Source organism: Saccoglossus kowalevskii, chromosome 20 (genome assembly GCF_978046115.1).
Source record: "Saccoglossus kowalevskii chromosome 20, keSacKowa6.1, whole genome shotgun sequence".
NCBI lineage: Eukaryota > Metazoa > Hemichordata > Enteropneusta > Harrimaniidae > Saccoglossus > Saccoglossus kowalevskii.
Window position 1 is genome coordinate 9336608 of NC_140660.1, and position 144081 is coordinate 9480688.

The window sequence follows — 144081 nt, forward strand, 5'->3', positions numbered from 1 at the left end:
CCTACGGTAAAAGTTTTATAATACTGCCAAAATGGCCACTGTCCACTAAAACACAACCATCATTTTCTTGTAAATTAGGCTGATGACTTTTTTTAAATCAATAAATATCCTTATAATGACCGGAAATACAATACTGTGGAATACTTTATTTTCGCTGGAATTAATTTTCGCTGAAAAGGCTTTTTGGGCGTTTTGTATGGAATTAATTTTCACTGATTTTTGACAAGTTTAATGTGAAATATAGGAAGAAAAGTATATTCGCTGGATTTTATTTTCACGGAATCATCCCTTCAGCGAAAATAGCGAAAATAAATTCCAAGCGAAAATAAAGTATTCTGTATATACTGTATACCGGTATATGTAAATTACGGGTATTTGCATTTATGAGTATATACACTTCTACTTTATACTGATTCAAGCACAAATGAGAGTTTACCTAGTGTATTTGAGTGCAGTCACATGAGTGTAGTCGTGTACATTCTATGTTTGTTTAACTGATATGTCAACAAAATACTTCATGTGTTTAAAGTCATGCCATGGTAATTACACCCATAAGGTATATAATGAAATTTTTATTGACTGGATACAGCTTTTCGTGTCCTTGGGCTTGGTTGTATGGCTTACACGCCCTTGCAAGCTTGGGCGCCTCCAGCCCCCCCCCCCCCCCCCCCTGACCTAAGGCCGTAAAAGCCATATCCAATCTATAAAGATTATTATTCATCTATTAGGGGTCAACCATTAAAAATCATGGGAGGGGGGTTATTTAAAATCAACTCAAGGTAGACACCAAGGAAAAAATATGCTTGCACAGTGTTGTAGGGAACACAATTTGGCACATTCCAATATCACATATTAAGTTAGTTTGATCAGAGTGAACTCAACCCACATTTTCAACTTTACGATCGAACTAACCGTTTCTAATTCTATTTAACTGTGGCAAATTTGCGACCAACATTTTCAACTTTCCAATTAACTTTTGCAACTTTCCAAGACAATTTTCAGCCCTATTTTTTTCTACTTTCCAGCAAACCTTTGTAACTTGACATTCAATTTTTGTTGACTTTTTACCTTACTTCTGTAACTTTGTAAACCAACATTTTCAACATCCCAGCTTTCAAGCTGACTTTCAAGTTGGGTTTTGCAAATTTTTTTACTTTTCACTTTCTTGATTTCCTGGCTTCTATTTTCAACTTTGCAATCAACTGTTCTGAATTTTCGCAATTCAACCAACATCTTTGGCTGGTTCCCGCCTCAGTGTCATGGTGTACCAAGCCACAAGAGGGCCGGTAACTAGTAATGAATCCGGCATTCTGATTGGTTCGTCACTTTCTCATTGCTTGTTCTATTTCCCTTGGTTACCTGACGGCAGCGCTTACGCTCGTGGCCGTTCAGGGGTTTCTTTTTACTTTCGAAAATTGGGTGAATAAAAAACTGTTTCTTTTGTTATAAATTTTCACAGAAACAGCGAGGAATGTCAGAAACATCTCAAATGTGTAAATCTAAGCAGGCAGTATGTTTGAGCATGGCTTTATTGTAGTATTACAGACACGTTTACGCAAAACGAAACTTGGAATGTTTTCAAATTACGTCACTCAGTCACATGCCTTCCGGCCGGAAAACCGCCCCAAATGGAACAATATGGCGATTACTAGTTACCTGCGTCCTACCTACCATTCGCAAAGGATGCCGAGAACCAGCGAACCAACATCTCTGACTCTCTAGAAAATTTTTGCAACTTTGGAAACGAACGTTTCCGACTCTTCACCAAAATTTTGTCTCCAGCTGAATTTCTTTGCCTATACATGCAGCAAATACAGAGTTCAACTGAAAGGACTCTCCCACATGAAACTGTGAGGGCGCCAGACTTATGAAAAAAGGTCTGCAGTCTACTGCACTCATTTATATCTCGCACCCAAAGATAAAATAAGAGAGTTGAATACATTACCCGGTTAATATTACAACTTGTTTTCAACGTTGTAACTGCGGATCGCAAGTTAGCGGTGATTACTGAGTGTCATTTTTTTCAGACACTTACATCAGGAGTGAGAGTATATAATAAATTACATTTTAAAAAACATTTTTTTTCCCATTGAAAAAGAAAATGCAACAATGAAGATTGATAGAAAGGATTTTTATTTATAGAGTGCCATGATATTAAAATTAATTAAAAAAAAAACAATACAAAAAGTTTCACATTACAAAGTTTCAATAATACCATTAAATAACACTCAAAAACAAAAGGTAAATAAATTCCACCACTAGGTGGTGCTGTGACATTGGACGGTCTTAAAAATGATCAAATTTACATTCAAAACTATAGAAATTAAAATCTATTTTCATTCTGTAGGTTTTTGCAGAGGAAATTGGTTATTCAAAATCAAAATTGTTGAAAGCATAATTAATTTTTCCTGGAAGAATTACTCCTAGCTTCTTCTGTCTGTTTCTCCGCGTGGCTCTTCAAAGTGGAGTGACAGACGGATGAAGAATGCGATATCGTGAAAGTATAATTCATGTTAAAAAGAAATCGGCATATTTTGGAAACGCAACTAATAATTTAGCGAGTAAAAAAAATGACAATATTATTATATAAACAATATATACATTACTGTTTCCACCTTTAGTGTATATTTTAACTTTAATAGCATTGTTTGGACGGAATGAACAGAATTTGCTACAATTTACATGATTTGTGCAAAATTTTAGAGAAAACTGCAAAAACAGGTTTAGCGAAAAATTACGAGTGTCACTATTGAGGTCAAAGGTTATCAGAGTAATGATTTTTGTTGAGTTGAGAATATATACAAGGCAGAATTTGATACAATAAAAAAAAAAAAACCTGTCAAAAACAAGCTGCTCTCTGATTGGTCTGACTGTATGGTGTTGGGGCTGGGTAGCCAATCAGACACGGTCTTGTAAGTAGCATATAGATAAGGCAGAATTTTGATACATTAATAAAAACATGTAGAAAAACAAGCAGCTCTATGATTGGTCTGAATGTTAGGTGCCAGTGGTAGGCAGCCAATTATATTGACACACTTTAGTGGTGAGAAGGCTAGAACCATACTACTGTCACTGCCATCACAGGCAACAATAGGAGAACTTGTTTGCATACTGCCTTCAGACTCACCAGAAGGTGAGGTCAAAATTGGTTAGAATTCTCCAGAAATCCAATGCCAAATATATCAATCTTTGCAGTATTCAGTGTCACAACCTTGATTGGTCCCCCCCTGGTTTATCCATAGGACTGCTTCATTTGTACATGTATCTATAGAAACAAACCAACTTTTAGCAAGGGACGAACCAACTAATTAATTGGGGGTTAATGAAAAGCAAGAAAATACTTACTTAAAAAAAAAAAGAAATTGTCACTGTAATTCACACATTTCTTACACAATGAAACAAAAATAAAGCAACTCAAGAAGAGGGAAGAAAAATACTTTGACTTTCGATGATTTGACTTTCGATGGTAATTCCAATACCAGCAAATGCACGCAAATGTTTATATTTCCTTCATTGTTTGGCTTGGATGGCCCAATAGTGATATTCTCTGTTAACACTTATGACAGTCACTAACTTTCTTTAAGATTTAAACTGAATTTACTTGCTAGAAACAAAATTTAATGAGAAAGTGAATATTTTATGGAGGGGAATTAAGACTCCCTAACCCACAGTGAACATTTTTCTGAAGGGCTTTAGACCCCTTAAGTTACCGTCAAAAAAGTGAGAAACTTAAGACCCCCTAAGTCACAATGAATATTTGACTGTAGGGACTTAAGACCTCTTAAGTCATAGTGACTTTCAGTAAATTTTTTTCTCACAATCATCCAGGGATCATCGATGCAAACAATTTCTAGAGGTAAAAAATTATCTGGTTTAACCTTCCCTGGTTTTATTTCAGCACATTCAGATTTTTACAAAAAAGAAATTGAAATGCTGGAAATAAAAATTAAGCATTTTAGGTCAAAAATCTGTGATCTCATTTTAATTAAAGTGTCTGTTCTGGTGAAAACTGAAAAAGTTAACAAAATGTTCGCACATTAATAAAATAAAGTGCTACATACCGTACTCGACCGCGTTAGCGCCCATGCCCTAGCAAGTGCCCACCCCCCACTTTTGCGCAATTTTTATATTTGGGGTCACATTCGGCAAAGCGCCCACCCCTTCAAAATGCAACTAATTTAAAACTTGGTCTTGCGTAACGAATCTTGGTAATCGTTTTTATATGATACAGCGTGGATATCGACCGCTGTGAACATGTTGTGAATGCGTAGAACACGGTAACCGTGCGTAAACTACGCTTCGACAATGACCTGTTAATACAAGTAAAATGCGGTAAATATTTCATGCCATATTCAATTTACCTCTCAAAAATGGCTAGTTACTAGTTTTTTTGGAAAAACCATGTCGTTTATTCGCTGAAATAAATTCCAACAGATCGTACTTCGACATCGATAATTCACTTTTGCATTGCGTTACCGGAAAGTCTTCGGGAATTTCCGAAGAATTGCGTCAGTGCAACACAGCATTCTGATTGGTAAATAACCAACTTGACCCATTAGGTCAAAGGATGCTGCTGCTGCAAAGTGATTTTCATCGAGAGTTTGCGTACGATCCAACACCTTCGTCAGTGGAGATAATATGACAATTTTGACTTCGACTGTGTTCCAACAGACTCAAATGTTTTTAATTTCATAAATTCTGGTGGTATGTAATTAATATTGTAATAAAATGTGCATATTTGTTGTGATCATTTTTGTTTCTTCCTTGTGAAAATCAATGACGACTCAACTAATTTCGTAATTTGATTTTCCCTCAAAGACGTAATCTGTCACTTGATGAATCAAATTTTTCATTTGCACTCTTTTTCGAGGGGGGTGCTCGGGTAAGCGCCCACCCCTAAAAAATCGTGATTTTCTAGGTTGAGGCCCCTGGGCGCTAACACGGTCGAGTACGGTACATAGCTCAAGTTTGAATGTTGTATAAAACAAACCACGTACTTGTCATGTGATCCATTCCAGACATGACACAATATGGCACTTCAACTGCATTGTTAACAGCTTAAAGCGAGAGGATCGTCACCTGCGCTTGTGCGGGAATCGAGTTCCAAGCAACGATGGGAAAATGCAAAGGCTCATGGGAAGATGCTTGTTTGTAAACAACAACACACTATGGCCGTTTGCTGCATATGCAGGTGACAACTCTATGGCTTTAATTTTCACTTCTACGAAATTTGTAAATTTTCAGTAATTCTCGAAATTTTTCTTGTGTGAAATTAAAGCAGTTCACAGTATTTAAGAGAAATTTCTGATGTTTTATGATTCGGCTTCCACCGCTGTAAAACTGTGAGTAGTTGACTGCGATGGTGACCTTGCAACGACCTTTGTGATGTGACCTATTGGTGTATCCGTTGGCAACGGTGTCGGTTCTACGGAAGATCCAGGAGGAGTGTTCGGTGGTGATGCTTGATGTACCGGTGTAATTGGAGTTTCTGATGAGAAAAGACAAAGATGAGAAAATTTATCCATTGACCGTCAAAATTGGTTGCAACATTTTGCATTTTATGTACTTTTTCACATTAATTTGGGACCAAACGGACATAATTCCCCATTGATGACAGGTATTGATTTAAATTTTTGAAAAAAATATGCAGGTTTTATTTTGTGAATGATAACGAAATTGACACTGCATGAAAGGCATAATCACCATTTTGACATCACAGAACAGAACACTAGAGGGCGCAATTTGCAGGAACTGAACTGCACGCAACAAACGTGTTTTCATGTATTTTAACAAAAATTTCTTAATGAGAATAATTTCCAATCATCCACTGATCCTGATCAAAATATTTTTTTTCTTTTCAATTATGATAAATTATTATAAATTATGATAAACGTTATGCGGGTTACTGTAAAATGACTAATTTTCACTGGGTTTAAATTTCACTGATTTACCATTTTAGGCATATTCAGTGAGTTTTAAATTCACGGTTTCGTCATTTAGATAATGTGTTCTATGCTAAATTTTACATATTCACTGGGTTTTAATTTAGCGCATTTTCCAGTCAGCGAAATAAGCAAAATTAAAACCCAGTGAATAATTAACCCCTTTACAGTATTTTTATGAATTGTGACTTTGGTAAATTCAACATTTTATTTAGGTCTTCGTCCTGACACACACTTGAGGTGTTAAATTATGAACATTTCTAGCAACGAATTTTTTAATAACTGTTTATAGTATAATTCATTCTTTGAAGAACAACAATGTCAGCCTCCTTCTCATTTCACAAAAATAAAAAGGCATAATTTTATTCAGAATTTTTCAAAATTTTTGAATCAAGATGTACTTTTTTTGAAAATTCTGACCAAGCCAATTAAATAAAATTTGTAGAAAAAAAAAGTCACAACACCAGCAGAGGAAAGGAGGAAGAATTATGATGTTAAAAATTATTCTGAGTATTCAAATAGTTTTTATTCATTGTACTTACCGATAGGGGAAGGAGCAATGGAGACTGACTTACTCCGTCCGCTGCTAGCACTTGACTTGGCATGGGGACGTCGAAGACCACCCTCTTGTGATGGAACCTTTATCGGAGGCAAGGGCTGTGATTGAGCAAAGCCTTCCATGCTTTTACTCCTCAACCGACTCCCGTGACCCGCACTGCTCGGTTGTAAGTACGGCGTGGATGGCGGTGTCTGCACTTCTGTTACCCCACCTATGCCAAAATAAAATAAGTCATTAACATAACTGGTATCATACATTCGACTCCAAAAACAATAAAATTTGTTGACAAAAATATGCCCCTTTAACCATGGTGACAACAACTTGTAATTGTTTGTTTTCTATACTGCTGTAAAACACTTTATTTTCGCTTGGAATAAATTTTGGATATTTTCGCTGAAGGAGTGATTCAGTGAAAATAAAATCCAGCGAATATACGTTTTTCCTATATCAACTTGTCAAAAATCAGTAAAAATAAATTCCATACAAAACACCCCAAAAAAAATCTCAATCTTGGTGAAAACACAACTACAGAGGGCGCAATGTTACAAAGGAAATGGTGGCTTTGTGATTCGCCTTTCTTCAGCTTTAAATTAATTTAGCAGAAGTGTAGTCAAAAGTTTCCCACAATGTCGTGGTGCACTCCCAGGGAATGACAGCTCACCCTTTGACTTACCTGGTGTTGAGTGTGGTCTTCTAGGTTTGGTGTTAGGAGACGGATTGGCTGATGGTCTGGCGATTGTCATGTACGAGCGGAGATTGGTATTGGAGGCATTTACTAGTCTGTCATCACTGTAGGACGGTTTGATATTAGCACTGAGAAACAAAAAAATTGATAAAACAATAGATTACGCAACAAGAACGCAAGATGTGCCATTCAATGGTAATATTTTTATTCAAAAAAAATAAAAGGTGTACAAGGGGTGTCTGAATTGTAATTATGAGAAACAAATTGGGTGTTGTATGGAAAATTTATATATTTATTTATTATAAACTGATATCAATCCAAACTCAGACCTAGGATTTGTAGCTCAAAGTTTGGTGTAACACTACATGTACAAACATACAAAAGTAAGTCATGGTGTATGTACCAGATGTTGCCCCCAATGGTTTACTGGACTTCCCGGTTACAATTGAAAAATTTGATTTCCTTAAAAAAATGTTTGCAGTTATTAATTTTTATTTTTAAATTGCATTAAAAATCAATTACATTTTTTCTTTCATTTTTTTAAAAGTCTAACAAAACAAAACACAAACTGTTTTATCTGAAGCACACAATGACCAACCACATGAGAGTTTTTTGGTTATAAAAATATAAAATATGATTTACTTCAAAAATATAAAATTCATGCTTATTCAATAATGTACATTCAACAAAACTTTAACTAACCTGATGGTGTTTTGACCAATCAGCATTCGGTTTACATCCAATTCAAGTAGTCTGGGTGTTGTGAGCATGTTAGCTGCAATTTTATTGGATGTTGCTGGATCTACTTGTGATGATGTCATAGCCCACATGGGTTCTGACGACTGTCCTGACATCATCCCCATTCCTTGCATCGGAACTTCTACTTCATCATACTCACCCGGACCATCACCTCCTCCTAGTTGCTGAAAACAGAATAATTAAATGTAAAAAAAAAAAAATTTTATCAAACCAACGATACATGTTGTACTTGTATGTAATGTCCTTTTTGTGATTACGCCCTCTAGTGGCAGGTTCCGACTAACTCAAAATTATTATTTGTGATTTCCCCATGAATATATTATTTAACTTGACCTAAAAGTATGACATCATCAATGACATCACTACTGGATAGTTGAGTTTAACTATAAAATATTAAAACAGGAGTATTTTTTTAAAACTGAAATAGTTAAAACTTAAGCAACAAAAATGCAGAAAGACAAATCAAGGTCATAAGCTCCAAAAAAAACTTTTTTTAAAAATAATTTAACATAATATCATTCTAGTTTGCAGAAATTAAAAAAAAAAACATCTTCATACCCGAGTGGATGGTCTCTGAGTAGACTTGCTAGCATGGATGGACGCTGGTGTTGGTGCTGGTACCGTATTCATAGGTGTGCCCTCACGAAGTGGGGTCATTGTCCTACTAATCATTTTCGGGGGTCTATAATTGTTACTCAGCTTACCTGTATACTTGGAAAGATACCCCCTAGAAATGAAATTGAAAAATTGAAAATTCCGTAAGTCAAATTTTAACTTGCAATGACAACAATCAAACTGTCAATATTGAACGACAGAATATATCAATTCAAAACAGTGGGGATAGCTCTGATTCTTATATTACACTCATTAAATTTCAACAAGGCATTTAGATGTGCCATTTTTTGCTGTTCTTTTAAATTTGTGGAAAAAAATCAGTGAAAACAAACTCCAAACAAAACACCCAAAAAGTCTTTTCAATAAAAATTTAATTTAAATTGAATCTTTCATACGCTAAACAGCCCTTTATGATTACTATAAAACAGTTTATTTTAGCTGGAACTAATTTCTCTAAAATAACTTTTTTGGTATTTTTATGGAAGTAATTTTCACTGATTTTTGATGAGTTGAATGTAACATATAGGAAAAATGTATATTCGCTGGATTTTATTTTCACTGAATAAATCATTTAATGAAAAAGTGAAAATAAAGTATTTTACAGTATATGAGTTCTATTTTTAGAAAGATCTTGTAATTTCGACGAGCGCTCCTGAACGCTGATATCATAGTCAAAAATAATAATTAAAAAAGTGAGGAAAAGACAACTTACTTTCCTTTCCATGAATAAATAGGTTTGATTAGAAATATTCCGGATTCTTCCTCTATCATTGAGAGCGTATCCATAAGTATGTGCGCTAGTCGTAATCTTTCTTCTCCCATTTCATCCATTCTGTCGTTCCATCGCTGTGCTCTCTGGTGAAAACAAAATGGCGGTCAGATTAAGAAAAGACAATATTTATGCAACAAAATTTTTTATCATATTTTCAGGGACATTTAATTTTGTTATTGTTATTTCATTTTCATTTTTTAAATCAACAATACATCTAGCAGTTAGAATAATGGACATTGAAAGGCCTGTGTAAAAAAAGATTGTTTCTTTTCAAGTGTTGCTGTCAAAGGTTCTCAACAAGTTCTTGTACTGTTGTTTTTATTGGTTTTTATATCACAAATTAGATAGCAGGACTACAAATATTACAGCAGATATTGCATGCCACAGTTACAAATATACGTTGTATATGTGAAGATTTTATCAACAAAAAGTTAAATAGACAAATCGAAAATATATATTGCAATACCAATAGACAATTATTTTAATATTTTTCTGTAAGGTTGAGAAAAAAAAATATCTCTGTTTCTCGTTTCCGTGCGCATCATTTTGAAATATGCGCCTCAGACGTTTTTTTTTTTTTCTAAAACATTCCAAAATTCTCAAATTTCCCCATTTTAGCTCAGTATTCAAAACAAGCAGCCTATCGGCTGAGATAGCTCCGCTGTTAGCAATGCACATTTCAATTAAAGAACTGAAGACATCATTAGAAAATGAACAATATGAATAGTATCAAAGCAATCGGACTTACAGTTTTTAACAAGAAGTCGAAAATATAAAATTACAAAAATATTCACCAAAATAAATAAATTAGAGAATTGAAGATATCATCACAAAATGAACAAATCTGAGAGAGGTCCACATGTAGTACCTATATATGTAATATCAAAGCAATCAGACTTACAGTTTTCAACAAGAAGCCGAAAATATCACTTTTTACCAAAAATGGCAAAAATATTCACCAAAATTAGAGAACTGAAGATATCATCACAAAATGAACAAATCTGAGAAAGGTCTACATGTAGTATCTATATATGTAATATCAAAGCAATTGAACTATTGATTTTTAACAAGAAGTCGAAAATATCACTTTTTACCAAAAATGACAAAAATATTCACCAAAATTAGAGAATTGAAGATATCATCACAAAATGAACAAATCTGAGAAAGGTCCACGTGTAGTACCTATATATGTAATATCAAAGCAATCAGACTTGCGTTTTTTAACAATAAGTCGAAAATATCACTTTTTACCAAAAATGACAAAAATATTCACCAAAATTAGAGAACTGAAGATATCATCACAAAATGAACAAATCTGAGAAAGGTCTACATGTAGTATCTATATATGTAATATCAAAGCAATTGAACTATTGATTTTTAACAAGAAGTCGAAAATATCACTTTTTACCAAAAATTACAAAAATATTCACCAAAATTAGAGAATTGCAGATATCATCACAAAATGAACAAATCTGAGAAAGGTCCACGTGTAGTACCTATATATGTAATATCAAAGCAATCAGACTTGCGTTTTTTAACAATAAGTCGAAAATATCACTTTTTACCAAAAATGACAAAAATATTCACCAAAATTAGAGAATTGAAGATATCATCACGAAATGAACAAATCTGAGAGAGGTCCACATGTAGTACCTATATATGTAGTATCAAAGCAATTGGACTTGCGGTTTTTAACAAGAAGTTGAAAATATCACTTTTTACCAAAAATGACAAAAATATTCACCAAAATTAGAGAATTAAAGATATCATTACAAAATGAACAAATCTGAGATAGGTCCACATGTAGTACCTATATATGTAATATCAAAGTAATTGCACTTGCGGTTTTTAACAAGAAGTCGAAAATATCACTTTTTACCAAAAATGACAAAAATATTCACCAAAATTAGAGAATTGAAGATATCAACATGAAATGAACAAACCTAAGAGAGGTCTACCCAAGGTACATATACACCAAGTATCAAAGCATTCAGGCTTGTAGTTTTCAAGAAGAAGTCGAAAAAGTAAAACATTGACACGGATGACGGACGACGACGACGACGGACAATCACTCATATGATAAGCTCCGCTCGACAAAGTCGACAGCGGAGCTAAAAAAAAAATGCCTCGCCACCTCATTTCAAAATTTCCATGAAACGAGAAACAGAGGATTTTTTTTCCCTGCCTTAATTTATGTTTTAATTTTGAGCTATTTGTACATATTATTCCCCATCGTCTGCTGATTTTGATCCATTCTATGACAAAAGTTGACCAATGCTTTTAAAAGGTGAAAGCGCAGTGGTTGTCGCCCAGCGTGTGTTCTAATTTCATGTAAACATACAATGTATTTTACACGCGTTGTATACGTCGCTTTGAGTCCCATATCGAACAGAACGCGGCGCGACGACTCCCGCCCTTTAAATGTGTTGTTGTTCAATTCAGATTACGATAGTTTTCAGTAACAGTGAATAAATTTAAACTGTAATGACCTTCATTTCATAGTAAATACATCTAATGAATTAATAAACTTTGAACTTGGATTCCCATAATTCCATGCTGCAATCCCAGGGATTGAGGAATGTCAGTTTAATATGTTTTACAACTTTTACCACTTACTGTGTTTTGTAATGCCTCCATTTTGTCCAATAAATTAAACACATCGTCATCTAAGTTCTGACTCTGACGTACGCCCTCTGGAAAAAAAAAAAACGGAACAAAAATATTGACGATTACTGATGTTACAAAGTTAAAACAAGCATGATATCTTGGGAATGACATTCCTGGGAAATATGACATACCAGGGCAAGATGTCCATGAGGTATATGGCATCATAGAGTATGCCGTCCGAGGGCCATGATGTTTTGTTTCTAGGACATGGTGTTCCGGGGGTAAGGTGTCATAAAGGAATGACACTCAATTCACATTTCCAATGACTTGTGATTGATGAATTTCTACTGTACCATCAAAATGGCGTAGATTGGATGAAATAAGTTGTTTATCATTTAGAATTTAGAAAATGTCTAAAAAAATAAATATTTTTTATTACTGATTGAAACAATAATGATACACAGTGATATGGTGTTTGTTAATACACCAATATATGCTACAGAAGCACTTTGACGCTAAAGGGCGCCTTTTACAGGAATGATCTGTTGGATACATTAGTGATATATGCTATTATTATACATCTGTCATCGTAACGCCGTAAGTTACAGCATTCAATAATTTTGCGGTATTTTACGGGGTATTTTCATCCTACCATATAAGGAAATGCAACTTCCAATTATGGAATGATTACGTGAGTAAGCGTCCGCTAATAATAAAAACAAACATGGCTGCCACTGCCACCAGTTTGACCGGACTCCACACAAAAATGTTTGCTGATTCTGTTCAAAACTTTTTGGATTTCGGCATTGATTTATCCTTGGAAGGAAAAGATTTTATAATAATAAGGTTATTAGGAATATATCGCAAAGTATGCACTCAGACAGGACGCTGCGCTGAAAAAAATAGCCAAATTTTTTGAGTAAGAACTGAAAATTGAATCAAATTTTGTTAGCTGACTTCAAAATTAGGGTTCATTTCCAGAAATATTAAGGAATATAAGAAAAAAAGTGCAGAAAAATTTGGGCGAAAAAGTTTGGTGGTGAACAATTTCGTTTAATTTCTCTGGTAAGATGAGCAAAAATTAAACACATTATAATATTTATTCACAGAAAGCCCAAATATGTGCAATAGTAATCTCATTTACGCATACCTTCTATTTGTTTCATCTGTACATGGTGCGTATATTTTTTTACGAGATGAACCAATCGCTGTGACGGCAAATCAACGTACTGCTCCATTGCGTCCACTGCATTGTTGTAAACCTCACTCTGTACTTTCTCAGATGCCACGCCTTTCTTAAGAGCACGCTGGTTACGTTCCCAGTCCAATCGTGTGAACATAATGGCCGAATCTTGCTCACGGCTTGGTAAGTTTGAACCATAACGTCCAGAGGTTGCGGCAGCTGCGTTCAATTCACGTTGCAGTTCAGTTATCATATCCTGCATCTCCATCATAACAACAGCATTATGACTAAAAAAAAACAATTAAAAAACATTTCAAACATGGCTATAATTATAATATTATTATACATCTGTCACCATAACGCCATAAGTTACAGCGTGCCGTAATTTTGCGATATTTTACGGGGTATTGTCATCCTATCATATTAGGAAATGTGAATTCCAAATATGGAATGATTATGCGCGTAAGCGTCCTCTAATAATAAAAACAAACATGGCTGCCACCAGGGTTTGACTGGACTCCATACAAAGAAGTTCGCTGATTCTGTTCTAAATTTTTTAGATTTCGGCATTCCCATGATGTATCCATGGTAGGAAAAGATGTATAATAATAAGGTTATTACGAGGATACATCAAAGTATGCACTCAGACAGTACGTTGTCGATCGACCTCCGCTGCGCGTCGGTCAATACTGCCACTGTACTGTCTTCGTGCATACTTTGAGGTATCTTCGTAATAACCTTATATTATTTTTATATTGTGCAAAAAATAACAACTCATGTTTCTGAGCACTGTATAGACAATTTTTGTAAGACCAGGCCAAAAAAATAACTACTGGTAGCTTTGTGGATTCGTAGCATATATACACATGTAACTTTCAAAATTATTTTTATGGAGGGTTTGAAAGATTGCAGGATGACATTTTGGGTTTTCAGGGCATTATTTTTCCACTTCTTTATATCACATCAGTTCTTTCCTAGATTCACTAATTTGCAATCAAATTTCTAGAAATGTGGGTTTCTCTTAGGATTTCGTGATCATCTCACAATTCATGTGATTTCATCAATTCTCGCGAGATCTTCATCTTATATCACACCCCTTGCTTACCCTTATCTCATAAACCCTCGGTTTACAATATGTTAATTAGTGTCAATTACTTCAAACACTTACTTCAACTGTTCTTCGTATTCCTTTTTGTCTCGTTTCTTCTCATCTTTACTGAAATGACAAAATCATAAACACAAGGTGCAACGCTATAAATATAAAATACTTTTCTAAAAAAAAGGTAAATGTATTTACATGAATAATCATAATATGGAATCCTTTACCAACTCCACATAAGAGGGTGCCATTTTCCTAAAAAAAATGACAGAATTTATTTTGAACAAAATATGAAAGGGACTATGTTGTCGGAAGTGGCAACAAATTTTTTTATAAGACAAAAATCGGCTAGTTCCATAACAAATTTAAAAACCAATATTCACAAATAATAACTTTTTTTGTCTGTTCAGTTCAACAAAAAGTTTTTTTGGGAGGAAAAACATAAAGGACTATTTTACAATATTTCAATAGTTGGCAACTTTTACAGGAAGAAAAGAGGCTGAGCAAATACTGTAAAATACTTTATTTTTAGCTGGAATTTATTTTTGCTGAAAAGACTTAGGCTGTTTTGTATGGAATTTATTTTCACTGAGTTTTGATGAGTTGAATGTAAAATATAGAAAAAAAAGATATATTCGGTGGATTTCATTTCCACTGAATCATTTTTTCAGCGAAAATAGCAAAATTAATTTCAAGCAAAAATAAATTATTTTACAGTATATCCAAGAAAATTTTGTAACAGCAAATTATGTTCTGAAAATATAACTCTGACACCAGAGGGCGCAGTGTGGGTGTAGTACATTTCAACTTACAGTTTACTGAGTGCATCTTGTAAATCCCTCACTACAAGTTCTGTCATGGAGGACATGTTGCTTTCTTCCCGATGTACAGACTGCGTATCGGCCGCCATTGTTGGCTGTGAATGCTGTGTTGTCAGCGTCTGATTAGTCATTCCACGTGATCCCAGCGACGACACTCGTGGATCCTGTTTTCGAACACATACAACACGTATTGGATAATTAATCTCTGAGTTATCACTATTCGTATCGTTGTCATTAACAACCGATTCAATATTCTGATTACGCTCCGTGCAGACAGATAACCGCAAACTGGGTTTCTGAATCATTGGTCTCGTCGGCCGATAAAAACTAGACTGACGAGACCAACCAGTTCGGGTCAGTCGCCGGGCAGTTTCAGATAAATTCTTCCTGCCAGGCTGTCTAGCCGGTGCCGTCTTTGCGCGGCCGCCATGAAATGCGCACTTCCGTCCAGAGCACACCAACATAACTGAAGATTTCAAAATTAATAATAGGAAACTTTGTATCTACGTAAGCCTTCCAGTGTTACAGCCGTGTAACCATGTTGTGTTCGTTTTGTCGTCTACATGCCGATTATTCTATGTAGTACATATCTAATAACAACATATATTCCTAAAAGACAGTTAGTTTTTATGACGCCCCATTGCGGCCTTTGAGTATGCATACTATAATAGGTGAGGCCATACAAAACAAATGTATTGTTATGCGAATCATCATGGTGTGAATTTTATGTGGTGATTTTTAGAAATGTCTATGACTTCATTTGATTTGTGACATTTTTATGGAATTATGGAAAAAATATATCATTATATGTTTTGTAATTATCAAAGCAACACAATTTTTTGTAGTTTTGATAGAAATTGAATTTAGGAGCAGTTTTGTGAATTAAAATTATTTCATTATCAAGGCTTGATCTTTGGGGTTGAGAAAGCTCCCTTTTTCAAGGCCAAAATTTGATAAAACTGCCTTGGTGTATATATGTAGAAATAAAATAGGGTATGTTTGTAATTTTTAGAAGGGCATCAAGGCAAACATTTCATGACCTCTAAAGGTCACACATCCTGGTACTTTTGTAGAGATGAAAATAAAAAAAGTTTTCATTTTAATTTATTTTATTGATATTTTATTGATTTCCTAGACTTAACTATCTGTTTTAGCGACTAGAGTAAAATATTAGTGTAAGAAATAGAAATATTTCTGTTAGGAGGACATTAATATGCCACAATTTTGTATGTTTGTGATGATGTCATACCAACGAAAGTACCAGGATGTGTGATCTTTAATGTTCATGAAAATGTTCTAATTTCTTTCTGTGGCAACACTTTGTGGAATTTATTTTGTTATGTTAGCAAAACAGTGTTTCATATTTCCATATTGTCGTTTCATTTTTTGTTTGCGGTCACAGTCATTCTTTGTTTATTTTAGACCAGATGGAAATGATTTTTTCATTATCTAAAGGTCTTGATAAAAATTTTTGAAAAATTGATAAAATTTTATTAAAAGTTTATTTTGTGAAACATAACCAAAAGTTTACTTTGGTGTTTGAAACTATTTCACAACCTGCGTCCACCGCACAAGGACTTGACATCTTGTAAACAACTTAACCCTAATAAAACACAACAAAAGGCTAGAATTTTATCTTCCAAAATGAAACACAAAACATCTTTTGTTGCAATTAATTGTTTCCATTCAGCTACATTTTATTACACTGTCCTTACAATGTAGCTGAAATGACCTTACACCTTCACTGACTGTGACATTAAATGTCACATGATCTATTCCAAGACTTTTGATTGGAGGATAGTTAATTAATATTCAATACCTGAGAAAACCAAGAAGTAACACCTTCATGTAAATTTTCTGTTTGACATTAAACTGCATTTGATGCGAAATATTTTTCAAAACATTTTATTTTATCACTAGACATGTAGGTGTGGGGTAGCCGAGACTGTTATGACAACCACATTGCCATAGCGATTGATGAATATAAAATGTTCTACACTTTTACCGACACAATTATGCATGCTAATATTTTAGGAATATTCATCAGATTATGGTAATAATGCAGAGGTTGAACATCACAGAGGAATCAAAGGTAATAGGCTCCTTTCATGACCCCTAAAGGTCACACATCCTGGTACTTTGTTAGTATGACATCATCACAAATAAAAGATTTTTACACAAGTAACTGAAACAAATACTCAAGTCTTGGAAATTGTGCTGAACAATCGATAAAATAAACTCACTTTTGATTTTTATACCAACGAAAGAACCAGGATGTGTGACCTTTAGAGGTCATGAAAATGAACTACTGTAAATCACTTTAGTTTTGCTTGTAATTAATTTTCACTGAAGGAATGATTCAGTTAAAATAAAATCCAGCAAATATACCTTTTTCCAATATTTTACATCAAACTCATCAAAAATCAGTGAAAATAAATTCCATACAAAACACTCGAAGATTCTATTCAGCGAAAATGAATTCCAGCTAAAATAAAGTCATTTACAGTATTACAACCGTTTGAATGATAGAACTTTTCTGGTCAATATTTTGACAAAATTATTTTTTTTTGTTAATTTGTTTGTTGCTTTTAGGCATAATTTCCCATTTCTGTTGACTACATTCGAGCAACAAATAAATGTGCTCCCAGGGATACCACAGTCAAAGCTACAAGTCAATAGGATTGTTGAGTGTTATGTGGGTTTTTTTTTTCATGATTAGTGCTCAACCCAGAACTATAATAATGCAACAAAACAGATTTTCACACCAACTAAGATTACATAATCCGTTTAAATACTTACGAATTCATTGTTGATAAGGGAAGACAGAATTTCTGATATTTCACGTAAAACTAGAACAAAAAAAAAAACAATCATTTACTACTTCGCAATTAACAGGACAACAATTGAGGGAATCAATAATTAGTAACCATGACAACAGACTAGCGAAAATAAAGCGGTTAACAGTATGGACAATGATGAGTGATTTTCCGTTCACTGTAAGACCTCGCGTAATGCCCGAAGGACGTGGATGAGGCATCTGCCACATAAATCAAATGATTAGTTTTTGAACTTTAATTTCTCTTTCTTATTGTTCAACGTCGAAATATGGCGTTGAGATACCTTTACTTCATCAAGATTGTCCATCATCAAATGTATATAGCACATTAGTAGGTGTGTAAAAACTCAAAACAATATTTTCGCGTTTGTTGAATCTTTGACTAGTTTATACGCTTGATTTCACGGATAAAACGAGATCTTGCGGTGAACAGAAAATGATATATTGAGGGAATCAAAGAGTAACCATGGCAACAACAAAGCAAAATTGAAGTGATTTACAGTATAAATCATGAAAATCTAGAATTAAAAACAGATTAGATTCTCTGATTTGACTCACTTTTATGGACGTCTTGGCTCATCTCAGTGATTTGCAAATGAACCGTTCTGTCTTTATCGAACTCGACGTTGGACGCCGTGTCCTGAAGCTGCTCAGCGTGGGACATCAATTCTACAGCGATAAATGTGACAGAAAATCATAAATCAGTTGGTTGGCATAGAAACACAGTTATAGCCAGATAATGAAAAAAAGTGTCTATTTAAAGCGGGAGGGTCATCACCTGCGCATGCGTGGGAATTGAGTCCCAAGCGACGATAACAACACACAGTAAAAACGCAAAGGCTCATGGGTAGACGCTTGTTTGTAAACAATGACACTCTATGGCCATCTGACGCATGCGCTTGTGATGACTCCCCCCGCTTTAAATATTGACAAGTACTATTGACTCCATAAACACAGATTTTTTTTCTACTTTTTAGTCTACAGTTTATTGTTTACCTTGTTTAAATTTTCAAAAAATTAGAGAAAAAAATATGCTGGATTATTCTGTGACAAAAGGTGACAAAAGTTGACCTTTATGTTACAAAGGTTAAAGTTCAAAGGTTAATTGATACGGTGCATACCTTTTTCTGTGAGTATTTTGACAAGCTCATCTCTGAAGTCCGTCACTGTCTGGTAAGTTTTCAAATACTCCTGAACAACAGGATGGCCAGATATTGAGACAGATCTCCTGAAATTGACAAATAAAAGATATTATTAAAAAGTGTTCAGATTTCAGGTGGGCAAAGCAAATGAACTTTTGACATGAATTCCTATATTTAAGTTTATCTATACTGGTTTCTGGGCAATGGATAACCAAATATGGAAAATGGGTATCAAAATATAGACAAGGGGTACCCAAACATGGACAAGGGGTACCCAAACATAGACAAGGGGTACCCAAACATAGACAAGGGATACTGAAATATGGACTACGGGTATCTATATATGGACAATGGTTGCCCAAATATGGACAATGGTTGCCCAAATATGGACAATGGTTGCCCAAATATGAACAAAGGATGCCCAAATATGGGCAATGATTACTCAAATATGAACAAAGGATGCCCAAATATGGGCAATAGTTGCCCAAATATGAACAAAGAATGCCCAAATATGGGCAATGATTGCTCAAATAAGAACAATAGTTGCTCAACTATTAACAATAGTTGCCCATATATGGACAATGGTTGCCCAAATATGAACAATAGATTCCCAAATATGGGCAATGGTTACCCAAATACAGACAATGATTACTCAAATATTACCAATGACTGCCCATATACAGACACTGGTTGCCCAAATATGGGCAATGGTTACCCTAATACAGACAATGATTACACAAATATTACCAATGACTGCCCATATACAGACATTGGTTGCCCAAATATGGGCAATAGTTGCCCAAATATGGGCATTGGTACAATTAATTAGTTAGACTCACCTGGATGATGCAGCACTGCCAACTGTCATGGGTGATGTTGTGGCATCGATGTGATCAACAGAAGCTGGAAATAAACAACAACAAGTAAACAACCATGGAATCAAACAATGCAACAACAGTATTAACATTTTACAAAGATTTTATGTAGCCAGACTTAAATGCTAGAAGGTTAATAAAAAATACCTTTAAAATACTTTACCCCTTTGAAATATTTTAAAACAATTGGAAATTGTGGAAAAAAAAATATCCGACTCCAAATTATCAGCAAAATAAATTCATAAAAATCAATTACCCACCCTCTCCCACCCCCCCAAAACCAAAAAAAATACATTTTCTGACCCTCTATAATAACATGAGTCTATCTCTAAGGAGTACCTATTTTTAGCCCTGTACTTTTATGGATCATACCATAATTTTTCGGGTAAGTCAACTACACAAATTGATGAGATTATTTCACTGGAAATATACTTTTAACAAACAATAACAATAACAATACATCCACAGTACCACAATCTATAGATAAGAACAGAATGACATCAAAACACTACCATACAAGAGCACCCTCTATGGGTAGAAATGACCAAGAACGCATTATGTACAGTGGTCCCTCTAACAGAACTGAATTTGTATCCTGAGTCAAAATAGAATCCCCCAAAATCAAATTTAGTCTACTGTAAAATGATTAATTTTCACTGGGTTTAAATTTCACTGATTTACAATTTCAGGCATATTCAGTGGGTTTTAAATTCACAGATTTATCATTCAGATAATGTGTTCTATGCTAAATTTTACATATTCACTGGGTTTTATTTTAGAACATTTTCCAGTCAGCGAAATGAGTAAATTAAAACCCAGTGAATAATTAATCCTTTTACAGTATTTATTGACTGCTGGGGAGGTTGGTCAGACAGTGGAAATTGTATATGAATGTGTCAGTGATTTGAGAAACAAACAAAAATGTTGCAAACCCTGATTTTATTTGTTATTTACACTTATATCTGAAAATTACAAATTCTATAACTATAGTGAGATGTTCAAGTTCACTATCAATGTATGATTTTTTGTCAATGACTCACCAGTGAATTAACATAAATAGTTGCATTACAGCAAATACTTGTACATCGGTGGAGAATCATATTGACGTAGAGGGCACACTGATTACATATTACATAATACATAGAAAGTACTACAATTTATAAATAAATTTCGACACCACTTGACAAAACATGAACAACTGTTTCAAACACTAATAAACAAAAGCGCCCTCTATGGGAAGGTAAATTATAAAAAGTGCCCTCTATAGGAAGAAATGACCACCACATACTCATAATAAATACGAGTATACAGTTCTACAATCTATAGACATCACCACAATGTGAAGACAACAGAAAGTGCCCTCTATGGGCAAAAAATTATAAACAGCACCCTCTGTGGGCAATAATGACCACCACATACTCATAACAAATATACAGTACTACAATCTATAGACACAATAGGAAGAGAATAGAAAGTGCCCTCTATGGCCAGAGATTACCGTTACATACCCATAATACCCTTTGATGTTAATTTCACCAGCTCCACGTAGTCACTGTCGCTATTACCCTGGAGACTAGCTGTGTGACTATCGTAACTATTCATATCACTATCGCTAATATCTAAAAACTGACTGAGTGTTGACGTATCGCCGTCACTGAGACTGGGCGTGACGTCACTAGACATGGTGTCACTAAAATAAGTGTGAGTGGAATATACCATTCTGTGTGGAGGGGTGGAAGGTTGATACAGTGGAGGAGTAGCATTATCAGAGGCTGAAAAATATTTAAAAGAAAAGTGAGCAATGTGCTTGGAAAGAAAATGAAAGAATTAAGATGCATATCATGATAACCCTGGTATGGTGTTCTTTGAGTAAATTGACAATTTAGAGGTCTTTATTCAAATTATACGCAAATTATTAAACTAGAGGTCTTTATTCAAATTATACGCAAATTATTAAACTAGAGGTCTTTATTCAAATTATACGCAAATTATTAAACTAGAGGTCTTTATTCAAATTATACGCAAATTATTAAACTAGGTCTTTATTCAAATTATATGCAAATTATTAAACTGGAGGTCTTTATTCAAATTATATGCAAATTATTAAACTAGAGGTCTTTATTCAAATTATATGCAAATTATTAAACTAGAAGTCTTTATTCAAATTATATGCAAATTATTAAACTAGAGGTCTTTATTCAAATTATATGCAAATTATTAAACTGGAGGTCTTTATTCAAATTATATGCAAATTATTAAACTAGAGGTCTTTATTCAAATTATATGCAAATTATTAAACTAGAGGTCTTTATTCAAATTATACGCAAATTATTAAACTAGAGGTCTTTATTCAAATTATATGCAAATTATTAAACTAGAGGTCTTTATTCAAATTATACGCAAATTATTAAACTAGAGGTCTTTATTCAAATTATATGCAAATTATTAAACTAGAGGTCTTTATTCAAATTATACGCAAATTATTAAACTAGAGGTCTTTATTCAAATTATATGCAAATTATTAAACTAGAGGTCTTTATTCAAATTATATGCAAATTATTAAACTAGAGGTCTTTATTCAAATTATACGCAAATTATTAAACTAGAGGTCTTTATTCAAATTATATGCAAATTATAGGTCTTCATTCAGACTTCATTCTACATATATGTTCATTAATAGTAAACTAAAAGCGCTCCTTTCTAATCCTCTGCTAATTTTTAGTAAGCTAAAGGGCTTCATTCTACATAAATGTTAATTGATGGTAACCTAAGGTGTTCCATTTTACTTCTGTTCATTAATAGTAAGCTAAAAGGCTTCATTTTACTGATATGTTAATTGATGGTAAGCTAGAAGGATTCATTCAAACTGGAGCTCTATGGGTGAACATTGGAATAAATTTGCATATAATTTTAATAAAGCCTCCAAGTTCCTGTCGTCATGGGGACTGACAATTTTTATCTATATAAAAACAAAATGTGTTAACATTTAGGAAATATGGCATTACATCACACCAAGGTTTTGAGATAGATCGTCAACAGCAACCCATAAAAGAATGGTGATTATCAAAGATCATTTACATATTATTAGCATGAAATAGAAATATGCAAGCTTATTGGGTGAATATATATTTCAGCCAAACAAGCATTTACATCTCATTATCATAAATCAATGTAGAAAAGTGATTGGTTAAATTAAAGTATGTGCATATCATTAGCATAAATTAGTTACATGAAGTATGAGTGGTGGTAATTATCAATCATTAGCATATCATTAGCATAAATTACAGTTAACATTAGCATAAATCAGGCTGATTGGTGTAGATCCTGCTGTAAATATAACTGAAAGAAATTAGTTCTAAACTTTTAAAAAACATTTTTGTCAATTGCTTTGTCGATTATAAAATTTCACATACCAGGTTCACCATCATCATCAGCGAATGGTACGTCATCGGTTGTTGCTGTCTCAGGACGTGACTTAGCACTTAGCAACGAACCGTGCATTGACGTGGATTTTGATAGTCGTCGTACGGTTCGCCTGTCTTCCATTTGTTGTTTCAGTTTACTGATGAGATCTTTTTGACTTTCAGATTCAGACTGCGGCTGACTTTCCTCACTTGGTATTTCTGATGGCACACCAGTTGCCTTGTCTGTAGCCTGTAAGAACAAAGTACAAAATTAATGAATGAAAGAAAAAAAAAACATTTGTCCTTGACTATATTTTAGCTTTAGCAAAGAAAACAGATTTCAGAATAAGCAGTCACTTAGGGAGTAATATTAGAATTTTTACTTTACTAGGGAGCAATAATGTCACAGAATATATTGTCACTTAGAAGGTAATAATATCAGAATACTTGAGTAGTAATAATGTCACAATATGTAGTTACTTAGGGAGTCACAATGTCAGAATATACAGTCACCTAGGGAGTAATGTTAGATAAAATAAAAATAAAATCCAGCGAATATACCCTTTTTTCTATATTTTACATTAAACTTATCAAAAGTCGGTGAAAATAAATTCCATACAAAACACCTAAAAAGTCTTTTCAGCAAAAATTAAGTTCAACCAAAACAGTATTTCAAAATTGAGGTATTTTACTGTCATCAACAGTCACTTAGGGAGTGACATTGTCAAGTTGTCATTATCGGTAACTTAGAAAGTCAAGTTGTCATTCACATTTACTTAGGGAGCAAAGATGTTATTTACAGTCACTTAGGGAGTGACCTTGTCAAGTTGTCATTATCGGTAACTTAGGAAGTCATACAGTATTCTATTTACAGTAACTTAGAAAGTCAAATTGTCATTCACATTTACTTAGGGAGCAAAGATTTCTTTACAGTCACTTAGGGGGTCAATATTTCAAGTTGTCATTCACATTTACTTAGGGAGCAAAGATTTATTTACAGTCACTTAGGGGGTCAATATTTCAAGCTGTCATTATCGGTAACTTAGAAAGTCATACAGTATTCTATTTACAGTAACTTAGAAAGTCAAGTTGCCATTCAGATTTACTTAGGGAGCAAAGATTTATTTACAGTCACTTAGGGGTCAATATTTCAAGTTGTCATTATCGGTAACTTGGAAAATCATACAGTATTCTAATTACATTAACTTAGAAAGTCAAGTTGTCATTCACATTTACTTAGGGAGCAAAGATTTATTTACAGTCACTTAGGGGGTCAATATTTCAAGTTGTCATTATCAGTAACTTAGAAAGTCATACAGTATTCTATTTACAGTAACTTAGAAAGTCAAGTTGTCATTCACATTTACTTAGGGAGCAAATGTTTATTTACAGTCACTTAGGGGTCAATATTTCAAGTTGTCATCAGTAACTTGGAAAGTCATACAGTATTCTATTTACAGTAACTTAGGGAGTGACATTGTCAAGTTGTCATTATCCGTAACTTAGAAAGTCATACAGTATTCTATTTACAGTAACTTAGAAAGTCAAGTTGTCATTCACATTTACTTAGGGAGCAAAGATTTATTTACAGTCACTTAGGGGGTCAATATTTCAAGTTGTCATTATTGGTAACTTGGAAAGTCATACAGTATTCTATTTACAGTAACTTAGAAAGTCGAGTTGTCATTCACATTTACTCAGGGAGCCAAGCAAGATTCATTTACAGTCACTTAAGGGTCAATATTTCATTTGCATTATTTATAAGAGTAAATTTTTGCCATTTGTTAAAAGTGTACAAAAGTTCCTGCCAGCTTTTGTCAATAGCATTACAATCATTCACTTAGGGAGCATAGTTGCTATTTACAGTCACTTAGGAGGGTCAATACATCATATGCATTATTTATAAAGCAAATGTTTGCCATTTGTTAAAGTGTACAAAAGTTGCCGCCAGCTGTTGTCAATAGCATTACAATCAGTCCCTTAGGGGGACTAGTTGTAACATTTGCAGTAACTTAGGGGGTTAAACTGAAACTAAGTACACATGTCAATCACATTACACTATATTACTTGGCAATAATAATGCAAAGCAAGCAAAAGTTAAACATGCATGTTTTCAATCAGCTACGACATGACATTTATTTAATCCAAGATGGAGGCAAGGTGGTAAAGCTTGAGATATTATGGGATGTTAAAGCTAGAAAACAACAAGAGGTTGCAGTCTGTAAACAGTAGACGCACAAACACACAAAGATATATACAACAGAACATTCTAGTAACATGCTATGATGAAATATACTCAACATTTTAAAATAAAAAATTGGAGTTCACTTTATCAAGATATTTTGTTTACAATGGAGAGAGCATTGTGTGAGTAATGTACACTTCAATTTATTTTAAACAGTCTTGTAGGTAGACTTTCTACAAGTGAGTTGATGCTAAGTACAGTAGCTCAGAAAGTAGAGATTTTAGGGTAGTAACTTAGGGAGTATACTTATGTACAGTAACTTAGGGAATATAGTTGTCTGCAGTTACTTAGGGAGTATAGATGTTAGGTACAGTTACTTAGGGAGTATAATTATATGCAGTAATTTAGGGAGTATAGATGTTCGGTACAGTTACTTAGGGAGTATAATTATATGCAGTAACTTAGGGAGTATAGATGTTAGGTACAGTTACTGAGGGAGTATAGATGTTAGGTACAGTTACTTAGGGAGTATAATTATATGCAGTAACTTAGGGAGTATAGATGGTGGGTACAGTTACTTGGGGAGAATTATTAGCAATTTTCAGTTGACAACAGTAGCATAGAAAGTGGTGTTATATGTTGACAGTAACTTAAAGGAGTAAAATAAGTATTAGATTTAATCATTTAGAAAGAATTTATGATAAATGCACTCAGGTGTTACAAGTTTAGGAACAATCACTTAGGAAGTATAGGAAGCAAACCATAGTCACTTGGGGAGTATAGGTATCAAACCACAGTCACTTAGGGAGTATAGGTATCAAACCATAGTAACTTAGGGAGTATGGGTACCAAACTACACTCACATAGGGAGTTAATTGTCAGAAAATGTACATACTAATTTAATAATCAAATAACCTGATATGAACTCCAATTTTTGAGGTTTACTTAATAAATTACATCAAAATTAATTAATTCAAACAGCACATTAAGACTAATAATCTGACTTGTACCTCATCCACAACAAATGATACAGATTTGGGTTTCTATGGCAACAAACAATGATGGAAGAAACATGCAACAAGTTAGAATGTAGATGAATAGCACCCTCAGGGTCAGCAATGAGAATCATGCAATACATTGTCCTCAGGGAACAGCTGATGAAATGTGACATTTCAGCGCCCTCTATGATCAGTGATAAAACATGCATTACCAGCGCCCTCTATGGGCAATGATTAGAATAAAACATGCAATACACCTTGGTCTTGAAATCTACAACTGATAAAACATGCAGTAGAAGCGCCCTCTAGGGGCTATGATAATTATTGAAACATGCAATAACAAACTGCAGATGAATCAAATGACAAAGACTGGAAATTGAATAGGTACAACTACAGTAAATATCTCGTACAACTATTTTTAGTATGAATTTGAATTTTTTTCAAAGTTTTTAAAATCTTTCAAATAAAAAAAAATGAAATGCAAAATTTTTCCCATTTTATGTATTTTTTGTTTTTTGACCAAATGAGCATAATTTCCCGTTGACAATATGTGCTAATCAAAACAAAAACATACAGGTTTATTTTTAAATTTGTGGAAAGTGACTCTTAACCAAAGTCAACCATTGTCACATTTCAAAAAAATAAATCTGCAGAATCTTTTTCATATTTATTTAAAAGTTTTGATCAAGATATGTAGCAAATATGAAATTCTGTCTAATTAGTCCAAAATTATTAAATAAATCATCAAAAAATACATAGAAATGTTTAAAATGTTCACCAAAACATTTACAGTGGAGAGATATTGACTGCAATTTATGCGAATGATTATAATGAAAAGACATTACCATGCAACATGCAATTCTTAATATTTGTTATAATTATTCAAATTTTATCTCAAAAATATTTAAAGATTTTTTCCCACATTTATTTTGATCTAAAGTAATTTTAAAAAATAAATCCAGATTTTAATTGTATTACAAACAAAGTGAACAAGTAAACCATTTCCTGATTGGTTTATCAGTTTTTGTGTTACACTCAGGCCAATCCTAGGAACTCAAATGAAATTTAATCATGTATAAAGTTATTATGAAATTAATGAGAAAGACAGTTCAGCAAATGTATCGATCACCATGCTGTCTGAGAACACACTTTGTGACATTTTCGTGATCATCTTATTATAAATGATAGTTTTCAAGGTTGTAAACTTAGTGGGATATACAGTAATATCCAAAATTTGACCCATAGATTTGTTGTGCCTAAAAATTATGTAAATCTAACAAAAATAGTCAAATAGAAATTAGAATTCATAGGATATTCAAATTCAAAAGTTTCAAACATAACCATGCAGGCTTTCATAGATGATTAAAGTGGGAGGGTCTTCACCTGCGCACGCGCGAGAATTGCGTCCCAAGTGATGAAAACAACACACGCTAAAAATGCAAAGGCTTATGGGTAGAAGCTTGTTGGTAAACAACAACACGCTATTGCCATCTGACGCATGCGCAGGTGACGACTGCCCCGCTTTAAATACTATAATAGTTTTAAATGCCAATATTTATCAGATCAGTGAGAAAAGCCCCGTGATTGGCTAGGCATAAGCCTAACACAATTAACAAACCAATCAGGAAACATTTTACTAAGTTTTGATAAATAGTGGTGACAATTCCAAGAAATCCAAAAAAATGCGCAATGACAATCTACAGAAATGAACATACTAAGGGACATGAGTTACCATGGTAACTAAAGTTGTGTGAGGTTTTTTTGAATTACAGTTTGTTTGTTTATTATTTCTTACCACAGTCTGGCTAGACGTGGGAGGAACCGGTGATGAGTCAGGTAATAACTGGGTCAGATCACGATACTGTCAGTAGGGAAATAGGTAGGAAAGCATGAAATTTGGTGAGTACAAGTTGAAAAGTCAACAGCCCCTCCAACATTAACCTGTAACCCCCACAGCCTAAATGGTCGCAACCACAAGCATGATGGAGTCTTAGCGAATAAAATGTTTATTTTACTGCTGTTCTAATTTATGATGAAAAAAAATAGTTATGTTGCACAGCGCTGAAAAAAAATGACATACTTTTTTTTTATTTTGAAATTATAATGATGCAATATCTGGTCAAAATACAATGGTGTGTGAAACCAATTGTAAAAAAATCTAAAACACTACAGAGTCATACAACCAATCAGGAAGTGTTTTACAAATTTGAAAATATATATACTTGAAAACCACTTTCTGATTGGTTGTTATTTTTGAGGCCACAATAAAGTTTGTTCTTCATGGTAATGTATGTTCACACGCCATTTGAATTTTAACCGTGCATATTAATTAGACATATGCAAATGAGTATGCATATCATGCGCTAATTACACAGATAAACAAGCTTATAATGCATGTCTGCTTTTCCAGCACTCTGAATCAGTTTCTTTAATTTCTATACATGGCCAGTGAGGGCAGTATTGATTTGGCAGTAGAAAACTCAATTCAGGAAGATATTGATCAGAAGGCCCAATCGAGAAAGCAGGCGGCTAAAATTGAATTCATTTACACACAGTATTAGGAAAAGTAGGATAGTTGGGTCATTTAGAGGTCACACTGCTCGTTTATAATGTTTTGTGTGTTCTTCTTTCATCACAATCCTCAAGTTTTACACTAAAAGTCAAAAATCAACTTTGATAATAATTCACACATCAAATCGTGCGACACAACTTATTTTTTTGGATGTCCAAAACTTGCATTAAAAGAACCGCTTATCTGCATAGCATAAAAACTGCAAAAAGTTACATGACTAAGCCAGAATTGTTTGAAATTTTTGTAAAATATTCCGACCCAGAAACGTTACATTTTCCAGTGTTTTGATGATTGCTGTATGGGAATAGAAATAATAGAATATTTTACATAAGGTTATTGCACTTTACATTTCGCAATAATATAGCTGCATTATAACTTTACATACAACATTTTCATCACTAAAAATATTCTTATTTTGATAATTTTCTCTTCTTATTATTTTTATTTTTTTTTCATAAAAATCATTATTTCTGTCGATGTTCAAAATTTGTCATTTTTTTCTTTGACCTAAAAAAATTCAGAATAATCTGTGAAACAAAATACAGGACTGTCAGAATTTTACTGAAAAAAAAAATTCAGCTTTTATGAAGAATCTTTAAATTTAATGACAATTTCAGAATAAAAGTAAAAATTCTGTCAACACATTGATTTCTATAAAACAAATCAAACAGAAAAATGTTTTATTTTAATTTTTTTGTTTTACCAAATTATAAATATTTTAGTGATGAAAATTTTAAACGATTTACAGGATTTACCGACATATTGAGCAATAATTTAAAAAGCTGCAATATTAATTTACATTATTTTCCATGATATTTATATTATTGTTTGATGGTCTGTCCTCTGAGATATAATAATTTAAAAAACAAATACAATAAAAATTCATTTTTCAGCTAAATAACCAGAAAAAAAAAAACATTTTTTAGTTTATTTAACATTTATGAATGATCAAAAATATGAATTAAAATTTTGTTATTTGTGCATTTCTACAATTTAAAAAATCTAGTTTTACAGCTCTCAGGGAACACACACATTATTGCTATGAATACAGCATTGATAATATACTTGAAATTATTAAAAGGACGATGGTCGTCGTGCCCCACATATGTGAGATATGGGTCTCATTATAAATAAAGATGGCGACATTGACTGTTGCACAGATCAGCGAGTACAAACTGAGATGTTACCAAACTTTAATTATGTAATTTTTTGGTGATTTCAAAGTCGCATTAATTTTAAAACTCATACTCATCAGAAAAGTGCATTGAACTTCGCGAGAAAATAAATGTTAATCAACACAAATGTTACACATGCATGGCGCGGCGACCACCGCCTTTTAATAATAATATGAAATATAATTATTTTTTACATAAAATCACATTGTCCCAAACTCGTAGTTAAAACACAAAACTGTTACATATAACTTTACATGGAAAAAAAAATTTAACTAAAAATGGAAGGGGAAAAAAAAACAATTTTACTCAAGGAATGATCATACATGTTACTGTTACCATGACAACCCACACTGAATATTAGAGACATTAGGTTTACTGCTTGGCATGCTGGGTAATCTTACCATCTCAGCACGTGAGGTTTGCTGTGAGTGGTCAGTGATGGAAGGAAGCGGCGTGGTCTGCGTTTCGCCGTCCTCAACCTGACCGATATCATCATCCTGCTGGAAAAATGTTGCATGAATTGAAGAAAAAGAAATAGAACAGTTAGAGGAAAAGGATAAAACTGCACCAATCAATGAAGACAAGAAGTGACTCGAATAAATTCCCATTTTGTATCACACACAGAACACCAGTTTTGAATATTATTAAAGTTGAAAAGGGAACTAGACTAAAAGTTGGATGACATAAAAAAAAATGCAGACAAAACAAAACATAACAATCATTGTTGAACTATTATCATTATTGAAGGATTTGATTGTTAATATTTTACTAAAAATTAATTTAAATAATTTGAATACATGTCCACCACATGACACACATGTGTTCACAACATGCACATAACATGTTTGCCACATGCACATCACATGCACATCACATGTCCGCCACATGCACATCACATGCCCATCACATGCACATCAAATGTTTATCACATGATATGCCTACCTTGCTTTCAGGAGTCTTTAGCGTGGAGTTATCCAAGTTAAGAATTGCTCTTTGCTCCGGAGTCAACCTTTTAACTTCTTTCTTAGGTTCCGCTTCAGCTTCGGGTTCCGTCTGTGATTTTAGTTTCTCTTCAAGAGCAGCCTTGTCCCTGACCTACCAAAGATCATTGCAATGCACAATAAGCCATGAGCCATGCTTGGGTGACGTACAAATGCCGCAAATGGATGAAAGCCATGTGTCGTTTTAATAACTACAACTGCGTTCGGTTGTGTATATTGTCATTCATCATTTAAATAATGCATCTCTTAAATACTAGCCCATGCAGACCTAATTAACCGATGTCTCTTCAATGTTGCATCTGGATAGAATGAATCTGAATCGCTGGCGATGGCATTATGAGTCAATGCCAAGCTAATTTAATACAAGAATTTAATACTAGTTTGTTTGTTGACAAGTTTTTTTTTTTTTTTTTTGATGTATCACATTTTGCCTAGTATATATGCTTTGACTCAACCTCCATTCCACAGATTCCCTTAAGACTCCATCTAGAGAAATGAACTTGTGTAGTCGGAGTATTGCAAATTGAATTGACCTCCGATTTGAAACTTCTTGGCTCACTCATCCATGATATGCCTCACCAATGGTTTGACTCACCCTTTACAAAGTTCCATGGACAACCCAAATGAATGGGAAACAAATTGTATCATGTTCAGCTAAATAATGAGTATTTTTTGAAGAAAAATTGAACAATTTTGCTACAGCAGTTTGGCTGGATATGACTCTATTTTTAACAGGGCCTTTAGAGACAACCAGGTCATACTAAACACAAACAGAACTTGACTTCAGCTCAGGTCAACTAACCGTGGGTGGGATACAACAATCACTACGCTACCTATTGAAAAAATAAAAAAATATATCTCACCAATTTTTCATGTTCATTGATTAACGCTTCTAGCTGCAGCATCGCATCATCAGCTTCTTTCTCGGCGTCCGCCTGCAACCGCTGCGACTGTTCCACCTGGTCTATGAGTACCTGTCTCTCTGATTCCCATTTGTGTTGATTATCTCGATACTGGGATTTCAATTTGTTGTATTTCTTTGTACTATTGTCATCTTTGGTTGGTTTGTCTCCTTCTTGCAAGGCTGTGATCACTAACAAGCTCTGTGATTGGTTAAACAGTGTCACATGATTAAAATACTGCAATCTGATTTGATGAGGTGACTGAGTGATACACCCTGATTTGCCACTTATAATATCACTCTGTCAGAACTATCACTTGGGGTCAAATGGTCGACTCAATCAGAAAACTAGGGTTCAAAACAGTGGTGCATACCTGTATACTTTGGAAGTACCCCTGCTCTAGAGTTAGTTCGTCAGAGCAAACAGCTCAAAATTGCAGCTGAAACATATTTTGCTTTCATTGATTCATGCCATCAAATCATTTGCAAATCATTTTTTGTTCAGTATTATCCAGGTTACAGGGCCTTCATGCAATAGTTACTCAGGTTACAGGGCCTTCATGCAATAGTTACTCAGGTTACAGGGCCTTCATGCAATAGTTACTCAGGTTACAGGGCCTTCATGCAATAGTTACTCAGGTTACAGGGCCTTCATGCAATAGTTACTCAGGTTACAGGGCCTTCATGCAATAGTTACTCAGGTTACAGGGCCTTCATGCAATAGTTACTCAGGTTACAGGGCCTTCATGCAATAGTTACTCAGGTTACATGACCTACATGTACTAGTTATCCAGGAATACTTTATTTTTGCTTGGAATTAATTTTCGCTATTTTCGCTGAAGGGATAATTCAGTTATGAGATGACTGAATGATACACCCTTTATCCAATTTACAGGGCCTTACCTCCTTCCTGTATTGTTTGAATCCACTTCTTAATTTCTCTTGTGGTAAAGCCGCCCATTTCTCTTCGTCTTCCAGCGGTATTTTGTCATCAAACGGCACTTCCTGTACAGTTTCCAGGTTGGATTTACCGCGTGATACAGGTTGAGGAGTCGGTACTTTCATGGAATCACTGCTACCCTGCTTCTCCACTGAACCTGAATAATAACAAGGAGACATGAGATAAGGCCAGGGACTCTGAATAATTGATGAATATTTGCATGAATTGTTGAAAATGAACAATTTCACTATTGCTTGTGTGATGCCCTCCCCCAAATACCCATAATTCTTTGAAATAAAACAGTTTGGCTGAACATGATGCTCTTTTTAAAGTGCGGTGGTCGTCGCGCAGCCCGTGTTCGAATTTCATGTAAATAAACAATGCATTTTACACGCGTTGTATACGTCGCTATGAGTCCCATATCGAACAGGATGCGCCCTTTAACAAGGCCTACCTATTAAATGTAGCGTTCTGACATTACCTGGTCATACTAAACACAATCAGTACAACACATGTCATCAGAACCTTGGCTGCATTATATGAACATACTATTACATCCATGGTTGTAAAATCGATAAAACCAAATGCATACTATACTATCATCGGTAAAACCGGTAATTTTACTTACTTTTGGTTGCTGTAGAAAGATTGGTATTCTGTCTACTACTGAACTGATCCTGCAAAAATAATAAAATAAATGATGTTAAAATAATTTCCAAGAATTTTTATAAACAGAGAACATGCACATACATCATATCAAAATTGTGTCCTATATGGTTCTACAGATTGAATGTTTACAAACAAGAAGGTGTCTGCACTGGACAGCATGCGTCAAAATAATGATTAGCGCCCTCAGTGGCTGTATGACACTAATATTCCACTGCTGTTTTTAAACAACTTGTTAACTATAAATAAAATGTAAACTGAAAGCAATTACTCTTAAAGATTTCTTCTGTTGTTCCTGATATGCAGCAAAGGAGAGAGAAAAATAAGTAGCATTAATAGTAAGACTAAAATAATTTGATGCTAGGGGGCCCAATACCAACAAAGCTCAGCTTGAAGGGTACTGAGAACCACACAACTTAGTGTTTTTCAGTTCCAACTTCAGGCATAAATAATTCAATGTCAGGATAAATTTCAGTTCAGGGGGGAAAATAAAAAATGCACATATACACAACATTTTGTTTTCCCAACATGCCTTGCATCTAATGTCATTGACATAAGGAATTGAACTGTTCTATTTTAATATTTTCTGCCTCACATAGGTGTAACTGCTTTTCAACCACTGAGATGAGTGGAAAACAAAGCATGCTGGGAAACTATGCTGATCCATAAAATATAAACTTGTGCAAATTGAAGTAGAAAACAGGGAAGCAACTTTGATGTTGTTAATGTGTGTCTCAGGGTCATACAAAGTACCAGGATGTGTGGCCTTTGTAGATCAGTGCGACCTATGAAGGTCTCCCAAAGTACCAGGATGTGTGACCTTTGTAGATCAGTGCGACTAATGAAGGTCTCCCAAAGTACCAGGATGTGTGACCTGTGAGGGTCATACAAAGTACCAGAATGTGTGACCATTGTAGATCAGTGCGACCTATGAAGGTCTCCCAAAGTACCAGGATGTGTGACCTGTAAGGGTCATACAAAGTACCTGGATGTGTGACCTGTGAGGGTCATACAAAGTACCTGGATGTGTGACCTGTGAGGGTCATACAAAGTACCAGGATGTGTGACCTTTGTAGATCAGTGCGACTAATGAAGGTCTCCCAAAGTACCAGGATGTGTGACCTTTGTAGATCAGTGCGACTAATGAAGGTCTCCCAAAGTACCAGGATGTGTGACCTGTGAGGGTCATACAAAGTACCAGAATGTGTGACCATTGTAGATCAGTGCGACCTATGAAGGTCTCCCAAAGTACCAGGATGTGTGACCTGTAAGGGTCATACAAAGTACCTGGATGTGTGACCTGTGAGGGTCATACACAGTACCTGGATGTGTGACCTGTGAGGGTCATACACAGTACCAGGATGTGTGACCTGTAAGGGTCATACAAAGTACCAGGATGTGTGACCTGTAAGGGTCATACAAAGTACCTGGATGTGTGACCTGTGAGGGTCATACACAGTACCTGGATGTGTGACCTGTGAGGGTCATACACAGTACCAGGATGTGTGACCTGTAAGGGTCATACAAAGTACCAGAATGTGTGACCTGTTAGGGTCAAAGTACCAGAATGTGTGACCTGTTAGGGTTATACAAAGTACCAGAATGTGTGACCTGTTAGGGTTATATAAAGTACCAGGATGTGTGACCTTTGTAGATCAGTGTGACTAATGAAGGTCTCCCAAAGTACCAGGATGTGTGACCTGTGATGGTCATACAAAGTACCTGGGTGTGTGACCTGTGAGGGTCATACACAGTACCAGGTTGTGTGACCTGTGAGGGTCATACAAAGTACCAGGATGTGTGACCTGTAAGGGTCATACAAAGTACCAGGATGTGCGACCTGTGAGGGTCATGCAGAATACATAAATTTCTTTTTCACACCATGCATTATATTTCACACCCAATGACTGAACAGGGATCAAAACAGGATGTAAAATAAAATGCTGCAGTGACACATATTGTGAGTTCCATAGAAAAAGTGCTAGCTGGTTTACAGTTTAAATGCAACTGAACTTATCAACTTTTAGTTTCCCCACAAAAAGATTTATTGAAAGTTCATGTCAAATTTTATATATATATTGTGATTTCTTGAAATTTCATTTCTCAACACTTTCATAAAATTTCATTTAAATCTATCTAACCAAACAGGGAAAGTACACATACCGTAACAAAACCTATGAAGAAAGAATGAGTAAATGTTTCAAATACAGTGGCCCCTCGCTAAGTCGCGCCTCGGTAAGTCGCGATTCGGCTAAGTCGCGGGTACTTGGATGGCTCCCAAAATTTCTATTGTGTTTTGACAGCAGTTTTGAAGTACAAAGACTAATGTTTCGTGGCATAGTATTTTTAACTAACCGTTAAAGAGACAACTTAACACCCACTGTCCGTCAATTGCTGAGATGCAATGGGTGACGAGGGCCTTACTCAAGGTGTCAACAGGGGTGTCGAGTAGTGACCGTACGTACTTCTTGGCCGGTCCCATTTTGGTATACCTTTACAAAAACTCGCTACAATGAGTTGAATTCATAGAATTCTGATCTCTATTTCTCAATTGAGCAGCATGTCAAAGCGAAAGCTACATGTATACAGCCTGTTCGTACGCCATAAACTCACGGCGATCGACCGTGTCAAACCAAGTTAAGGGTTGCACGTGGTTGAGCCCACTATTCGTGGGTGGGTAAAAAATGAAAAGTAAATTTGTTTTCAAAGTTGACCAAGAGGCGGGACTGAACAGAAAAACAAGCGAAAGTGTCCGACAATGATGACACCGATAAAGCTGTTTACGTTTCTTTAAGAACGGTCTGCCGGAACTCCACTATCTGGTCCCATCACCCAATGCAAAGCATACAACTCAGATATGACGACTTTGAATTTAAGGCCAGTTCAGGGTGGTTCTTGCGATGGCAAAGAAGACACGCTATCGACACACGCAGTCTCAATCCAAGACGAAGCTCGATCTGGGAACATTGACGCTGTCGGAACTTTTCCCGAAAAACTGAGAGAAATTATCTATGAAGGTGGTTATTTTGACGAACATGTTTATAATTGCGATGAAACTGGTTTATTTTGGAAGCTGTTACCGTCGAAGTCGCAAGCAACAGCAAGCGGCCCACATAATATCAGACCCAAACAAAATAATCAACGCAATGTTTACAGCAAACATAATCATGATTTTATTCGAATACTGCCTGACACATGTGATGATACATCAATTAACTAAACCGAGGGTTTATATGTGCTTTTTATATGTTTTTCAATGCACGACCTCCTTCTTTCACGACGTCCCTCGGTAAGTCGCGGCCCTCGATAAGTCGCGGTTTTTGCTTGGATCCCAACACCCGCGACTTAGCGAGGGGCCACTGTACCATTTTAGTCAAATTTTATCACAATAAAAATTTTCATAAAAAAATTTTAAATTCTCCATATTCGTTCAAAAATTTTAATCATAGCTTGCAGCCAGCAAGAAAATACATCCATTTTGTCGAAATTAAAAAATAAATTATAGAAAAATACATTAAACATTCAAAATGTTTGGAAATTCAAAAATATTGGCGGGAAAAATTATGGTGTTCAAAGGTTTAAACAAATCATGGTTCAGGACTTTTCACCACCAGACTTTCTTGCCCAAATTTTTCTGTGTTTTTTTCTTATATTCTTCAATATTAATATAAATAAACAGTAATTTTGGACCCAATGACAAAATTTGAGTAAATTTTCAATTTTTATTCAACAATTTTGGTATTTTTGTCCCAATGTTCTGAAAACTATATACGGTACTATTTTGTGAACTTGAAAAGAGGGAACTAGTAGTGAAAAGGTTACATTATATGGTAGCATTTCTTCAGAACGAAAGATACTGCCACCTAACACCTATACTCCCTAAGTTACTGTTGATAACTCTACCCTTTAAGATTGGCAAAACTTTACAACTACGGAACTCACAATACAAGTGTAAAAAATCGAAGTGTCACTCTGGGAATGGGAATCAAATCGTCAATTCACACCAGTTACCCAGTTTTCTCGTAACCAGATGGATCTCTCAATGATCCCGGTCCTCATCTGTGTGGAAATTTACATATTTAACCAATATAAAGATTAGAAATGAACTCCTCTAGTAACCCATAATGCATTGCCTCATTAACACACAACACTTTTGTCATCATTCACAAATTCTATGCATACATAATTTTTTTCAGAATTCTTTCAAAATTTTGATCAAGAATTGTAGCCAGTATGATTTTATACCAATTTGATTCAAAACTATCCCAAAAAATACAGAAAAATACATAAAAAACAGACAGAATGTTCCATCCAAATTTTGTGAAAACATTATTTAACTCTCAAAAAGTGGAATGCACAATACTGTGAAATACTTTATTTTAGCTGGAATTAATTTTTGCTGAAAAGGCATTTTGGGTGTTTTGTATGGAATTTATTTTCACTGATTTTTGACGAGTTGAATGTGAAATATAGGGAAAAAAGTATATTCGCTGGATTTTATTTTCACTGAATCATTCTTTCAGCGGAAATAGCAAAAATAAATTCCAAGCGAAAATAAAGTATTCTACAGTATGCAAATGGCACATCATTTGAGAACGGTGAGGCCAAATAAAACTAATTTATTTTTTTCAGTAACAGATTCAAAATTACTTGGGTTAAGTAGGTTTTTATTTGATGGAACATAATGTTTTAGTGAAAATAAATTTATTTACAGTAACTTTATTGCCTACGAACCATAAATACTTTAATTTAGGCATTTTTCAAACATTTCAATCGCCTAAATTTGAGTATAATTTAGTTTTTCATAATCACTGATACTTATTCAATGTTTATCGTGAGTAGATTGAATGGGTGAACTTCATTTTAACATTGAGCTGTAATCGCTGTGAAAAGTTTTCAATGCTGAGATTATTTTTCGAAATTACTAATTTCTGGATTGAAAAAAAATTGTGCTATTTTTCTGCCGAAATCAATGCCAAAAAATTGTACTACTACATTGATAAATCTCTTCTGTGTTGTATTTGCCATTCAGTGAAGTCACTGAATGCTTAAATTGGAGAATTTACAGTGATACGGTATTTGATAAAGACAATGCCAAATTGAAGATGTTACTCTTATTCAGAAAAACACAAATACACACACACACACACACACACACAGGAAGGGAAACCACAAAGACTCCTATTGTGTGCTTAAAACACAGAAGTCATAAAAACTAAACTTTAATATTGTACTTACTGATTTTTTTCTGCTTGGTGGTTTACTGCTCACCTGTAAAGGAGAAATGTATCAGTGAGCGAAACGAATCTAGTCAGGAAGACGACGTACATAGTGAAGCAGCTTTTACACGCTATGACGGGGGTTACGTTTTTGCAATGACTATTATACAATAATGTAAATTACATTAACATGTGTACTTTAAATAAATTAACAGTGCAATGAGATGGCAGAGATGTGATGTTTCTTGCTGCATTCTCAAAAGAATACAGTAAAATATATCACTGACCTAATTTGCATAATACTAATATGCTAATAACCTGCACTGTACTAATTGCTATTGTTCTCTAATGGCTACCCAAATAAAAACAGCGGATCACTACACTAAAGTACCCTGGGAAGAGTCTGGGTTGTTGTAATTTGTTGCCGGCTACTACACCCCTAATGAAACCTATTTTTTTGAGAATTTTGAACAAAAAAATTCTGAAAACTTCTTTTATGTTTTTTTTTCTTCAGAATTTCTCATTTTTTTTAAATAAAAGAACTAATATAAAATCTACATAAAAAAATAAACAAAGAATGATCATAAATGTCCTAGCATTGACACAAAAAAGCTTTTTGAAGCAAAATTGAACTTTTTAGCGTAAGGAAAGAGCTAATTGTACACATCTGCTTTTTTAAAATATCAAATAAAATAAAATAAAAAAAATTTCGTTTTGTGCGAACATCACAAGGTCAGTTCTAATCACTGACCTACTCAGACGATTGTCGAAACCGAAAACAACATTTTTGATGTGAGTTACGTGTTAAAATAGACGTACACTTACTAATTTAGACGACAACTGAAGCGGCAAATTGATCATTTCCAAATTTAACAGAAATCAAAAATATGGCTTGCGAGTATGACACAAAACAGCGATTAACGACAGAGAAGATCAGAGAAATACGAGATACGTCAACAATCAAAAAGTTCATTACATTAAGTATTTTGATTATAGCTACAAAGTAATTACACAGTTAATAATGTTCCAGACTAAACACACAAAACCGAGTCAACTGTTGTCATGGTAACAGACACAAATTATAAACAGTCAAGTGACGTCTCTTTTCAGATGTTGTACTATTTAGACAAATTGAATGTAATTGCGTTTAAATCAGTTTTTTTTTTGTAATTGTCTGAGAGTTGTTCACATATAAAAGTGAAGTACTAATAGTTCTATATATTTGGTGCAAAACCACACCATTCAACTTTCGACAATTTGGTTTTTTTTAATATCAAGACTAGTCCAACGCTGGTTTGCACGCTGTTTTTTAATTTAGAATATCATTTCTAGCCAAAATGCGTTAGGACTGTTTTATGTTCCTAATACATTTTGAACAACATTTTTGACTTTATTATGAAATGACAACTGACTCGTTCTCGCAGTATTTAACCAAAGTTGCACATTGAAAGTATATTTTCTGCCAGTGTCAGTGACCTTTGCAAAGTTTTGTTTTCACAAAGCCATCCTGAACATTTTTAACAGTGAAAATTAAATGGTTTAAATGTAGGTCTTAATCTTGTTGATATGATTTTCAGAAAAAATTATGATTTATATTTTTTATTGTTTTGCACCGAAGGATAAAGCATTTTCAAATATAACTATGACTGCAATGATATGGATGTAATATTGACAAATAACTTAATGACATTTATTTATTTATTTGTTTGTTTGTTTGTTTGTTAAATAATTTTAATAATAACTATTTTTTAATAGTCTAAAGTTTTGTGATTACAGGATATTCAATTCTGATTTAAAAAAAAATAAACAACATCCACAAATGATAAACAAACAAATAAATAAATGAATAAATAAATAAATAGAGATGAACAATTATTTTAAATGTGTCTATGTGATCAAAACCAAAATACTGTCAATTATTATACATCTGGAAACAAAAACAGAATTATTTTTTTCAACAATAACCTAAATATTTGTCACCATGCACAAAATAACCATGCATAATTTTTTCAATTTGAAATCTACTTCAGGGTAAGTTATGTCCATTTAAGTCCAAAATCAAAAAAAAAAAATCTAGAAAAATACATATAAATATAGAAAATGTTCTGATTTTGCCAAAGAGTGTATGCATTTGTCTTTTTCAGGTCTTGTCATACTTCAAAACATTTTCATACATTCAGGTCCTTAAGAATGGATACATTTCTTTCAATTTTCAATATCAGATGTACAATAATATACAGTTCAAACTCTGCTGATTACATATGCAAATATATTCACAATGGCTGATTACATATGTAAATATATTCACAATAGCTGATTACATATGCAAATATATTCACAATGGCTGACTATATATGCAAATACATTAACAATGGCTGATTACATATGCAAATATATTCACAATGGTTTATTACATATGCAAATATATTCACAATGGCTGATTACATATGCAAATATATTCACAATGGCTGATTACATATGCAAATATATTCGTGGTTAGTTAAATGAGCAAATATATTCACAACACACAGTGTATCATAGACTACTTTAACCAATCAAACAGCTATAAATTACATATTCAAATACATTCACATCACACGGTGTACATTGTGCACTACAGCATATGCATCGTGCATTACATGACCAATCAAACACAACTAATTACATATGCAAAGTTATTCATAATCAAAATGTACATCAACATGCATTAGCTGCCAATCACCAAAACCGAACTTACATCACCAGATTTTGGATTTAATCGGTTTGCAGTTATTTTATTTCGTTTTTTATCACCAATCTCACGTGAAGCGTTCTCGTCAAAATCATCAGCATTTATTTCGGTCAAGTCGTTATCATGTTCAGTAATTAGTTTAGGTTGAACCAACGTTGATAAACTTTCCATAGAAACGCTTGGTGATACAATAATGGTTGAAGTATTGCTAACGGACGGTGTTAACAGCGAATGAGACTGGGTTACCACGGAGGGAGAGAAATAGGTGTTAATATGGAAGAGGAAGTAGGAGGGGGCAGGTGGCTAAGTGGCGGGGCAGTAGGAGGGGCAGTGCAAAGAACAATTTTCAAAGAAAATTTGTAAACTGCAAAATTTCGTAGCACTGAAAATGTTTCTGTGGTCTTGGGACAGTGAGAATCGATGATTTTCGTGTTTTGTTTTTCATCAATGCCATGAAATCTTCCAATTGTGTAAACTCCTCAGCTTAAAGTAAATTGTTGGTGGTAGAATTAAGAACTGGGATAACAAGACAATTAAGTATGGCTGTATCCTTCACTGTACTACCAAACACTGTACACTTTAGAAGTAACAGTAGATATATTGGAACTGGAAGATTATTGGAAATTTAAAAAATTTTTTGACCAGCTAGACAATCATTTTTGGATAACCAAGGGGAGTACAGAACCATTGGGACAGAGGCTCATAAACAAGGGAGATAATAATGTGGTACTGTAAAAGAGTTTATTTTAGCTGGAATTAATTTTCACTAAAAAGGGTTTTTGGGTGTTTTGTATGGAATTTATTTTCACTGATTCTTGACAACTTGAAAATGTAGAAAAAAAGTGGACTTTATTTTCACTGAATCATTCCTTCAGTGAAAATTAATTCCAAGTGAAAATTAAGTATTTTACAGTATGCTTGCACTTTACTAGAAGGAAGTAGTGTTGCTCTGTATAGGAAATAATCATGCATATTACTGTAAAATACTTTATTTTAGCTGGATTTAATTTTCGATGGAAAGACTTTTTGAGTGTTTTCTATGGAATTTATTTTCACTGATTTTTGAATCTGAGTTGAATGTGAAATACAGAAAAAAGTTATATTCAACGGATATTATTTTCACTAAATCATCCCTTCAGCAAAAATAGTGAAAATTAATTCAAAATAGAAATAAAGTAATCTACAGTAGTCAAGACAGCCACAGGAGAGAGGTGTCAACTAAGGGCATGGAAGATTACCATAGGGAGATATAATCACGGAGGAGGGGAGATAAACATCAGGTGAAAGGTCAATCACAGAATAGAGACAATCACAGGGAGGAGTGACAGACAGAAAGAGGGGGAGGTGACAACAGGAAAGGGGAGGAAACAATAGGGGAGGGAGTACAAGCACAGGGAAGGAAAACAATTGCAGGAAAGAGAAAGGGAGGTAATTATAGAGAAGGAGAGACAGGGGAAGAACAGACAATTACAGGGTATGGAAGACAACCACAGAGGAGGGAAGACAACCACGAAAAAGGGGTGACAACAATAGGGAAGAAGAGACATATACTGTAAAATACTTTATTTTAGCTGGATTTAATTTTTGCTGAAAAGACTCTTTGTGTGTTTTTCATGGAATTTAATTTCACTGATTTTTGACGAGTTGGATGTAAAATATAGTAAAACAGGTATATTCGCTGGATTTTATTTTCACTGGACCACTCCTTCAGCGAAAATAGCAAAAATTAATTCCAAGCGAAAATAAAGCACTCTACAGTACAGGGAAGTAGCAACTACCACAGGGGCTGTGGGTCAATTACAGGGGCTGTGGGTCAATTTACAGGGGAATGAAGACAATTACAGGGAAGGAAAGACAATTATAGGGGAGGAAGACAATTATAGGGAAGAAGAGACATATACAGAGAAGTAGCAATTACCACAGGGGCTGTGGGACAATTACAGGGGCTGTGGGTCAATTTACAGGGGAATGAAGACAATTACAGGGAAGGAAAGACAATTATAGGGGAGGAAGACAATTATAGGGGAGGAGAGACAATTACAGGGAAGGAAATTATAGGGGGAGGAGAGACAATTACAGGGGGAGGAAAGACAACTATTGGGGAGAGCCACATGAGAAGACAACAACAGAGAGAGAAGACCTCAGAGGGAGGGGTTATCAAGACGGATGAAAACACTAAATATTGACTTACTCTGCTAGACTTTCTACCACTTATCTTATCATCATCTTCAGAATCTGACACCCAGTGTTTCACTCTCTCTAACTCTTCCTCCTGAAAAAACAATAAAATAAAATGAATACAAAAGACAAATTTCAAGTTCCATCGTTTCCTTAGAAACTTGTTCATTCTGGTGTAAAAAACGTTCCAATTTTGTCAGCATAAACATTTGATAGCTCATTAGAACACTGAGAAACTAATGAATAATTAATATGTGAACTAAAAATCAATTCTGATTCTTGTACAGAAACCGATTAATTTTATACTGTCAAATATTATATTTTAGCTAGAATAAACTAACTTTGTGGGTGTTTTGTAGGAAGTTTATTTTCAGTGATTTTTGATGTGTTAAATATAAAATATAGGTATATTCGCTGAATATTATTTTCACTGAATCATCACTTCAGCGAAAATAAATTCCAAGTGAAAATAATGTATTTTACTGTAATTAACTCAAAACACATGCTAAAAATGTAAAGGCTCATGGGTAGACGCTTGTTTGTAAACAATGACGCGCTATGGCCATCTGACGCATGTGCAGGTGACGACTCCCTCGCTTTAATACTTTTATGAGCATGCATAGAATAATGAACTGAAAGATTTGAGTAAGTAAATAACAAACTAACACACTAATTACCTGTTGTTTTTGCTGTAGGATGGATGATATGATTCAATCACAATGAGTTGAAGACAAATCAAAAAAAAAAAATGGGGAAATTAGACATGAGAGTGCAAAATAATATGATTTGAGACAAAATGTAATGATTTTGAGATGTGAGTGTATTGGTAGGTTTAATCCTTTGAGGACCAAAGTCAATTTCAGGCACCATCCACAAAATACTGTAGAAAACTTTATTTTCACTTGGAATTTATTTTCGCTATTTTCGCTGGACAGATGATTCCGTGAAAATATAATATAAACTCATCAAAAATCAGTGAAAATAAATTCCATACAAAACGGCCAAAAAGCCTTTTCAGCAAAAATAAATTCCAGCGAAAATAAAGTATTCCACAGTAGTTCCATTTACAGTCTGCTCTTTTCCACATGAAATGTCGTAAAAAATTCAAATTTTTTGAACAAAAACTAGAAACAATGTAACATTTTGTCTGTTAGGTCCAAAATTAAGATTGACTGCAGAGAAAATTACAGAAAATGTCAAAAAAATGTACCCAAATGTGAAGCAGAAAAAAATTTGGTGCTCAAAGGGTTAACCTGTGAGGTATAATACTGTGGAATATTTTATTTTCGCTGGAATTAATTTTCGGTGAAAAGGCTTTTTGGGTGTTTTGTATGGAATTTATTTTCACTGATTTTTGATGAGTTTAATGTGAAATATAGGAAAATAAGTATATTTGCGGGATTTTATTTACACAGAATCACCCCTTCAGCGAAAATAGCGAAAATAAATTCCAAGCGAAAATAAAGTATTCTACAGTAGTGTACAAACAATGAGTCATGGATATTTCAACACATATATTACCATATACACCCTACCATAGTATATACCATTCATATACCCTGTATAAGTGTATTATATACTATATATACTCTACTAGTATATACCATTTATATACCATAGTATATAGTACCATATGTATTCATAGTATATAATATATATACTAGTATCAGGTTATTATGAGATTACAACAAATAAAGTATGCATGTAGGCAGTATGGTGTTTGTATCGACCAACAGAAGTATGTGTTCCAGTACTGCCTGAGTGCATTTTTTGCAGTATTCTCATATTTCCCACAAATACCATTACAGATACCCCAAATATACCATCACATTATTCGCATATGTCCGAAGTATACCACTAAGTAAGTAACCAAAATATACCATGTATACATGTATCATCAGACGACAAGGTACTAACTACATATATACTACAACATGCCCCATATATACCACTTCATATATCAGATACACTACACTCATATACCATCCAGTCTAAACTCAAATCCTACATGTGTACCTGAAACTCCATGGACATACTTGATGAATACAATATATATAACGCACACACTCAGGTATGAACAGAAAATAAAATGAGAAACTGAACAACACAGACGTAATTTACATATTATTACGACCACCTGTCATCAACACAGACGTAATTTACATATTATTACGACCACCTGTCATCAACACAGACGTAATTTACATATTATTACGACCACCTGTCATCAACAGTCACTTATACCAATATGCAATCACAAGTCATAGCGAGGGCAGCAAACGCTGACCCCCCCCTTCCCCCAATATAAAATATTCAGCTGCCAATAGTTATTGTTCAATATTGACAACAAATAAATAAAAAAAAAATTATGGAGGGATAATAATTTAGATGATACAAATTTTTGATTTACTGGTTACCATGGAAACAGATCATTTCAATAATGGTGTGTAAACTTTGCACAAGCTTTTTATAGTTATCTTTTATGCTTCTCTGCGAATGAATCCCATCAACCAATGAACTCAAAGACTTGATGACCTATGACCTCTACAACTTTTTAAATTTTTTGTCTGAATTGAAAAATTATATATGCAATGGGTGAATACCATAGGAACTGAGAATTGCTTTTTTTTATTTTTGTGCCAAGTGACACTTCTGAACATAGAAGTCATCGCTTGTTTCTACTGATATTTTTTGAATACTGTAAAACATGCATATTTCAGAATTTTATGTAAGCCAATTCAAAAAAAGTTGTTATTATTCTAGCTATTATTGCAGTGAGTCGAATTCTCTAAAATTGCATTTACATGGGGAAAATATACATGCCATACAAATGGATTACTTCCCCTAAAAATATCTAAATATGGGTCAACTTTTTCAAAAAAAATGTGACAGATTTTAATCAATTAAAAAAGAATTACATGGTAGTTAAATTTGAACGAAACTTTACAAAAATGTAATTTTTTTAAAAAAACACAATAATTTTTCATCCTGGATATAATCATTTTCACCAACAAATTTTCCTGGAACAGGGTCAATATTTCGAGTTCGGGTAGCCAACTTGAGGGCATATAGCTATTCTGTATTTTGAAGAATATACGTTAAATACCTTGCATACAGCGATAACTGCACGTCTATACAAGACATTGACACAGAATTAGCAAAACTGAAAACTACTTATAAGAAATACAGTGTTACTAGCTCAGATTTCAAACCTTTCTACTGGTGTTATCAACTCACATTACAACATTCTATTGTTTGCTACTGTCAGCTGATTTCCAATGTAAATATTGACCACAACTTTTGATTAAATCTTTTTAAAGCCATAATACCTGTCTGTTTTACCCTAAATTAATTTAAAAAATCATTCAAAATGACAGAAATGTGATATTTTGCCAAAAATGAGTAAAGTCTGCACTGCATTTATCGTACTGCATTAGAAGCATATTTCCAATAAAACGCATATAATTAACCAAAGATTACTACTGTAAAATACTTTATTTTAGCTGGAATTAATTTTCACTGAATAGACTTTTTTTGGTGTTTTGTATGGAATTTATTTTCACTAAATCATTTCTTCAGCGAAAATTAATTCCAAGCGAAAATAAAATATTCCACAGTATGTACCGGATTATTAAACTGATACTGTAAAATACTTTATTTTCGCTTGAAATTAATTTTCGCTGAAGGAATGATTCAGTGAAAATAAAATCCAGCGAATATACATTTTTTCCTATATTTTACATTCAACTCGTCAGAAATCAGTAAAATAAATTCCATACAAAACGCCCAAAAAGTCTTTTCAGCGAAAATTAATTCCAGCTAAAATAAAGTATTTTACAGTAGTTAAACTGTATTCTTTTTGATTATATAATGAAGTCTGTAGTACAAATAGTATTTTTAACAGTGGATATGACATAGGGACACTAAACTTGGCATTTTCCCCAACCCTCACCACCACCCCTTGTCTACAGGTAAAACTCATATAACCTCATAAAACTCAGCCTGGGGTGGGGCGAGTCGGGCATGACATTGACTGTAGCATGATATAATAGCAATGTTTGCACAAAACCACTTAACTGGAAATCAGAAACAGACAGATAACAAACAACAGTCATTACGGAATAACACAACCCTAATGTAGTTTAAGAATATTAATATTACCTTTGAATTGTCAAACACGATAACTTTTCATGCATGAGGTAAATTCAGTGTGAAACACGAAGGAAGTGGTATTATCCCACGCCAGGTAACTAGGCATTATGTTAATTGGTGTAGCGTAACTAAAGCTTTATGCAAATGAGTGTGGTATGTAATTACACCATATATTGTCACTGACTATAACAGTAGTGGATTACATCAACAAAGCATTGCCATGTGTTATTGTGTTTTTGTGTTTTTGTGTGTAGTATTAAATTTGATATGAAGTCGGTGTGAATGAATGACAAGTTAGGGAGTCATGTTAAATTTCACAAACAAAATTGCAACACTGCGTTTCAAAACACATAAGCACACTCAACTAAATTTTCGGTAGGTAAGGGGCAGACCCTTATAAACTCTGGGGGAGGGGGCATGGTATTTCATTCTATCATTTGCATAATAATTCCAACTTTGAAAATATAAAAACGTCACATTACAATAAAATAAATTAAAAATAAATATTATGGCCTCACTTTCTCATTTTTATTTTGGGAGTATTGGGGAGGGGGTATCCATAAGACAAACATACCTACAATGTAACAAACCTTCAAGAACAAACAAAGCCAAAGAGTGTTACTGGAGACAAATATACTGTAAAATACATGTACTTTATTTTAGCTGGAATTAATTTTCGCTGAAAAGACTTTTTGGGTATTTTGTTTGGAATTTATTTTCACTGATTTTTGATGAGTTTAATGTAAAATACAGGGAAAAAAGGTATATTCGCTGGATTTTATTTACACTAAATCATTCCTTCAGCGAAAATAGAGAAAATTAGCTAGAAGCAAAAATAAAGTATTCACAATTTTTTTTTCACCCTTCCACTAGATAGCTGCACCCCTATCCATCACAATGGTCTAAATGGTCTATCCATATAAAACATAACTTCCAGCTAGGTAATTACACCCTATGCATTTAGTACTTGGAAGCATATTTAAAAGGTAGAGCAATGTAGAACAACCACCTTACTCTCACCTTCTCATAGGTTAGCTACATCCCCTGAGCCATAATGGTTTATTCCTGGTAACATCTCTAAATGTAACCACCCCTCAGAAAATTACATGCAACAAGTTGAAACTACCTCCTAACACACACTCTCCCATAAACTAACAGCACCCACTTGAACCACAATGGTCCATTCCTCGTAATTCTATAAATCTTAACCATCCCTCAGGTAATTACACCATGCAACAGGTAGAACTACCTCCTAACACACACCCTCCCATAAACTAACAGCACCCCCTTGAACCACAATGGTCTATTCCTCGTAACTCTGTAAATCTTAACCACCGCTCAGGTAATTACACCATGCAACAGGTAGAACTACCTCCTAACACACAACCTCCCAAAGGCTAGCTACACCCCCTAAATCACAATGGTCTATTCCCCACAACATCCCCTAAAGTGATCTCCCCCAGGTAATTGCACCATGCAACAGGTAGAACAGGTAGAACTACCTCCTAACATACACCCTCCCACAGGATAGGTACACCCCCTGAACCACAATGGTCTATTCCTCATAACATCCCAAAATCTTAACCATTGCTCAGGTAATTACCCTATGCAACAGGTAGAACTACCTCCTAACACACACCCTCCCACAGACTAGCTACACCCCCTAAACCACAATGGTCTATTCCCCACAACATCCCCCAGGTAATTGCACCATGGACCATCACCTCAATGACTTGGATAAATATTAACCAGGTAGAGTAGGTTGACTTCTAACCATTGTGTGAAGGTCACACTATTGGCATCATGTAAGACCTATTTCAACTCTTTGAGTGCCAGATAGCTTTCCTGCCCAAAATTAAATGCAAATATTTTCACATTTTGTAAAATTTTCACTAAATTTCATCACCATTTTGGACCATAAAGACAAGTTTAGATATTTCTTTCATTTTTTGACCAAAAGATTTGTCAATTTTTATCAACATTTTATGTGGGGAGGAGCAGACTACAAATTGTTTTGTTGACAGTGCTAAAAGTTGACAATGGTGCCCAAGGGGTTAACAATTACGAAATGTTGCTGTCTAACAAATTCAAACAGTTCTGTAATTGTAGACTTTTGTGTCATTCTCCATTTGTTGTCGATTAAACCTGTCTCCTGCCTGTACAATGTGGGTTTTTTTTCTGTAGCACAGAATGTTTAAAAATACAATCACTCACTATCAAAAATCACCAATCTGTTTCGAGACCACTCTAAATAACACATAGGCAACCTGGTTTAAACCTTTTCACTGCCAGTTCCCTCTTCTCATCACCAATTCACAAAATAGTCCTGTTTGCAATCTGCAATTTCCTTCAAAAGTTTAGGACAAAAATAGCCACAGTTTTAAAGTGAAAAGTGAGAATTGACTCACATTTTTTATGTTCACTCGAAAATTATGGCTCATTTTCAAAAATATTGAAAAATATAAGAAAAAAGTGCAGTCGAAATTTGGGTGAGAAATTCTGGAAGTGAATGACCAGATCTCGCCAACCAGTCACTGCACACTCATACAAAAAGTACGACAACCTATAGAAACTTTATCCCAGTGTAGGATTTTTGTACAAGGAACAATAAAGTAAAACTACAAATAAAAAAAAAACAGCACTGGAAGAATGAGAACAAAACTATGGAAAAAAAAAAAACATGTATTCCAGAGCATGGATATCAACAAATCACACCATACATGTATAAATTTAATATCAACAACAGAAAACATCGCCGTTGTTTAATCTTCGGAAGCGAATAGTCGGTTCTCATCTACCAGTCACTGCATACGTACACACATACACACAAAAAGAAACTGTATCCCCAGTGTGGGATTTTGGTAGAGAGAACAATAAAGAAACAACTACAGATAAAAAGACAACAAGAATAAAAAAAATGAAAACAAAACTATGAAAAAAAAAAAACCATGTATTTCAGAGCTCAGGTATCAACAAAATCACACCAGATATTCTGAAAAATTCCAGCTGCTATGACACTATTGAGAAGTAATGGTCTGCTATAATTAGATTTTGCCCCTGGCTGACACAGAGGGAGCACTCTACTGGAATTAATACTTGACAGTAATCAAATCCAGAGTTTTGTTATCTTAGAGTCTAATCAGTAAGACAGGTGTTAATAACACTGAAAAAAAAAAGCAACTGTTGCTGGTAGTGAGGGTAACGGTAGTCGCACATGTGCGTTTTTGTTTATGTGCATTTCTATTGGAGAACTTGAATATACTGTAGAATACTTTATTTTCACTTGGAATTAATTTTCGCTATTTTCGCTGAAGGAATGATTCAGTGAAAATAAAATCCAGCGAATAAACTTTTTTTTCCTATATTTTACATTCAACTCGCCAAAAATCAGTGAAAATAATTTCCATACGAAACACCAAAAAAGTATTTTCAGTAAAAATTATTTCCAGCTAAAATAAAGTATTTTACAGTACCTCATCAGCAGGCTTAACCTGTGTTCTATTCATAGATGATTTTGTTAACATTTTTTAACTTTGTAATATTGAATTTTCCTTTTTAACTATTATATTCATTTATATACATATATATATATTTTTTTTAAAGGATGCAATAAAGATATTAGTACAATATTATTATTAAATTAATATTATTAGTATAGGTGGTCGCAGTGACAGGTTTATTTTTAAGTCAGTGTTCACACCTATTCATACCCTATATTCATCTACCATTGAGTCAGCTATAGAGAGTATTGTCTTAAAGCGTGGTGGTCCTCGCGCAGCGCGTGTTCGAATGTCATGTAAATAAACAATGTATTTTACACGCGTCGCTACACGTCGCTATGAGTCCAATATCGAACAAGACGCGGCACGACGACTGCCGCCTTTAACCACAACCCCCACCCCCGGGTGGCTTATCTCACAGTTTAACACTGTCAACATGTTTTCCCTTGCGTTGTTACCCATGCATAAACATACTTAATACATCTTGCATTCTATTTTTCAATTCGTGAATAAATTTCTAGTCATGGGTATGCAGGTCAGTTCAAATAGAGTCGCTCACAACATTTTTTTTTTTTGCGGGGGCGGTGTTGAAAATACTGTGAAAATAAGTAATGTTTGAATAATCTCATTGAATTTTTTTTTTAAATCCTCCCAAAACCAGGAACTTTTATTCTAGTGCATCGAATAATTATAATTATTGCAATGATAATTGTCTAATGCTTTTAACTTCCATTACACAGATTTTTAAAAGTACACATGAACCACAGGCCAATCTACACTCCCCCTCAACGACAATTATACCCTCTCATGTCCATGCTGGAATTCTGAGACACTTTTGAAATTAAAATAAGTTAGACTTGCCAGGACAATATCTACCTGGGGTGCCAACACACACACAACACAGTAGAATTAGTCTGACATTTCAATTCTACGTTTCTTTCATTCAATTCTTTTTTTTTTATTTATACAGTAAACTTTCCGCTCCACAAAATCTCAATTATTGAGTATATATTGACCGATGTTGTTGACGCAAGACCGATGTTGTTAGCGGCATTCCAGAGAGTCTTAACTTGCAAGTAATCTGCCATTAAAGGATCAGGAGGGGCAGTATTAAGTCAAGATGACGAGAAAGTCGTTTAAATTTGAACAACGTTCTTCTATTCACAATAACCCCTCCCCCCCCCCCCACCACCACCACCACCACCACCACCACCACCACCTGTGCAAGTGCAGTAACATGCAGTCAAGTCATATACTGTAAAATACTTTATTTTCGCTTGGAATTAATTTTTGCTATTTTCGCTGAAGGAATGATTCAGTGAAAATAAAATCCAGCGAATATACCTTTTTTCCTATATTTTACATTCAACTCATCAAAAATCATCAATAAATTCCATACAAATAAATAAATTTCTTACAAAATACTTAAAAAGTCTTTTCAGCGAAAATTAATTCCAGCTAAAATTAAGTATTTTACAGTATATACCACACAGTGAAAAAACCTATCAACAAACAAGCTGTTCTCGGATTGGTCCAATTGTTAGGTGTTAGGGTTGGGTAACCAATCAGGCACAATGTTGTATGTAGTTCAAAATTTAAATTTGGCTCAAACTACTTTAAAATTACACGCTTGTTGGTAATGATCCCAAAATGCTTTATTTTCTTAGAAAACCATGTTACAATAATTGCAGCGCTTACATGCACCTGCCACTGCATTCCCCCCAAGGGTGGTGGATTACGGGCTGAAGTGACTGTTAAAAGTCATTTTCCCCTCATTTAGAATTTGATTAATGTGATGTGTAACCAAGGAGTCAAAGTCAGTACATAAACTGATGGTGACAAAAGTGTGACCACCTCCAATGAACGAAAGCAGAAAGTCCAAACTATGAAGTAGAGACGAAAGCCAGCTTGCGGAATGGAACTCGTATTAAACCATGTCTAATTATACTATACACCCATACACTACATGTTGTATAATTATTTACACTACATACACTACTATATACATCATCACTGAATACTGCTTATCTCATACACTACATGTCCAATTATTTACACTATATACACTACTATACGAACGAACGAACGAACGAATCTTACCAAGACATAATAAAAGACAATCAAAACAGGAAAAAAAAATTCGCGGTATTAACAAAGAAGACAGAGTAATACTGATGAACTCTTACCATTTCTTTGATTTTCGCCTTGATGATGTAGATGAAGGTGATGATGGTTGCCATGGTGATGTGACAGAAAAGATGGAAAGATGAGTGACATTATCTACCACATATGTGGGGTGTGACATGCATTCAGTGGTAATGGATTACATAGTCTCTTACACATCGTGTTGATATACAATGTACTGCTGTACTGTCACGTACTCTAATAGTACGAGTGGCGCAATTAACGTTTACGCCACAAAACTATGACAACCATACAGTGCTCTACACTTTCTTTACTGCAATTCGTTAAATTTTTATTGGGCTTTGATTTCAGAATCAGTCATCACCTGAGCTTGCCAAATCATAAAAATAGCGTATACAACTCAATTTCTGGTCAAAAAATATTACTTTTAATATGCTACAAAATGTGTTAAAATAGCAAGATTTCATTTTACCGTATTTGACTAAATTTAGCTCTCATTGTGAGGATATACATTATTTCAATTCAGCGACATCTTGAATTAGCAAAATAATTCTGATCAGTACTTTCAGAATATGTTGTGACAATACATCTTTGACAATATTCTGAATAATTTCTAAAAAAAAGAATTCTTACAAGTACAAGGTGCTGAAAAACAGAATAGCATATTATTCTGCTTTTTTGTGAATTCTATTAGTTACTGTAAAACCATTTATTTTCACCGGTATTTAATTTCACTATTTTGATGTTTTGAGCAATTTCACTGGGTTTTAAGTTCACAAATTTGGTAGCAAAACAATGAGTTGTATTGTTATTTCACATGGACTTAATTTAGCAGATTATTTTCACTGACATTTAATTTCACGATTTTGATGTTTTGAGCATATTCACTGTGTTTTAAATTTTATGAATTTGTCAAGGAAACAATGAGTTTTATTTTACTTTACATGTTCACATAGATTTAATTTAGTGGATTTTACTTATCAGTGAAAACAGTAAAATTAAAACCCAGTGAATAATTAATACCTATACAGTATTAGCAAACAGCTAGCACAACCCAGCCTATTCCTGACCAACACATCTACAACAATATTCATCATTAGGTAAGGAAATAATTATGTAAATATTAATGATGAATATTTTAATTTAATAGTGTAAACTGCTTCAATTTTGTGACAAAAATCACAAAAGTCTGTAATGCTGAGAATATTTTTCAGTTTTCAACTTTTTGAGATACCCTTACTTCATCAAAATACCACATGGAAACACTCACAAAATAGTTTCATGTTTGTTCCATGTGATGTTTTGATGCCACTAACATACCACAACATTTGTTTGTCCTGTTTTTTATGTTCAATTTCACACATAATCAGTTTAAACCATTAAATTAAAGCAGTTTACAGTACAATTTATTTATTTGGCAAATGCATTGCAATGTGCTTTGCAATTTGGTTGCAAGAATAGTGCATGGTGTGCTGTTATCACTAAGCAACAAGCATGCGATGTGATGCGGTTGCTAGGAAACATGGATACAACGTAATGTCATTTACCAGATGTGCCTGAATGGTGGCCTGTAACAAATATGTAAATTTTATGCAAATGAGATATATGCAAACTAGGAATATATATGTAAATTGTATGTAAATGAGATGTGTGTAAATGATGTCACATTATGCAAATTAGATGCATGCAAATTAGTTATGTAATTTGTATGTAGATGTATGTAAATTGATTATTTACTCCTGTTTACTTTATGTAAGTGAGATGTATGCAAATTGTTACATTATGTAAATTATTATGTAAACATGTTTAAATTATGCAAATTAGATGTATGCAACATGAATAAATTATGGAAATGAGATACAATACTTCATAACATGATGTGTGATGTTTTGGTGAATTTAAATAATTTTTTAATGTAAATGAATGCATTAACCATGTAAGGTTAAGGAGACTTGTTCCTCAAAAATTAAAAGTTAAGGGGCCTTATTTTATATGAACCACTGATACTCTCAATTTGTTATTTCTTACCTCCAATTTCCTAATTTTCTCTTCATACTCTCCTTTCAGTCGTTCTATTTCACCACTGTGTTGTCTTTTCAACTCGATAACAACGCCTTCATGTTCCTTCTTTAATTCTATACAAAACAAAACATCAGAAATTGTCATACCATATAAGGTGAATCAATGAACTGTTCCATTTTACTGCAGGGGAAGTAGGTTGTGTTAGTTGTTCTATTTTCCCAGTAGGGGTGACAGGTTGTGTGTTGATGCTTTTTCCAAGAAAAGATAGTTTGCAGTAATATTTTTCGCCAGAAATTGATTTGTATGTTGATGATTTGGCAAGTTGAGGTGATTTCTGATTAAGATTTGTAACTGATGAAAATAAATTCTATACAAATTACCTCAAAGTACATTACATAAATACTGTAAAGGGGTTAATTATTCACTGGGTTTTAATTTTGTTTATTTCGCTGAATGGAAAATGCGCTAAATTAAAACCCAGTGAATATGTAAAATTGAGCATAGAACACATTATCTAAATGATAAAACCATGAATTTAAAACCTAGTGAAAATTATTCATTTTACAGTAGTTTATTTTTCGTTCACTGCGAGATCCCATGTTATGCATGAAATCGAACGTAAAAACAGGACAAACAAAGGTCAAACATCACGTGGGAATTGACAAACGCGAAAGTATTTTGGGGGATGCTTCTACGCTCAATAATGTGCTGTACACATTTGATGATGGTCAATTTCAATGAAATAAGGGTATTCAAACACAATATTTCCCTATAAAAGATCAGTCTTTTGACTTTGAGTTATGAAACAAAGAAGTTCGAAATCAAAATTTTTGAATTTTTGTGGTGGACGTTTGTTTGGCTCATGTCTTTTTTACAATATGCAAAATCTCAGAGTTGAATGGAAAATCCCCTATCTGGTATTACAGAAGTGTGTCTATGGTAAAAATAAGTCATATTTTAATAATCCAGTACTGGGGGTAAAATCACAAAAGGAATGAATTGTATTTAATAAGAACGGCAATCCCGATGATAGACTGCATGAAAGGATATATTTAATCTTACAATTAATGAGAAAAACAAATATTGGTAATTACAACACATATTTGTTAATAATATACTGTAAAATCATTTATTTTCACTATTTTGATGGTTTGAGCATATTCACTGTTTTAATTTCATGAATTTTGTCAAGGAAACAATGAATTGTAATGTTATTTCACTTGTTCAAGTAGATTTACTTATCAGCAAAATAAGGAGATTAAAATCCAGCGAAAAAATAATGCATCTTTTCACCACCAGACTTTCTTGCCCAAATTTTTCTGCATAACTTTGAAGCCAACAGATAAAACTTGAGTAAATTTTTAGTTTTTACTCAAAAAATTTGGCTATTTTTTCTCCCAATCTTTTGAAGGTAAGTGCAGACAATAAACAGGACCATTTTGTGAATTTGGGATGAAAAGAGGAAACTGGGGATGAAAAGGTTAATGATATTTTGCAAGTAAAAAATGTTGGGCAAAATTTATATAGGACATAGGTATGTACGAGTGCTTCCACAAACAATTTTTTTTTTTTTCTATCACAGAATTAAATTCAGATAGTGTACATTGATCATTAGATGGGCACAAACAATATGTTAATTGACCATGAACTAGACTGTAAATTATCTTCAATATAAAACAACAAAATAGCCATGGCTGGGCCAGTCTTGTTGAGTACTGTAAAATACTTTATTTTAGCTGAAATTTATTTTTACTGAAAAGACTTTTTGGGTGTTTTGTATTGAATTTATTTTCACTGATTTTTGACAAGTTAAATGTAAAACATAGGAGAAAAGGTATATTGACTGGATTTTATTTTCACTGATTCATTCCTTCAGCGAAAATTAATTCCAAGTGAGAATATTTTACAGTACCTGCTTTGCCTATAGTGAAATAACACAGTGGGAGGTATGTTTAACTATTTACATATCTATTCCTAGTGTAGTCACCAGGTAGCAGTCAAGTACTTCATAACATGTCATTCATGGCTGACCTAACATCAGTAAGTCTTATCGTAATTGTTTGCGCACTGTTATCATTAAGTTGGTATGAACCAATGTACAAATACACACTGAGACTAGTTAACTAATTTTATGACTTTTTTTTTAATTTTAGAAAAAAAATTGCTTCCTTTAAAATTCTGGTAAAATATACCATATTTTACATTTTCGATAAACTTACCTAATCATAATTTAATTTAATAACTTTTTTTATGATAATTAGTCAATTTTAAGTAAATGTTTATGCAAATTAATAAATTTTAAGTAAATGTTTATGCAAATTAAGAAGTTTTATGGAAATGTTTATGCAAATTAAGAAGTTTTATGGAAATGTTTATGCAAATTAGTCAATTATAAGTAAAAGTTTATGCAAATTAGTCAATTTTAAGGAATGATTATGCAAATTAGTCAATTTTAAGAAATGTTTTGCAAATAAGTCAATTTTAAGTAAATGTTTATGCAAATTAAAGTGGCTTTATGGAAATGTTTATGCAAATTAGTCAATTTTAAGTAAATGTTTATAGAAATTAATAAATTTTAAGTAAATGTTTATGCAAATTAAAAAGTTTTATGGAAATGTTTATGCAAATTAGTCAATTTTAAGGAATGTTTATGCAAAAAAAACTTCTATTGTATATGCGCTTCTAATTGAACAAATATGGTAAACTAAACTGCCTTAATTTCATGAGAGATAAATCCTTACAAATAATGTTTAATGTTTAGATTTAATTACTACATTTTTATAGGGGTGTATGTCACTAGCCCTTTACATGGTGTGGTTGGTTGGTTTGTGGGGCGTTTTCTCCAATTTACCCAATGCAGCAATAGGCCGAAATATTAAAGCTCAGGTATAAATTAATAATCTTTTTTTTATTATTAAAAAAAATATTTGTTTTTGATCCAAGCTCAAAATCCACTGATAAAATACAATCCACATGATTAATAATGGTTTGAATCCTTGACAGCCGAGGCATTTAATTTTTAGCACAATCCACAGAATTATATCTATTTGATTCAAAATTAGTAAAAAAAAAATACATGAAAAAGTGCAAAATGTTTTTAACCGAAATTTCTAAAAATAGTTAGTCTAAACTTTTTTTTTTTTTTAAATGACAATTTAATGCACAGTGATCGGTTAGTCTAAACACATCTATAGAGGGACTGTGGTCTAAACTTTATAAAGTGAAGTTGAAGAATAACATTAATGTCCTGGGAATTGTTGTTGTAGAATGGGTTTCTATAAATCTGAAATCAATGAACTAATAATCTATCAGTAACCATTATGTATCTAATGAGAAATTATAAATGATAATTACGTAATTGTTTAAAAAAAAAATAATTCTTGAACAAAGTGATGTGCTTTAGTAAAAGTTTTATTAATTTGTTTTTTTTTCTGTATCTTTGTAAACAAGACTATCTTTATTTCACCGTGCTCCAGTGTCGAGAAGAAATAAAAATTGGGAAAGTCAGGGATTAAGCTATGAGAAGTTCACCAGATTCTAATCTTTAAGGGGAATACTGTAAAATACTGTTATCGATTGAAATTTACTTTTCTTTATTTTCACTGAAGGGGTTATTTGGTTAAAACATTTTACATTCAACTCACCAAAAATCAGTGAAAACAAACTCCCTACAAAACATCTTTTCAGCAAAATTAAATCCAGCTAAAAATAAAGTATTTTACAGTACCTAAAATGCCCATGACATAGGCCAGTTGTTTGTTTCAAGTTCAACTACAAGAGGATTATGAAAATATACCGTACAAAGGCCAGGACTACTACAACAAGTATTTGTAAAGACAGTTCTGTACAACAGAATTTCTATTGTCTTGTCTACCATTGTATAACAATCAATCCATTACTTTCCACTGTTATTGTTTAAGTTATCTATTGTTATATTGTAAGTATAATCAGATCACTGCTTCATAGCCTGTTGATTGTTTTGCTTTGAGTTATTGTTTAGCAATCTGTTGTGTCACTGGCTATTGTTTTATGTATCTATTGTTAACAGTTTTTGCAAACAAAATGGTACATGGAGATCTGTACCGGAAACGGTACATCAAATTTGTACTTACGTTAGTATTTTTTACCATTTGACAACTACAAAGAGATGAAAATTATCGTGATTCTCTGACTAAAAAACCTCAATGACATTTTTGCTACCACAAAATATTGAATTCTAACTTTGCAAACTTAATTTTTTCACCACCAGACTTTCGCACCCGAATTCTTCTTCAATATTTCTGGTAATGAACTCTAATTTTGAATTCAACAGACAAAATTTGAGTCAATTTTCAGTTTTTACTCAAAAAATTTGACTATTTTTGTCCCAATCTTCTGAAAGAAAATGCAGACTATAAACTATTTTGTGAATTTGTGGTGGTGAAAAATGTAAAGCTGTTTAATATTACTGTAATTAACAATATAGAGAATATATTTCCAAAATATACAATATTATATACCGATAATCAGGCATCTCCAATTCCACGTTCTCGCTAAATCCAAATTATTATGGACTCGACCGAGTCTAATATCCCAACTACCCCAGTACCGGTATATATGAATTGATTTCAGACAGTGAAATTGTATCCAGACAGCTCTGCTACACACTGCGTGTATCTAGATCACTTGCAAAACTGGACTGCAATGCAACAAAATAATAAAATCCCGCACTCTGTCTATTTTTTTTTTGTTCTTTGGACAGGGGAGGGTAGGTCAAAATGATTCCCATACTTCAGTTTTATAATTGTAGGTCCCCTTTGCAAATTGTCATTCCGGTACATTTTACAAAAAGTTTCAATTTTCAATGTGATTGTACAGAATGTGTGTACAGAATAATTTGTTTTGCTGCTTGGAAAAAAATAAATAAATAAAAAACTGTTCAAAAAGAAAATTCTCAAAGTAGTCGACAATCAGAATGCAAGAATTTTTTCGCTGGTAGGAAAATAAATAAATAACTTTACCTTGCAATCTGAAAGCCGGTGGAAACATGGCATACCTTCTCATTGTGTTATACATGGTTTGGCAGCTATGTATGTTTCACATCCACAGAATTTTAAAAAACGAATCCCACGGGGTCACAAAGTTCGGTTCAGTTCAAACCACTACGCTACATATATTATTTATAACACTGTTTCAGCGGGTCACATTTTTATAATTTTATTTCCATTTAATATCGGTAGATTATGGATGACGACACAGTAGCAATATCAAAATGTCGAAACGATGTCAATATAATTAAAATATTTCAAACCGTAAATTGTTATTTGGTTACACAAGCGTCCATAGTAATCAGCTGATCGAAAATTTGAGTTATTTCGGAAACGAGAACGGCTAAATTAATTTGGTCCAGGCAAGTATACGAGTAGATTAATCCGTGGGCAGATCGTACGAAGAGTGGTAAAGAGGAAACCTTAGCGATGCGAACGCAGTTGACGTTGAAGTATATATAATTCCATGTACTGAACAGGTGTATAATCTGAAAATTCCGACAAGGAGAAGCGGACATCTAGATACAAGGAAAGCGAAGAGTATAGCAAACAGACGAAAGAATCTTGTATCAAAGTAACTATTCCATCTGTGTTAACAGCGTGGAAGACACCACTGTTACCCTCCACGGTGCGATAGACAGTGAAACAATAGACAATACAACAGGTTTTTTAACATTGTCTGCTTGTAACTAGGTTATTAAAGCGATGGCGCCATGCCAACATTCTAACCTCCACCCCACTACTGGCTCACGACATAAATTATTGTGTTTAGTTCACACATTACAAGTTTACACTGTCTGTGTTCTGTTCAAACAGGTACATTTTAAGGGGGCTTCTCAATATTTTACATTTCAAATGTTACAACTTTAAATTTTTAAATCAGTTTTTTTTAATCCAAATAGTAATTTAGAATATAAGGATTATGAGATTAAAATTGGATTAGATTGCTGAACAACCTATCAAGATCATCAGCTAAGGCCAAAAAAAAATTTTGCTTCTCATTCTAGGGAAATTAAACAAATTATAGCGGCGACGCAGTTTAATTTTTTTTTATTTGTATTTGATTATTCAATACCACAACGACAAGATGTTAAATGTTTTGAACGCCTTAGAGTACATGCATTAAAAAAGTTGATTTGGAACTACAAAACTTCTGAAACAGAAAACAAAAAATTTCCTTACTTTTTCCTTTTATGAAACAGTTCACCAAATTTGAAAAACAATGTTTGAGGTTTAGGTTTCCTACTAACACAATAAAGAGAAGCAAAACTTTTTTTTTCGTTAAGATTTTTTTGAGAAGTTCCCTTACATGCCACCAATGGACACTTTTTGATTATTAACAATAGGTACTTGGTGTCAGTGACTGACAGTGATTAACGTTAAATGGACTGAATAGACAACATAATGTGATAGGAACAATAAGGGACAGACCAATAAATAATTAGGGGGAGAGATCACCATTAGCTTAATGTAATATTGCACAATAAGGGACAGACCAATAAATAATTGGGGAGAGATCACCATTAGTTTAATGTGATAGGGACAATAAGGGACAGACCAATAAATAATAGGGAGGGGAGATTATCATTAGTTTAACGTACTGGAAATATGGGACAATAAGGGGCAGACCAATAAATAATAGGGGAGAGATTACCATTAGTTTAATGTGATAGGGACAATAAGGGGCAGACCAATAAATAATAGGAGGAGAGATCACTATTAGTTTAATGTGACATTGCACAATAAGGAACAGACCAATAAATAATTGGGGGAGAGATCACCATTAGTTTAATGTGATATTGCACAATAAGGGACAGACCAATAAATAATAGGGGAGAGATTACCATTAGTTTAATGTGATATTGCACAATAAGGGACAGACCAATAAATAATAGGGGAGAGAGATCACCATTAGTTTAATGTGATATTGCACAATGAGGGACAGACCAATAAATAATAGGGAGGGAGAGAGATTACCATTAGTTTAATGTAATATGGGACAATAAGGGACAGACCAATAAATAATAGGGGGAGAGATTACTATTAGTTTAATGTAATATTGCACAGAGGGAAAATAAAATACACGAGATCGCTCAGGGGTTGCCAAGTTCTTCAGAGAAATTGTCATTATCTTCGTCAAAATGTTCTCCTAAAATAGCTTCCCACTCGTAATTATCGTCCTCAGATTTGCCAAATTTTTCCGTAAATGCCATTTTCGAAGTTCACTGACAACTACTGTCGTCTATGCCACTTCCTGTCTTTATGTCTCGCGATGCATCGTGATAGTTGATTGTAATATGAATAGATCTCGCGTTATTTTGTGAGATCTAATGAAAATCTTGTTGCTCAGTAACGTTTACTCGGTACGATAAGAACTGATAACCTAAACAAACGTGGCACGCATTACTTCAAAAGAAAACGCCGCGTTGCGAGTCTGTTGTATTACTAGTCTGAGGTTTAATGTGACATTGCACAATAAGGGACAGACCAATACATAATTAGAGGGAATGATAACTATTAGTTTAATGTGACATTGCACAATAAGGGACAGACCAATAAATAATAGGGGAGAGATCACTATTAGCTTAATGTAATATTGCACAATAAGGGACAGACCAATAAATAATAGGGAGGGAGAGAGATTACCATTAGTTTAATGTAATATGGGACAATAAGGGACAGACCAATAAATAATAGGGGGAGAGATTACTATTAGTTTAATGTAATATTGCACAGAGGGACAGACCAATAAACAATTAGGGGAGAGATCACCATTAATTTAATGTGATATTGCACAATAAGGGACAGACCAATAAATAATAGGGGGAGAGATCACTATTAGCTTAATGTAATATTGCACAATAAGGGACAGACCAATAAATAATTAGGGGAGAGATCACCATTAGTTTAATATGATATTGCACAATAAGGGACAGATCTATAAATAATTAGGGGAGAGATCACCATTAGTTTAATGTGATATTGCACAATAAGGGACAGACCAATAAATAATAGGGGGAGAGATTACTATTAGTTTAATGTAATATTGCACAGAGGGACAGACCAATAAACAATTAGGGGAGAGATCACCATTAGTTTAATGTGATATTGCACAATAAGGGACAGACCAATAAATAATAGGGGGAGAGATCACTATTAGCTTAATGTAATATTGCACAATAAGGGACAGACCAATAAATAATTAGGGGAGAGATCACCATTAGTTTAATATGATATTGCACAATAAGGGACAGACCAATAAATAATTAGGGGAGAGATCACCATTAGTTTAATATGATATTGCACAATAAGGGACAGATCTATAAATAATTAGGGGAGAGATCACCATTAGTTTAATGTGATATTGCACAATAAGGGACAGATCTATAAATAATTGGGAGGGCAGATTATTATTAGTTTAACGTATCGGTGATTTGGGACAATAAGGGGCAGACCAAATAATTATGGGGAGGGGAGGTCACCATAAGTTTTATGTGATATGAGACAATAAGAGATATGAACAATTAGTTTTAAAATTATTACTAGATACAATGCACTGAAGAAGAGGAAATATTTGCTATGTTTTTTGGTTCAATTTTCAGTGTTCACTGATGACATCATTGACTGGCCCTCTAGAAGCGAAATGACGCCAGGCAAAGCGGACATTTGTCGTCTGCTTCACAGCCCGTTTTATACACGATACTGAGCTCATTTCGCAGCACATACAAGTTATTTTTATCGTCAGAATTCATTTATAGATCTCAAATTTCATGTACAGAGTGTCAAAAGCCAAACCTCTGCTCCCCTTTAAATATTGCGAAAATATTCACTAGGTTTTAAAATTCACTAGTTTAAATTTATATATTCATTGGGATTTGTTTTATAGTGCATTCAGCAAAATAATACCTAACAAAATGAAACTCTTTAACTCCTTGAACATTTTTGCCTATTTTAATAATACCTAACAAAATGAAGCCCTTTAACTCCTTGAACATTTTTGCCTATTTTAATAATACCTAACAAAATGAAGCCCTTTAACTCCTTGAACATTTTTGCTTATTTTAATAATACCTAACAAAATGAAGCCCTTTAACTCCTTGAACATTTTTGCCTATTTTAATAAGACCGAACAAATTGAGCCCTTTAACTCCTTGAACATTTTTGCCTATTTTAATGTATTTTTCTAAAATATTTTTAATCAATTTTGACAATTTTTGCCTATATTGATTTAGTGGCTTAGCCGATTAGGACAGTCTATTTTCCGATCTGTTTAGTGGAAAGGCACTTTATTTCAATGCCTGCAGTGGTTTTTTAAACCAATTAATATTTTCAAAGATTGCCTTTATTATACTGCTGGTAAAACACTTTCCTCTGTGTTAGTGTCACCAATGAGTGCAGCTTACAGGTATGGTTCACATGACATGGAGATATTGTTAATGTTATGACCCCTATTAGACGGTAACGTTCAATACTTGACCTATGACCTTACCCTCTGGCAGTCCCAAACCAACCTGTATAATAACTATCTCTTTTATGCAAGTATTTTAATAGAATATTTGTAGGGTTCAATTTTATAAGGTCATCTTGAGAATAAAGTATGCATAAAGTTGTTTGTATCAGGTGGAGTTTGATGCAATCCTGCACTGCCTGCCTGCATACTTTCTAGTGTTCCTATAATAACCATATTATACATATTTTGTCTGATTGTAAACAGGGAAAACAATATTTAAAGTTCATTTGTTTTTCACGTGCTCTCATGGATTTGATTTAGTGGATTTTACGATTCAGCGAAAAATAACGAAATTAAAAGCCAGTGAATAATAATTGCATTTACAGTACCATGTTTATTCTAGGGGAAGGGCACATCCAATAGAAGTGCATATATCGCAAAAGTCGCATTGGCTGTATATACTAAACCATTATAGTATTTTTTGACCACAGAAAAGTCTGCGATTTACGTTAGCGTTTGCACTACTAATAGAGCAAATACGATGCATTTTTTATGGATTTCATTTATCATCGAAAAAAAGATTTATATTTATCAGTGGAAATATCAAAATTAAAACACAGTCAATAATTAATGTTTCTGCAGTACTGTGAAATACTTTATTTTCGCTGGAATTAATTTTTGCTGAAAAAACTTTTTGGGGTGTTTTGTATGGATTTTATTTTCACTGAACCATTCTTTCATCAAAAATAAGGAAAATTAATTCCAAGCGAAAATAAAGTATTTTACAGTACTTGGGTATACAAACTACACTGCATGACTAGTGACCTTTGACGTTTACAGTCATAAAACACCATTATAGCATTATTAGTATAGGTTGGACATTCCAATAAAACTGTTAACAATGTGTAATGGGTTTTTGTAACACATAATACTTTATTTAGTACAAGCCTGTAAAGTTTTAAACACCAGTAATAAAATTAAAAAAAATAAACATAAGTAGAAGAAAAGTGTGATGTACTATGCACTACTGTGTGATGATAGGGCAAGGACGAGGATTGGTGATAATGAAAGATAATCAAGCCTGTGTTCAGCATACATTGACTGTATGCTAGCTGGATCACTGAAATATGACTTATTTTGACCATAGACACACCTCTGTCATATACATAAATACATGCACTACTAATAGAGTAAATACTGTATTGTATACTGAATCATTAAAATATGACTTATTTTGTCCATAGACACACCTCTGTCATTTACGTAAGTGCATGTACTACTAATAGAGCAAATACAGTATTGTATACTGGATTATTAAAATATGACTTATTTGACCATATCTGACTCACCTCTGTCATTTACGTAAGTGCACACCTTCAACTTTTGTTTAAACTAACAATGCATTTTTTTTCGCGGTGAAAACATCAAATGGAACTGATTGGCTTATAAACATGATTGGGGAGCTAATTATGAGAACTATTGCATGTCACTTAATTTGTTCCCAATAAATATACTAAATGGTCCCTGATTGGGTATGGTGTCAAGAATGAGCAGCCAATCAGATTTAATCGTGTAAATAATAACCGATAATACCTCACTCCAAGTATGTCATACTAAGAGGGGTTTCTAGCATTCTCGTACATATGTGGGAGGTAGGGGGCTGTATACAGTGTAGCAGACAAATATTGACATTTGAATGCCAAAGTCAACAACAGTCGCCATCCACAAAATAGTTCCATTTATAGTCTGCTCTGATCAACATAAAAGTTGATGAAAATTTTCCAAATTTTTCAATAACAAATTAGAATCAATGCCATATGTTTTCTCCAAAATTAAGACTGAATTCAGTGAAAATTACAGAAAATCTCAAAATTAACTGAATTTCAGTCACCATCCACAAAATAGTTACATTTATCATGATACAAAAACGATTACCAGTATTCGTTAAGCAATGATCAAAAACCAAGTTTTAAATTATTGGCATTTTGAAGGGGTGGGCGCTTTGCTGAATGTGACCCCGATTATAAAAATTTTGCAAAAGTGGGAGGTGGATGCTTGACTGGGCATGGGCGCTAATGCGGCCTTGACACATTTTGTTCAGCAAGTGTGTTTTGAAGTGCGCCCTCTTTTGCAAGTTGACATCCTGCACTTTTGTTTTATTTCCTTTCCCGTCAGCACAGTCCCTCTAAGATAGAAGGACTGTGCCATAAGCTATGCAGACTGTGATGGAGCAGATACATTAGAGGCATGTGTAATTAGGTCTACGTAATACTATAAAATACTTTATTTTAGCTGGAATTAATTTTCGCTGAAAAGACTTTTTAGGTGTTTTGTATGGAATTTATTTTCATAGATTTTTGATAAGTTTAATGTAAAATATAGGAAAAAAGGTATATTCGGATTTTATTTCCATTGAATCGTTCTTTCAGCGAAAATAGCGAAAATAAAGTATTCTACAGTATACCAAGTCTAATATGCTACTGTTCGGTAGAGTCACAAACAGATTTGTTGGGAGTAGATTTGCATCAAGTTTTCAAAACTCCAGGATTCTGACGATGATTGGAGTGATAAAGCTATATATTTTTGATAAAAAAAAAAAAACTTACCGTACCTATATTTTACAATAAATACTTGTTTTTATGAGTAATGTTTCACAGATGAAATAAAATAACCCATATTTGCATTTAATATTTACTGTATGAAGGACACTCACATGGTATATTCAAGGGTGCCGTGTATAATTATAATGATGTGTCAGAATTGTTCAGAATAGAATAGAATAGAATAGAATAGAATAGAATAGAATAGAATAGAATAGAATAGAATAGAATAGAATAGAATAGAATAGAATAGAATATAGAATAGATGAGAATAAAATAGAACAGAATAAAATAGAATAGAATATAGAATAGAATAGAATAGAATAAAATGGGATGAGATGGAATAGAATAGAATAGAATAGAATATAGAATAGAATAGAATAGAATAGAATAGAATAGAATAGAATAGAATAGAATAGAATAGAATAGAATAGAATATAGAATAGAATAGAATAGAATAGAATAGAATAGAATAGAATGAGATGGATAGAATAGAATATAGAATAGAATAGAATAGAATAGAATAGAATAGAATAGAATAGAATAGAATAGAATAGAATAGAATAAGATATAGAATATAGAATAGAATATAGAATAGAATAGAATAGAATAGAATAGAATAGAATAGAATAGAATAGAATAGAATAGAATAGAGAATAGAATATAGAATAGAATAGAATAGAATATGGAATAGAATAGAATAGAATATAGAATAGAATAGAATAGATTAAAATAGAATAGAATATATAATAGAATATATAATAGAATAGAATAGAATAGAATAGAATAGAATATAGAATAGAATAGAATATAGAATAGAATAAAATGTGATGAGATGGAATAGAATAGAATAGAATAGAATAGAATAGAATAGAATAGATTAGATTAGAATAAAATAGAATAGAATATAGAATATAATAGAATAAAATGTGATGAGATGGAATAGAATAGAATAGATTAGATTAAAATAGAATAGAATATAGAATAGAATAGAATAGAATAGAATAGAATAGAATAGAATATAGAATATAATATAGAATAGAATAGAATAGAATAGAATAGAATAGAATAGAATAGAATAGAATAGAATAGAATAAAATGTGATGAGATGGAATAGAATAGAGTAGAATGAGATGGAATAGAATAGAATAGAATAGAATAGAATAGAATAGAATAGAATAGAATAGATTAGATTTAGGATTTGAGCCCTAACTCACGAGTTACAAGTTCATCTCTACAAAGCTTACGAAAGCACAGGCCCTTGGTTATCAACCCTTGTATGTACATTGAGTAACACAGGAAGTGATAAATAAATGTGATTTTGGGTGAAAATAAAGCAAAGCTGTGATTGTAAAATGAATAAATGCCTTACGTTTATAAGCTGTATTTAAACATTGTCCATGCAGGGTAACCATAGCAACAGGGATGACAGGGAGAAACAATGGGTAAATGATAAAATTATTCAAGGATAAGTACTATTTCATGACAACATTCTGTTTCTATAGAAATGCTTTCTAATTTTGTAATTTAAATTTATTGAACAATTTTGTCTTTAATTATTTTATTGATTTTTGTTTTTAATTTCAAAGCCAGGCATTTTGATCATACAGTAATTTTGTCAAATGTTTAGTGAAAGAAATGTGAAATTCCAATATACAGTGAATTCAATAGATTTAAAATTTGATAACTAAAATTCACATGAACATATAAAATCATGATAAAAAAATCATTGTTTTACTGAAAAATATACTCAAAATATCCAAATAGTGAATGCCAGTGAAAATAAATGCTTTCAGAATACAGTAAATTAATTTTTTTTTGATGTTGAAATTTTCAAGAGTCTAACAAATTTATGAATTTAAAATTAGTTTCCCGGCATAATAATTTTTATCTAAAAATGAACTTCTGCAGAATAGTTTAAATTTGTTAGAGTGCCCTCTAGTGACATAAATGGAAAATTTCAGTTTCAATTTGAAACAGAACGTTGTCATGACACCACATTACACCAGGTAATAAATTATAATAAATTTTTAATAAAAATAAAATGCATTTAGCACATTACATATAGCTTGCAATGACCTTTGAACTCTGATTGACACAAAACCAGTATTATACAACAATGTTAGTTTTAGTTGGGGCCACCACATAAATAATAAACAAATGGGGGGGGGGATTTTAGTTTTCAGAAAATACTCGACATTCAAGACCAAACCAGCTAAAAAAACGTCCTAGACAACAAAAACTGAACTTGAAATATCAAACTTTTAGCAGGGCATGATAAAATTGGTATCCCTGGGGGCGGACATCCGGGCATTTTCACTGCATGGCAACCATTGCGGTGAAAACAAAGGCCAGAAACTCTCAGAAAACTGCACTTTGGAATGATTGTGGAGACTCCCCTGAACAGTGTAACAAGATTACCCCTGCGTGTGTAACGCATATAAATTTGATTGTTCAGGATTACTTCAAAGTTGAAGTCCTGTTGTTTTCTCGAATTTTCACCGGCTCTTCGTTCCGCGTTCCGCGTTCCTCAGCAGCGCGCACAGAGCCCATAGAAATTTGTGGTACAGTGGTGCGCGTCTTAGCAACGTGGAACGTCTTGTGACGTAGCTCCGCCCCCGAGGATACACCTTTCCTATAAATATCGCCCTCTAGAGTCAAAATGCTTCAAGCGAAAATAAAGTATTTTACAGTATTACTAAAATGTCAGAAAACGATATTAATTTGAAATTAACATTCGTATAAATTTTGTTCAAGATTCAAACACAAACTGAACTGATGGCAAATTTACTTTTTGTCGATTCCTTAAACTTATTTGGTGATAAATTGCTTTGTAATGTTTAAAGTTCAAAGGTCATAAAGTTGTTGATTATAACAGTTAATGATTAAATAATATAACAAAATTACACATTAATATTACACAGATTCCCATTAGAAGAGCAGCCACAGTGTTACACCAAGGTGAACTTAGCCTTTCAAATCACATGTTACATGCAGACCTCAGATTTTAGCCTATCAGATCACATGTTACAAGTGGACTTCACATTAAGATAATCTCTGATTGGTGGAGTCAGCTTATGATGTCAATTATGATTACATGTGGTACTGGTAAACCATTTAATTTATGTTGCTATAGTAATCCAAAATAGTTTAAATTTGTCAGAGCGCCCTCTAGTGACAAAAAAGAGACATTTCAGTGACTCGCACAAATTTGTCTCTTGTGAATTTCAAGGTCAAAATTGGAGACACTGCGAAGCCTAAATTCAAACAATACTGCAGCACGATGTCCAGTTTGTGCAACTCATTATCAATTTAAAAACAAGAATTTTTCATGATAAAGTACAACATTCTGCACATTTATATTTTTTATATTTTTATAATTTGATATTTTTGCTCCAATTGAATATAATTTCTCATTGCATGCATATTCTAATCAAAATTTAAGGGAAAAAATGTTTATTTTGTGAATGAAAGTTGATTTTTGTTTTTGAATGATTAAAACATCGAAGTGCATCAACCCTCTATCCGAGAAATGACGATTAACAAAAATATGTATAAGACACACACACTCATGTTGAAGCAAAGATGGATGGGACAATAGACGGTTGGTTTTGAGGAATACAGGACAACAACAATGACAAATACTGATGGACAGACCACTGTGGAAGTAGAGGAGTGAAAGACTATGCCTGATTGTTTGTAAGAGTAAAATAGCCACTTATTCAGCCAATCAGAAATAATCTTTCAAAGTTAAATAATGACTATGAACGAATAGAAGCACTGACTGGAATTTGAAAACAAACATCAAAATTTGATAAAATCATTGGAGAAAAGAAATAGCAACAGGTAAGATGGAGCCTATGAATACAGTTTTCAATAGTTGAATAAATCTGACAATAATTAAAAAACAAGCGAATGAGTCAGTTGACACAGCAGATAAAGTACTGTAAAATAATTTTTTAGGAATTTACTGTCACTGCAAAAATTACTATAACCATCAGAAATTCTTGCGATTTTATAAATTAGAAACATGCATGGAATTGTCCTTATTTTTACACATGAGTATGTCAGATCATATGGAACATCGCAGTGTGCTTAATTAAATGCTTTAATTTTTAAGAATGTTTGTGAGGGTGATTGCATTAGGAAGATTCCAGTTGAGTCAAAGCATATATACAATGCAGAATTTGATACGTCGAAAAAAAAAACTGTCAGCAAACAAGCTGCTCTCTGATTGGTCTGACTGTTAGGTTTAAGGGTTGGCTAGCCAATCAGGTACAATGTTTTATGCAGTTTTTCACTGACTCGAAAGTTCTGGATTAGATTCCCTGAGCTGACTACAACTGAAGTGAGTATAAATCTGAGTTTGAAAGACTGGTTTGCATGTGTGCTTGCAATTAACATAAAAAATGTCAAGCGAGACAACAGTGACTTCCATGTGTGAAAAATATTCAAAGAAAAAAATTTTTGGAGCGAAATGTTCAGTAATACTAACTAATCTTAACTCATGAAAAAAAGTGTATTTTTTAAATATTTGTTCCCATGTTTTGCATGATGTGTCTCACATGCAACAATAAGTGAGTTCACAGTGATAATAAATTCCATGTAACATAAATTACTCTACAGTACCAAGTTCATCTGAATGGGAAAATGGAAACAATACCTGTTTTGTTGTCTTCAATGGCTACCAGTGCTTGCGTCAACTTGAACTGCAGCTTCTCGATTGTATTCTAAAAAAAGAAAAAAACAATAGCAAACTATGAAAACATGAAATATAAAATTAAAAAATTTAACGCCATAATGCTGCTTGTTAAAATACAAATATTTCAATATTTTTCAAAAATTCCTTCATTAAGGTAGAATGCTACTTCTAAGTTTTGTGTATGGGCAAATATTTTACCGTCACTAGCAGCAGTAAGAATATTTTGTGTCAAAATCTGTCTACAATGAATCATCTTAGTATTAGCACAGATCTTAAAAAAAAAGGTCTATGGTATTAGTCAACATTATGTGAACTTTTTTGGTTCATTGTCAATCTATTTTTAGAGAAAAACTGTCAAATAATATGCATAAAATGTAATTTTAGCCGCAGTTTCCAAAGACCACAATGAAAACACATTTCCTAGTTAAAAACTATTAGAAATATTGTAAACTGTTTAATACTTCTAGACATCAAAAAGTATTTTGTATATTTTTTTTCACCATGTGACCGAAAATAATTTAGAGATATTGAGAAAGGTGAAATGCCCTAAAAAAGAAAAACATGCTATTCTCACTGAATTTTATTTGTGTATTTTCTCTGAACAGAGTATGGTGACCCCATATTTTTAATCTATTTTCTTAATCCTTGTAAAATGATTTATCAAATAAATAAAAATAAAGAAAATTACAATATTTTTACTTTTGTGTAGCATTCTACCTTAATTTTTGAGTAAATGGTTCAAAATGGCTACAAAAAATATATCCATATTTATTGAAAAATATTCAATATATTAAATATTTTTGAATAAATATGGATATATTTTTTTTATTGTGGAGGTGAGGAAAGTTGATTTAGACATTCAAAGAGCTAACAATGGGACAGAGTGGGAAGTGTACTTTGTTCCAATTTAGTGAAAATCCCCCAAAAATAAAAATTGTCATGCAAAGAAGGTGAGAACAAACAATGTTAGTGAACAAATTCAGAAATCTTTCAATATTTTTCAGCTTAGTTGTGTTTAGCCACATCATTCATTTGAAACAGCAATGTGTGGTGGGAATTTACTGGTGACATTAAAATTGACCATCAATTCTGACATATGCCAGGTTCCAATTTGGAAAGTTTGAGTCTGAGGGTGGAATTTTCTAGTTTGTATTTTTGGCCCAAATTAAAAGTGTTTTCAACAAAATGTTGCAACAATAAAACTCAAAAGTGAAGTGAGCAAACAAGAGCATGTAACAAATAAACTGCAAACAAAAACAAAAAGATGAAAATATTTGAAAAAATAAATAAAAACTTATTCATACAGACAACTCCTTAATTTTTCCTTGCTTGTAATTGTATGCAAATGATAACAAAAATGAATAAAAAAAATAACAAGAAATCTTTGAAAAAAATGAAAAAAATAACATAAAGTACCAAGGTTTAAATAATTAATTGTTAATCACATTTTTCAAATCATCTCAAAATTCAAACACAACATCAGAAATATGAGTCTGTACCGAGAAGTACAGGAAACTGATTAGTAATGGTTGGTATCAAAGGTTAAAGGTCATTCTATCCCGATTACATGTTATAGTGAATTAGATAAAAGAAAGGAAAATATATAAAGCAGTCAAAGATGCACAGACTATCGTCTATTGTGCTATCATTTTCCAAAATTTCTAGCCTAATAAGACTACTAGAATGAACAAATAAATAATAAGATAACTTTATTGACATTATTCTTTCTATAGAAGATGAACATAGTCAAGTGAAATAAAAAAAAAAAAAGTAAAAAGGATAATCAAAAAATTAAAATAACAGATTAATTAAAAGGCAATTAAAATATGTATGTAAATTATGTAAAAATACAATAAAACTCATTGTTTCCATGACAAATTAGTGAGCCCAGTAAATATACTCACAATAATAAAAATAGTGAAATTAAGTACCAGTGAAAATAAATAGTTTTAGAGAAGATTTTTAAGAAGCCAGAAAACCAACTACAGTTACCGTATTACCCCGGGCATGCGCCCCTCCTTGGGCAAGCGCCCACCCCCCTGTTTTCACAAAAGTTACATGTTGGGGACATCCTCGGTTAAACGCCCAGGGTGATTTTTAGCCAAGAACGGGGTCAACAATAAAGTTTTATTTGTCAAAAACGAACGCGTTTGATTTATTTAAATAGTGTGTTTGTTACGGTAGTTCTCCTTTTTGGAGTGTGTGGTGGCCCTGAAAAGGGCCGTTTTGTTTGTGTTTTTACGTAAAAACTCATTGAAACTTAACGATGTAAAATGAACCATGCAGCATGTGGCGCACACGTTCTGCCTTCTCTTCATTCACGATGAATCCAATAGTGCAATATTGCAACAATCCATACCTTAGTGAGTGGTTTGAAGCACTTAGCGTTGGTTTAAAAACGTAGCATTTCGCTGACTGTGAATCCATAACGGGAGCTAGCACTTTTGAGACACTTCATCACAGCTATGGCATTACGGTCATGTGGATTATTTTTCTGTCGTTGAAGAAAAAACATTTTGCCGACCTCAAGCCATTACGATAACCATAATGAGGCATGCCGACGATGGAAACTTGTTGCATCATCGTTATTTTTGCAATTTTGTCATGTGTGTGGGTTTATTTTCAGTCTATTTTTTATGTATCGCCATTTGGATATGTTTATGTATTCACAATAGTTTGTAAACATTTCACATCAGTAATAAAAGGTTTATTTGTTTCATAAACGTGTCTGCTATTCTTCAGTAATTATGATGCGATGTATCAATACGTGCGTGAACAAAATTATGCTAATCGCCATCTTGGATTACAAGCGGTAGTTTTTCCCGGTCGTTTCGACTTGCACTGATCACGGTTACTAAATTCGCTGACATAAAACAAGTTTTATTCTTGAAATTCGACCCTGTGTCTTAGTGTTCCCACAGTTCTTGACCGAGTGCTCACGTTTATTGAAACCTCGCATAAATCAAGAAATAAGGACGTGTACAAAGTGTACGAAAGCATTCCTTTATTTGACCTTATACGATCACAAAAACAACTTTTTTAAATCTTTTTTGGGGTGGTCCTCGGGTAAGCGCCCACCCTCAATTTTTCCCCATTTTGTATGTTCAGACCCCTGGGCGCGTGCCCGGGGTAATACGGTAGTAGTACGGTATTTGTAATTTGATAAATAATGGTGTTTACTGTGAATACTGTAAAACCATTTTTTTTCACTATATTGATGTTTTGAGCAATTTCACTGGGTTCACAGACTTGGCAGGAAAACAATGAGTTCTATTGTTATTTACATGTTTACAGGGATTTAATTCAGCGGATTTGACTATTCGACTAATTTTGCTATCTGAAAAATAGCGAAATTAAAAACCAGTGAATAGTTAATGCAGTAAATTTTCAGTGAACCTTTAGTGACAAAATTTAGATTTTTCTAGACTGACTAGATACCATGAAAACATTTAATTTCACTTGAATATAATTTATTTTGTGTTTATTTTTTACCTGATTGTCTTCGTTCGCTGCACGCAGCTTCGCTTGACTGGCTTCCCGACTCTGTTCGATTTGTTGCAGATTCAGCTGGAGATCGGCTAATTTCTTACGATATCCTTCAATCTCGTCTTCCTTCGCACGAATCACGAGACGTAATTCATCTAACTGTTTCAACTTATCCTAAAAAAATAAACATTCTAATTGAAATCCAAAGATAAAATTTATGCATTGTGATGCGATCATATCCAAATTATATTATGATAGAACTCTTCTGATTGGTTGATAATGAGGGTTTGCCATGGACCTTGAGGTCTGCAATAACCAATCATACCATCTGTTTTCTAACTCTGGTAGAGAGTGCCAGAGTTCTCATAAGTTATTGAAATGAGCATCAAACAAATGAACAGTAGATTTTACAGGACTTAGTTCTTCAATCATCAACTCTGATTTACAAAACAATACAACTCAACGTAACATCATGCATTACAACATTGTACCTGATTGGCTACCCAACCCTAACACCTAACAATTGGACCAATCAGAGAGCAGCTTGTTTGTTGACAGGTTTTTTCAACCTATCAAATTCTGCCTTGTATATGAGCTATGACTCATACTCTGGTCTTCTTTTCTGCACCCTGACAGATTTTCAGAAACACAAACCCTAGTACGAAAGCTGTTTCCCATGTCTGTATATTTTACTTGAACTATTACCAAAATAACATATCCTTCTTAAACCGAGATGTCTAGATCTCCAGTTTTGTTTGAAGATCCCCATACCTCAACTTTCTGTTTCCAGAACCCCAAATCCTCATTACCCCAGCCCTGTTGATATCCCCCATTTCCAGACCTCCAGTGTCATATCGCCTGACACCACATTGACTCAAAGTTGTGCTAATTTCCAAATTTTCTGTTTCAAGAACCCCAAACCCTTATTAACTCTAGCTGTATTGATATCCGAAGTTCTAGGCTTTTGGTTTCAAAAATCCCCAATCTCCTTAACTCAAGCAGTGTTGGTACTCCCCATTTCCAGATCTTCAGTTTCAAGGACCCTAAAACCTCCCCAACCCAAGCAGTGTTGATATTGCTATTTCTGTTTCTTCAGTTTCAAGGACCCCAAACCCCACTAACCCTAGCTGCTTCTGTTTGTGCTTTCTGTTTCTGGATTTCCAGATTCTTGATATCAATTTGTTTATACAGTTTTGTCATCTGGTCTTCTTTATCTTCAATTTCTAAAAAAGAAAAAATGGAACTTGTTAATAATTGTTGATTCAAAAATATGCCCTGATTTTCAACTTTTATATTTATTTAATTTTTGGAATATTATAATTTTTTCCACCAAAATGTTGGTGTGACGTTTTGAATATTTTTCAATGATTTTAATGTTAATTAATTTGAGACAAAATTTACATAAAATTGTGTGAAAAATGACAGCTTTTTTTGAGAAAGTTCAGTTTTTGAAACATTTTCAATTCCAAGTTGATGCAACTTCTATGATTTTTTTTGTTTTGTATACAAACAACAATTTCATGACATGTTGTACCAGTAAGAATTATTTTCGCCAAAATTTTGGTGATCTCTGACTAAAAGTAACTAACACTGAGTGATTTTCCGGTCACTGCGAGATCTCGCATAATACATGAAAGGCGCAGACCAAATGTTTGCCGATTGAATTTCATTTTTTTGTAGTTCAATGTTGAAACTTGCAGAGGGGAATATGATGTTAAAGACCTCTTACTTCATCAAAATTGACCACTATCATCTCCTTGTATTGCCCTGCCTTGTAATGCTATGGGAAGTGCGCCCTCATTTCAAGGAAATCATTTCCTGTATCACACCGGGCCCAGTGCGCCAAGCTTTTATCAATCAAAACAAAACGTGTCATTCTAAATTACGTCTCGTATTTGAGGTAAAACAATCGTAATTACACATATAAGCCTAGGTGTACGATAAAACCTTTATGGACTGGATGCTGCCCTCAGTCATACGGCTTATGCATCCTTGCAAGCTTTGCTGCACGAACTTGGGTCAAAAAAGTTGTATCCAATCCATAAAGAATATCATCAAATATGTATAGCACCTTATTAGGCACGGAAATACCTCATTTATCCAATCCCATGTGATGTTTTGACGTCACCATGAACTTTGTTTGTCCTGTTTTTACGTTCAATTTCAGGCATTCTACGTGATCTTGCAGTGAACGGTGAAATTGATGTTTACCATCATAACCCGCCATACTCACCTGTTTGTGCACCAAGTAATTTCTCTGTTAAACTCTGAATGTCTTCCTTGGCCTGTGATAAAGCCTTCTCTAATTTCTTCTTGCTCCTAGTATACAGACAATAGGCTGTTATAATAGTGTGTTTACAAATGATGTAATTAAGTAATGTACTGTAAAATGACTAATTTTCACTGGGTTTAAATTTCACTGATTTACCATTTCAGGCATATTCAGTGGGTTTTAAATTCACGGTTTCATCATTTAGATAATGTGTTCTATGCTAAATTTTACATATTCACTGGGTTTTAATTTAGCGCATTTTCCAGTCAGCGAAATAAGCTAAATTAAAACCCAGTGAATAATTACCCCCTTTACAGTAATAGGAACAAGGGAAAAAAAGTTAAAAAATCAATCTGTGATTCAGATATTCCCCAAAATTACTACGCTATGACAACTTATACATCATCTGAGAGTTTAGATATGGTAATGCAATTATACTTGTATAAGTCATATTAATGCTAGTCTGAGTGCTATTCAACAACCATGGACATATGACTCAGATCTTCTATGATCATAACCAGAGACATTTACTGTGACCTCTCAAACCAGAACAGGTCATCATGTAATTATACGGCAAATAATCATTAGTGTTTTAAAAAAAATCAGTTAGCACTAAAACACTAACTACATGGGAAAAATATACATGTATAACCATCATGGTGCAGCCAAATATAATATATTTTAATCATATGGTCTATAAAAGACAGCCATGACCATGGAAGATCTGACACTACAGCTCAATCATCATGGAAGTTCTGACCATGTTCTGCCAATGGTCAACCATGATCATGGAAGTTATGGTTGAGCATAGTCATCGATGTTCAACCATGATTGAGCATCATCATGTACCACTGCAATTAGTTATTGGCTATGATTGACCATCAAATACCATGGTATACCATGGTTGCCCATTTGCTTGGGTAATAGAACAAATACAGTATCCTTTTTTTTCCACAGCGACACATGAATATCAAAACTGGAACCTCCCTGACTGATACATGTGAACTATTACAATGTAACTTACTTTGTTGCAGCTTTTCCACCAGTTAACGTGTGCACGTATGTCACCATTTCATGGTTCAGTTCTTGTAGTTTCTGTGAAGCACTCGCCGCTGTATTCAGTGCATCCTGTATACTGTCAGATACTTCCTCCAAATCAATTTCGTTTCCTTTCGGCATCAGCTCGTCTTCATCGTATGTATTGATGGAGCTTACAAAAAACTATAGAAAAATACAAACAACAACTTTAAGATGGTATCAGGGGGGGGGGGGGGGATTGGCACAAGAGGGTGCCATCCGATTTGAATGGAACATTTCAAAGTCAGTCGTCCGTAGCTCATCGTCAACGCAACAACGTTCCTTCTATGAACATATTAAATAATTTCAGCGATTTCTTTACAGAATAATCCTCAACAAAACTTAGAAACATCTCGTAGAAAAATAGAGGCTCTAAAATGATATCTAGTACAATACAATTCAACCGACAGCCAGTCTGATGCCATAATTTCTTGCTTGAGTGCGAGTTCTACGCGTGATTTTATTGCATTCAAAACTGTTCCATTCCAAACTGCACATGCACACACACTGTGGTTTCTCAAAATGCATACTAATTAGGTAACTTGTCACTGACAAAAGTTACTAAAAACATTTTGAGCAATAGTACTAGAGTGAAATATAAACATGCCTTTGCATTCTACATGAATTTCGTAACTTGCTATGATCATGGTAAAGAGAAAACATGTGGTTACTTTGAACAGTTTGCTAGAGCCTGATCGAAAACGTCTCAAAAAACACCTTTACATCATTTTCCGATTATTTTTTCAGCTCGTAATGATAGAAGGTCAATTTAAAACTAACATGTATGCTATCAGAAAGCATTTTGGCACAATTTTACTGAAAAGACGATTTTTTCATTGCTCATGAATATTAATTTATGCAAATTAGACAATTATTTCCACCAATCGTGTCATGCAACTTCCCCCCCCCCCCCTGGATGGTATGTTAGTATTCAAATTAAAGAGCAGTGGTCACCACACCATGCCCTGTTTGCAGGTAATATTAAAAGGCGGTGGCCGTCGCGCCATGTTCTGTTCGATATGGGACTCATAGCAACATACACAATGTATGTAAAATACATTGTTTGTTTGTGTGAAATTCAAACACTAGCTTCGCTGCAACCACTAGCCTTTAAGGTAGTAACTGTGAAAACACAAGTTATAAATTGACCTGTGATTCAAACATTTTCACAAATTACTAAGCTACTATAACAACCTATATTTTAGCTGGAATTAATTTTCGCTGAAAAGGCCTTTTAGGTGTTTTGTACAAAATTTATTTTCGCTGATTTTTGATGAGTTGCATGTAAAATATAGAAAAACAAGTCATGAATGACACTGCCTTCGCTAGTTGTCATTCTAAAGTTGCATGGACATAAATTGGCAAACGTGATTTCTATGGCATTTTCAAGTTTATAGCACTCTCCATCCAGGTCAGCATTATTCTCAGCAAGAAAACCAGATAGCACCAAACCAGTACAACAGGTAAAATGACAAGGAAGTATACAAATCAGATCTGCAAATATGTAGAGTCAGTGTTGTGTCTGTTTGGATAAACTAGTTTGTGGCCCTGGATTAGTTTCAATATCTCTAATAAGGACAAGATTACTTCTCATACGACAATGATACAAATAAAGTGCAAAAATCCAGAAAAATATTATCAAGTTTTTATTATCATACATTAATATTAACAAATCGTGTGAAATTTTATATACAGAGAAACACATATTTATGCTTTGGTTGACAGAACTGCGAAACTTTATACAATTGTCGGACACGCAGTGAATAGTACCGGTATGTTTTTGTAATACATTCAGTTCCAGTGGCTTTGCTTTCTGAAAAAAAAAAATCTGGCTATGCACCTGAAAAAAAACAAAAAAAACAAAACATTTAGCCCAAAGTAAGCAGAGGTTGTAGCAAATGTGCTCCCATTGGCTGTTAGATTTAATTAAAAAAGATATTTGAGTCTTTTTAGTACAAACAAATATTACTTAATAAATTTATACCAGCCAGAAAGAAATTGCAGTTCACACTGTACTATTTTAAACATGTTCTACCAAAGTCTAGGATGAACTAATTCAACAGTCTGTTTCCACTCTATAAAGTTGTCAAATTAATATATCAAAAGAAATAAAAAAAAAAAAAACTATTGAGAAAAATACAAAAAAATACATTTAATATAAAAGCAGATAGAAGTGCATAAAAAACTAATCAGCAGAGATAGTGATCATGTAATCAAATTTAATTTGAACTGGATTGCATTGTCTCAGATTGGCTGCTTATTTGCATATTAATTTGCATACTAATTACCATACTGTAGTATTAAAATATATAAAATAATATCCGAAGTTTTGAAAAAAAAAATTATGACTATTAAGTCAACATCATTAAAATTGAGGATTAAGTGAATTTGACTCCCTCCCTAAAATTGTTTCACATATCCCTTAAAAACATGGCGGCCGTTAAATTCATCTCAATCGAGGTCCGTAATTTATTTTCCTGCTCATAATGGAGATAAATTATGGTAGCTAAACATTGAAATTGCCACCCTGACTTCAGTACCGAAATAAATAGCTGATTGGGAAAATGTGTCTCTGTTGACAGAGGTTCGATTTACCGATAAACTTCAACACCGCATGGAGCATAGAGGTCCCGGTCACGAGTGCAGTAACGCACGCAGTTATCATATTTACTTCAAAGGTAATTTAACAGCGATGATAGATTCATTGATATTTAATTACAGTACTTTTCAATTTCATCATTGCTTTCGGTTGGCCGAACTTGACTTGTGTTTTCTCGATAATTCTAGTCTAATATGTCGTCACGAAACCAAGTTTCAATCTGCTAGCAGTTGCCAATGAACACCGGAAATAGCAATCGTACATAACAGAATCACGATCAGCGTGTTCTAAACTTTTACGTTTTTATTATTCCAGTATTTCATATGCCAAACGTTATTCCTAAGCCTCCTTAATGACGAGATAAACTTTCGATTTACACGTTTCATAACCAGTTCTTGAACTAATAGCAGGACTGTTTTTCTGGCAAAGTGCGACACTGTGCGATCGCTAGTTTCTCACTGAAGTCAGGACACACAAAAGGATAAACCAAAGTTCATAATAAATACCATAAGCACAGTTTCTTACCTTTGAGATAGAATTTAATCGATGTAAGCCTTGTGCAAAGAAAGATACAGTCCTGGAATACAATATCCTCAGACGAAATCGACGGAATTTTCCTCAGCGGTTAGACTGGCGCATGCGCAATACGGTATGCCAGTTCTCTTGCGAGATGTCGTTAAAACTCGGATTTTTCCGGCAAATTTCGGCACTTGTACTAGTAAAATGTTGAAAATCACAGAAAAACACAATGAAACTTTGGCGAATCAAAAAAATACTTGGCGTGCATATGTATGGCATTGAGAATAAAATTTGCACCAACTTGGAAAAAAAATGGACAGAGCATATCAAAGTTATAAGAGGTAAAAGACGGACGGACGGACAGACGGACGGACGGACGGACGGACGGACAGAACCCAATCTATAAGCCTTCGGCAGACATCGTCTGCGAAGGCTAAAAAGTATATTCACTGGATTTTATTTTCACTGAAGCATCCCTTCAGCAAAAATAGCGAAAATAAATTCCAAGCGAAGATAAAGTATTCCACAGTACTATCTGAAAGCTTGGATATGGGTGAATACGGCAGTGCATATGCCATACCAGTGTTGTCTAAGGGATTACCTGAAGGCCAATTCCACTACTGTCCTTATTTTTCCCTTCCGAATATTGAAAACACTGTAACTGTTCATTTGTTTATTTGTTTATTGTTGTTTATATCTTATTTCTGACATCTATTTGAATCTCAACCGCTAAACAGGATGTTAGCATCCTCAAAGCCGCCATTTAAAGGGCGGTGATTGTTTCACAGCGCATGTGTAATATTTGTGTTTATAAACAATAATTTCCCACAATTCAGTGCGTTCTTCAAATGGAAATCACAAGTACGAGCTTAGACTTTGGCACAACATGCACTACCACTGGGAACTTTTTTGATAACTTCCAATCACAAAAAAATTACATTCAGTAACGTATCAGTTTGTACTCGTTGGTCTGCGCAACTGTCCAAGTTGCTGTCTTTGTTTATATGAGACCCATATCTCGCAAATGAGTGGTGGATGACCACCACCTTTCAACTATCGGTAAGTTGCATTTGTGATTTTAACCTTTTAACCGCCAGTTCCCTCTTTTCATCACAAATTCACAAAATTGTCCTGTTTATATTCTGCACTTTCCTTCAGAAGATTGGGAAAAAAATTATCAAATTTTGTCTGTTGGCTCCAAAATTAGAGTTCATTCCCAGAAATATTGAAGAATATATAAAAAGTACAGAAAAATTTGGACGAGAAGGTTTTGTGGTGAAAAAGTTAAGTCAGTTTTTTTTTACCTCATTGAGTTGTCCTAAAAGTTTAGCTCTCTGCGTGCAGGTATCTTGATACCCTACGATAAATACTACAACTTCCTGTTGGTATTTCTTCTTCAGTATTGCATCACCAATGATTCTTTCAAGTTCAATCTGAAAATAACATCAAAGAATTTAACTATACTAATACACCAAATTATTTTACATTTAGCATCGAAAGCAATAGAATTTGTATCTGCATTTGTTCAAAAATGTATCTTCAAGCATTCTAATGTTAAAATTTTCCCTTATTTGGGATACTGTAAAATAAACACTATACAGAACACCCAAAAAGTATTTTAAGTGAAAATTAATTTCAGCTAAAATAAAGTATTTTACAGTATACATATACTTTATTTCAGGGGGCAAACCACTAAGATGCAAACCATTATCTAGTAGGTGAGGCAAGACTGGAGTTCGAGGGGCAGATTATATGTTGTTTACCATATAGGTAATAGGTTATTGTTTTATCCTGTATTTTAGTTTCAAGTTTTCATTATAATTCCTTAATGATTTGTTTTCATCTACTAGTATATTTCGATTTTACCCCCCCCCCCCACTTAAAATTTTAATTTACCCCTAATATTGAGTAACCTTGAATACTGACATTCAAATAAATTTAGATACCATACCAGGTTGCCATGGCAGCAATCTCTAAATACCACGGTAACCTATATCAACACCGTTGATGGCAGGCTAAATTGCTGATGTTTTCAATAACTTGGGATAAATGCAATGGGTCACAAGAACAACTTGTAATAATGAATTATCAAATAAAAAAAAAAATATACAGAAAAAAAATTTACAATTATTAAACTGCACACTGAAAATAAATGGCAGAAAATGTGAAATAATGTGCAAACTTAAATTGGAAAACGATTCAAGCAAACTAATGTGTTTGTTTGTTTGTTAATACATTACTCACCAGGTCTGGTACCAGTATTGCAGACTTGTTGTTGTTTACATATTGTTCATTTAATTCAAACTCATTGATTGTCTGAAATAAATGGAAAATGAAAAAAAAATTAAATAATACAGCCCTGAAAGGAGGAATCTACTAATAGTTCAGTAAAAATGGCTCATAATCTTGGAAACTAGAAACTAGTCGCCAGGTCTAAAATAGAAGATGGATAAATGAAGACAATTTGAATAATACAGCCCGGGTAGGAATATACTAGTTGTTCCAATTCCATAGTTTCATGGCTCATAGTTTCGGATACTTTGGTTGCGAGGTTACCATGCCCATTAGTTACATACACCCATAGAATTAACAAAAAAAATTCCAGTGAACATATGCAGAGATCAAATACTGTAAGCTATTTTATTTTTCACTATTACACATTTTTAGGATTTGATGATTTCATGGTATTCGTAAAGATAAAATTTGACAAAGTTCATTAATTATTCCGTGTCAAAAAACATGAGATAAATTTCAACTGCTTACAAAATGTCATGATTTCAGCTTCAGTTTTTTACAGAACATGCCAGACATAGAAAATAAATATCCAAATTTGTGTGTCACAGTTCTTAGTTCTAAATTTTGTTTCATCATTTATTTCCCCCAAAAAAAACAATTCCAATAACAGTTGGAAAATTTAAAAAAAATGTGAAAATACATCACTTTTTAGAAAATAATTTTACCATTTTACTTAATTTTTTAAGTCATACTACTGGTGGGTTATTGATGCTTGGTGTCATTTAATTGCTATGCTATTGCTATGTCATTACTAAATGTAGTGAATATTTTTCAAAATTACTAAAATTGAATTATTGATAGCTAAATTTGTATTACTATTAATATTAATATATGTATCACAAATGGAAAATGTTCGTTCGTTTGTTTCTTTTTTCTTTTCTCAATTAAATTTTACTAATTATTTTTACTTTAATAAGAATGAGAGGCAGTGTTTGTAAAACATGAGAAAGGTGATTTTATTTACACAGACTGATTAACAACAACAAATGACCTAAGCAACTGGTTGGGTCATAAATTTAGACTTCCTTCCTATCACAAACCAACGACAAGCAGCTACAGAGAAATTACTAGATTTGAAGATTATTAGTATGGGTCTATTCTCAGGGGTGGAGCTACGTCATAGAATGTTCTACGTTGCTAAGACACGTACCACTGCACCATGTATTTCTATGGGCTCTGATAGAGCTGGTGTGGAACGCCGGTCAAATAGCCAGGGAAAACAGCTGAAGTTGAAGAAACAGCACAAACTAAATTATGAGAATATCTTGAGCAACAATGTTCAAGAGTTTCTCCACAACTATCCCAAAGTACAGTTTTCGATCGTTGTTTTTACCGGTTACCGCTGGTTACCAGTCAGTGAAAATGCAAAGATGTTCTCTTGTGAGCATATATGGCAATGAGACGACTGATTCAAACTCAACTCAATTATTCTTAGATGTATAAAATAATAATTATACAAATGTAATCAGAATTTATTTTTAAAAAAGTTAAAGCGGAATTGAAGACTATAAATTAACTTTTACATATTTTAATTATTATGGGTTATTGTGCTATAGGATACTGTAGAATACTTTATTAGTTGGAATTAATTTTTGCTGAAAAGATTTTGTGTGTGTTTTGTATGGAATTTATTTTCACTGATTTTTCACAAGATGAATGTAAAATATAGGGAAAAAGGTATATTAACTGGATTTTATTTTCACTGAATCTTTCCTTCAGTGAAAATTAATTCCAAGCAAAATTAAAGTATTTTACAGCACTACAATTGAAAAAAAAGGTGGGGTCACTGGAAAAATATTTAATAATAATAATAATAATAATAAAAATTTGCATTTTTACACTGATTTGTTATGATGAAATTATAATTTTCAGATGTCAAAAGCTATATATTTTTCAGTACCAAAACAAAAATTGTTAAAACATTTTAATTTAATTTAGTGAGTTTTCAACATGATAATAGTTTTCCATTATCATAAGTATCCTAATTTAAATGTTAGTTTCGAAACATTTCAATCTTTCCTGATGCCTAAATTATAGTTTACAATTTTCAAAGTCACTGGCGCCTATTGAGGAACACAATGTTTTATTGTGACTAGCGTCAATGGGTAAACTCAATTTCGTCAATGAGCAGTTATCGCTTTGAAAAATTTTTCAAGCAGGAGAGTCATTATCATCTGCACAGCCACCCATAGCATGTCGTTGTTTACAATCGTCTACCCATGAGCCTTTGCATTTTGTTCCAAGTATTCGTAGACTACCCCTCCACTTTAAATACTTCTTAAACGCTCAGTTTATATTTAAAAATTTCATGTTTTATGAAAAAAAAAGACATTTCCGACTCAATGCAAAAAGATCGTACTGCAATGTTAACAAAACAATTCAATTGAAAACTAAATCAATTTATTCTTTACAACACTCACCTTGTTCACCCTCAATTGTATTTTTTCCAATTCTTCTTTGGTTTCATCGGAGACTCGTTTAGCTTTAGCCCGGGTTGTTTTGTCAATTACAGCCTGTGCAGGAGCATCTCCCCGGTCAAGTATAGATATCGACGAGCCAATCACAGGGCCCGCTGACATCCGGCGGGAAGTAGCACTCATTGTAAATTATCTACATAGAAAAAAAATCAAACAAAAAAACGTAAATGTTAAGAAGTTTTCATAATATTGAATTTCAATATTTTTGGAAGTCATATATGATTACTTTAGGGTGGTCTGTAAATATTATGATCTTGTTTGATGTTTTTCAAAAAGGAATCAACTTAGTGATGTCAATGAAACGTAGTGATGTCACTGTGAAACTTAGTGATGTCACTGTGCAATTTGGTGATGTCACTGTGCAACTTAGTGATGTCACTGTGCAATTTGGTGATGTCAATGAAACGTAGTGATGTCACTGTGCAACTTAGTGATGTCACTGTGCAATTTGGTGATGTCACTGTGCAATTTGGTGATGTCACTGTGCAACTTAGTGATGTCACTGTGCAATTTGGTGATGTCACTGTGCAACTTAATGGTGTCACTGTGCAATTTGGTGATGTCAATGAAACGTAGTGATGTCACTGTGCAACTTAGTGATGTCACTGTGCAATTTGGTGATGTCACTGTGCAACTTAGTGATATCACTGTGTAACTTAGTGATGTCATTGTGCAACTTGGTGATGCCACTGTGCAACTGGGTGATGTCTTTGTGCAACTTAGTGATGTCACTGTGCAACTGGGTGATGCTACTGTGCAACTGGGTGATGTCACTGTGCAACTGGATGATGTCACTGTGCAACTTAATGATGTTACTGTGCAACTTATTGATGTCACTGTGCAACTTAGTGATGTCACTGTGCAACTTGATGATGTCACTGTGCAACTGGGTGATGCCACTGTGCAACTTAGTGATGTCACTGTGCAACTTAGTGATGTCACTGTGCAACTTAGTGATGTCACTGTGCAACTTGATGATGTCACTGTGCAACTGGGTGATGCCACTGTGCAACTTAGTGATGTCACTGTGCAACTTAGTGATGTCTCTGTGCAACTTAGTTATGTCACTATGCAACTTAGTGATGCCACTGTGCAATTTGGTGATGTCACTGTGTCACTTAGTGATGCCACTGTGCAACTTGGTGATATCACTGTGCATCTGGGGGATGTCACTGTGCAACTCGGTGATGTCACTGTGCAACTCGGTGATGCCACTGTGCAACTGGGTGATGCCACTGTGCAACTTGGTGATGCCACTGTGCAACTTGGTGATGTCACTGTGCAACTTGGTGATGCCACTGTGCAACTTGGTGATGTCACTGTGCAACTGGGTGATGTAACTGTGCAACTTAGTGATGCCACTGTGCAACTGGGTGATGTCACTGTGCAACTTAGTGATGCCACTGTGCAACTTAGTGATGTCACTGTGCAACTTAGTGATGCCACTGTGCAACTGGGTGATGTCACTGTGCAACTTAGTGATGTCACTGTGCAGCTTAGTGATGTCACTGTGCAACTTAGTGATGTCACTGTGCAGCTGGGTGATGTCACTGTGCAACTGGGTGATGTCAATGTGCAACTTAGTGATGTCACTGTGCAGCTTAGTGTTGTCACTGTGCAACTGGGTGATGTCACTGTACAACTTAGTGATGTCACTGTGCAGCTTAGTGTTGTCACTGTGCAACTGGGTGATGTCACTGTGCAACTGGGTGATGTCACTGTGCAACTTAGTGATGTCACTGTGCAGCTTAGTGTTGTCACTGTGCAACTGGGTGATGTCACTGTGCAACTTAGTGATGCCACTGTGCAACTTAGTCATGTCACTGTGCAACTTAGTGATGCCACTGTGCAACTGGGTGATGTCACTGTGCAACTTAGTGATGTCACTGTGCAGCTTAGTGATGTCACTGTGCAACTTAGTGATGTCACTGTGCAGCTGGGTGATGTCACTGTGCAACTGGGTGATGTCAATGTGCAACTTAGTGATGTCACTGTGCAGCTTAGTGTTGTCACTGTGCAACTGGGTGATGTCACTGTGCAACTTGGTGATGTCACTGTGCAACTGGGTGATGTCACTGTACAACTTAGTGATGTCACTGTGCAGCTTAGTGTTGTCACTGTGCAACTGGGTGATGTCACTGTGCAACTGGGTGATGTCACTGTGCAACTTAGTGATGTCACTGTGCAGCTTAGTGTTGTCACTGTGCAACTGGGTGATGTCACTGTGCAACTTAGTGATGTCACTGTGCAGCTTAGTGTTGTCACTGTGCAACTGGGTGATGTCACTGTGCAACTTAGTGATGTCACTGTGCAGCTTAGTGTTGTCACTGTGCAACTTAGTGATGTCACTGTGCAGCTTAGTGATGCCACTGTGCAGCTTAGTGTTGTCACTGTGCAACTGGGTGATGTCACTGTGCAACTTGGTGATGCCACTGTGCAACTTAGTGATGTCACTGTGCAACTTAGTGATGTCTCTGTGCAACTTAGTTATGTCACTATGCAACTTAGTGATGCCACTGTGCAATTTGGTGATGTCACTGTGTCACTTGGTGATGCCACTGTGCAACTGAGTGATGCCACTGTGCAACTGGGAGATGCCACTGTGTAGCTGGGTAGTGCCACTGTGCAACTGGGTGATGCCACTGTGCAACTGGTTGATGCCACTGTGCAACTTAGTGATGCCACTGTGCAACTTGGTGATATCACTGTGCATCTGGGTGATGTCACTGTGCAACTCGGTGATGTCACTGTGCAACTCGGTGATGCCACTGTGCAACTGGGTGATGCCACTGTGCAACTTGGTGATGCGGCATGCCACTGTGCAACTTGGTGATGTCACTGTGCAACTTGGTGATGCCACTGTGCAACTTGGTGATGTCACTGTGCAACTGGGTGATGTCACTGTGCAACTTAGTGATGCCACTGTGCAACTTAGTGATGTCACTGTGCAACTTAGTGATGCCACTGTGCAACTGGGTGATGTCACTGTGCAACTTAGTGATGTCACTGTGCAGCTTAGTGATGTCACTGTGCAACTTAGTGATGTCACTGTGCAGCTGGGTGATGTCACTGTGCAACTGGGTGATGTCAATGTGCAACTTAGTGATGTCACTGTGCAGCTTAGTGTTGTCACTGTGCAACTGGGTGATGTCACTGTGCAACTTAGTGATGTCACTGTGCAGCTTAGTGTTGTCACTGTGCAACTGGGTGATGTCACTGTGCAACTGGGTGATGTCACTGTGCAACTTAGTGATGTCACTGTGCAGCTTAGTGTTGTCACTGTGCAACTGGGTGATGTCACTGTGCAACTTAGTGATGTCACTGTGCAGCTTAGTGTTGTCACTGTGCAACTGGGTGATGTCACTGTGCAACTTAGTGATGTCACTGTGCAGCTTAGTGTTGTCACTGTGCAACTTAGTGATGTCACTGTGCAGCTTAGTGATGCCACTGTGCAGCTTAGTGTTGTCACTGTGCAACTGGGTGATGTCACTGTGCAACTTGGTGATGCCACTGTGCAACTTAGTGATACCACTGTGCAACTTAGTGATGCCACTGTGCAACTTAGTGATGCCACTGTACAACTTGGTGATGTCACTGTGCAACTTAGTGATGCCACTGTACAACTTGGTGATGTCACTGTGCAACTTAGTGATGCCACTGTGCAACTGGGTGATGTCACTGTGCAACTTGGTGATGCCACTGTGCAACTTAGTGATACCACTGTGCAACTTAGTGATGCCACTGTGCAACTTGGTGATGTCACTGTGCAACTGGGTGATGCCACTGTGCAACTTAGTGATGCCACTGTGCAACTTAGTGATGCCACTGTTCAACTGGGTGATGTCACTGTGCAGCTTAGTGATGCCACTGTACAACTTAGTGATGCCACTGTGCAACTTAGTGATGCCACTGTGCAACTTAGTGATGCCACTGTTCAACTGGGTGATGTCACTGTGCAGCTTAGTGTTGTCACTTTTACAACCATGGAACGTGATGATGTCATTGAAAAGCTTGGTGAAGTCACTAAACATTTGTGCATGCAAAATTGTGGCTCAATAAGCTAAGCCATGGTAACTTAATTTACAACAATGTGAAAAAAATTCCCACATATGATGGGATCTGTAAAAAAAAAGGCCAGAGACATCTGCTCGTACTTTGCTTCCCTGACAATAAAATGACACTGGCAAGAAGAAATATGAGCTAGCACTGGTATACTGTAAATCCAGTCATTATCACTAGCATTTCATTTCACTATTTTAATGTTTTGAGCATTTCCACTGGGTTCACAGACTTGGCAGGAAAACAATAAGTTCTATTGTTACTCACATGTCTATTTGGATTTTATTCACCTATCAGCAAAAATACTGTAAAATACTTTATTTTAGCTGGAATTAATTTTCGCTGAAAAGACTTTTTGGGGTATTATGTATGGAATTTAGTTCCACTGATTTTTGATGAGTTGAATGTAAAATATATGAAAAATGGTATATTCGCTGGATTTTATTTTCACTGAATTATTCCTTCAGCGAAAATAGCGAAAATTTATCCCAAGCAAAAATAAAGTACTTTACAGTTGTTAGAATTAAAAACCAGTGAATAATTAATATGTTTACAGTAAGTTTGGTTAGTTACATGTGTAGTCTCACAACAATGGATACATTTACTACTGTAAATCACTATTGTACACAAAGAACCTAGTCTATTTTAATCTCAGTCACGGTTGAAAGATTATTTCAGTCAGATTGTCTATCAAAAAGTTGCAGAGCAGTGTTACTGACATACATATCACAGAGTTCAGATTTTTAAAATTGAAAACAAATACTAGTATTATGAAAGAAAATCTCACAATACTTCACAAGAAAAACAGCTATAGTACTACAAAATATTTTATTTTCGCTTGGAATTTATTTTCTTATTTTTCGCTGAAGGATGAGTCCGTGAAAATAAAATCCAGCGAATATACCATTTTTCATATATTAAACATCCAACTCATCAAAAATTAATGAAAATAAATTCCATACAAAAAACCAAAAAAGTATTTTCAGCGAAAATTAATTCCAGCTAAAATAAGGTATTTTACAGTATTCTGAAAAATCACATAAAATGCACAAGGTGAGTATAGGAGTCGAATGGTGTCACTGTATCACGATAAATAGGTGACGAAATTACTACGTGATGGATACAATGGGCCAGTTTAAATGAAATGTCATTATAGGGCTCCCTCAGCCCTCATTGTAATCCTAATTTTGTCCCCTCCAGTGCCCCTCCTCTATTTTAATTTGATATGCCCCTCTTTAAAAAATGTATAGTTACCAGGAGGGGCATGTACAATTATATTGCTGGAGTGATATAGTTTAGGTTAGGGTTGGGGGGGGGGGGGTCTTAAAAAAGTCATTCTTTTTAAATTAGAGGTGAAACTAAGGCCTGCCCACCTCTTACAGACAGGCAGATTTTAGCTGGGACAAGTAAATGTGGAAATTGCCTGTCCCTGTGGAATTAAGGCCTGTCCACCTGTTCAAGATGGGCAGATTTTATCTGGGACAGGTAAATGTGGAAATTGCCCATCCTTATGGAATTAAGGCCTGTCCACCTGTTACAGACAAGCAGATTTTAGCTAGGACAGGTAAACGTAGAAATTGCCTGTCCCTGTAAAATTAGGACCTGTCTACCTGTTACAGACAGGCAGATTTTAGCTGGGACAGGTAAATGTGGAAATTGCCCGTCCTTATGGAATTAAGGCCGGTCCACCTGTTACAGGCAGGCAGATTTTAGCTGGGACAGGTAAACGTAGAAATTGCCCGTCCCTATGAAATTAAGGCCTGTCTACCTGTTACAGACAGGCAGATTTTAGCTGGGACAGGTAAATGTAGAAATTGCCTGTCCCTGTAAAATTAGGACCTGTCCACCTGTTACAGACAGGCAGATTTTAGCCAGGACAGACAAAAGTAGAAACCTCTGTTATTTATGTAATCGCATTTATTATGGTTGGGAGGAGGGTAGGGGAATTATTCAAGGTGACGAAAGTTCACTGGAGGTTAAAGTTATTCATAGTATGGTTTCTATAACAACGCAGTCATGTACTACACAAGTACTGACCACTCTGTTGTTAAGATTCTCAGGCTGCCGTATCAAGATCAGAAAGATAAGGCCTGTGTCAATACTAACAATACTAGTACTCACCAGTTCGTAGAGGTGAACTCTCTTAGCGGTGTCATCGCTAAGAACCAATCACCAAAGAAATTGAAAAAACTGTTGTGTCCTGGAAGATTCACTTGATAAAAAAAATACTCAAAAATCTTTGAAATCTAGCAAGAAGGGTTGGGTAACTGTGATGTTCAAAATTTTGAAATAAAAATATAGGGTCATCGAACTACGCTTTCCACAAAAGTAACCTAAAAAATTGATCAAAAACGTGTGTTTTAAATAATTTATAATTGGTTCCTTTGGCAGAAAAATTATATCAAATAAAATTTTGTTCAGTGACCTATGCTTAAAAATTCTATGTAGTATCAAGTGAGCTCCATATGACTGTCACAAAAAATGGAGAATTTTGAATAATTAGGTTACTGTAAAATACTTTATTTTAAGCTGGAATTAATTTCCGCTAAAAAAATGTTTTTGGGTGTTTTGTGTAGAATTCACTGATTTTTGACAAGTTGAATGTAAAATACAGGAAAAACGGTATATTCGCTGGGTTTTAATTTTTATTTAATTCCAAGTGAAAATAAAGTATTTTACAGTAAGTGGAAAAATTACTTGCATATACGTGAATCATCACTTGACAATTTTTGAATGATTTACTGTGATCAATCTTTTCTGTGTTTTAATTTAATGGTACAGAACTACCTCAAAATCATATACTGTATATATAAATCATATAAATATACTCATATTTTCATATATGTGAAAATTGAATTAATTTTGTAAAAAAAAAAAATATTTTCATGATTTCTTGAAAATCAGGGACTTTTTCTCTGGAGGTCATGCAACAGCGAGTCTTAGCGACTTTTGTAGATACATACTTTATTACGATACACAATTAAGATCATATTATGAGCGAACTCTGTGAATCCAAAATGCCACAAAATAAACTGAGATGAACTAACCCCAGTTCTTACCTACAGTAAAATGACTAATTTTCACTGAGTTTAAATTTCGCTTATTTACCATTTCAGGCATATTCAGTGGGTTTTAAATTCATGGTTTTATCATTTAGATAATGTGTTCTATGCTAAATTTTACATATTCACTGGGTTTTAATTTAGCGTATTTTCCAGTCAGCGAAATAAGCAAAATTAAAACCCAGTGAATAATTAACCCCTTTACAGTAGACTTACACATACATTTGCATTATTATTTCTTAGAAATGTCTGTTTTTCTGATTTCTCACAATTTATGAATTTCAACACGATTTCCTTCGGAGGGTGGGTATGCAAATACAAATATACTTAGTTCCTTATTTGGAGGCATGGTAATGTAATTCCCAGTTCTCGAATCGATAGCGTTTGCGTATTCATCGTTTGTGCGCATATTGCGTGACCTGAGGTAAACCAGAATATTTTGTTTTATTTGCTGTAAATTCAACAAACTATTTGAAGCAATGAATTATTGAATAATGTCCTAAGTTAATTGTTTGACAACTAAATCCCGCTTTCACCAATCATTTCAACGCCAAAAAAAAAATTTTCGGATATCAAATTCTTTCTATTAGTTAGTTTGACATTTTGATAAGAATTGTCACCTGATTTTTGTTACCATTTTGAAAATGGCCGCATTTAAGTTTCGGCATTTCTTCTCTTCGACCACAAATCACACCTTAATTCTATATTTTTTTCGATTTTTTTTTGTGTGTTTTGAAATGCCCCCCACTGACTTAGATCAAACTTCTACAACCATATAACATATTTCAATCACACAAATATCATAATTTTATTAATTTTGCTACGAACAATTAAGCCACCTCCAAGAAAAATTAATTTTCCTCAAACCACATGGTCTGATGTTCCTACTATGTACATCATTTTTTGAGGGATTTTTACTTTGTAAAAATTTCCTAAAATTAATTTTTCAACCTACATAATTAAAAATAAAAATGTTCATAGACTGGACAAGTTAAAAGGGGAGGGGGATAGCTGGTACAGGGTACAGGAATTAAAAACGGTATTTTATAATATTTTGATAATTTGAGTTTAAGAATAAAAATTGGAAATTCGGAAAATGCTTTATACGCTTACAAAAAATAATATCTTTGTACAAATTACGGACGAATAAAAAAGCTGATTACATTTTACACCTCGCCCATGTCTACGAATTTACGTTTTTTATTTATTTATATTAGATTATTAAGAAAATAAAAATAATTGATTACAGCTTACGAAAATACCCTTTGCCGACACTCAAGTTATATTGAAATTTTTTTGACAACACTAGTTTCAATCACCCTTTAAAGTGTAAGATATATTCTCAAAGACGGAGCTATGTCACGATCACCCAAACGTTGCCAGGACCAATCATAAACAAGAATTGACATTGAATATTTTGATTAACACCTCGGTTTTCCCCCACACTAACCAACTTTCCCCCACGCTAAAGAAAAAAATCTCTTGTCTTCTACTGACTTCCTGCTCCAGTCCGTCTTTCAGAATAAGCTCAGTGTTCTCAGCAGGAATTTAAATACATCGGTGGAATTGTTCCATCAGTTTAGAAAGTATGAGAAAATTACTGTAAAAGGATTAATAATTCACTGGGTTTTAATTTTGCTTATTTCGCTGACTGCAAAATGTTCTAAATTAAAACCCAGTAAATATGTAAAATTTACCATAGAACACATTATCTAAATAATAAAACTGAATTTTAAACCCACTGAATATGCCTAAAATGGTAAATCAGTGAAATTTAAACGCAGTGAAAATTAGTCATTTTACAATACCCATCTATGTGGAACTACATGTAAAAGCATGTATTTTGTTTCCCTCATAGTATTTTGCTTATTATGAAAACATATTTTAATTTTATTTTACACTTATAGACACTTGTTTTTTCCTAAGATTTTGTGAGACAATTTATCTTATGAAAGTAAAAAACCATCGTGTCTGGTGAAAAAACTTTAAGCTCAGAAAAATAAAAACAGGAATCACGTTCAATCATGCTGACCTTGAGGGAGAACTTTGTTTTGTAAATATTACGAGTGACCATGACTTCAATCAGACACCGATCACTCCGCGATAGCACTAAATATAGCTTATGTTCTACTGAAACTTAAACTGTTACGGTGTAAACATGACAATTTACGTTTCCTGCGAAACTCGATCGCCGAAAACAAGTGTTTTTTATCGAGAACGCTTAGCGCCATTGTCGGGTGATATAACTATAAAAACAAAACAGAGTAACTCGACACTACAGATACATGGTACGTACTTCAGATATGCTACAATCTCGGTCCCCAGTATTTTAGTTCTAGCGGGGATCATGGCCTGGAGGCGACTGTTCCAGTTCGCTGCATCGTAAACAGCACACACGATAACCAACGTCTCGTTGAAAGTGTTAATCGGTTTTTATCATGAATCGCTTAGTGATTTATTGTCATCGATTAACGATTAATTAGCTACGTAAGACCGATAAAACTCACCGTAAATGTGAAACAAAGATTAAACTTTGACTCTGTTGAGCATCACGCCGTAATTTTCACCAGGACCGTTCGAATAAAGCTCAGGAACGCAAGATCTCCAATCTTCTGTCAATTCCCCATGTCCGCCATTTTGCTGACCGAGCTCGCCATCATGCTTGGTCACGTGATAGTTGTTGCCTAGCAGCAGGCGCAGCAGTGAAAACAAACTTGAATGGCGACAATTCTTAACTAACGAGAGAGAAAAAGCGGAACGTAACTATCAATTAAACGGTATGCAAATAATAAAAAAAATACCGAACAGCAACTTATAAATGTAGATCAATAAACTCCCAGGCTAATGTACCAAGATCAAACGCGCGTACGTGTGAGGTTTGCTGTTGACGGAGAGGGGCGTCCCGGGTATAATCCTCATGTTGTTATAAAACAATGAATTTAAAAAAAAAAATGAGCGAAGAAATCATTACCAAGCAAAATAGACTATGCGGATCGTAGAAACTATGTAAAACGTTAATCTCAAATTAGAGTTTTAAGTCGAACTAGGACTCGAATTGAGAACTATTTTCTATTTGATATTTGTTATTTAGCTGGAGAAAATGAAAAAAGGTAATTTTTTGAGCTAACAATAATTCGAGAAATGAACAATACCGGTACATAAATCCTCGTCAGTGAGCGCGTCAGCTAAAAAAATGTGCACAATTTTCACAATCGATCAAGGCTGTCACGGTACAATATCACAACACTTAGAAAACAGAAAGTTAAAGCGGGGAATAGTCACGTGTGCAAGTGGCGGACGGACGGCCATAGCGTATCGGTGTCTACAAACAAGCGTATTCCTTTGCGTTTTTATTGTGCGATCGAAAAAAAAACACGAAATATTTTTTGCGCGTTTACTCTTCTTTTCCGCGAAAGCTGTACTAAGTTAATTTTTAACCATTTTTATCGCATTTTTGAAATCAGTTTTGAAATTTTAAACGGAATATGATTCAGATTGTTGTCTACCTGCAGTCTCCTTCCCAGAGTTCTTTGCGACCAGAACACCATAGAAATTGAACTCTGTCTGAGAGATTGGTCTACCAGTTGTCGCAAACCCATGGAAAATCAGAGAAAGCTTAGAAAGAACTCCCGGGCTCCGAGAGTATAGGAAAAATCTGTGAGTAAAACAAGGGAAATATTTAAAATTAATTGAAAATATAAGCTATTATAAAGGACTGGCCATTTTATCCGGCTTGGGAGGATGCCGGGAAAAAAGAGGGGGTCAAGCTATTTTAAAATTGAATAAAGGGGGCATGCCCTTTAGCCATTGCCCGGGGGCAATCAATTGTGTTATGTGCAGAAAAAAATACATAGCAGACACAATATATACAGATTATTGTAGATTTTTTATTGCACAGACATATTTAAGTTTATGAACTTTCTTTTAACACTTTGTGCACTCAACTTGCAGCACATAGACCTAAATGCGCTGAGCTATCAAAAAAATACTTTTTGCAAAAGTATGTTCGAGGTCTTCAATTTCTGATAAAATAAACACGGTTTTAACAATTCACTTATTATGAAACCATCAAAAGCGAGTGATTCAATTTCCCTCAATGGTTGATTCGTGTTTTGTACGATGATTTGAAACGGTTTCGTGTGCCTCACGTGTTCATTTGCCTTAAAATAACGTTTTCGGGTTCATCGCTGCCGTCCCTTGAATCTTACCGATTTCGATTTAGTCGTAATTTCCGTAGCCATCGCCATAAATTCACACACAAAAAACCGTGGTGAAATAGTAATTAGCATAAAAATGTTTGTCACCTTTGTCGTCATTTTTCTTTTAATTTTATTTTGTAGTATTTCAATACATTAGTAATAATTAAAGCGGGGGAGTCGTCACCTGCGCATGCGTCATATGGCCATAGCGTGTCATTGTTTACAAGTGTATACCCATGAGCCTTTGCGTTTTTAGCCTGTGTTGTTATCGTCGCTTGGGACTCAATTCCCGCGCGTGCGCAGGTGACGACCCTCCCACTTTAACAAGTATAACTAGCAGTATAACAAGAATACATGATGCAAAGCCCATTCTATACATGTTTAAATGTTCCTTGGCCAAAGTAAGAAACTAGGTGATAATATCAGAGCATGGATTTTATGTAGGAGAACTCCTCCTAAAATAAAAAAAATAACTGTTTGAGTAAATTTATTTATTTATTTATTTATTTATTTATTTATTTATTTATTTATTTATTTATTTATTTATTTATTTATTTATTTATTTATTTATTTATTTATTTATGTATTTATTCATTTGTGTTCTGTTAGGTTTTCAACCTAAGAAGTCAACAGCAAATAGCTAAAACAATCGTGGTTGTTTGTTCCATGCGAAAAGTAGCTCAGATTACATATATTTCCAATGAAAACTACATTGAAAAGTCTGATAAGCTGTTAATAGTTATTCATTATCTCAAAATTGCTTTGGCCTGGCAAGAAAAAAAATGATAAATAGATAAGAATGTTTTAAAATACCAATAAAAATATATTGACAACGCTAAAAACGGTTTTTTTAGAGTAGGAAAAGAAGTGCGCCCGGTAAGGGGGTCGAACCCTTGGCCTTAGGATTAAAAGTCCCACGCTCTACCGACTGAGCTAACCGGGCTCGATTGAAACTTTATACAAACTGATTATATAAGCTCTTGATTCAATGCCTTACCAATGAAAATACGTTTAGTTCAGAATTGTGAATATTGTATGAACTAATTACAGGATTATGGGGTGCATTATTAATTACAGTAATTAATAAAGAGCTACACGAAGAGCTCAGTAACAAGGATTCTTGGAGATATACAGCAGTGCAGGTGCGCGTGGGGGCGCGCTACAACCTCGAAAGCAATCACACGCTCCGGCGTTGAGCCCCGTCAAGGCCCCAGCCCCCGGGTGGGGGTACTCACATTGAAGTGCTATATGTACATGTGCCGCCAAAAGGGGTTCCAAATTCACCACTTCTGTCTGAAAAGGGGTATGTTATTTTACCCTGTCTGTCTGAAAAGGGGTATGTTATTTTACCCTGTCTTTCTGAAAAGGGGTCCATATTTTCCAAAGACTGCTGTCTCTAGAGCTTCAGTGACCATTAGCTCAATACGTGATCCAACAATCAGGGGGAATGAAGCTGATTTTTTTCTTTCTGTAACTTCCTTTCGATCGTCAAAGTTTATCCCCGGGAGTCCATCTAGGTAAATAAAAATAGCTGACCACCCCCGATTTCCCGGAATGAATAAACCTGAAACGGGTCCTCTGATTCGCTGTCTACCATTTACGCTTACTGTCTGGGAAGGGAAGTCAAAAATCCACAGTTTGGTCCGTCTGGTCATGGACGAATGAGATTAGAAAGCACAATTTCGGTAGTCAGCCTACGGGGGGGGGATAATTTCACTCACATATAAAGAATCCTTATCGTGATAGTGAGCGAAATTTTCTCTTGAAACAGACTAAGGGTTGACAATTTGAAATCGAGGTGGGATGTTTTACGCACATCTTGCGGACTTTTTATTCACATTTTTTTTCATATGCCGGTATATGTATTTCCATCCAACATTTCAAAGAACTCGCCAACTTTTAATATAAATATTAAATATAAACTCACTCTTCCACGCACTTCCTATTTATTTCAAAAGGTGTGCCCTTAATTAACTGTTTCATTTTGTTCTGACACCGTTTACGGCAAGGATTTCTTATCCGGTCACAGCCACACATCCTGATTTACACCGTGACAGTGTATTACTCCCTCCGTCTTTTTCTTCGCATCACTACCAAAAATATATATTCGAATATCTATTTACCGGAAGGTAGAAACAGACGGATGAAGCTGGGATAACATCGTATATAAGAGCATGCAGGACGAGTCCATCAAACACAGTTCCTCAACAAACATCGCTTTTTCAAAAAAAAAAAAAAAAAAACACTGACTCTGGTGAACTTCTTTGTCTACAGTCGACTGAAATATTTGTGCGGTACATGTATAGATATATTAAAGCGCGGCGGTCGTCGCGCTGCGCGTGTTCGAATTTCATGTAAATAAACAATGTATTTTACACGCGTTGTATACGTCGCTATGAGTCCCATATCGAACAGGACGCGGCACGACGACTGCCTCCCTTTAATAATACAAGTCACTTCGCGTTATACGTCTTTCGCGGTCAGTAATTTGATAACTACTAGTATTTGATAAACTGGCTTGGCAATTCCATCACCAATTAGACAATAGCATTTGGGCTAGTTTTTCAACAAATCTAAAATCACTCTCAATAATTTTGTTTACATTTATGATTTCATTTGAAGTTTTTATAATTTTAATTGGTATACATATTTTTTATGCATACATGTACACTCACAAAATTACCCACAGAATAAGAGAATATAGTATACTGTAAAACATGTTGAAAAAGCGGCATGCAATTTTAGCGAATTGTGGTAAAATGACGTAATAGCGAAATGTTGATTTAGCGAATATCTCTTGTCATTGTTTATTTCTTTGTTTGGCGGCCATTTTGAATTGATAATAAAGTCATTAGCGACATCTTGAATTATCGAATCAGTTCTCTCGCTAAATTCGCGAAAATGACATGCTCGCAAAAAAAACATGTTTTACAGTATAGCCTTGACAAAAAAGCATTATTTTTTCGATCTGTGTAACTTCATGTGGAAATCCTAATGAGATTTAAAGTTCAGTTCACAACTGACGGTTTTGAAATATTCCTTGTCGTTTTTGTAAACAACGACACGCTATGATCGTCTGTCGCGTGCGCAGGTGACGACGACTCTGCTTTAAAACAGTTCACAGGATTGTTTTTCTTTGAATCCGTCCAATATGTCATGATTAAAATTTTCATTTTTGCATTAGTTTCTATATGGGAATTATTTCTTCATGATATTCAAAAAGTTCCATTGTACACACTGGATCTCTCCCATAATGCATTGTATGCAGTAACCTGCTAGTGCCAAATTTCAAAATAAAAATAACTCAAAAATTTCGTTATTTCACGAAATACCCCGGGAAGAGGGTCTGCCATCCGAACTAAAAACATTGACCGTGTCCCAAAGCTAACGCGATGTTGGGCTAATAAAGTAGTTTTTGGTATAAATGGTATCATTTCCGGAAAATAGTGTCCAAACTTACCCAAAAATGGTAAAACTGGCGTCATTTTTGTTTATTTTTTTTGTTCAAACTTGGACCTCCAATATTTCGTTATTTCACGAAATATCCCGGGAAGAGGGTCTGCCATCCGAACTAAAAACATTGACCGTGTTCCAAAGCTAACGCGATGTTGGGCTAATAAAATAGTTTTTGGTATAAATGGCATAATTTTTGGGAAATTGTGTCCAAACTTACCCAAAAATGGTAAAACTGGCGTAATTTTCGTTAATTTTTGTTCAAACTTGGACCTCGCAAAAAATTCTGTTTTTTTTTTCTGAACAAAGATAAGTAACGGAAAATCATTTATTCATTGTAAGTTAAAATCCAATAACAGTATTACATAACTTGTAATTAAAATAAAATTTTTAAAGGACGGTAGTCGTTGCGCCGCGCCACGCGTGTAAAATACATTGTTTGTTAACATGGTATTCTAACACGCGCTGCGTGGCGACCACCGTTCTTTAACTAACAATTTTCAAACATTTCATATTCAAAAACACGCTCTCGACCAATCAGGACAACATATTATTAAATTATCGTTCAATTGTAAAACGGTTGCTGATTGGCTAATTGCGTTGAAGAATAATTTCGGTTTCAGATACCTCGAGAGAGCGTTTTGCTACCAGCATGCTTTGCAATCAACGCCGTCTGCAATGGCGGTAAGCGATGTGATTTTTGAAGGATGTTCAGACAAATTTGAGGACTTTGGTAAATTGCGAGTTGTTTCCAAGCCATGATGAATTGAACAAACCGCTACAGTAACGAAAGTGCACAGCAGAACAGCTGTAAACGTGAATCGAGAAGTTTTTTCCGACACCAACGAAAATGTTATCTTGTTTTGTGTACCCGGACTTGAAGTAACTACGACCATGAACTATAATTAACCTTGTACTTGACGCCAGTGACAGAGTGAGGGAAGGCCATTTCCTGGTAATTGAACAACAGGTAAGAAAATACATTATTAATTCGATAGTATGTACTTTAATAATCCCAAATCAGCTACTTGTTTTCGTTCTCATGTCCACTGTCTGTGAACTTTCGCGGCGTGTACCTGCTTGACTCAGTGCATTTTAAACATTGTATAAACAAAGTCAAATATAGTCAAATGCTGCTGTATTTTTTGATTATTTATTTGTTTTTGTTTTTTGTTTGACAAACCGTGGAACATTGTATGCACAGCGCTAGCATTGTGTGTTAAGATGTGCTGGATGGGGTGGGGGATTGACATGAGAGGGCGCCGCCCGATCTGGATGGAATTTTCTAAATCAGTCGTCCGTGGGCCATCGTCGAAGCAACAACGTCTCTTTTACGAGCAGATGAAATAATTTCATCGATTTCTTTACAGAATAATCCTCAACAAAACTTGGAAACATCACACAGAAAAATGCAGGCTCCAAAATTATGTATTGGGAAACAATTCCAGTTTGACGGAGCGGAACAGGAAACTGTCATTCGCTTAACAGTCCAACAACTGATGGCGTGGGGGGGGGGGGACCCGGAAGTGCTACACTCAGTGGTATATAATGTGTTAATTTTGTTTCACTAAACATGGAAGGTACTAACGGAAGTAGCTTTCACAGTTCTGAATTGTTTCCTGTGCAGAATTTGGAACTGAAGATGTGCACTGAATGGGTGAGGTAGCAAAGTGTATTTTTTAGGGGAAAAAATAAGCAAATTAATCGTGTTTAAGTGACATCTTTGCATAACAAAAAGTGACTATCTGAAATAAATGATGCTATTCCATTAAGCTAAGATAACATAAATTTAAGATAATAATAAGAAAATAAAAAAAATTAATACTACTGTTAAAGTTTTCATTTCGTGAAACCCACTCAAACAAATAAATATTATTTCCGGGGAGGCAGAGTGATTCACATTGTATGAAACTGTGGTTTTATTGATAGAATACTTTATTTCCCCTTGGAATTTATTTTCGCTGAAGGGATGCTTCAGTGAAAATAAAATCCAGTGAATATACCCTTTTTCCTATATTTCACATTCAACACATCAAAAATCAGTGAAAATAAATTCCATACAAAACACCCACAAAGCCTTTTCAGCGAAAATTAATTCCAGCTAAAGTAAAGTATATTAAAGTTCTTCTTGACCAAATATTAGCTAACAGGGGATTTACATTGAAAGAGGACTTTGCCACAGTATGCTCTGCCTATCATTAAGCCAGCTTTTGGAAAGATGCTTTAATAATAATAAGTTTATTCAAATACATAGGCCACCGGCCTTTAGGTACAAATCAGATATAAAGTATATTTTTACACTTGCTAATCAAGAAAACTCGTACCACAATTCAGGTCTCGTCTTTGCATAGCATAGAAAATAAATTTTGAAAGATCACGTATAATGGTAACACTGGGTGAGAACATTAAAGAAATAAATTTATTAATAGTTGGAAAAAAAATCATTAATTCTGAGATGTATTTTCCCCTCAGATCACTGTAAAAAGGGCAAATTAAACAAAAGTGGTATTCATCTTCAACCTGGTTTGTGGTACAAAATATACAAATACGCTCTGATCTCTCATTTTCCCATCGCCTATCTGCTTCAATTCTTAAATGATATATTGACATTCAGAACTTACACAAAGCTGTTCGAAAATATGATTTATCAATACAGTTTAAGTACTTTTCCTTGCCAAAAAGCTGTTTAAATTTAGCATACATATCAAGTTTGGGGGAGTTATTTACAGCAGTGTGCCATTTCTAAATATCAATGTTATTACACCTTTCTTTAAAGTGCCTGTGAAATGGCTGCTATTTTCACGCCTAAAATTATCATTTGATACATAAATATTATTAATTTTTATGTTTCTAAGCATGAATTATTTTTTTTTAAGTGAAAAAATGTGTTTTAAACTCAGTCTACGGCAACTTTATTTTTATGTATTTTAAAATGAGGCTCCTCATTAGCTTCTCATTTGTATACAGAAATTCCCCTTGTGACGTCAGAAGGGGAGGTCGCATGGCAGCTTGCGTTGCCGATACGTGTAAATAAGGCAAATTTCTTGCAGTGCAGTTTTCTCGTCTTTGACTAAATTGTCACTTATGTACTTGTTCGTCGAAGAAGAATGGACCATAATGAACACATAGTATAAATTTTTGTTGCATGGGGTTGAGTTAGATGCGAAATATGTCCGTTCTGGTGTAGCTGGTCACTGTCGCTGAACAAAATAGAATTTGATGTCGGAATTATCTCGTTATTTAGCAGGTTACTAGGCACGTCACTACACTGTTTTATTTCATCGATCGAATTAAAATAAAAATAAAAGAGAACATATTTTGACATTCTAAACATTAGATTGTAGTGATCACTATGAAATAATTAAAAAAAACAACAAATCACAGTTACTAAATAAATGACAGTCGCATGGAAATAAATTGACTTTTTGTTTTGTTGGGTCACGACGAGGGCAAGTGCGTTAAAAGCGGCGTTTAATTGGATAACAAAAATAATCAAGATCGACACACATACAGATAAACTCAGAGTGGATACGAGTTATTTCATAAATTATTACGCAGATCAAGATGCAAGCATGGAGGTAAAAAAAGAACAGAGGTATGAATTCTACATTCAACACCAATCACCAAACAATTCAGAAACTTTTAGCCTTCGAAAATAAAAACAATTAGAAGTGTGTAAGGGCTGTGTAATTTCCTGTTCGTCCGACGCTTCGATTTCGTGTCATTGTCAAAATTATTGCTACCTTTTACTTAACAGGGACTAAATGGTCTCTATAAAACGATAATCACGATCGCAAAAAAAGTCAACTCATTTGAAACACTTGCCGGACGTCTCTGTCTTCTAAAATCCGCCTCGGTGATCATGGGCTGGTCCGGAATCTATTTCTTTCAAAAGTGTTGCGCCAGGTTTACGTTAAGTGGCTTTCGTCCACTGATGTCGCACCTTCAAATCGATTAGAAACGTGTGAATACATACACTATGACTATACGTTTCACTGCAACTGCCCACAACACGTACAACAACTAAAAACTCTCTCTCAAAAAAAATAAAATAGACAAAAAAAAAGAAAAAAAACGCCGACCGAAAAATGTATATCGTTTAAAACTATAATGAATGACCAGTGTTATTACGGCTTGGGGGGTATGACTTCCTCTCACATTTTTGTCATTTGGTGGCGCACTTTCGGCGAGAGTCGGAAATCCGGAAACAGTCGACCGCTTCAGGATAGGTGGGTGTGGCTACAACACGAGAAATATCCCAAATTTACTTGGATATGAGTAATCATTTTCAGCAAAAAAATCAATAACTGCCCATTTCAGTGGAACACAGATCTAAAATGGGAAACATGAGGGTGGGCATTGCACAGGCACTTTAAACAATAAAATAAACAAATTGATATTGCCAACGCCTTGGTTTATCCAGGCCTCATCAAAGCCATATGAAAATAGTAATTTTTTAACGTGGAGTGCCCAACAGGACCTGCCTTTATCGGCCTTGTTTTTCTCGTAAAGATAGCACTGGTGAGCTATGCGATTCACTGGCAGTTGTAGTAGACGCAACCAGAACTTAACAATGCGGACAATCCGATATGACCGAAGAGTATATCGACCTAAATCGCCACGAAGTGCCAAAATGGGGGAGTTATAGATTAAACTTTAAGGACATAGCGACAACATTTATTTTGAATTGATTCAATATCATTACCAATATGAAAGCCCCACAGCTCACTACCATATAAAAGAACTGGCAATATTTTAGAATCAAAAATAGTAAAAGCTAACTTAGAAATATCTCGTTTAACTGAAGCCAGCTTTTACTGAGGGCAAAAAACAACTTTAGCAGAAGAAGTAGAGAATTCCAGAAAGATAATGTCTGTCCGAATTCACTTTGTGCATGTAATTGGAAATATGAAAAACAGATATACAATACTACAGGGCCCAATTCTAATTAGAGTGGTTCAGAAGCTGGCAGATGAGGCCATAGATAACAAGGTTTGATTTTGGTGAAAGCATTGTATACAGTGAGTAAAAGCAAAAGTATTAAAGGCCCAATTCACTTGCCCCGGGCAAGTGTGAATTGGAGGTGTGGCTATGCTAATGAGTGTTGTTAATCACTTGCATAGCCTATGATGCATCCTGTTTCAGCGGTCCAACATCACTTGATTTTGATTGACAGTAGTTAATTATTCAAGATTAGTATCGCGTCCCTTTCCCCGGTTTGTGTTTTTGACTTTTATCCGCCAAAACCAAAGAGAACTTGTATACAAGTCAGAACATGCATAAAAACGATGTATGAATAAAGCTTGTTTTTCTTTGTATTTTTTTATATATTCCTAGTAATAACCTATTTTGGCAGTAGTATCAAAATGTGAATTACCCACCATACAGTTTACTAAAATAGCATCAATTAACAATTACCATATTACAATAACAATTAAAATTTCAATACAAATTTTTTAAAATTTTTTTTATTGAAAAAAAGGATAGAAACATTTCATTGTATTATGGAGAAAACCTAGCAGATATATTATTTTTTCTAATTTTTCTGCATGTTGAGCAATACCATGTTCTGGTTGTAGGTGCTTGTTTCAACTGTAAACAACATAGATGGAAACAGTTATCGCAACTGTCACATCCAACCATGGTGGTGCTTTCATCAGGGGACTTGCAAATACAATACAATTTTGCCTGACTAGTACCCTGTATGGTCTGAGCAGTCACACCAATTTCTTTGTTTTCAATATGCCGTGTAACCAGTTCTGGCAAAACAAATTTTTGCCACATCACCTGTAATTTTTTAACCATATTCTCAATAAATTCATTGTTCCTCTCAACTCTGGTAATAACACAGTCAGTGGGTGTCCATACAACAAAGTCTACATAAGATGCTGCACAGACAAGCATTCGGAATTGCATTTGCGTGTAGTAAGGATGATCCTTTTTCAGTTGCATTTGCTGATCTAAACAAACCCTGGATCTTGAAGTGCATCGTCCATTTTTGAATCTAGTTGTTTAAATGGCACTTTATTTCAAGTACACCATCTCCATGACAATCAAATTTAATTACTTCATCAGTAGAATCTTCCAGGTATGGACGAGCTGTGGATATCCGGAGGCCTGCTTTACTAACCACAACCTCATTACTGGCATGACTTAAGCTCATATAAATTTTTCCCTCTACAGGGATCTCGCCAGCCCAACGTAAGTGCTGGTCAGTCATGAATATTAATGAGCTATATGAATATTATTTAGCAATGAATATTAATGAGTTTGGTCGCAGTGCAAATATTTTTGGAATTAAGACATTATGTTTCACAGTTTAGAAGAGTTTGAATTTAAAAATTAAATATATTCGAAATGCAAATGCTGCAGACTAAAAAACAGAAACAAATAAATTATTGTTGCAATATTATCGTCTATTGTTAAAAGTTAAATAAAACGCATTTGAAACGTTTCAGTCAGGAATATGTTCACGATCTTATTTACTTCAAAAAATCGACCACGTAATTATTTGGAGTATTGTCGTAATTTATTATTCGAACCATCAACTTCTAAAACGTATATATTCACAGTAATGAACGAACAAATAAAACTTTCAAAGTAACTTACGACGTTACATAACTTACTTCGCGATGTTATACACCGATTATACCAATAATTCCTCTTACTCAGTTATGGTGCCAAGCAAAAAAATGTTACTTCGTTTTTTTTGTTGCATTTGGCAATGATAAACTTACCGAAAAGCCATGTTTTTTCCTATAGTTTTCACCGCTAACATTGGTATAATCCGTCATTTCTTTTTAGTGTGTTTATGATCGTACTCTGACCGGTGACGTCATCAGATGGGCTATAGAGGGATGTCTGTGATTCGTTTACTAAACCAGTCAGAGAAGGTCTCGTTGAAATCTTGTTACATAGGCATTGGTTTAGATGTATGTGACGATAGTAAAAAATACTGAATCACAAGTACGTAACAGAAAACATGAAAAATATAAAATAATTAAACAAAATAGTTAAAGTAAAATAAATATATAAAATAAAATACACGCCACACAATACACAAGATTTTAATCAGGCTGGTGTGATTTGTTTTAAAGGGGAGCAGAGGTGTGGCTTTTGACACTCTGTACATGAAATTTGAGATCTATGAATGAATTCTGTCGATAAAAACAACTTGTATGTGCTGCGAAATGCCCTAAATATCGGGTATAAAACGGGCTGTGAAGCAGACAACAAACTTCTGCTTTTCATGGTGTCATTTCGCCTCTAGAGGGCCAGTCAAATCAGTGAACACTGATAATTGAACCCATTCATGCTAGTACGCCAATCCCATAGAAATGCTACTATGAAAGAACTTGTTAACTGACTACTTAAAAGTTGAAACATGGCGAAATGTTGTGCGCATGAATGCCATAACGATTCATGTTAAGTTTCTCGAAATTCCAAATAAAAAATCACGTTGTTGGTTGCAAGAAAACGGCAGAAGAACTAACCTTATTTTTATCGACAGAATCCATTCATAGATCTCAGATTTCATGTACAGAGAGTGTCAAAAGCCACACCTCTGCTCCCCTTTAATATGACATTATATTTATCTTATAAATATATACAACTACAAGGATGTGATCGAATAAATATAAAATATTCATGTTGCCGTGGATGGAAGATACTAGTAGTAGGGGGAGAGGACAAGTTTTAACCCTGATTTAACACTTTGTTTCAAGTCTTATAGTCTGTTTTTCCTTTCAACTCGCCATCACGTCCGCTTATTTACTCAAGAAAACTGGTCTGACTCCTGATTTTTAGAGCCGAAGAGAAGATGGACTGTTCCGTTCCTGTAGTAAAATTGTTAAGATTTGAAAACAAAGTACTGTAAAATATTTTGTTAGCTGGATTGAATTTTCGCTGAAGAGTCTTTTTGTGTGTTTTGTAAGGAATTTATTTTCACTGATTTTTGTCGAGTTGAATGTAAAATATGGAAAACAAATTTAATTCATTGGGTTTTATTTTCACTGAGTCATTCCTTCAGCGAAAATAGCAAAAATTAATTCCAAGCAAAAATAAAGTATTTTACAGTATTTGAAAGTGGGGTTTTGTACTAAACACTTTCAGATAAGCTCAGTTGATTACATGTGAACTGTCGAAGTCACCAAACATTAATCAATATCAATATAATCTTGAAATATGAATATATATCCTTGATTTGAGGATCGAATGATTAACGTACTGTAAAATGTGATACAATAAACGACCAGGATTTTAGGCGTACCGGTACTTGGCGAGATAGTAGTAGGCTATAACTTTAAATCTGATGAATCAACTTGTGGGACAAATAAACTTGTGGGAGGAATCAGTTTGGGACAAATACATCACCCCCCCCCCCTTTCCATGTGTATGCTTTGATGTTTATGGTTGTCAAGGTAATTGCCATGGCTATTTGCCAAAATATGATACACTGCTATCAATATAGGATGTTTCAAGTCTTTAATTAATTTATTATTCTTGTAGTGTAAATCATTCAAAAATTGTTGTCATTCATATTTAAAGTGTTTATGGAGAAAAAAAATAGATTTTCAAGAAAACATTTGCAAAATAATCCAAAAAATGGCCATTTTGGGACAATTTTCATAGAATTCCATGTAAACACATTATTTCATGTATAACTTATGCTAATTTTCAAAATTCTCCCATTTTTTTTGTGACAGCCATATGTAGTCCTCATAACACTACATATAATTTATTTATCGTATTCACCGAACAAAAATTTGAGATATGAAAAATTTCTGCCATAGAAACCTAATTGTAAACTGTTATTTTAAACAATTTTTGCAATCGTTTTGTGGAAAGCTAAAGTTTGATGACCTCATATTTTTATTTCAGAATTTTGTACAGGATTTCTTATGATCTTTAAAGTGCCTGTGCAATGCCTATCCCCCACACGCTTCCCATTTTAGATCTGTGCCCCATTGAAATGGGCAATTATTGATTTTTTTGCTGAAAATGATTACTCCTATCCAAGTAAATTTGAGATATTTCCTGTGCTGTAGCCACGCCCACCTATCCTGAAACGATCGACTTTTTCCGGATTTTCGACTCTTGTCAAAAGTTCGCCACCAAATGCAAAAATATGAGAGGAAGCCATACCCCTGGGCCGTACTTTTAAATCACTGTGTCATTCAACGTACAACTGTACTTTTAAACGATATACATTTTTTAATCGGCGTTTCTTTTGTCTATTTTACTTTATTTTTGAGAGAGCAAATTTTTAGAAGTTGTTTTCACAACAAACTTTTATGATGGTTAATCGTTGTGTTGTGGGCGGTTGCACTAATGCATATAGTCATAGTGTAAGTATTTACATGTTTCCATTCGATGCGAAGGTGCGAAATCGGTGGACGAAAGCCGTGAAAATAACGAGAAAAGTTTGGGGTGGACTTCCTCCAAACAGCATCATATGCAGTGTCCACTTCACCTCAGATTCTTTTTTTTTTGAAAAACTGTTCTTGTCCATGACAAAACAACTGGGTTTTAACGAAAAAAGCCGACAATACAAAACGTTTTCAAAAAAATAGATTCTGGACCAGCCCATGATCACTGAGACAGATTTAAGAAGGAAGAGAGACGTCGAGTATGTGTTTCAAATGATTTGATTTTTCTTGCGATCCTGATTATCGCTTTATAGAGACCACCCGTGTTTTGTAAAAGGTAGCAGAAATTTTGATGACACAAAAACAAAGCGTCGGACAAACAGGAAATTACGCACAGCCCTCAGGCTGTTTTCATTTTCGCAGACTAAAAGTGTCTGAATTGTTCGGTTATTGGTATTGAATGTCGAATTCACACCTTTGTTGCCTTTACTTGCAGCTTGATCGGCGTAATAATTTACCGAATAAAAATCCGGGCATAAGCTGTCAATGTATTTTTTTAATATGATGTCATAATTATGAAAATCACACTAAATCCACTCTGAATTTGTCTGTATGTGAGTCGCTCTCAATTATTTTTGTTATCCAATTAAACGCCACTACTTGTCCCCTTCATGACCTGACGCGTTCACCCATCACAACGCGGCAGTCATTTAATTAGTAACTGTGTTTTGTTGTTTTTTTTTAAATTATTTCTCTATTGTATAAATCAATAGTGTCTAGTAACCTGCTAAATAACAAGACAATTCAAGCGTCAAATTTGATTTTATCCAATGCCGGAGTCCAGCGACAGTGTACAAACGTGCTCCGGTGACGGTTATGACCACGGTGACTAGCTACACCAGACCGTACATATTTCGCATCTGATTCAACCCCATGCAACAAACTTGATACTATGTGTTCATTATGGTCCATTCTTATTCGACGAACAAGTACATAAGTGGCAATTTAGTTAAAGACGAGAAAACAGCACAAGAAATTCGCCTTATTTACACGTATCGGCAATGCAAGCTACCCAGCAACTTCCCCTTCTGACGTCACAGGGGGAATTTCTGTATGCAAATAAGAAGCTAATGAGGAGCCTCGTTTTAAAATACACAAAAATAAAGTTGCCGTAGACCAAGTTTAAAACGCATTTTTTCACATAAAAATAATAATTTATGCTTAGAAACATAAAAATTAATAATATTTATGTATCAAAGGATAATTTTAGGCGTGAAAATAGCAGCCAATTCACAGGCACTTTAATTTTTTCATCAGCTTCTTGTTGAGACAAAACAATTAAGCACTACAGCTGTAATAATTAAATTATTTGTATATTAATCTTAACATTGTTTTTTATTTTATTCACAGAAGGTATGTCACCACCAATCAACAGAAATCAGATTTCTTGCAAGCTGTCCTAATACACATGCCAGATGTATCTTTGAGATGAAAGTCACAATATCCTTATGCAGTGTTCAAAATGAGTTCACAATTGTGAGTATTCAACTTTTCTGTTTTAGCTAAAGTGAGATGGTTGTTGTGTAGTGCATGTTTGAATTTCAGAATTTTAACCCATGTTAAACAAAACACAACACATTGACCACTGTCATTTGTAGGTCGGCAGCTTAAAAATAAGGAAGACCCTAAAACATTTGTATTCATATACTTTGGATATCATATGTGATTCTCAAGATTTTCAACAATTAATCTGCATTATGTTATAAATGCAGCCATATTAAACAATATTATTTTTCAAAAATTAAGATATAATCTTCCTAAAAAAATAATTTGTGTATTGGCTTACTTTGATGTAGTAGTTGACTAGAACATGACAGTAACAATTCTACTACTAGTATTATGGCAGTAAAACTTTCATGTCCATACATGTATTTCACATACGAGTGCATATATAAACCGAATATTATATTTGGGGTGTGATGAATCATTAAAATATGACTTTATTTTGACAATAAAAACACCTCTGTAATTTACGTAACACATGTGCTACTAATAAAAGCAAATACAGTATTGTATACTGAACCATTAAAATATGACTTTATTTTAACCATAGAAACACCTCTGTCATTTATGTAAGTACAGATGTACATGCACTACTAATAGAGCAAATACAGTATTGTATACTGAATCATTAAAATATAACTTATTTTAACCATAGACACATCTCTGTCATTTATGTAAGTACATGCACTACTAATAGAGCAAATACAGTATTGTATACTGAATCATTAAAATATAACTTATTTTAACCATAGACACCTCTGTCATTTATGTAAGTACATGCACTACCACTACCATTACCACAGAGTTTAACTGAAGCATGCAGCCAATATCAACATCGATGCGTTCGTTAACGGCACTCAACGTGAATTCGTGGAAGCACTAATTTACAACTTGCAACGTCGTTTCGAGGGCGATCAGATAACTGTTCTAACTTCATTAGATGTCCTGCTCAATCCTAGGAAATTGCCACAAGACAGGAACGAGCTTGCAAACTTCGGAATACCGGTAATGGAAGCACTTGGTGGTCATTTTGGGCGTGACATGAGTGACGATGGTGAAATCCACAGAGCCATAATTATTTTGAAGAGCTCCGTATCGAATACCAGCAATTCAAAATTATGCTATACGGATTGAGACAGCTTCGCTTTATTGATGTGTGTACGTTATTGTACAATGACTACCACGAAGTGTTTCCAAATATATCAAAACTAGCCGTTATTGCAGCTGTAATTCCGGTATCATCAGTTCCTTGTGAGCGTGGTTTTAGCACGCAAAACCACATTAAAACTTCAAGAAGAAGCCGTCTCAACGAAGAAGTTATAAATGATCTAATGATGATCACAATGGAAGGGCCTGCAGTTGGTGACTTTGATTTTAGGGAAGCCATGTTATCTTTCAGACAGCAGCGTCAGCGTCGAAAATAACAATACACAAAATTAATAATGACGAACATAACTCGTGGATTTCTTTGTGTTATGGAAATACAACAGTAATTACGAGGACACAAAACGTTTAAAATAGCAATTACCTTTATTTATGTTACAAATTTAGAACAGTTATTATCTTGGACACGTGTTCACATTGTCGATTTTACATTTGTTCACACCTACTTCGATTTTACGCATATTTTGCAACATTGTATACACAAAAAATGGTGAATGCGTATAGAAATACGCAAGAAAAATAAATCTAACGGAAACACTGATAAAAACAAACATGAATGTATTGCTAAGTAGAAAATGATCATGGTATGGTAATGTAATCCGGCCACGCTTCGACTCACAAGTGAATAACTTACTTGTTTTCAAAGTGTTGAAATTGTCGATTATTACTCAGTAGTGATTATAATAAGGAATGAAAAATAAATTCATTGAATTGTTATGAAACGCAAGTAAAATTCAACTTAGTTTCACCGTAAGCAATACGATATTAGCCATGTTGTTTGATTTTAACGGTATCCTAAAACACTGAAGGGAATGTTGTCAAATTCGCGAGTGTGCGTATTTTCGTATGGTGCGTATTTTCGTACAATCAAAGTTGCGCTGGGCTAGTACCATTGTAATTTTTTGGAGAGTAGAGGACCATTTATACAGAATGCTCCAGTAAGAAATTGTTAAAATTGCCCGATTGGCATATCAAAATCCTGTATTGAAACAGAACATATTTTGTATTCACTAAAACAACAACGTGTTATGTTTCTAGACTTACAACAAACTTGAAACAAAAGAAACAGTTTGATCCAAACAACCCGCGTCCTTGAAAACCGAGTCTTATCGCCCTTGTGTTTCCAAGCGAAAATACTATGATGCCAAAAACAACCGATTTTTCGCCAAATCTTCTATGATATTTTGATAATATTATTAATTCAGTCCAGCTGTTAGATATGTTATTTATTATAGCACTTGTGGAACCAAAATTGACAAAGTAAATCACTCCGGCGATGAAAAATCGACGATAATAGGGGTTGAGGGACTGAATTTCAAAAACATATTTTATATATAGGGTATATAAAAATGAAAATTGTGTGAGAAAAACACTGATGTGTGAGAAAGATACTGAAACAGTCATGTGTGAGAAATATAGTGAGACAGTCGTGTGTAAGAACAATAAGCGACAGTGATGTGTTAGAAAGATACTGAGACAGTGATGTGTGAGAAATACAGTTAGACAATTGTGTGTAAGAACAATAAGAGACAGTGATGTGTAAGTAAGATACTGAGACAGTGATGTGTGAGAAAGGTACTGAGACAGTGATCTGTGAGAAATATAGTTAGACAGTCGTGTGTAAGAACAATAAGAGACAGTGATATGTGTTAGAAAGATACTGAGACAGTGATGTGTGAGAATGATACTGAGACAGTGATGTGTTAGAAGATACGGAGACAGTGTTGTGTGAGAAAGATACTGAGACAGTGATGTGTGAGAAAGATACTGAGACAGTGATGTGTTAGAAGATACTGAGACAGTGATGTGCGAGAAATATACTGAGACAGTCGTGTGTAAGAACAATAAGAGACAGTGATGTGTGAGTAAGATACTGACACAGTGATGTGTGAGAAAGATACTGAGACAGTTGATGTGTGAGAAAAACACTGAGACAGTGATGTATGAGAAAGATACTGAGACAGTGATGTATGAGAAAGATACTGAGACAGTGGTGTGTGAGAAAGATACTGAGACAGTGGTGTGTGAGAAAGATACTGAAACAGTGGTGTGTGAGCAGAAAAAAACTACCGTTTATGTTGATACGTCGTACATCTCTATTCAGAATCACGTTACAAACAGTACCGTTTCACTGATTTATTTATTTATCCATGAGTTTGGATTACATGAAGGCATTTTTTGAAAATAGCGCGGTGGTAAAGTGGCCGCATAGATGCGTTTACTAGGCAGAAATCAATCCAAATATAATTCAGTTATTTGCGTCAACAATGCACGTTTTCAAATTTAGATTCACATACCACAGAGTACACTCCTAACTGACAGTTCTTATCGGTGACGATTTTTTACTAAACAATACCACTATTTCGTTCTATTCGAATAAATATAAATTTAGGTCAATAAACGATCATGTGATTATAATAAATGTAACACGCACTGCAATTTGCATACATCTAATCTTAATAGAATTGTGTGCTTCCAATGTTCAATATAAATAAACAACACGCCCGATAGATGTATAAAATAATTCTGTTGCTTATGATTATAAATACACGATGAAGGTAAGTGTGAGTTACTAGATGAAACTGCAAAAAAAAGCAGGAATAAATGCACAAAGCTCAGCGAAGAAAACTGGTGTTTGATTTGCTAAAAATAAAATAAATAAATAAATATGCCTTTGTAAAGAGAGATGATGGATATGACGCTAATTAGGATCAAATGTATCGTTACATTAATAGAAATCTGAATGTTATGGTCAGATAGATTCCTATTAAATGTCACGTTTTAAGGTAGAGATGCAGTTTACTTGACAGGTATTTTAATTAGTTAATTAAGAAACCAAGATGACCTCCCTTGTCCACAAAACTATATATTTTCGGAAAGCTTATTGTATAAATTTTAAAATTTTGTTACCCAGTAGTATTTTTTTTTATGGACACTGTAGTTTGAAATATGCACAGAAAGTGGTCAAAAGTGATTTAAAAAAATTAGCTTCTAAACCATGCTTCTGTTTTCCTGTCAAAATTGGTTTATGGGTACATCTGTTTACTATGAAGAAAGCGCCGTCTTGAAAACTGTCTACCAGTTGTCAATTTTGCTGGGCAGCAGCTCAACTTTCACTACAAGGTTATGCATAAATTAACACCCAGGCTAGTTGTCTGTACGATTGTTGTAACACTGTTCAACTAAAAACAATGCCCCTACGGCGTTTTGAAGATACACACATTGTCAATTATTTGTGAAAATTTCAAAACAAAAGGTAAAAGCGTCTAAAAGCTATTTTTTTTAAAGTTCTGGGATGAGCACTAAAACGAAGCTGAGATAATTGCTAATTTGCATAACAATTCACTAAGTAAGAAGTTTGCTAATGCTCATAATTAAAATGGCTGTAACAGTTCCAAATGTAAATGTATTATCGTTTTGTTAAAAGTTAAATATAGTGCATAATATGGAGATCCTGTCATTTCTTTTTTTCACCATTTTTCTTTTTTATTATTTATGTACAGCCTTGCTAAATCTGGCTAAGCAATCAAGACTGTTTGGATAATAAAAAACAAAACAAAAATATTTCACTCCCAAGTGCCCACAAACCTGCATCTCCACCTTAACAGCGATAAATGTTAATACATCTTATCTTAATTGGATAGTATTGATACACAATGCGACAAGACAAATACACGCCAAACATTTTAAAAAGAAAAAAAACAAAACAAAAAGGGATTATCATAAACGGATACATCACCCATGAAAACTAGCAAAATGACAATGTATCATGTACTTCTGATGAGAATTATGGGTAGACTGGACAATGTTGTGAACAAGAAAAATGTATAATGTACGCATAATTATTTAGGGAGTTTTAGAAATTGTTGTAAATAACATGTTTACAAAAAACTTAATCCATTCAGCCCCTCACTGAGATTTCAAATTGTAACCTCTAACATTCATCAACCCGTCATTGTATCGAGTAAGACCAACAACAGTACAACAAGAAAAAATGCAAATAAGTTGTATTATCAGTGTTAGTAGCTGGTCAATATCTGCAAAATCACAAAATAGAAATTGAAATCCATTGAAATACATTGCAATTTGCAAATACTGGGGCGATAGATGGCGCTTAGCACGCAAGTACACTCCATGGTTGAGTTTCGTAGGTGGGATTAGTGAGCAAATTCATTTTCTGAAACAGATTAAGGGTTGGCCAATTGAAATGGAGGCGGTAGTCATCCACACATTGCTCGAACTTTATTTCACTAAAGCGTTACATGTATTTAAATAATATTAGTTGAATTGTGCCGATTTTATCAGAATTCAATAAACTATTGAAATAACCACATCTTTTCTCTTAATGTAACCATAGCAAGTTACGGCTTTTATGGAGAATAGAAGAAACGCATTAAGAATTCACTCTGGTTTGATTTCTCAAATGAACATTGTATATTTAAAATCGTCTCGTGTGTACAAGCACAGTTTGAAATGATAATATATATATAATATATACACAATTTGATCACTGCGAACATTTATAGTAGCTCAATATCATGTTTGGTGGTGTGAAGAAAACTTATGGAATGTACAATTCTCGAATTGTAATATAATGGCTGATATACTACTTATTTCACAGATGTTCCCTCCCAATCTGCCTCAATCTGTTAGAATATGTTGCCATAAAACGGACAAACTCAATGAATAGAATAGAATAGAATAGAATAATGCTTTATTAATACCGTAAAGAAAGAGTTAACATTTCCTTTTAGGTTTTCAGATTAATAAAGTAAATAATAAAAGTACATGAAATATAAAAATTGATTTGAAAAGAATTCAACATTAGTAAACGACAAGAATACTACAGACAAATATTAATAATATAAGAAATATTAAAATACTGTGATATGTAAGTATCACTGTATGTAGCATAGAATATGTAAAAAATATAAAAGAACATGACAAAATAAAAGAATTAGTCTTGTTTAGATTTAACTAAATATTTGCAGAGAGTGATAAGATGGTTTGTATTTGGTGACTGTAGTACGAGTTTAAATTGTTCTTTTTTGTTCAAGTTTTGGTAGTCACTGTTAATTTCTTTAAGGATATTATATATGTCATCTCTGTGTTCTGTGTACAGTTTACATTCTAGTAAATGATGTAATTCATCTTCTATCTCTTTACAGTGGGTGCATAATCTGTCTTTTATCAGTGTTTTTGGTTTTGTGTACCTTCCTGTTTCTACAGCTAGTTTGTGACTACTTGTTCTAAATTGTGCTAGTATTTTGATGTAATGTCTGTTATCTATGTGTTTTATGTAATGTTCCATGTCTAGTGTGGTTTTGTATGTACTGTAAGTGCGCAGTTTTGCATCATCTCTTTTATTGTCATTGTTCCATGTGTTAGTGTAATATTCTCTAATTGAAATTATCACTTCTTGTATTGTTATATTATCTATATTACATTTAGTGTACATTTCTAAGTTGTCTTCTAATGACTTCAACCATGACCCCGGGTAATTATTTTTCTTCATTTCTTTCAGTGCATAGTATGCCAAGTTGTTATAGTCAAGAGTTATTAGGTGTTTATAATACCTAACTGCTTGGCAGTATATTTTGGAGATAAGGGGTTCCCGTCCCATTTCCATCCTACAGGCTATTTTGTTTGTCTTATTATTTAAATTTAAAATTTGTCTGCAGAAACGGATGTGATACTTTTCAGTTTCTGTTTTATCCCATGTAGTAGGTTTGAGAAGGACACCCCAAATTTCTCCTGCATATGTTAGGATTGGTAATTGGGTCATATTTAACAGCTTTAATTTAATATTAATATTATTTGTATTATGTAAATATAGTTGTGATTGTATACATTGTGCTTTGTATGCTTTGTCTGCTAGTCTATCAGCTGTAGTTACAATATTACTATTTGACTTGAAAATTACTCCTAGGTACGTGTATTGTTCTTTGACTTCTATTTCTTCTTTTCCATAGGTGAATTTTTGTGATAATATTTTACACCAGTTTTTCCTGAATATGACAATTTTTGTTTTTGATGTGTTGACTTGTAGCCCCCAACTAAAACTGTATATGTATGAAGGTAATTTAGTGCATTTTGTAGCCCTACCTTTGTAGTAGACAATAATGCAATGTCATCTGCATATTGTAGACAGTTAATATGTTTACCATCTAAGTCTGGTGCTGGCATTTCAATATTTGACAGTCCTTCAATAAAGTCATTCATAAAGATGTTTAACAATGTGGGGCTTAAAGGGCAGCCCTGTTTAACACCATTATCTAGCTTGAAATGTGGTGTTATAACATCTCCTAATTTTATAACAAAGTCCATGTTTTTGTACATCATTTGTATAATGTTATATACTTGACCGTTGATGTTATTTTTCAGTAGTTTATATTGCAGTGCTGTTCTCCACACTGTATCAAAACATTTTCTTAAATCCACAAAGCAGCAGAATATTTTTTCCTTTCTTAATTGATATTTTTTAATAATGGCGTGGAGTGTCAATATATGGTCAGTAGTACGATGTTTGTTACGAAAACCTGCTTGGTTTGGATGTATGGTGAAGTTACTTTCTAAATAGCTGGATATTCTTTTGTTAATAATACTACTAAATATTTTAGCAATGATGTTGCTAACAGATATACCACGGTAGTTATTAACATCCATTTTATCACCTGTTTTGTGTACTGGTGTTATAACATTTGTGTTCCATGACTGTGGATAAATACCAGTTTCCAAGATGTGGTTATACATTTGTTGTAAAGCTTGTTTCACTATTTTGTTGCTATATTTCAACAGTTCTCCTGGTATTCCGTGTGGTCCAGTTGCTTTATTGTTTTTCAGTTTTCTTGTTGCATGAATAATTTCCTGTAATGTTATAGGTTTGTTTAGTTCATGATTGTTGTCCATTTCTTTCTCTAGCTGCAACAGCCTGTCTTCGATTTCTTTTATTCTCTCAATGGGAGTTGTATCATTTCTACTGATTTTCTGAAAATGTTCAATCTATGCTGTATATGGAATTTCTTTTATTGAACTGTTTTCTTTTGTCTGTATTAATAAGTTTATCTTCTTCCAAAAAGTTTGTACTTCATCGTTCTCATCTGCTTGTTCAATGTTTGATAATAATTTTTGTTGTTTCTCTTTCTGTAGTTTCTTTACATATTTTTTGAATTTCTTCTTCTTAGTGTAGTACATTATTCTTAGTTTACCATTATTCTTAGTTTACCAATGTGACAATACGTACTTATGTGCGTTATTGGCAATACTAAATACATATCTTTCAGATTCTAATCCTCTATTAAATTGACATTATGTATCGAAATTATTAATAGTTAGAATATCAGACTTTATGTACTCATTTAGTACTAATTATTTCATGTAATGTCAACTTTGAATAAATTTCACATTCATTTATTTATTTACTTCAACTTTAGTATCTTATTATCTTTGAGAAAGAGACATTTATTGGTGAATTTGTTATATGGAATTCAGCACCTCTGATCCCATAGATAAGAACATAATACAACTACTAAAAACAAGACTGTAAAATTGGTGTCACTGTGAACTATGGAATAAGTAAATGTATTGACTGGTTAATTCGTGCTACTTAATGGTGTCCTTGAAACGTGCATTTGTAGAGTGTAGGTGAATGCATGAAATAGTTGACATTTTGACGTGCAGTGAGGCAACAGAAAATATAATCTATTGGGTCTTACACTATTGCCAATGAAATATAAGAATAATTTATATACATCATGCAAGAGGCATTGGAAAAATACATTGTGAGGGATTAGAGTGATTTCGGGTTTGATGCAATACAATATGGGTGATGAAACCTGATTGCGATGTACCTTGTGAGAAACTTGGAGATGGCAGAGTTATACAGTTCAATGCAATGCATTATGGGTGATGATATCAGTGCCATAACAGCAGACTACACTGTGATTGGGTGCAATATGCATGGGAATTATGGGTATTTTTTTTTCAATTTTATTACTCCAAACCAGCAACACTCTTGGTAGCCTGTTTAAGTTCATAGTTTTTACGAGTTTTATAAAGTAGACATTTATTATTGGATTTATGTGCTGGGATTATTCACTCCTGGTCATATTGATAAGAATACAATTACAACACCTGTAAAAACAAGGTGCACATTAAAGTGGGCATTGCTCTGCACTAAGGTGCCAAGAAACACACATGGTGTCCTTGAAAACATGAATTTATAGAGGGCAACTCTGAACAATTGAGTGCATGAACAGGTTACAGAATGACATAGAAGACTCTCTGTCGCCTGTTTAACTTTACAGACTTTTTCAAGTTTTATAAAGAAAACATTTATTATTAGATTATGTATCGAAATTATCAATAGTTGGAATATCAATTACTAAGTATTTCATATCATGTCAACTTTAATTAAATTTCAAATTTATTTCTTTATCTCAACTCTAGTATTTTATTTTTTTGAGGGGGGGGGGACATTTATTGGTGAATTTATGCTATGGAATTCAGCACCTCTGATCCCATAGATAAGAACACAATACAACTACTGAAAAACAAGATTGTAAAATTCGTGTCGCTCTGAACTATGGAATAAGTAAATGTATTGATTGGTCAATTCGTGCCACCTACATGGTATCCTTGAAACACGCATTTGCAGAATGCAGGTCACTGCATAAAATCGGTCACATATTTGGCATGCAGTAGGGCAACAGTAAATATAATCTATTGAGTCTTACACTATTGCCAGTGAAATATAAGAATAATTTATATACATTATGCGAGAGGCATTGAAAAAATAACGCAATATACATTGTGAGAGATTACAGTGATTTCAGGGTTAATGCAATACAATATGGGTGATGACACCTGATTGCGATGTACCTTGTGACAGCTTGGAGATGACAGAGATATCCAGTTCAATGCAATGGATTATGGGTGGTGAAACTAATTCGAGATATTCCTTGTGTCATATCAGTAGACTAGAGTGTAATTGGTTGAAATGCGATGAATTGTGGGTAACTCGGCTCCCCAGCAAGACCACCTGCCCTGTTTTCGGCAATATTAATTATAAGATAATGGTATTTTTTTATTTTTACTCTTCTACTTGATTCAATCTGGAAATATGAATAAAAAAATGTCGGTTTAAAATTATAGGTTCTAAATTATTCAATTGTATTATCCCAAACCAGCAAGACTCACCTGTTAAACTTCAGAGCTGTTTACGAGTTTTATAAAGTAGACATTTATTATTAGATTTATGTGCTGGGATTAATCACTCCTGGCCCTATTGATAAGAATACAATTACAACATCTGTAAAAACAAGGTGCTTATTAAAATAGCTGTTACTCTGTACTATGAAAGCAATAAATGAATAGCTTAGTCCTGCATTTTGTGCTAAGAAACATACATGGTGTCCTTGAAAACATGGATTTATAGAGGGCAACTCTGAACAATTGAGTGCATGAACAGGTTACAGAATGACATAGAAGACTCTCTGTCGCCTGTTTAACTTTACAGACTTTTTCAAGTTTTATAAAGTAGGTATTTATTATTAGATTATGTATTGAAATTATCAAAGTTGGAATATTAGACTTTATGTACTCATTAGTACTAATTATTTCATGTCATGTCAACTTTAATTAAATTTCAAAATCATTTATTTACCTCAATTCTAGTATTTTATTTCCTTTGAGAAGGAGACATTTATTGGTGAATTTATGTTATGGAATTCAGCCCCTCTGACCCCATAGATAAGAACATAATACAACTACAGAAAAAACAAGATTGTAAAATTAGTGTTGCTCTGAACTATGGAATAAGTAAATGTACCCAGTATTTATTGATTGGTCAATTCGTGCTAACTACATAGTGTCCTTGAAACGTGCATTTGTGCAATGCACTATGGGTGATAACACTAATTAGAGATATACCTTGTGTCATATCAGTAGACTAGAGTGTAATTGGTTGAAATGCAATGAATTGTGGGTAACTTGGCTCCCCAGCACCTGCCTTCTTTTCGGCAATACTTTTTAAAAGATAGTGGTATTTTTTTTATTTTTACACTTCTACTTGATTCAATCTGGAAATATGAATAAAAAAAATGTCGGCTAAGAATTATACATAAAGGTTCTAATTTATTCAATTGTATTATCCCAAACCAGTAAGACTCACCTGTTAAACTTCAGAGCTGTTTACAAGTTTTATAAAGTAGACATTTATTATTAGATTTATGTGCTGGAATTAATCACTCCTGGTCCTATTGATAAGAATACAATTACAATATCTGTAAAAACAAGGTGCTTATTAAAGTAGCTGTTACTCTGTACTATGAAAGCAATAAATGAATAGCTTAGTCCTGCATTTTCTGCTAAGAAACATACTACATGGATAGGAGTAAATTTATTCTTACTTTTCAACTTTTGACTAGAAAAGCCCAATCACTTAACTTTATTAATATTTGGGACATATTCAGAACAATATTTTACGAAAATGCAATTTGATTCTGACTAGCAGACAATTGTGCGCTAGCCTTAGCAGACAATTGTGCGCTAGCCTTAGCAGACAATTGTGCGCTAGCCTTAGCAGACAATTGTGCGCTAGTCTTAGCAGACAATTGTGCGCTAGTCTTCCGAAATACTCGATTTAATCTTCCTTTCAAAAAGTGTGCGCGAATAACTAATAACGAAATTCACTTTGAACTGCAACCCTGTAAGATATTGACTGTATTGTCTACTGAGCATTTTTAGATGTGGTATTAAATTTTCTGTACAATAAGGTACACCTGTAAACTGGTTTTATTAAAAGTATCACTGGTGTACTAACTACCTACAATGAATTTAAAACACACTGAGGAAATGTGATACATGTACTTTTATTGCAGATGTGCTTCTAATAGAGTAAATATAGTACATTCACATCTACTGGGAATGCACTTCTAATAGAGTTAATATAGTACATGCACATCTACTGGGAATGCACTTCTAATAGAGTAAATATAGTACATGCACATCTACTGGGAATGCACTTCTAATAGAATAAATAAAGAACATTTACATCTGCTGGGAATGCACTTGAAATAGAGTTAATATAGTACATGCACATCTACTGGGAATGCACTTCTAATAGAGTTAATATAGTACATGCACATCTACTGGAAATCCACTTCTAATAGAGTTAATATAGTACATTTACATCTACTGGGAATGCACTTGAAATATAGTTAATATTGTACATGTACACCAACTGGGAATGCACTTGAAATAGAGTTAATATAGTACACGCACATCTACTGGAAATCCACTTCTAATAGAGTAAATATGGTACACGTACATCTACTTGGAATGCACTTCTAATAGAGTAAATATAGTACATTCACATCTACTGGGTATGCACTTCAAATAGAGTAAATATAGTACATGCACATCTACTGGGAATGCACTTCTAATGGAGCAAATATGGTACATTCACATCTACTGAGAATGCACCTCTAATAGAGTAAATATAGTACATATACATATACTGGGAATGTACTTCTAATAGAGCAAATATAGTACATGCACACCTACTGGGAATGCACTTCAAATAGAGTAAATATGGTACATGCACATCTACTGGGAATGCACTTCTAATAAAGTTAATATAGTACATGTACATCTACTGGGAATGCACTTCTAATAGAGTAAATATGGTACATGTACATCAGATGTTCCCTCTCGCAGTGAACAGAAAATCACCTATTTTGGTTGATGGAATATTTTATGATATTGAAAGTCACCTAAATGATCAGGTTTTCTTTTATAACTGTGCGGCTATTTTACCGAGTGTACTACTTTTATTGGTGTATTTACAGTACTCGTTTAATAATTGACTAGGGCCAAAAACTGACCTTACTCAGCTCAGTGGTGTATCAATACCAGCAGTACTTGACCGTATATCCAAGCTGGGACACCATAGAGTGAAGATGAAACTTTGTGTATTCTAGAGAGAAGTTACATATCTCTGGCAATATCTAGTGGTCGTGAATAACAGTTGACATTATCTGGTGAGTTTATTATATTAATCACAAACTTTATCTCCATGTTCATTGTGTATTTGGACATGCAGTGGTTGTTCATACATTATATAACTTGGGACTGTCCAAAAGTGGTCTTTATAGGCAGGTGTTCTTTATAAAAAGGTTGCTCATATTTTGTATGCATTGGGACTGTATGAACGTGGTCACTGTATACAGATGGTCTTTAATCATGGACTGTTCGTACGTTATGTTCTGGGATTGCCTACAAGTGGTCAATATAGCAGGTGTTTTAATACTCAAGTGGCTCATGTGGTATATGTTGGGACTGTCTAAGAGTGTTAACTATACGAGGGAGGTCTTTATACACAGGTTGCTTATATTTGTGTGCCCGGGAACTGCCTAAAAGTGGTCACTATAGGCAGGTCTTTAAACACAGATTGTTATGCACTGGAACTCTCCAAAAGTGGTCACTATAGGAGTATGGTCTTTATCCATTGGTTATATATGTTACAAGCCTTGGGACTTCCTAAAAGTTGTCACTATAGGCAGGTGTGTGAAAACATGCGTCAAAATCTTCAGAACCACTGAAAACATTTATTTCAATTATGGTATTTAGCAGCTATGTACAAATGGCATTATTTTTGCAAAGCTTTTTATGATTGGTCTCGTGGTTTGGATGCCATCTTGTAGTAGTTTTATACTGATGCCACAGTCAGATGATCGATTTATAGGTTAATATATTGCGTCTCTATACTGTACTACTTCAGACAGCGGAAGAATTATTCAGACCAGACATGTGATTTAATTTGCATAATAATTCAGAATTTGTTTGCTTTTTACATTGATATATCAAGTTCTAAATCAATGAAACTGTGCACATAGTTGCTCAGTGATATTGTGCAGCCTTATTAGTTTCACATTTCAATATACACATAATCAATTATCTGATTTGCATCATAATTATTTCAGCTTTTCCGTTAATATCTCACATAGTGATTATTTCATTTCAATGAATCTTGGTAAATATCATGAATAGTCTACTTTAGCTGAAAGACCAAAGAACAAAATTAATTCATGACAGCATAAAAAGTCTGCCATGGTTGCAGGACCACTGTTTCTGATAGCAAAATTAATTCATGATAGTCCAAGAAGTTTGTTAAATCTTCTGTCTGTACCGATATTAAGATGTAAATTGTTTTATATTTGAACGAAAAAATATTTTATTTTCACAGTTGTTGACTGTTTCAATTTAATCTTGGCAACATTACAGAGATGCAGGCCCAATCAATAACTCTGTGAACAATAAGTAATTTATCATCTGATATAGTTATCTCTGTTTACTTGTTACCCTGGTGATAATGTCATAAAAAGTCTGCCTTGGTTGATAAACCGCTGTTTCTGTTAGCAAAATTCATTCATGACAGCTTAAAAAGTCTGTCTTGGTTGATAAACCGCTGTTTCTGTTAGCAAAATTAATTCATGACACTATAAAAAGTCTGTCTTGGTTGAAAAACATCTGTTTCTGATAGCAAAATTAATTCATGACTGTTCAAGAAGTTTGTTTTCTTTTGTCTGTGTCTCAATATTAAGATGTAAATTGCTTTATATTTCAACAAAAATATTTTATTTCCACAGTTGTTGACTGTTTCAATTCAATCTTGGCAACATTACAGACATGGATGTTTTATCAATAACTCTGTGAACAATACGTAATTTATCATCCGATAAAGTTATCTCTGTTTGCTTGTTACCCTGGTGATAATATGAGGTCATTGTGGTTATTATTGGCTACTGTAATATTAGGCATGATTTAAACTGGGTTTGGCTTATTCTGCCGACAGTAGTCGTCAATGATACACTAGTGTACAAGAACAATTTGGACCAACTATATATATCTGGTAAGGACTTCATAAGCTGTTCTTAAAATATAGGTGTGTATCTTACATAGCGCCTTCATTTTTGGCATAAATACTTGGTTTGATAATTAATGCTTCCATCATATTAGGTACTTTATGTAGACCTCACTTTTTCTTGAAAACTACCTTCATAAATACTTTGATACTTGATCTAGGTACATTGTGCGTTGAGTGTAACTCTGTTTGGTAAATGATGATACACTGGAATTGTTGAAAACTACCAGCTAAATTGCTTTTGATGCTTTTGTTTATCTGTCAGATTTGTTCATTTCATGCTGTTATCTTATTTTTTTTAATTTTCAGCAAATATTTTTGTTAATTTTGTTAAATAATGATATTTTAGACTTTTTGAAAACTACCAGCTCAATTGCGTTGATGCAGTCCCCCTTTAGCCTTTAGGGATTAGTTATCACATTATAGTAAAACTTGGTACATGTACCCTGGAACAATACAATATGTCACACTTTGTATCATCATGCTGCATATCGGCTTACAGGTAGACATAATTAGTTATCGTTCACGACAGCATACAAATTTGCCCTGGTTGACTAAACGCTGTTTCTGATAACAAAATTAATTCATGACAGTTCAAGAAGTTTGTTTTCTTTTGTCTTTGTCTCAATATTAAGATAAACAAAAAAATATTTTATTTCCACAGTTGTTTGACTGTTTCAATTCAATCTTGGCAGCATTACAGAGTTGAAGGCCAATAAATAACTTTGTGAACAATACGCAATTTATCATCTGATAAGGTTAGGCCTAGGTACATTCTTCAATTTTTGGCATCTTTTGTTAAATAATGATATTTTCAACTACTAGCTCAATTGCTTTGATACTTTTGGTATCCATACTGGATGCAAACACTTTATTATGTTCTAATAATTTTGTTGAGACTGATGTAATTTAAATTTTTGCTGAATGCCTATATAATGATATCAAAATTCACCTAATTGTTCAGGTTTTTCTTTATAAACGGGGGGCTATTCTACTGATTGTACTGCTTTTATTGGCATTTTTTTCTTTTATTTATTGATAGGGCCAAGGACTGACCTTACTCAGTTCAGTGGTGTATCAATACCAGCGGTATATCCAACCTGAGACAACACAGAGTGAAGACTGTAAAGTTTCATCACTACAGTAACACTTTGTGTATTTTAGAATGAAGATCCATATCTCTGGTAATTTCTAGTGGTGGTGAATATTTGTTGACTTTATCTGGTGAGTTTATTATATTATTCACAAGCAAATCGCATTGTTAGTTTCTCAAGATTTACCGTATTTAACTAATACCGTATTTGTCTTCAGTTAAGCGCCACCTTCAATTAGGCGCCAGTGCCACAACAACTTTGTATTTTACACCTCAATTAAGCGCCAGACAAAGTTGAAATTTTAGCACGTAATGATCGTGAATTGGGCGCCGGCGGATCGACTACCGGTTACCGGTTCGTAGCGATGGACGCGATCGCGGAAGTCCCTCGCTGTTACTGTACGAATTGCTTTTATGTAAAAAAAAATGGTTTTGTTTCTAACAATTTTTAAGAAATTGGTCTATAATCTCTTGAAACATGTCTTTTTAGTCTACTGTAGAAAATATCAGCGTGGTTTTTAATTTCGCAGTAAGTCCATAAAAACGAAATTAAAACAATGCGAAAATGTTCTGTTTCAAATGCGCTGTTGTCACAGTAAACAGTGTTAAATTATTCTTTAAATGCTCAGTTTACTTTCCAAAAATAACTAATTTCTTGATTTGAAAAAAAAAATCATGCCGTTTTTCCCACCAAAATCAAAGCCAAAATATCGCAAACATCGGCAAATCACTTCCGCATTGCGTTCACACATTATTTAAATGAGCTATGGTAATTTGATCACGTTGGCATCATCCAGCATTTTGATTGGTTAATTAACGACTTGACCTATCAGGTCATAAAACGCGTTCCAGGTCAAGTCCTAGACAGGAAGCATGGCAGACATCGAATCGCGCCGAGCGTTTACATGCGACCAGAATCATTCGCTTACGATGAAATTAAGTTGAATTTTACTTGCATTTTATTTTTTGTACGTTATTATAACTACTACTGAGTAATAATCGTAACCGTGGAATGCAGCATGACCGGATTTTGCTACCGTGATCATTGACTACTAAGCGTTGAATTTGTGTTTGTTTTATTTTTCTGTTGATTGTACGGCAAACTGTGAATGTTTTCTAAAGAATGATAATTTTTGTATAACTTTCTAAACTGTCTGAAAATGGGTCATTTACTCAGTATTTAAAATAAAGGCTACAGTGACTAAGCGTCAGACTGTAATGTAAAATATTGTCAATAATCTATCACCAGAATGGAGCAAAAACAATGGCTTGTAACACAGTTACCGGTACTAGAACTTGAAGTGCTTGAAATAAGCGCCATTTGAAACAAAGTTGCTCAAATTTAACCACAAATAAGCGCCACCATGACATGAAAGTGTAACAAAGTGGCGCCTAATTGAAGACAAATACGGTAGTTAATATTAATTTAACAGAAATGTGCTGCTATAGAGTAACGCCATTGACTGTGTACTGTCACATCAAGAAACCAGGGAATGCAAACTGGCAGCACACACTGGGAAGGCATTGTCTATAGCTCAATTAATTTGTATTACGTTGTACATTGACAATTCTTGTCTTATAAGCAGGTCCTTTGGGTAGACCTGTCAGATTTGATCATTTCGTAACATTTTCAATTCTCTGTTTTTTTGGCAAGTATTTTTGTCATTTTTAGTAAAGACTCCCAGCTCAATAAATTTGATACTTCATATGTAGGTGCCTTAGATTTACCTATTTTAAATTTGTTATCAGGTAATAAACTGTTTAAATTCTCTATTCTCTAATATTTTTTACCAAAATCTTCGACATCTTCTTCTGAACTATCAGGCAAGTCCTTTAATACTTGGTATGTACATGTAGGTACATTAGGTGAACTTTTATCAGATTTGTTTATTTCATAACGATATCTTCTATTTTCTTTTTGAGTTATTTTGCTATTTTTGATTTTTTTGAAAACTACCAGCTCAATTGTTTTGATATTTGGTCTGTAGGTACCTTTGATTAGACCTCTGTCAGATTGGTTCATTTCATGACAATATCTTCAATTCTCTATTTTTGGTAAATATGTCTGTCATTTTTGGTAAAACAATATATTTTTAGCTCTGCTACAAGTCAGATTCCTTTGATATTATATTTATAGGTACTACATGTAGACTACTCTCAGATTTGTTCATTTTGTAATGATATCTTCAGTTCTTTAATTGAAATGTGCATTGCCAACAGCGGAGCTATCTCAACCAAGAAGCTGCTTTTACCAACCCGATTGCTTTAATATTTGAGGTGTACATTATTTTTGTGACTAATTTGTTTTTGACTTTGCTACCACAATATTCTTGTAGGACAGCGGAGCTAATACGACCATTAGGTCGCTTGTTTCAGGGTGTGTTGCCTGCCTTTAATCAAAAACATTTGTCTTGTTCAGGGGTTGCATCCTAGAAGCATAGTTTTTCTGTGGGACGCGTGAATTTTTCAACTAGTGAGTCCCTGTGACGCATCTGGTAAGCGTTGTATTATGATAGGTCTAAAGGCATTGCGTGCATTTGGAATGCCATTGTCCCGCATACAAAGTTCGTAGAGCTTGTAAATGCACCTAAAATAGTTTGCCATTGTCTTAAAAAACGCCCTATTAGCTTACACATTTCACAATGGAAAGTGTGAAGTCCTGTCTGAAGTACGCCGAGACAGTGAATACCGAGACAAGTAGAATGCACTTTGACCTGCTAATTTAACTGCCTAAAACTTTTTCTCAAAATTCGGTCATGCTGTGTTTTACAATTGTCGATAATTACTCATCAGTGATTATAATAATGTACTAAAAATAAATTCATTGAATTTTTATGAAATGCAAAAAAAATTCAATTCAATTCAATTTCGCAACCATGATCAATTGCTGCTACGCAAGTTGTGTTCATCTTTATTTAACTTTGATTAGAATATACTTTCGTTACCAATAAAATAAAAAAATTCTCAGTCAATCAGAAACTCAAATTCACATCTTCAGGGAAAGTACCATTTGGATGCTCACATCAACTTTTTTCATTAGAAAAAAAAACATAACTAGTCGAAATTTTCAGATAAAAATAAGTCAAAATTTTCGAAAGGATAAGTCGGAAACTGTTAGTGCAGTCAAAAAATTGGAGGCCAATAAAATACCGAAACCCGAGCAAATTTTTAGAGAGGTTGAAATTTTAGAATTTTTCATGGTAATATTATGAAAACGCAATGCGGGAGAAATTTGCCATTGTTGTAGTACAAACATTCGGCTTGGATTTGCGTTCCATGGTATTTTTCAGTACACATTGTGGTGGGTTCTGAACTACCTGGGCCAATGTTTTCCATGGTAGTTTTTTGTACACAATGTGTTGGGTACTGAACTACCTGGGCCAATATTTTCCAAGTTAGTTTTCAGTACACATTGTGTTGGGCACTGAACTACCTTGGCCAATGTTTTCAATAATATTTTTCCATGGTTTTTTTTAGGACACATTGTCTTGTGTGCTGAACTACCTGGGCCAATGCTTTCCATGGTATTTTCAGTACGCATTGTGTTGCGTACTGAACTACCTGGGCCAATGTTTTCCATTGTATTTTTCAGTACACATTGGATTGGGTACTGGACAACTTGGACCAATGTTTTCCATGGTAGTTTTCAGTACACATTGTGTTGAGTACTGAACAACCTGGGGTAATGTTTTCAATGGTATTTGTCAGTACACATTGTGAAGGGTACTGCGCTACCTGGGCCAATGCTGTTCATGGTATTTTTCAGTACACATTGTGTTGAGCACCGAACAACCTGGGCCAATATTTTCCATGGCATTTTTACTACACATTATTTTTAGGTACTGAACTACCTGGGCCAATGTTTTCCATTGTATTTTTCAGTACACATTGTGTTGAGCACCGAACAACCTGGGCCAATATTTTCCATGGCATTTTTACTACACATTATTTTTAGGTACTGAACTACCTGGGCCAATGTTTTCCATTGTATTTTTCAGTAAACTTTGTGTTGAGTACTGAACAACCTGGGCCAATGCTTTCCATGGTACTTTTCAGTACACATTGTGCTGGGTTCTGAACTACCTGGGCCAATGTTTTCCATGGTATTTTTCAGTACACATTGTGTTGGGTACCAGACAACCTGTGCCAATATTTTCCATGGCATTTTAGTACACATTGTGTTGGGTACTGAACTACCTGGGCCAATGTTTTCCATGGTATTTTCCAGTACACATTGTGTTGGGTACTTAACTACCTGGGCTAATGTTTTCCATGGTATTTTTCAGTACACATTGTGTTGGGTACTGAACTACCTGGGCTAATGTTTTCCATGGTATTTTTCAGTACACATTGTGTTGGGTACTGAACTACCTGGGCTAATGTTTTCCATAGTATTTTTCAGTACACATTGTGTTGGATACTGAACTACCTGGGCTAATGTTTTCCATGGTAGTTTTCAGTACACATTGTGTTCGGTACTAAACTACCTGGACTAATATTTTCCATGGTAGTTTTCAGTACACATTGTGTTGGATACTGAACTACCTGGGCTAATGTTTTCCACGGTAGTTTTCAGTACACATTGTGTTTGGTACTAAACTACCTGGGCTAATGTTTTCCAATTTAGTTTTCAGTACACATTGTGTTGGATACTGAAATACCTGGGCGAATGTTTTCCATGGTAGTTTTCAGTACACATTGTGCTAGATACTGAAATACCTGGGCTAATGTTTCCCGTGGTAGTTTTCAGTACACATTGTGTAGGATACTGAACTACCTGGGCCAATGCTTTCCATGGTATTTTTCAGTACACATTGTGTTGGGTTCTGAACTACCTCGGCTAATATTTTCCATGGTATTTTTCAGTACGCATTGTGTTGCGTACTGAACTACCTGGGCCAATGTTTTCCATTGTATGTTTCAGTACACATTGTATTGGGTACTGAACAACTTGGACCAATGTTTTCAATGGTATTTGTCAGTACACATTGTGAAGGGTACTGCGCTACCTGGGCCAATGCTGTTCATGGTATTTTTCAGTACACATTGTGTTGAGCACCGAACAACCTTGGCCAATATTTTCCATGGCATTTTTACTACACATTATTTTTGGGTACTGAACTCCCTGGGCCAATGTTTTCCATTGTATTTTTCAGTAAACATTGTGTTGAATACTGAACAACCTGGGCCAATGCTTTCCATGGTACTTTTCAGTACACATAGAGCTGGGTTCTGAACTACCTGGGCCAATGTTTTCCATGGTATTTTTCAGTACACATTGTGTTGGGTACCGAACAACCTGTGCCAATATTTTCCATGGCATTTTTAGTACACATTGTGTTGGGTACTGAACTACCTGGGCCAATGTTTTCCATGGTATTTTTCAGTTCACGTTGTGTTGGGTACTGAACTACCTGGGCCAATGTTTTCCATGGTAGTTTTTTGTACACAATGTGTTGGGTACTGAACTACCTGGGCCAATATTTTCCAAGTTAGTTTTCAGTACACATTGTGTTGGGCACTGAACTACCTTGGCCAATGTTTTCAATAATATTTTTCCATGGTTTTTTTTAGGACACATTGTCTTGTGTGCTGAACTACCTGGGCCAATGCTTTCCATGGTATTTTCAGTACGCATTGTGTTGCGTACTGAACTACCTGGGCCAATGTTTTCCATTGTATTTTTCAGTACACATTGGATTGGGTACTGGACAACTTGGACCAATGTTTTCCATGGTAGTTTTCAGTACACATTGTGTTGAGTACTGAACAACCTGGGGTAATGTTTTCAATGGTATTTGTCAGTACACATTGTGAAGGGTACTGCGCTACCTGGGCCAATGCTGTTCATGGTATTTTTCAGTACACATTGTGTTGGGTTCTGAACTACCTGGGTTAATGTTTTCCATGGTATTTTTCAGTACACATTGTGTTGAGCACCGAACAACCTGGGCCAATATTTTCCATGGCATTTTTACTACACATTATTTTTAGGTACTGAACTACCTGGGCCAATGTTTTCCATTGTATTTTTCAGTAAACTTTGTGTTGAGTACTGAACAACCTGATCCAATGCTTTCCATGGTACTTTTCAGTACACATTGTGCTGGGTTCTGAACTACCTGGGCCAATGTTTTCCATGGTATTTTTCAGTACACATTGTGTTGGGTACCAGACAACCTGTGCCAATATTTTCCATGGCATTTTAGTACACATTGTGTTGGGTACTGAACTACCTGGGCCAATGTTTTCCATGGTATTTTCCAGTACACATTGTGTTGGGTACTTAACTACCTGGGCTAATGTTTTCCATGGTATTTTTCAGTACACATTGTGTTGGGTACTGAACTACCTGGGCTAATGTTTTCCATGGTATTTTTCAGTACACATTGTGTTGGGTACTGAACTACCTGGGCTAATGTTTTCCATAGTATTTTTCAGTACACATTGTGTTGGATACTGAACTACCTGGGCTAATGTTTTCCATGGTAGTTTTCAGTACACATTGTGTTCGGTACTAAACTACCTGGACTAATATTTTCCATGGTAGTTTTCAGTACACATTGTGTTGGATACTGAACTACCTGGGCTAATGTTGTCCACGGTAGTTTTCAGTACACATTGTGTTTGGTACTAAACTACCTGGGCTAATGTTTTCCAATTTAGTTTTCAGTACACATTGTGTTGGATACTGAAATACCTGGGCGAATGTTTTCCATGGTAGTTTTCAGTACACATTGTGCTAGATACTGAAATACCTGGGCTAATGTTTCCCGTGGTAGTTTTCAGTACACATTGTGTAGGATACTGAACTACCTGGGCCAATGCTTTCCATGGTATTTTTCAGTACACATTGTGTTGGGTTCTGAACTACCTCGGCTAATATTTTCCATGGTATTTTTCAGTACGCATTGTGTTGCGTACTGAACTACCTGGGCCAATGTTTTCCATTGTATGTTTCAGTACACATTGTATTGGGTACTGAACAACTTGGACCAATGTTTTCAATGGTATTTGTCAGTACACATTGTGAAGGGTACTGCGCTACCTGGGCCAATGCTGTTCATGGTATTTTTCAGTACACATTGTGCTGGGTTCTTAACTACCTGGGTCAATGTTTTCCATGGTATTTTTCAGTACACATTGTGTTGAGCACTGAACAACCTTGGCCAATATTTTCCATGGCATTTTTACTACACATTATTTTTGGGTACTGAACTCCCTGGGCCAATGTTTTCCATTGTATTTTTCAGTAAACATTGTGTTGAATACTGAACAACCTGGGCCAATGCTTTCCATGGTACTTTTCAGTACACATAGAGCTGGGTTCTGAACTACCTGGGCCAATGTTTTCCATGGTATTTTTCAGTACACATTGTGTTGGGTACCGAACAACCTGTGCCAATATTTTCCATGGCATTTTTAGTACACATTGTGTTGGGTACTGAACTACCTGGGCCAATGTTTACCATGGTATTTTTCAGTACACATTGTGTTGGGTGCTTAACTACCTGGGCTAATGTTTTCCATGGTATTTTTCAGTAGACATTGTGTTCAGATCTGAACTACCTGGGCCAATGTTTTCTATTGCCTTTTTCAGTAATCATTGTGTTGGGTACTGAACAACCTGGGCCAATATTTTTCATTGAATTTTTCAATACACATTGTGTTGGGTTCTGAACTACCTGGGCTAATGTTTTCCATGGTATTTTTCAGTTCACGTTGTGTTGGATACTGAACTAACTGGGCCAATGTTTACCATGGTATTTTTTAGTACACATTGTGTTGGGTTCTGAACTACCTGGGCTAATGTTTTCCATGGTATTTTTCAGTTCACGTTGTGTTGGATACTAAACTACCTGGGCCAATGTTTTCCATGGTATTTTTCAGTTCACGTTGTGTTGGATACTGAACTACCTGGGCCAATGTTTACCATGGTATTTTTCAGTTCATGTTGTGTTGGATACTGAACTACCTGGGCTAATGTTTACCATGGTATTTTTCAGTTCACGTTGTGTTGGATACTGAACTACCTGGGCCAATGTTTCCCATGGTATTTGTTAGTACTCATTTTGCTGGGTACTGAACAACCTGGGCCAATGCTTTCCATGGTAATTTTCAGTACACATTGTTTTCAGTACTGAACAACCTGGGCCAATGTTGTCCATGGTAGTTTTCAGTACACATTGTGTTTGGTACTGAACAACCTGGGCCAATGTTTTCAATGGTATTTTTCAGTACACATTGTGTTGGGTTCTGAAAATCCTGGCCCAATGTTTTCCATGGTATTTCTTAGTACACATTGTGTTGGTTTCTTAACTACCTGGGCCAATGTTTTCCATGGTATTTTTAGTACACATTGTGTTGGGTTCTGAACTACCTGGGCCAAAGATTTTCATGGTATTTTTAGTACACATTGTGTTGGGTACTGAACCACCTGGTTTAATGTTTTCCATGGTAGTTTTCAGGACACATTATGTTTGGTTCTGAACAACCTGGGCCTATGTTTTCTATGGTACATTTTAGTACACATTGTGTTGCGTACTGAATTACCTGGGCCAGAGTTGCACATGGTAATTTTCAGTACACATTGTGTTGGGTACTGAACTACCTGGGCCAATGCTTTCCATGGTACTTTTCAGTACACATTGTGATGGGTGCTGAACTACCTGGGCCAATGCTTTTCATGGTATTTTTCAGTACACATTGTGATGGGTAGTGAGCTACCTGGGCCAATGCTGCCCATGGTATTTTTCACTACACATTGTGTTGGGTACTGAACTACCTGGGCTAATGTTTTCCATGGTACATTTTAGTACACATTGTGTTGCGTACTGAATTACCTGGGCCAGAGTTGCACATGGTAATTTTCAGTACACATTGTGTTGGGTGCTGAACTACCTGGGCCACTGCTGTCCATGGTAGTTTTTAGTACACATTGTTTTGGGTACTGAACAACCTGGGCCAATGTCGTCCATGGTATTTTTCAGTACACATTGTGTTGGGTTCTGAACTACCTGGGTCAATGTTTTTCATGGTATTTTTCACTATACATTGTGATGGGTACTGAACTACCTGGGCCAATGCTGTCCATACTATTTTTCACTACACATTGTGCTGGGTTCTAAAAATCCTGGGCTAATGTTTTCCTTGGTAGTTTTCAGTAGACATTGTGATGGGTTCTGAACTACCTGGGCCAATGTTTAAGAAAAATGAATTTCAATGTAATTTCAATGTTATATGTTTGCTGATATTAGACAACTATGTTGAAGCTGAGGTCAACGCCATCTCCCATCTTCAGGTCAAGGTCACATGTTTATTATGTGTCTAGAGAGATTGTGTAATATTGCTTGTTAGAAGGACATCCCTCTAATCATGAATGTAACATCAAGGGTATTTCAAGGCCTTGCGGCCACAGAAGGTCCACTGTAATTGTTATCTGTGAGTTGGAAACGTAGGGTGGAGTGATGTTACTGCTGACCTCTTTTGGCTGCAAGGTCCCTTGTTAGTGTGTTTACAGTTTTTGTTCAATAATTGAATAGAGCCAAGAATCGACCTTACTCAGCTCTGTGGTGTATCAATACCAGTAGTACTAGGCAGTACATGTATATTCAAGCTGAGACTGCACAGAGAGAAGACTGCACTATAGTAACACTTTGCGCATTCTAGAGAGAAGATACATATCTCAGGTAGTATTTCGACAAAGTGGTGAATATACGTTGACATCTGGTGAGTTCATTATTTTTTTAATCACAAACTTTATGTGAAAATGGAAGTATGCTTCAGGAATAATGATAAATGAATGCTAAGGAATACATTCATATTCCTCTATAAATCTCTTATTTTACCCAGACATTTATTTCCATTAGAGAATACTTGGCTTATATTTATTTTCAGAATGCCCTAGCATTCATTTATCATTAATTTTGAGGCCTACTTTCATTTTCACATATAATGTTAGTCTCTGTTGGAAATAGTCCACAACAGAGTTTTATGTTTTAGGTTCCATTCGTAAGTTCGTCCATTCCTCCATGTGTCCGTCGTTATTTCTCATTTCTCATCATAAAAATACCGGGCACAAATGTAGTTGGGTTTGTTAAAATCTGAGCAAAGCCGGTAAAATCACAAGTGCTTGTTAGACTTCGTTGGAGCCGCTTTATTCATTATAAAATGAAAATCTATATTTTACCACTATTTATGAATAAAGAGTGTTCGGAAGGTCAGACACTTCACTGCCAATGTCCCCAACATTGCTCTCCGAAAATGTCAAAAGCTAACATTTACGTGACAACTGCTGCGATAAAAACCAACCAGGTGGTGTCACAAATATTACAAATTACTAGATGTATTAAAATGAATAAATTTTATGTTTTCCCGTACGAGATTACCAGTCTTCAAGCAGCTGTTTTTACAGTTTAACTTTGATTACATTGACGGATTTTATTCAAACTTGAAATGTATACTCATTATTATGAGACAAAGATTCAAGGGCATAGTTTTTTAGTTCAAGCAAAGCTTAATGATATTGTTCAGGTCAAATTGGAAAGTGACTGGTTACAGTTAATTCGCACACTACATTGTCATGTAGTTTGAACTATAGTTTGAAAGCGTAATCTTAAAATTGAAATTTACCAATTTGTACTTCATACCTTCATACTATTAATACATATGGGTGTTTTTTAAAGTTTCTTTTTCATAAAATGATATGTGAATTTTTCCCTATTATTTCATATCCTGGATTAGATTCTGTTACAGCAGTGACACCCAAACGTGAAAAGACATTTGTGACATAGGCTACAAATCTTGTCACAGATGTAGGATATGATGTATATGGTTGTGCATGTATTCCTAAATTCCATTAATAGTTGTGATACTTTACTTGAAAAAGCTAGCACTATCATGCTGTGGATATCACCATATTGTGATGAGTGATTAGTTTAATTTATCTATTTATTCTGCAGATATACACTAAAGATATTTGTCTGTGCAGATCATTACTATAAATTAACATCTATATTGAAATGAAGAATTTAATTCTTGGTGTGATACTGTACTGTTTTGTTTTTACAGCAAGGTAAGGTGGAAATGATCTTAATAATAAACTAGAGATATTTGTGTGTGCAGATTGTTACTTCACAGTGACGTCTATATTGCAATGAATAATTCAATCCTTGAAGTGATACTGTACAAAATAATAGCTGAAACAGCAATTTCACTTATTTCAGAATTTCATTAAATGTTCGATTTTTAAGGATTTGTGATTTTCCAAAGCATCTTTGTTTCATTTGGCAGCATTGGGTAGATGTAAGATGTAGCATCTTCATTGTTTTGATTATTTTGAATAAAATTCATACTTCACTTTACAGTGAATGATAACAACCTCTCACCATTTTTTTGCCAGTTGTTTGACCAACCACTACTGTACAGAAGATCACAATGATCCATCAAATATACCAGGCATTCTCTTTGTATACAGTACTTGGGAAATTGAACGTTGCGGTCTGGATGGGTTTCATGTAACTCTGGCAAAATATCTAGCGAAAAACACATCCTGTAGGTACAGAGTTTACAGCACTGTACTTGAAGTAAGCGAAGAACAACGTGAAGATGCGAAAAATGAAAATATTCATTTAATTGAGCCAAGAAAAAAAAGGTTAAAATCTTCCCCGAGTATTGACTGGTTTGTTCTGCATGAGTCTTTCTTTCCTAGTTTAAAGAATCTATATATAACTCATGTGGTCGGATATTCACTCAAAACTGCTATTGCTGCTGCAACCATTAAAGAAGAAGTTTTTAGGGATGCAAAATTACTTTTGATTAACCATGTTTTGCCATATCCAGCGGATGGGATTGATTCTGACACCCTTGAAGATGAAATAGATGAACTGGTAGACAAGGCTGCTGCATTTATATCCATTGGACCCACCTTGTATAATGAATATCAGAACATATTCAGGTCCCCCGAACTGCGTGAGAAGCCACATGTGAAATTACTGCCATTGCCTTCAAACATTTTTATGGAAACCAAAATGACTGAACTATTGTATGACGAAAGACAGCCTTATTATATCTCAACTCACGGACACTTTTTTCATCCAGGAACTAGAAATGTAGCTGCTAAATCGATAAGTGAAGTTGCAGACCTGTTTAAAAAAATCAATAAACCAAATCCAATATTGATGATTATGTGTGTCTCTGATGAACTGGACATCAGTACATTGAAAGCAATAAATGAGACTGTTGAATCATCTAATTATTTAATTAGGCTGCGTCCATCATGTTTGACGAATAATTACTTGAAATATTTACAACAAAGTCATCTTTGTATTATCCCCGAAATTAACAGTGAATACAGCTTTGCTGGTATAGAAGCAGTAGCAGTAGGAGTTCCTGTACTGGTTGCTGAACAATCACAATTTGCAGCTTTTATTGAAGAGGTGTTCGTAATAAGCAATACACTTATTGACTGGCAGACCATGATTGTGAAAAATCCTTCAATGGAAAGTTGGGAAGTAGAAATTAGAAACACTTTACTCCATTTAAACCTGTTTTGGGATAAATCAGCTAAATTGCGGGAAATATTCACAACAAGTGACATTATATCACAGAGTTATAAAGAAGTTGTTGCATTGCTAGATAACATACTAATACAAGATACAACTATCAATGAGTGCCAAGAGTGTTCATGCAAATCATGTTTGACATTAACTGTCCGCTGCGTGCTTAATTCAACCAATCCACAAACAAATTCTGAATCAACTACTCCGACAACAGTCAATTCAGATAATGTACAACATAATCAGTTGCCTTGGTTGTGGAAATGCACAGACATTATCACTCAATTAACAATTAACAACAGAGATTTCCAAGAGGAATTAGAATGTGCTGTCCAAAACAAGTGTTCCGCTGTTATCCTAGGATACAAGGAAGGAAGTCTTATAATATACATTACATTCCCAAATCTATTTAGTCTCTATACCTTCCAAGGCATTGTGACTTCCGGAACATTAGCAAAGGAGTTTGATAAGATTTTAATTTCTGAGGAAATGAGATATGAGGCAGCTCTACTGAACATCCCCTATATGTTGAATATATCATATGATGAAGAGCGGTTCAGATTACTTGCCAAATACTTCATAAATCGTAAGTTATACAAATATTTTACCTCCATAGGATCTCATGGGTTCATCTGTGTGCGTCCTCCCATTCGGAATTATATCTCAGACATGTATTGTCCAATTTACTTCAAACCTTGCCTATAATCAGCACCTAGTTTTATGTGCGATTATTTTGTGAGGTCACACTGGCGGCTATCTTTGTTGAAAAATATCGGGTATTTTGCCATGTTCAAAACTAGACCTCAGGCATGTATTGGCCAATTCACTTCAAATTTGGTAGTTGGATTAATCATTTTGGCTAATTGATGCACGCGACTTTGATTTGTAAATTTGACTTTGATTTGTAATTTTTTGGGAGATAAATTCTATTTAACTATTTATACATGCAATTCTCTTCAAACTTTATGTAGGCATCATGGCATACATATGCATATTTCATCCAATCAAAGATTCCTGACTGATGGTCATTTTTTGTGAAAACAACATAAAATTTTGTAAAGTTGACACAAGGTGCTAGCCATCCTAGTTTTTGCCAAATTTTTACCCCAGACACATATCTTGTACATGCTTAGAGCAGTTAACTTCTGGCATTATAAATGATTGCGTTATCTGATGAAAGATGGCCAACTGCCGGCCATTTTTATCTAAAAATGCACTAAAATGATTTAGGCTGATTCGTTTCAAACTTGATATGAAGGATTTATCTGTTGGTTGTCTTTTTGTTTTTGCATTTTGACTAATGTCAGGTCATAATAGTTGTCATATGCATATCATACTGTTTTCATTCACATCGTTTTAGACCAAATGGCTGAATTTAAAATGACGAATAATCATAATTTCAATACATTCAATGCATTCTGACATACATTAATCAATTTTTGTCATTCTTCATTTGGTATCATGGCTGGTTATGCACATAGTTACTAATGCAAATTGTGATGAATTGTTGGCTAATTTTTGCTTGCTTATTTTCTTCTCAGAAACTACCAACACATCTGCTTTGATACTTGGTATCAAATTGAGCTGGCAGTTTTCAAGAAGTTTCATGAGTATCCAAGATTACTGAATAATTGACAAACTTATTGGATGTTATTGGAAATAAACTTGTAAAATCTGAGCTGCTATAATCCCGATGATTTACCATGCTTTCATTCAAACATTGGTTTTTGTCAATTATGGTGAATAATAAAGAAATTATGAATTATATAACAATGTTCCTGCTGTTCTTATCATTGCTAGGACTCTTCCTGTTAGCAATGTAAGATAAGAACTGTACTGCAATCGTAAACCATAGAGAAGATATATTATGTAATGGGGATTATTTGAAATTCTGATTTATTTTTTTGTCTACATTTCTCTGAACTGATTTTGGTGTGAACATCACCCATGATGATGTTTTGTTATTTTTGTTTATTCAATTGGATTTTAATTCCAAGTGGTTTATGTGTGGAATATACAATTATGTGCGATGTGAGAATGATCATATTTCTATGAAGTCCAACTTTGAAAAAAAAAAAAACTGAATAAGGTGCCAACTTTAGCTGAATGCTTCCTTACATTTGATTATAATCCATTTGTACATCTCTCATTGCTCATTATCATTGACACTGACTTGTTATTGTCACACTCAATTCTGCCACGACGTTACTTGATACAATCTGTAATATTCATATTTAGAATGTCAATGAACTTTTGTTAATATTTGTTTACATTGTGATTTATAGGAGATGGTGGAGATAGCATTTTTAGCTACATAAAAGATAATGTTAAAGATGGCGTTCATGTTAATATTGATGAGTATGAGGAAGATTTTATGTCTGTAGAAGAGCTTCACAATTTAATCCTTAGAAAAGAAGTGAGTAATGATTAATAATGGATGCAGGTGCAAAT

At 34.3% G+C, this 144081-nt stretch overlaps 1 protein-coding gene and 1 non-coding gene across 2 annotated transcripts; both read right to left on the reverse strand.

The window, feature by feature from the left end:
• Positions 1-2116: 2116 nt before the first annotated feature.
• On the reverse strand, positions 2117-97004 carry LOC102802324 (uncharacterized). Its single transcript, XM_085494554.1, has 36 exons — positions 96817-97004; positions 87132-87321; positions 84661-84732; positions 83721-83849; positions 79246-79442; positions 78183-78268; positions 77072-77172; positions 75956-76123; positions 72425-72491; positions 55691-55797; positions 55210-55230; positions 53704-53721; positions 43879-43959; positions 41694-41924; positions 38976-39008; positions 33700-33748; positions 33035-33228; positions 32094-32333; positions 31172-31324; positions 30631-30729; positions 28278-28343; positions 23309-23549; positions 19860-19923; positions 19000-19106; positions 18437-18547; positions 17842-17891; positions 15034-15206; positions 14291-14338; positions 13090-13409; positions 11949-12025; positions 9273-9415; positions 8504-8672; positions 7889-8109; positions 7175-7314; positions 6485-6712; positions 2117-5488 (listed from the first exon to the last, which is right to left on the reverse strand). The coding sequence occupies exons 2-36, from the start codon at positions 87309-87311 to the stop codon at positions 5313-5315; spliced, it is 4560 nt and encodes a 1519-aa protein (XP_085350680.1). The 5' UTR covers positions 87312-87321; positions 96817-97004; the 3' UTR covers positions 2117-5312.
• Positions 97005-99378: 2374 nt separating this feature from the next.
• On the reverse strand, positions 99379-99451 carry TRNAK-UUU (transfer RNA lysine (anticodon UUU)). The gene has a single exon. It is a non-coding gene; the product is annotated as a tRNA-Lys (tRNA).
• Positions 99452-144081: the final 44630 nt, after the last annotated feature.

Excerpts from the sequence above, each read along its gene's own strand:
- LOC102802324 (XM_085494554.1), bottom strand. The coding sequence starts at position 87,311 with ATGAGTGCTACTTCCCGCCGGATGTCAGCGGGCCCTGTGATTGGCTCG. Across the intron at positions 23,550-28,277 it reads CCACGTCTAGCCAGACTGTG|GCTACAGACAAGGCAACTGG; the intron begins GTAAGAAATAAT and ends TTGTTCTTACAG. Across the intron at positions 8,110-8,503 it reads CTCAGAGACCATCCACTCGG|CAACTAGGAGGAGGTGATGG; the intron begins GTATGAAGATGT and ends TTCTGTTTTCAG.